Below are 144,179 nucleotides of genomic sequence, written 5' to 3' on the forward strand. Positions count from 1 at the left end.
TGCTGACTGGAAAGAGATACATAATGGACCAGTTATTCATATACCAGTCAGGGTTTGGGCAGTGCTAGAAACTTTGCAACAAAAAATGGTTACTAAATGGTCTGATTTAACACTACTACTCAAAACCAGATTTTGGTAACCATTTTATTGTTCTCATCATTGGGCTGTTGTCCAGACATACTTCAATATTCACATACCTCTGTTAGTCTCTGTCTCTCCATATTTAATCACCACATTTTGGTGGTGTGGTGGGCCTCTGCTGATTTTGACTGCCTCACATCCATTTTCCTTTTCTTTCTAGTAAGAATAACTGGATTTTCCTTTGAGGGGCTTCCCACCCACCCCACTCAGTTGCATACTGGAAGGACTAAGCATTTATGAGACTTACTCCCTTCAAGAAGTGGTCATGAGATCCAGGTTTGGCTAATCAAGCCATCTCTCTAGATGGTTTAATTTTATCTGGGATCTCAATCTTGAGCAGAAGGACACTGTCAAAAATGTTGCTCTTCAAACTACTAAAGAAAGTGCCCAGGCCTGTCTGGCGCAGTGGCTCACACCTGTAATCCTAGCACTTTGGAAGGCCAAGGCAGGCGGATCATTATCATTGGAGGTCAGGAATTCGAGGCCAGCCTGGCCAACTTGGCAAAACCCCGTCTCTACTAAAAATACAAACAAACAAACAAAAAAAGCCGGGCGTGGTGGCGCATGGTCTGTAATCCCAAGCTACTCTGGAGGCTGAGGCTGGAGAATTGCTTGAACCCAGGAGGCAGAGGTTACAGTGAGCGAAGATCCACCACTGCACTCCAACTTGGGCAACAGAGTGAGACTCCATCTAAAAAACAAACAAACAAACAAGTGCCCATTATGTCTTGCTACACGGATCCGCCCCCCGCCCCGCCCCCCGAGCTGCTTTAGGTGAGTACATTCTGAGACCTGGTTCTTCAGCATTTCCTTCTTTCTTACTTGCTCCCCAACACCCCCCACGCCCCCCATGCATTCCTTTGTGACTGAACATGGTCAGAGTCCATTTCTGTTGTTTTCCACTTAAGAACGCTGACTGACACTGAGCAGGGTGTGGCTGCTTCTGTGGGCTAATCAGTTCACATGATTCTCAGTTCAGGGTGATGGGTTTGGTTCAGTTTGAGTCAAGTTAGATTTCCCCTGCCCATGACCGCACAGCATCCTTGGTCACAGGGAAATATCACATGGAAGTTTGCCAGTGGGTTGGCAAATCTATTACTTACATGATAAGTTGCACTTGAAGATGAACATTCAAGTGCAATTCCCACTGATGGCAAGTCAACAGTGACATCTCACTCTCCCTAGAAGGGTCAGAGACATCCCTAGCTGTCATTTTACAGACTTGCTGCAGTGCTTAAAATTAAAGTAAAGAGCTTCTGCACGGCAAAAGAAACTATCATCAGAGTGAACAGGCAACCTACAAAATGGGAGAAAATTTTCGCAACCTACTCATCTGACAAAGGGCTAATATCCAGAATCTACAATGAACTCAAACAAATTTACAAGAAAAAAACAACCCCATCAAAAAGTGGGCAAAGGACATGAACAGACACATCTCAAAAGAAGACATTTACAGCCAAAAAACACATGAAAAAATGCTCGTCATCACTGGCCATCAGAGAAATGCAAATCAAAACCACAGTGAGATACCATCTCACACCAGTTAGAATGGTGATCATTAAAAAGTCAGGAAACAACAGGTGCTGGAGAGGATGTGGAGAAATACAAACACTTTTACACTGTTGGTGGGACTGTAAACTAGTCAACCATTGTGGAAGTCAGTGTGGCGATTCCTCAGGGATCTCGAACTAGAAATACCATTTGACCCAGCCATCCCATTACCGGGTATATACCCAAAGGATTATAAATCATGCTGCTATAAAGACACATGCACACGTATGTTTACTGCGGCACTATTCACAATAGCAAAGACTTGGAACCAACCCAAATGTCCAACAACGATAGACTGGATTAAGAAAATGTGGCACATATACACCATGGAATACTATGCAGCCATAAAAAATGATGAGTTCATGTCCTTTGTAGGGACATGGATGAAACTGGAAACCATCATTCTCAGTAAACTATCGCAAGGACAAAAAACCAAACACCGCATGTTCTCACTCATAGGTGGGAATTGAACAATGAGAACTCATGGACACAGGAAGGGGAACATCACACTCCGGGGACTGTTGTGGGGTGGGGGGAGGGGGGAGGGACAGCATTAGGAGATATACCTAATGCTAAATGACGAGTTAATGGGTGCAGCACACCAACATGGCACATGGATACGTATGTAACCTGCACATTGTGCACATGTACCCTAAAACTTAAAGTATAATAATAATAATAAATAAAAATAAAAAAAAGAATTCGTCAGAAACAAGACTTAGGATTTAGACAGATAAAGTTTAAAAATAATACTTGTGGCTAGGTATTATTTTGAGAATGCCAAGTAGGTGGCATCAACATTATTTAGATTCCTTCCATCTTCACCTTTCCTTCAGTGAAAGTCAGAAAACTAAGAGATATATTTACCTAGCTCTAAGTCTGTATTGGTTTGTAATTTACAATGCTCAATATGAAACTAGTTATTACTATACAGAGCAACTGAAATTGTGTTGTCTGAAGCTACTAAGTACATTCTGCAGAAATAACATAGGCCCAAGCAGAGTTAGAAAGTCCTAGTTTATGGTGAGAACAAAAAATAATTTCTAACTCTCAGGGTAGCTGTCTTTTCACTACATATTTATAACAAATGAAACTGGGAGCTTAGAAAGTGGACAGTACCTTGTCATGCTTAGTGCTATGGGGAACCAGGGATGCAACTGGAACCAGAGCTTATTGAAGTGTTTATTTATTTATTTTTCCTCTAGGGTATCCTTGTTTTTTTTCTTAACTAAACCATTAAGTTAAATTTGACTCCTTATCATAGGTTAGATATCAGAGAATGTTAAGAAACCAAGTACAACGGAAAAACTCTCCATTATCACAACGTTAAGCTTAGGATAACCCTTAGAATAATCATAACCACCTGAATCCACTGACACTAGTCATTGCACAAGCCCTGCATTCAGTAGATTTACTTTTAGTTTTCAGGAGATAACAAATTATAAATACAGGATAGCCTGCACATCGAAAAAAATACAGATATTATTTTCCAAGTCTGAAAAATAAGGGTTTTTTTGAAAGTTAAATATAAATGTTCCCTTAATAGCTTGAGTTTTCCAGTGTTGAAAAATTCAGTATTTAAAATTAAATTTTGATAAGTTTTATCTATAAAAAAATTAAACTACTCAACTCCTCCAAACCCACTAAGAAAGATGGAGTAAAAAAGAAGAAACAGGTGTATAGATTATAATTTCAATGGACAGGCCAAATTACAGGAGAAGCAGGAAGCAAAAGAGTGTAATTATCCCTCATCTGAAAAAGGCTCTGCATGTGCCCATGAACACCTTATTCCCTAGGCTAGAGAAGCCTGAAACTGCTATTACTTGACCACAGGTTCCTGAGGGAAGACCTCTGCTATGCCAGACATAGTGTCAGAATGGCAGACCAAAGCAGCACCCCTAATGGGAGGGTAGAAAGTTTACACTGGATCCCAGATAAAATGCCCTTGTTTCCAATCCTAGTGCTCCAATAAAAAAAAAAAAGGCTGTGTATCTTTGGACAGTTTATTTACTATCTTTGGCTTTTGTTATATTTGGGTTCAAGGATTAACCAAATTCTTTCTAAAGTATCTTTCCTAGTTTTAAAATCTCTGATTTTTGTGAATATTCAAATTATTCCAATTACTTTCGATTCATTGATTATAATGTGTTCATTATGATTTTAACATTTAATCAAATAATTTTTTAGTTGGACTTTAAAACATTGGATGCATTTTGTGTTAGAGTCTGAAGACTGCAATTTTCTCATTCTACATATTTTCCATTATTGAAAGTCAATACATATTTATTTGTTTTACAAACATTTCTTGAACACGTACATGTTCTGAAGTGTAGTATACCATAATGGTGACTTGCACACGTGAGCACTAAAAATTTAGAGCTGAATGAAGTTGATCCTTTTTTCCAAATTTTCTCCAACAGACTTTAAAATTCTTATCAGAGTATAAATAACTGACTAGAGCAGTAATGATGTGCAATATTTATTTTTTTAAAACATGTACACACTACCAAAAGAGAAAAACACACTACCCTTTGTCACACATGCTAATGAAAAGCTTAGTTGATTTTCACTCTCCTTCATTTCCTCTAAAATCTCTCAGGCTTCGGACTCTGCCAGCTGAAAAACAAACATGTGGCTACCACATTTGGGGACAATACAGTGTTTGCAAGCCCTGCGGGAGATAATCTAGCCACACATTGTGTTCCCTGTTCAATAACAAAACTATTATTCACAAAATTGGAGAAACCATAGTTCCTTTCCACTCAAAACTGAGATGATAATGATGATGACAATAATAATAATAATAATAATAAGCCACAGCTACATCAAGATACAAACAGTTTTTTTTGCTTTGATAAGATCCACAGCTGATTGCACTTTTGACCATGAGATTTTCTTCTCGTGAACAATTCTGCAGTATGTGCCGTAAGCGAAGGGAATGTTGCTAATTCTTTTTTTGAGTTTCTAGCCCATCAGTATCAAATCTTTAAACTGCAATGTCTGGCCCATTGGCCAAGAAATGAAAGTTGTTGTAATGCTATGTTCCTGGTATTTGTTAAATACATTTATTTTTGTAGGACACTTCATATAAATGGAAAACAGAAAGCCGAAACCATAAAGCAGGGCCTCTGAATTGCCGAAGCCAGAACAGTAATGCCACAGTCAAAGCAATCAGGTACAAGTGCAAATTCTTTTGTTTGGGGCTCAAGAAGCTCATACAAAGCTTGTTTTTTGGTAAAGACTAATGGTTGTATGTGCTTTGGTTCCATGTGGTTTGAAAACAAAACATCACAGAGAATAAAATTTAAAAAGTGGAAAGTTGGAGATGTGTAAGGGGAAAATGATTGAGAAAACAGAATGCCGTATAACACAAAGGAGAATATACTCTGAGTGTTGAATTAGGACATTGAGGATACTTAAAAAGTAATTAAGAAATGTAACAGAGTGAAATACAGAACTAGAAATCTTTTTACTTAGAGTGAAATGGAGGAGAGGAGTAAGTTAGCCTTGAAGTTAACAGTGTGCTTGTGTTCCCTTCTACTACTCATCCTTGCCTTCTGCCACATACCACTTCCAGGTATTCACCCAAATATAAAAAGTAGACGGTTGGGTACACACTTGTCTGTGTGTCAAGACCGAACTGACAAAAAAAAAAAAAACATGTATAAACAAACTGAGTAGAAGAATTCCAGAAATAATAACTTTTAAATATATCTGGCTTGGTTACCCATTCCTTTGAGCCACCTAAGGAATGGAAAAGCGGAGTTTAAGGAATAGAAAAGCATTTCATTCTGGTGTCCTTAATGCGTGTTCATGTGTGATGAAGTAGAGAATGTTAGTTACTGAAACAAAGTGGGAAAATGAGTAGAGATGATATGATAGGAGAATGGGTCTTTGAAGTACAGGGGATCAGAGTTCAAGGTAATTAGTTCTATTAACAATAAAAATAAGGGTTCACCGGGAGGCGAAGCTTGCAGTGAGCAGAGATTGCACCACTGCACTCCAGCCTGGGTGACAGAGCCAGACTCCATCTTAAAAAAAAAAAAAAAAAAAAGAGTTCAGCCAATTGGCAAAATTGCTTACAAGTAAAGTCCACATGATTTAATTGGTCCTGATGGACAGTCCAATGGCAAAATGGCAACGTTCTTCATGCTGTGGGGTGTATAGGGTCATTTTTGTTATTAATTGATAGAATGAGGTGTGCTCCTAGTTCTACCTCTGGACTTCTTTTCTGCTCCTAAGCTCTTGCTGGATTCAGTTTCACTGTCCCAGTACCCTAAAAGTTATCTAATATAACCTAGGCATGATCCTCCAAAATCGTGGGGTATAAGTCAAGACGGTCCTGACTTATATTCTTCTTCTGCCTATCACATGCAGTGATTGCAGTCTTACTGTTAGACAGTCATCCCTCTGCTTTAACTTGACTCAATGTGCATTGCCTTCTCTTAAGGCCCAGGGAAAACAAGATGACAAATGTCTAACATCTTAATGGGAATTATCTGAGATTTAATTTTCTGTCCCTCTCTCCTGTAAAGTGATAGATCTCAGAATATTTGAGGGTGTTATGTGTGTTTGGAGTGAAGGCAGAGTGGAAGGAAAATGTTGATGAGGCTGTGAAAGTGAAAACCTGCTTCACAATTATGCTTGAGGTCAACTTTGAGAATCAGTTCTTTTTCTTTCTATTATGATTAGAATGCTACTCTTGATTATATAGCACCTTAATCAAACAATGAATTTTTTTTTTGAGGCAGTTTCACTCTTGTCTCCCAGGCTGGAGTGCAGTGGTGCAATCTCAGCTTACTGCAACTTCCACCTCCCAGGTTCAAGTGGTTCTCCTGCCTCAGCCTCCCCAGTAGCCGGGATTACAGGTGCGCAACACCACACTCAGCTAATTTTTTTTATTTTTATTTTTAGTACAGACATGTTGGCCAACATGTTCGCTATGTTGGCCAGGATGATCTTGAACTCCTGACCTCAAATGATCAGCCTGTCTCAGCCTCCCAAAGTGTTGGCTGGGATTATAGGCGTGAGCCACTGTGCCCAGACTGAAATTTTTTATATAATGGCTCTTGAAGCCATGAGTCTTTTAAACAGGCTCAGTTAGTTATAATTAGTCCTATAACTATATTGCAGTAAACATGGGTTTCTCTGGCTTTTATTTATTTTCTAATATTTCAACTGTTTTATGGATCACAGTTATCTCTTTCAGAAGGCACAGAGAAAAAAACTTAAGCCCTGTGTCATAAAGTCTGTGGGAACTGTGTCTCCAATAGGTCACATAATGGCACTGGACCCTTTGACCCTATTCTAGACTACTTATGTGAAGAAGACAGGCTTGTCTGCCAGTGAGATATCTTTTATTCATTATTCTCAATGGTCTATATAAGTTTTTTGAAATGGTTAACATAAGAGCCTATAGTACAATGGCTTATTGAAAAATAATAAATGCATTGATTAAATGAAAATATTAGGTGAAAATCTCAAAATGAAGTTATACAACCTTAAATGATCTGTGATTAAGGAGTCTCCAATGCCTAAATCATTGAGTTGAATACACAGGGTCTTTTCACATTTGCTAAATAGATGCCTAGTCAAGGAAAGAAATAATTTAAAGAATAAGCAAAAACAAGTAATTATAAAAACTCCCTCAATTTAATCTCCCTCTCTAACAGGACAATACTTGTTCTCTCATTAGTAATAATCACTTCTGTTTCTTACCATTTTCTATGCTCCTGGAAGTACATAAAGTGCTTGAATGCATTACCTCACTTTTATATTCACAATAACCCTATGAGGTGGTTATTAATATTTTCATTTTATAGATAAGGAACACATCTATAAAGCTTAGAGAGATAAAGCATCATGCTCAGTTAAAACTTGGCAGAGCTGGATCTTGCACCCAGGTCTAACCTGTTATAAGCACGATATTAAATTCTTGTTACGTGAAGTAGAAAAAAGGTAAGTAGTTGTTTCTTTCATTTTCCTTTCTTTGTTTAATTAGTGGAAAAAATAAGCTGAGTGACTTATTAAAGTTTACATCACAAGGAGATTGTGGCCAGGCCAATTAAATAATTAGACTAGCAGTGACTGTCATTCTAGTGCCCATGGCTAAATGGCTGTGGGATATGAGTGACATACATGTTAGCTGGGAAGGTGACAAGTAGTAGAAAGAACGGTGACAATGGAGACAGACAGTCTTTGGATACCTCTCACCTCTACTGTTTACTAACAATAAGTACTTGGATGAATTACTTAACTATTATGAGACTTGGGTTTTGGCACCAAAAATAAAGATAATAAAATCTATCTTCAGGGTTTTTGTGAGAATGAAATGTTTGTAAGTGCATGTCAGAGCATCTAGCTTATATTAGGCAATGAATAAATGGTAGTTATTACCACTTGGTACTTGGACATAGAATTTAAAAGTTGAGAAAGACAATTGTATACAATCATGCAAAAAGGCATTTTCTATAAACAAGGAAAAAGGAACATTCTTTACTTCTTAAAGTGCCTATTTTGCTACTTTGAGGCAGGCAGGTTTTTTTTTAAAAAGAAATTAGTAAGAAATTATTGAGACATGATTTATACAAAATAAAACGTACAACCTTCAAGTGTGCAGTTTGTTGAATTTTTTTAAAACGTATATGCCCTTGTAGCCAGTACCAAAGCCTGATATGGAATCTTTCCATAATTTTACAAAGTCTTCTTGAGCCCACTCTACCCCTGCCCCAGGTATCCACAGTTCTGGTTTTTTTCACCTAGATGTTTTATTTGCTCTAAAACTTCAAGTTAGTAGGAATTTTCCAGCAGCTATTCTCTTGTGTCTATTCTTTGGTTCAGCATGTCTGTAAGATTCGTCCATGTTGTTGCTCAATCTTGATGAGTAGTATTTCATGCTATGAACATATCATAACCGGTTTATTTGTTCATTTTGTTGGGAAGGAATTTCCCCCAAGATTGGGGCCATTATGAATAAAGCTGCGATGAACATTCATCTACAAATTATCCTATGGATGTATATTTTCATTTCCTTTTTGTAAATGGAGATAGAATTGCTGCATCTTTAGAGTAGGTACATATTTAATTTTACACAAAACTGTCAAATCGCTTTATAGTTAGTTGTGTTGTTTTTACATTCACACCAGCCACATATAAAGTTCTAGTTGTTTCACATCCTTATCAACCTCTGGTATTACAGTGTTTTCCAATTTAGCCATTGAGTGTGAAATGGTATTTCATTGTCATTTTAATTTGCATTTCTTTAATCACTAAAGATTTTAAGCATTTTTTTCATTTTCACACATTTATGGAATATCTGTTCAAATTTTTGCCCAATTTTTTATTTTTTTTGTATTCTTATTGAGATGTAAAAGTTTTTTGTACATTCAGGGTATCAGACTTACTTAAGATAAATGCATTACAAATATTTTCTCTCAGTCCGTGGACTTAACTTTTCATTTTCTTAATGATGTCTTTTGCAGAATAGAGTTTGTAATTTTGATATATCCAGTATCATTTTGCTCTCTTTCACTATTAGTGTCCTTTGTATCCTAAGAAATCATTTTTTAGCCCAAGGCCACAAGATTTCCTTCCATATTTTTCTCTAGAAGTTTTCTAACTTTAGCTTTATGTTTAGGTCTATGATCCATTTCAAAATACTTTGTATATGGTATGAGGTAGGAGTTGAGGTTTATCTTTTTCCACATGAATATCCAGTTGATTCAGAACTATTTTTTGAAAGGTTTAGTATTTCTCTAAGGTGTTCCTTAATACCTTTGTCAAAAATCAATCTACTTTATATGTGTGAGTCTATAACAAATATAGATATAATGAATCAGTGAAATAGAACTTTCTATTCTGTTTCACTGATCTATTTACCTATTCCTATACAAATACCATATTGTCTTGTTTATTGTAGCTTTCTAGTAAGTCTTGAAATCAGGTAGTGAAAGTCTTCCAACTTCATGTTTTTTTCCAAAACTATTCTGTTTTAGATCCTTTGCATTTCTATATACATTTTAATAATAGCCTGTCAATTTCCATTTAAAAGACTGCTGGAATTCTGACTCAGGCTGCATTAAATCTATAGGTAAATTTGGAGACAATTTACATTTTAACAATATTAATATTCCAAACCATGAACATGGTATATTGCTCCATTTATTCAGGTTTTCTTTAACTTCTCTCAGTAATATCTTATAGTATTTAATCTAGAAAGCTTGCATGTCTTTTGTTAATTTTTTTCTACGTATTTTATTTGTTTTAAAATTATCATAGAGGAAAATGTTTAAGTTAAAGCTTATTGTTGTTTGTTACTAGTTTATAGAAAGACAATTTATTTTATATATTGAATTTATATCCTCTTAAAAACTTTCTCTCATCAAAATTTAAGGAGGAGAATAATAAAAGACCTCAAAAGAGAACTGAAGGATATAAATAATAGAACAAGATCAAGAGACACAAGGAATGATTCTATATAAAGACTTTTGGAAAAAAGACAATGAAAAAAACAGGGCTATAACAGTTAACCGCTGCTATGTAACAAATCATCTCAAAATTTAGTGCCTTAAAATAAAACACGTAATATTATTTCACAATCCTATAGGCTAGCTGAGTTGTTCTTCTGCTGTTATCACCTGGGCTCCCTCATATAGCTATATTCAGCTATATCTTTGTTTCAGAATTATATGTGATACATATTTTATTCTATTTGTGAGTAGATCAATTTATTGGGGAAAATAATTTTGACCACAAAAATGCCTGTTGAATAGAACATGAATAATTTCTTTTACATCTCACAATATTAGAAATAACTAGATACTTCCAAAATATTCAGTTGCTATTTAATCTAAAAGATTAATACTTTTGTATCAATTATGGTGACTCATAAAAATTTAAAAGCAAAAAAGATAGCATACTTTATTCGCTTTTTAAATAAAGTTAACCTGTCATAGAATCCGTAGCAGAGCTGCTTCATAGAAGATAGAAATATTTGTATATATGAAAGCATTATTCATTTAATAATAGATGAAAGGGATATAATTTTAAATAAAATATTATAGTGCATTCATACAAACATACAGCTCTGTGTGTGTGTATTTTAAAACTCTTAATATGCAACATTACATGTCGAAACTGACTGTCTGCACCAAGATTTTTTCTTTGCTGTTCTTTATTTTAGTAACCATAACCCCAGCTGACTATTCCAGAAACCCGAGACTCATTGCTCAGGTCACTCTGTCTTTTACCCCAACATCCAATCCATTTTCAAATATGATTAATTGCGCCTCCTTTATATTTCTTGGACATTTCTGCTCCTCGCTGGACATTTCAAACGCTTCTGTGCAAGTCACCAGCCATCTCTCTGTTAGGCAATAACCTCCTAACCAATTTCCCCACATCCAGTCATGTCTACCCACCCTTCAAATACTCCATATTGCACCTAGGATGATGTTTTCATAAACACAAATCTGACCATGCCATTTCTGTCATCAAAACAATTTAGGTAATCTCACTGCCTTTGAGTAAAGTAAACAATCTATACTATGGTCTAATGCTCCCCACTCTTGACTACTTCTGCAGGTTCAATACCACCAGCACCCTCATCTCCCTACACAGCCTTACCTCCTTTACACTACTACTAATTGCAGGTTCCAGACCAAACTCTCATGTTCTTTGAGAGCCCCAGGGCCTTTCCTTTGCTATTTCCTTTTCATGAACTACTTTTTACTCCACTCTTTTGCTACCCAGCCTCATCTCACTCTTCAAGCCTCAGTTTAAATGTCATTGCTTTGTGGAGACAAAGTCAGCCCCTTCTCTTTGCCCTTAGATAGCATACTGCACTTCTTTGTAAAGCCACCCTCACCTATAATTATGTATTCAATGTCTGTCTTCTCAACTAAATTGTAATTTCCATAAGGATATAAATTTTATCAGTAACGTATTCATCCAAGCTGTATATTTCCATCTGTAGGAATGATGACTTCCTTTATGTATTGTGTGTAGACCGAGTACAATAACTGTTCTTAATACATGTTAATAAGTAGTAATCATAAAGACACTTTGTTCCAGCTCAGCATGGTTTCAACAAACATGCATTACACTCTCAGAATATGTGTGCCAAATGAAAATTCACTTCAGCTCTCTCAGCATGGGAACTTAAGTATTTACTCATTTTGGAGAGAAGTAGGCATAATTGAACCAGAATAGCAGAGCGTGTGCTCCAGAGAGGTCTTGGACTGAAGCAGTTGAAACCTTAATCTCATTAAAATGACAGTCTTGGCGTAAGTTAATGGGGATCTTGCCCAATGCTTGACCACACCAATCTGGCTTTATTCAGGCCCTCACATTTACAAGCACCAAAAATCTACATTTCTTAATTTTAAAGGGGTTAAGGTAACTTCATTGTAAACAAAACAGTTTTGTGGTAGAGTAAATAGATTTAGGGCTATCCCGTTGAAAATTTTCATTTGTAAATTGAATAATTCATATAACTCAGCAGTCTTTTTTACATCCTGTTAGGACCCTGGTTATTTTATGAAGTACCCTGTGTTGAGAATGGCGTTTAGGTATTTCCACAATGACTGCGTGGCAAATTGTGAATGAGATGAGAGGGAATACTTTAAGACGATCTAACACTAAATTCTCAGGTTTATGTGGCAGAATGCATGCATGAGTGCTGAGATAGGGTTCTTCAAAATGCTGTGACTCAGTTTGGGAGATAACAGGGCGCCAGCTAAGAGCAGCTCCAGCTGCAGTCCAAATGGTGACATTTTCATATGTGAAGTGCTAATAAGCAGTTAGTAATCTTTCAAGCAAACCACAAAGGAAATCCACAAATTACTACCGCACACTTTATTTATGTTAACACTCATGCACACAATCAAATAGGCTTTTTATCCTAAGTGTCTCCATTAAAGGTTTTCAGAAAAAGAAAAAAAACAAAACAAAACGTCTGACTAGCTATAGGAACAGCAACAAAAAAGAGAAACAGAAGTTACTGTTTTATTAACACATTTGTGTTATGCTATAACCCTGTAGTAATAATCAATCAGTTATATAAACAAGTGATTAGTGAGAACAAAACTGACACAATTCAATCATTTCCTTATTATTAATGGATATTATCAAGTTGATATTTCTGGAAGTAAATAATATATTTTCCCATTAATACTAAGTAAATACAAAATAAAATACTGCCATAATATATTACATAACCACAATCATCTTTTTTAAAGATATGTTTTTCATAATGGCCCCCATGTTAATTTCTGGGAGACTAGGCCATAACACTTTGTAAGAGAATGGTGATCTGTTTTAAGTATTCGATGTTTATTTCACATTAGCTAGAGATTGATACTGAGGATTATGCCTAAAGACATGTTTAATGAAGACAGGCTTAAGTATGTGCTCTCTTTTTTGGCATTTTTCTGGGAGACTGAGTGAAGTTTGTAATTGCTTAATTACTGTTAAGATGCTTGTCTATTGTTTATTGCAGCAGTTCCCAATGCTTTTGGCACCAGGGACCAGTTTCATGGAAGGCAGTTTTTCCATGGACCAGGATTAGGGTGTGGAGAATGGTTTCAGGATGAGTCAAGTACATTAAATTTATTGTGTACTTAATTTCTATTATTATTACATTGACATAGATAATGAAATAATTATACAACTCACCAAAATGTAAAATCAGTTGTTTTCCTGCCACTATACAGTCCCATCTAGGTGTGATGGGAGACAGTGACAGACCATCAGGCATTACATTATTATAAGGAGCACGCAACCTAAATCCCTCATATGCACAGTTCACAATAGGGTTTGTGCTCCTGTGACAATCTAATGCCATGATTGATCTGACAGGGCAGAGCTCAGGCGGTAATGTGAGGAAAGAGGATCTTGTTAAACATGCTACTTTAAGTTGAATGTCTCTACTCCCCTTCTGAGAACCCCATGTCTCCTTACTGGGAAACTTCAAGTCAAATGGTTTTAGGATTTACTGACAGAGGTTACTTGCTAGTATGAATTTGAGAAATTCATGGGAGGTGCCTCACCAGGAACCCAAAAAATGGAATTTTTGATGTGGGGAGTGTCTGTAAATACAGATGAAGCTTCACTCGCTGGCCTACTGCTCACCTCCTGCTGTGCGGCCCAGTTCCTAACAGGGATGGTACTGGTCCATGTCCTGGGGTTTGGGAACCGCTGGTTTATTGAAAAGACATTCTGCTGGGTTGGTATGGAGCCCAAGTTATATTTGGGTTACACGTTAGGGAGTACTTCTTGTGATTTTGAGCCTAAATTATAATAAACTCTAGATATACACACCCTATGCCTATCAGAATAGTAATGAAGGGGTAAATGGCCCCCAACACAAGTGGCAATGGTTTCTGGAATAATACCAAAAGCCAACGAAATGTGATGGAGATTTACTGAAGCAAAACGTTAATTTTGGGGGTAGGATGTTCTGGATGTAGGCCTAGATGTATGCAGCATCGTGTAAGGCTATCTATTAAAGAAGTCTAAAAAATTCACTTGTGACATTGAGTCATAAAGTTGGTTTTTAATACATTCTCAACAGACTCTCAATTTTTAAAATTGTTGTCAACTTCTTATAATAATTCCTGGGAGAAAAGAGGATCTTGGTAAACGTGCTATTATAAGTTGAATATCTCTACTCCTCTTCCGAGAACCCCATGTCTCTTTACTGGGAAAGTTCAAGACAAATGGTTTTAGGATTTACTGACAGAGGTTACTTTCTAGTATGAATTTGAGAAATTCATGGGAGGCGCCTCACCAGGAACCCAAAAAATGGAATTTTTGATGTGGGTAATGAATGACTTAAAACTGCATTGGGATAAATCCTCGGAAACAGAAAAATATTCTCTTTAGGTCTAGTGAACTCGAAACCACGAAATACTTTCCTATCACGATGGACTTCCTCAGTTCTCTAGAATGAATGTATGGTAGGATAGAGACTTACTGGAATTCATATGTCAAGTTCATAACTGAGTGGGTAGAAGCTCTACTTTTAATTCCTACAGTAAACGACAAAAATGAGTCATCCTCTAGGGGGCAATAGAGTATGACTTAGGCTCAGAATTGCCGAGATCAAGATCCTGAGGGAAAGATTGGTCATGAAGAATTCTTAAACTGTCTTACACTTGAAAAAAAACAGTCGGCTGGTTCAACTTTATTGCAGCCCCTCAAGAATCTCCCTGATTTTTTGCGGTAAGGCTGAACAGCACCGAGGTAGAGCAAGGGATGAGTGTAGCTGCCCTGCCGGTGCATTACAAATGAATGGAACTTGAACCCCAGAACTGGGGAAGATGAGAGAAGGAAGGGATGGAACAAAGCTGACTCAGGCTCTTGAAGTGGGATGCTCTCCGGGGAGGTTTCTGACCCTGAGGAGCCCATCTTGTCAGGGGCTTTATTGGGGACTGTGTGCTTTTATTTAATTTCAGTATGAATTTTCAGCTCTTCAGTTCTCTACATTTTATAGTACCCAGGATGGCAGAAAACTTTTCCTAGGCCACTTTGGATTTCCCAAAACTTTGGTGGTTTGGCCTGCATCATGCTGCTTTAGTTTCATTGGTGCAGCTCATCTAGCGATCAACTGCTCAGGTAATAGAAAGAACTCTGTGAAGTTATCTTCGTCCTCATATTACGAAAACAATGACCCTGGGTGGGTGGGGAGTAAAATCCCAATGCTGATATACAGTCAGCCCTCCCTGTTTATGGGTTCTGTATCCATGGATTAAACAACCACTGATGGAGGAAAATGTTTAGGAAAAAAAATGTGTCTATACTGAACATGTAGACTTTTTTTCTTATTTAGGTAGCATTTACGTTGTATTAGGTATTATAAAGAATCTAAAAATGATCTAAAGTATATGGGGGGATATGCATAGGTTATATGCCAATACTATGCCATTTTATATCAGAGAGTTTTGTATCCACTGATTTTGTTATCTGTGAGAGGTCCTGGAATGAGTCGCCCATAAATACCAAGGGATGACTATATTGCCTTTCCAGTGTTCTAGTGGAAACTTGGACTGACATAGGTGTAGTGGCTTTCCAGGGTACCTGTGGGTAAGCCTGCCTGACCTCGGTGAAGAAGAGAAAAAGCGCATTAGAGTGATGAGAGGAGGGAATGTGGTGTCCGAACACATATGGCATTTTCTTCTTGGTAGAGCTGCATGAAGAACTAATGGGGGAAAAGGGTGACAGAGGACAGAGTATTAATTTGCAAACATTTATAGTCTCTCTTGCCCCTTTGTTTTCTTCCAAGGAGAAAAAAATTCTTACTGGCTGGATTTCATTTTCCATGAAGAATATGAGGTGATGAGGTAGTTTGTATGAGAAAAACAATCAAAACACAGGAGGAGAATAAACTTGACAGAGGGCTGCATATGGCAGGGAAAGTCACGGTGGGCAGCCGGAGCTACTGGGAAAGAAGTGGTCTTAGTAAAAGGACAGTTCTGGAAGGAAGATGAGAGAGAAAGGGTGCCAGTGATTGGATCATTTTAGGGGACTGAGTTGAGTTTGTAAAGAGATGAGGAATAAGAAAACTATCTAGCAAAGAATGTTAAGTCATGTGGCTTGTATTAACAATATTCTGTCTGTTTTCAGGCATTTTCCCCACCAAGAGACTTAGTAAAGATTCCAAATGCTTTTATTGACTATAGAGGAATAGGCTATTTGGGGGCAGGAACTCAATTATCTTTAGAATACAATTATCTAGTATAACGATTTGGAATGTTACTATCTGTTAACCTAAATTACTTCTTTTAGCTCTTTGTTCACTTTATATTTGGATAATACACTTTCCTAAGTAGCAATAAATCTGAAAAATATTTTAGAAATATATTTTTAATTCAACAAAAATATAAAGTTCTAGCTGGGTATTACCAGGCTTTCTGCCAAATACAGTAATTGTTACTTGTGGAATTTTCTTTGAATGGCCAAGGCATTTGACTCAATAACTATAACTCTGGAATGAGTAGCTGGGTGGAGTCACTAGTCTGCTGGAAAGTTGGTGGGTTACTTCTATATGCTAGAAGAAGAGATTTATAGGTGGATTCACTCGGCAGATCTGAGAAACACAGGGTGTATGTTTTATTCAAATTGAACATTAAATTTCATTACCTATGCTATTTGTTCCCCCTTTCTCCTAACCAATGGTTTCTTTTTTCTTTTTCTTTTTTTTTTTTTTTTTTTGTTTGAGACTAGGTCTCACTGTCACCCAGTTTGGAGTGCAGTGGTGCAATCTTGGCTCACTGCAACTTCCACCTGCAGAGTTCAAGCGATACTCCTGCCTCAGCCTCCCAAGTAGTTGAGATTACAGGCTCCTGCCACCACATCCGGCTAATTTTTGCATTTTTTTTTTTTAGTAGAGACAGGGTTTCACTTGTTGCCCAGGCTGGTCTCGAACTTCTGACCTCAGATGATCCGCCTGCCTCAGCACCCTAAGTGCTGGGACTACAGATGTGAGCCACCACGCCACGCCTGTTTGTTTCTTTTTTCCTTTTATCTTCATGCTTTTTTAAATACCATGGCGATAAACCATCTATTAAATTACACTGTTTAGAATATATAAGTGCAAAGTCCACATTGAAGTCAGGATAGGAAGTGGGCGGGAGTTGTCAGTTATTTGAGAACACACATGTACTGAAAACAACCACAAAGCTATGAGGAACTTAGGCAAATTTAGGGAGCAGAGGGCAACAGGATCACTGCTCAACCAAGCAACACAGCAGGCACAGTTCTCAGCCACAACGCGCAGATCCTTTCTTTGAGTTGAAACTGAATTTCCTTGTTATTCTTTCCAAGATGGAAATGCGTAGAACCAATTTGTAGAAATGCAGAATATAAATGCAAGCAAATAAATTGCAAATGGGACACCCTAAGTACAAAAGTTAACTTTTAAAAATCATTTGTGAATAAGTTGGTTCATCTCCAAAGTGTTACTTCAGATGTGCCCAAGTGCATAGAAAAATTCTGACAAGCTTGGATTTGTAATAAACATGCTTCTTGGATGCTTCATATTTACAAAATGTTAATAAGCTAAATTTTGAGTTTAAAATTAGCTTAAACAAAATGTTAGCATTTTGATTTGAAACTTTATGGGGCATATGTACCCCCTCACATGGCTTCCTAAACTCCAGAGGTAGGACAGCTAAAATCTACACCTCTCAGAGTGCCCTGAAGCCAGAGTTCAAGAATTAGGTTCTGAAACCAAACGAGATGTACAAAATTTGAAACTGACGTAAGACAGAGTTTCTTCTTTTTCAGTTTTTGTTGATTTTGCTGACAAGCATGATTATGCGGGAACTGAGATTTTCAGCTGCAGAGGACATTCCAGGGTCCATTCAATAGCTTTATGGGTCTAGGGTGTACTGTATGGTCTAGGAGGTGCAGGACATCTCTGGAGCTGAGAGTTGCACCTTCCAGATTCCTGGATTCCAGCTAAAGTATGTGTTACTGGAGCCATAGTTCCAGGGACAGCTTCCAGATTCCCAACTTACACTGAAAACGTGGCCGAGGTAGCAGCTCCCTTGGTAAGCCAGTGTTACAGAATTTTCCTGCAATTATTTCTGGAGACCAGGCTAGACTCCAACACTCCATCTCTTTCAATAATTTTAAAAGAATGTAATTTCTCAATTTAAATTATTTTCTCCTTAAAATAGAGTGTTTTTTTTTGTTATCTGAAACTGAATCTTGATTGATGACAATGTTTGAGACAATAGGTTAGGTATTTAACCTACTTGTGATTGATGCAAGCAGGGAAGTACTTAACTTTTTATTTATTTATTTATTTTGAGACAGAGTTTTGCTCTTGTTGCCCAGGCTGAAGTGCAATGGCATGATCTCGGGTCACCGCAACCTCCGCCTCCTGGGTTTAAACAATTCTCCTGCCTCAGCGTCCTGAGTAGCTGGGATTACAGGCATGCGCCACCACGCCTGGCTAATTTTGTACTTTTAGTAAAGACGAGGTTTCTCCGTGTTGGTCAGGCTAATCTAAAACTCCTGACCTCAGCTGATCTGCCCACCTTGGCCTCCCAAAGTGCTGGGATTATAGGCATGAGCTACTGCACCCTACTTACCTTTAAATGAGGGGATAATTGTAATTTTTGGCAGCAGGTGGTGAAACAGTAAAATAGTAATTTTTGGCAGCTGGTGGTGTATCACCTGTAATGAGTGCCTATAGAAAACCTGGCTTTGATGGACTGAGTGATGAGGGTCGCGGCATAGCAGGAGGCTGTGATGAATAAGGATAAACTGGCTGCTGCAAACTGCGCTGGAGAGATTTTAAAAAGAAATGAGAAATTCAGGGCTTTAAATTATCCATTCAATGTGGTGAGAGAGCCAGGGAATTTTTAGCCTTAAAAGAATCTTCTTTCTTGTGGCTGCTGAGCTGATGTAGCCAAAAATCAATCACAAAATCTGTCCCTATGGCTTGTTGAATCAGCTGGCTGGTTTCTGCCCCACTTGGGGTCTCCTGTTTCTCTTTGGAGCCCCCGTCCCTCTGTCTCTGCAGGGAGGAGCTTCTATCTTCTGCTTTCTCTTTTCTGTCTTGCCTATTAAGCTCTCTGCTCCTTAAACCACTCCACGTGTGTCCATGTCCTTTTATCTAAACCGGCATGAGGACCTAGAACCCTGGTGTTCCTCCCTTCATCCGAGCTGTATCACTTGTATAGGTAGCTTTGAGTTCCTACTCATCTAAGCATGATAAATTCCTGGAAAGAGAATTTTTTATAAAAGGATATGTGCACTTTTCATTTGCTAGTCACTGCCAGATTGCCCTCCAAGAGAATTATTTGCACACCCATCAACAGCATACAAAAGCACCAATTTTCTGTGTCCTCCCCAACTCAGGGTTTTGTCAGATGTTTTGATCTTCATCAACTAGATAAATAGAAATAGATGTTTCATTATAGCTTTAATTTGCATTTTTATTATGGGTTATTTTGAGCATTTTTTAACGTAAAAGTAATTTGTATTTTTGTTCCTGTTAAGTGTTGATATCCTTCGTCTCCTGGATTGTCAGTCCTTTCCATTTTATTTACGGTAGTTAACTGTATAATGGAATAAGCTTTTTTTTGTTGTCTCGTATGTTGAAATATTGCTCTCACTTGGCTATAGTACTTTTATTCCAGGCAGAAAGTAAAGTTTACTTAACTTTTATGTGAGTGACTTTATTTTTTTATTTTTAATTTTTTAATGATCTTTCACTTTTCTGACAGGCTTAAGAAAGCCTTTCCTATTTTAAGAGTGCAAAAATATTCTCCCATAATTTTTTTTCTGGTTTCCAGAAATGTTTGTGTGTTTCTGGTTTGCATTGTTGTATTTGAAAGTATGGCATTCTTTTTTGTGTAAAGCATGAGATTAGAATCTCTTTTTGTCTTCCCATCCGGATGACAAAACCCACAATTCTAACAGGTATTCAAGATTGCCTTCTTGAGAAGGTTCTCACAGAGGGCATCTTACCCGTTCTATTAGCCATGTGCCCCTGAGGGTCCAGTCATTCCTAAGTGCCTTTCAGGCTGCTCCCTCACAGTTAGGATTTGTTTTATTTTTTATTACAGCTTGTAATTGAGAGACACTGAGGCCTGCACATCATGTAGAAGCAGGAAGACCACCAGGAGAAACTTACGTTTTTGCCAAGTCTCATGCTGCTGTCAATCTGATGGAGTGTAGGGCTACTCACACCTGCAACATTGCTTCTTCAATAAGTTGGTATCCCATGTGGGTAATACAGGCATGGATTACCATACTTAATTATATTAGCAACAGTTTTTTTTAATGTAATTCAGTTAGTAATCAACAACAACAACAAAAAACCCTTTTGTATATGTAAAGGAAAGTTAAAATAATATTTATTCTTTTAACTGCCTTTATTGTTTTTGGTTCAAAAATAATAAGCTTTAAAATAGTTGTTTAAAATTATTTATTTACTTATTTATCTATTTATTTATTTTAGAGACAGAGTTTTGCTCTTGTTGCCCAGGCTGGAGTGCAATGGTGTGATCTCGGCTCACTGCACCTTCCGTCTCCCGGATTCAAGCAATTCTCCTGCCTCAACCTCCCAAGTAGCTGAGATTACAGGCACCCGCCACTACGCCTGGCTAACTTTTTGTATTTTTAGTAAAGATGGGGTTTCACCATGTTGGCCAGGCTGGTCTCCAACTCCTGACCTCAGGTGATCCACCCGCCTCAGCCTCCCAAAGTGCCAGGATTACAGGTGTGAGCCACTGCACCTGGCCTATTTTTATTTTTAGAGACAGGATCTTGCTCTGTCACCCAGCCTGGAGTGCAGGGGCATGATCATGGCTCACTTCAGCCTCAACCTCCTGGGATCAAGTGATCCTCCCACCCCAGCCTCCAAAGTACCTAGGACCACAGGTGCACACCACCATGCCTGGCTAATTTTTAATTTATTTTTTTCTGTAGAGATGAGGTTTCACTATTTTGCCCAGGCTGGTCTTGAATTCCTGGGCTCAAGCAGTCCTCCTGCCTTGGCTTCATAAAGTGCTGGAATTACAGGCATGAGCCACCAGGCCTAGCCTAAAACCATTTTTTATTAGTAAATATATTGCTTTTTTTTTTATTTTAGAAATCTCAGTGTGTTGTTGAGTCAATAAAAAATGGGCTGCTGAGACCAATTTTCCTTAAAAATCAGAATTATCAAGTCTGTCTATAAACCACTCATGAATGCTTCCTGCAGGTTAAAGTGTGAGTGGTTTTCATGTGACTGCTGCAGCCAATGCTATGCAAGAATCCATGACCATGTGAAGACCATACATGGCTGATCGCTGGGAAAACAAAAGTAGGCATTAATAAAAAATTAAATGGGAAATAATATGAGGTAAAACTAAACATTGATTGAGAACTTATTTTTGCCAAGCACTATGGTAAGTGCTATACATGCAGTACCTCATATAATCACCAACCCAAGAAGGTAGGAAGTACTATTCCTCTGTTTATAAATGAGAAAAGAGCCCCAGAGGTGAACTGATTTCCAGTGTCATACAGCCAGTAAGAGCAGAAGCAGGGGCTGTAGCAACTCTATCGTGCTGACTGTTAGAAAGGGCGAAGACTGGAGGCTTCAGAGGTCAGATGACTCAGGGCTGAGCAAGCTGGGATGGAAGTAGAATGAGAGGACAAGGAGAACTCTGCCGCTCAGGTGACCTGGACCCCATCTCCTCACAGCCAGCTATCTCTCTTGCTCCCACTTGTAAGGCAACCCAAGTGTAGAGGGCAGTGCTAGGGTGGGGTGTGGCAGGATAAGATGTGGTAGATTCTATCTCTTATGGCATTGGGGTAGCTCATTGGAAAACGACAAATAGGCTGAATAGGGAAATAGGTGAAAAGGAATGCAAGATCCCACTATTGTCACCAGCTAAGCAGCTTTTGGACCAGGCCCTGGCTGGAAGACCAAGTCCACAAGAAGGCAGGGAAACACACAGGGAATGCCTGCCCCTGCATCTGCTTAGACACACTAGCACTCCGCCCACACAGCAGCCCCTACACAGACTCTTACAGACATAGAGATCACACTGGGGCCTCACTGCTACAAACCAGGGGAGAAGGAAGGAGCCAGAGGTAGCGGCTAGTCTGAGATGGCTTGGAGCCCCCAGAATTTTACTGTCTTCTATTCATCTTCTGTATATTTTCCTCAAGATTCAGCTGCTCTTGAACACTCCTGTCAAGGGATGGGTCAGGCAGTCAGTAACCACATGAAAAATTCTGCCTGTTGTTTTGACACTGATGGCTCTCAGAAAGCTGGCAACTGTTTGGAGAAATTGTGTGTGCTTCTGAGATTTTAGGTGTCTAATCTTTAAAAAAAAAAAAGTCCTAGAATTTCTAAAGTCTTTTATATTACCTAGTTTGAACTTGATAAATTGCATGAAAGCAGTTTTAAAACTTGTGTGAGACTCTGAGTAGCACATGGACAGATTATCAGAATCTACTTAAACTTGCTGAAATCTATATTTTATCACCGATAACTATACTTTGCTGTCTCAAGAACTTTATTATTAGATCATTAAGTGTTGTATCTAACAACAAGATTTTTACCTGGGTTTAAAACAAAATATATGAGTAAATAGAAAAAAAATGACAATATTTTATTAATAACAAGATCTCTGAAAATATATATTATACTGTGTACTCAGCCTAGTAATTTAAGTGTGCTTTATATAATAAGAATTCATAGTACTTTCTTATTAGGGGAACTAAAAATTAATTTGCTTCATAACTCCTTTCTCCTCCAAATTGAAAAATAGGAAAGTAGGAAAGCAGTTACCATGGCTATGAAAAGAAAGTGGGATTTGCATTTCAATTTGATAAAATAATTTATGCAATTAAGTAGTGAGGTTTAGTGGAGACCACATAGTTTTAGGAGCCAGACATGCCACTTCTGCTTTTGTCAGTAATTACTCTGTACTGAGGGATAGTTCATTAACTTCTCTGAGCCTCCTCAGTTTTCTGTAAAACAGGGATAACAAAAACTATCTTGGAAGATAGTTAAGAGGATAATGGCACATAGCAGTCATTCAATAATGATATTGGTTATTATTTTTACTGAACTGAAAGTGAATTGTCAGCCAAAAGCAAAATGTACTTCCTTTGAATGGGAAGTAGTTAGGTTCCTGGACTAAAGTTGATTATAGTTACTATCATGTAAATTAAACCATAGTCTGTTGAATTGCAGGGATTCTTTATCCCTATAATATGTTCTAGTAGGACAGAAACAGTTTGGTATTTTTGGTGACTTTAGAGTGTCAGATCAATGCCTCATGAGTGGAACTGTTACCCCTGGGCTGAAAAAGTTGGGCAACGCCCTCCAAGCAAGTCCCTTAACCACTCTCAAAAATACTGCAGCTGGGAAGCCGCGTTCATGCTAAATTTAAAAGACATGCTGATTTTGTTTTGGAAAAATCAGTTCATCAATATGTGTTTTTTTTCATGGCTATAAAAAGTATTTAAAGATCAAACAAAATAAAGTAGTAAAAAATCCTGGTATGTATTTTTCCCTTAGAGAATGAGGTACTCATTCAAGTCCTCTTGGAAAAGACTATTTTGTGCTCTGGTCAAGGTGGCCTACTTTCCTTTTGTGTTGAAAGGATTTGAAATTAGAAGTTATTTGTATTTTCCCAGGGAGTGTCCACTTTAGGAAGAAAGAAAATTATATGCCTGAAGAACATGGTTGGCCAATTTATTGTTGTTTACGTCTGCTAGGCCAGAAAGGAAATACATAGAATTCAAGTTTCTTTTTTTTTTCTGGGAAATATAGTGTTCCATTTTGTTTTATGACAGAATAATATTCTTTCCCATGTTTGAGAGTGTTCAAAGGTAATTTTTTGAGCATGGCTTGCAATCTAGACCAAACCACATACATGCATAAGAAATGGAGGAAAGAAAAAGAAGTCTTTCCTTACAAGATTTCAATAAATATATGAGTTTGTCCTCTTCTGAAAGATTGCTTAAACACATTTTAATTCCTCTAGAGCATTAATTTTTGAAAATTATCGACAAAATTTTTTTTTCCTCTGTAATTGTTTCCTATTCGTATAGACTTGTTGTTCTTGCATCCTGTGTAGAAAAATCAGTATCTCAGCCACCTAGGATAACATATTGTAGGAGACGGTCATCAGGAAGAATGTGTAATCGAAGTTATCCTTAGATCAAAAACAGTTTACAGTGGACACATAAAATAAATTGATTTGTAAAATGCAAATGGTAGAGTCCAAAAGGAATCTTTAAATAAAACCTGGTGTTGACTGAATTATTTTATTCATTTGTGCTAGGTGCCCTCTCCTGGTCATAGTGAGTAACGTTTAGTAGCTTACTCTTTCTAGATGATCCTTTGCCAAGAAACATATGTGCAATTGTGCATATACTCCATGCTAGGCTTCATATAGGAGGGAAGAAAATCTGAAGACAAGTAGCTTTTAACTTTATGAGAGTTAGACTCTTACTTTCCTCCTACACATAGATGCTTTTAGTTATCAAGCAATGTTTGATTAGCTTGGTGTGGTGGGGGTAATACTTTGTTAACTGATATACTCCTTTATTTTCTTTATGACTTCACCATCAATCCAAGAAAGTCCTGCAAATGGCCTGTATGTACATGACAGAAATGATGTGTAAAATAAGAATGCAGCCTAGAACCTGAGCAGACCAGGGTGAACATCTTCCTTTTCTCCTCATCCTCACTCCCACCATAGCAGCATTAGTTTATGTAAGTACCAGGAGCATCAAACCCCAGAGAAGGGGTGGCCCCAACATCATTGAACGTTGAAACCAAAATAGCTGTGAAATCACTGAATTTTACTCATTTTATCTTAAGTGTTTAGCATAAAGTAGAATGGGGTCCCAGAAGGAGAAACTTATGACTGAAAAATTGTATCTTGCTATATCTGTTTAAAAACTGTGATTGAGGCCAGGCATAGTGGCTCTCACCTGTAACCCCAGCATTTGGGGAGGCTGAGGTGGGAGGATTGCTTGAGGCTAGGAGTGCAAGGCTGTAGTGAGCTATGATCATGCCACTACACTTCAGCCTAGACTACAGAGCAGGATCCTGTCTCAAAAAAAAAAAAAAAAAAAAAAAAGCAACAACTGTTATTGAATGATTGACTTAGGGATTCTCATGTCTAATTCATGTCTAATGGGCAACAGAAAAACACAGTTGCAGAACACAGCTTACTGCTCAGCACATCAGAGTTGGGAATGACTATAGACGTCCTCTAGCCCAGTTCCTTGTCTGGGATCCACTGAATATTTTTAATCTCTTCTGAGAGATGAGGTAAGCATATTCCCCCAGATTGAGAAGAGAATGGGCTTGCTTATTGTTTTCTATAAAAGCAGTGGATTCCCCAAGTTCAGTGTTCCTTAGCCGTGATGCAAACCCACTGTGTGTCCCAAATATCTGAACACATTGAGTCATTGTCATGGGACTTGAGCAGGAAGAACCTCACACTGCTTGCTGTGTTATGCTTAATAAACTCCTGTGTTTCTGATCCAAGAGTCTATGTCTTCATATGAAATCAAAACAGGCTGACTTAATAGTTTGTAAGTAGAGTAAAATAAAATTCCAGACCTGACAATGGCCTCTCACAAGGCTGTATTCTTTTTTACTGTACCATTCTATAATTAGTATTTTTACCTTCTTCAGATGTTAGATACTAGGCCAGTTCCAAAAGTGATTAATTTATCTTATTGATCTATCCCACTTTGATGATGGGCTATTTATAGAAATCAATAAATTAAAAAATACTTAGAATATGAAAACATGTTATTTCTAAAAATAGTAAGTTTCTTAGCAGAAAGCAAAACTCAGCAATATTTTCATAAGGGATGCTGTATGCCTTGAGCTGATAAACAAGAAAATAGCTAAAATGCAGCATAGATTTGACAACTGTCTGTTGGAGGGGAATGAAAAAATATATTTTCACTCAGTGCAGATAATCCTCCCACACTGTTTCTGGTACAAAGGAGGTACTCAATATTTGTTAAATGAATTAACAAACAGAAATTCTCTAAACTTTATTAACTCTGCAATGATGAACCCAAAGTAATTTCTCTAATTTCCATAAAGAACACTATCATGATTAAAAGACAAATAATGGAATGGCTATGAAAAAGGGCTCATTATTTTAAGATTTATTTTAATTTTAATTGGATACATACCATCTTAATTATCTTTTATTTTACTTTTAAAATATGAATTAGAGACACAAGTATAATTATGGCTAAAGTAAAAAATAGAAAATGGAGAGAAAAAAGCTTTGTACTGTAGAAAACTTCAAATATACATAAAAATAGAATAATATAATGAACGCCTGTTTACCCAACACCAGCTTCAATAATTATCAAACACAGCCAATCTCGTTTTATCCATACTTCCTACTCCTCCATCTGTCCATTGAATTCTTTTGAAACAAATTCATGATAGCATATTAGTTTATCTATAAATACTTGAGTAATACACACATTTTTAATAAAAATAAAATTTCACAGTAAGGATGGATGATTGTCACAAACTTAACATTTCTCATCAAATAGAAACATAACCACAAGTGTCATTTCACACTAAAAAGTACTTTATGTCTTTGGTATGGTCAGTTTTAACTTCAGCTTAAAGCAGGGAGATCTTTTAAAGCTTAAAGATCCCTCCTCCTTCCCACTTGCTTTACTTTGAGTTTGTGTCACTGAATTTAGAATGTGTTAATGACTTAATGAGATCCAGGCTATTAATGGAAACATAACACCATTTCAACTTTAAAGTAGTCCATCAGAAGTGAGAATATTTTCTGATTACCACCCCTTTTATGGTAAAACTATTAATATTTGACACCTAGTGATGTAAAGTCTAAGAAGAATTAGTATTGTGTACTAAACTAGTCATATTGATTTTTTTTACAACTCTTTATGACTTGTCAGTGGAAATCATTTCTGGGAGTTATGTTAGTGTGCATATGCATTTGTATACACACACACACACACACACACAAAATGCCTTAGAATTATAAGAGAATTCTGTAGTTTGTTGTCACACACAGAGAGTTGTACTTGCTAAAATATTAAGATACATGAGGACAAATAACTGCTGTTCTAAGCTTTGACTGTGTTTCTGCTACCAAGGCCACCTAGACCTCTCCATGATCAGGCAACTAAAAGGTTGAAATTTAGCACAGAAGAGATGGGTGGCCCACTTCCAGCATTAGGCAGCCTCCAGTCTGATTGAAAGGTGCTTGTATTAGTCAAGATCTGCAAAGAAACAGAACTAATAGGAGGATACGTGTGTGTGTGTGTGTGTGTGTGTGTGTGTGTGTGTGTAGAGGAGAAAGAGAGAGAAAGAGAGAGAGAGAGAGAGAGAGAGATTTTTTATAAGGAATTAGCTTATGCATTTATGGAGGCTGAGAAGTCCTGCAATCTTTCCTCTGCAAGCTGGAGACCCAGGAGAGCTGGGGGTGTAGTTCCAGTCCAAGCTGAGGGCCTAAAAAACAGGAGAAGCAATCATGTAAGTTCCCGTCCAAGTGTAGGAGGAGACTGATGTCCCAGCTTGAAAAGAGGTTGAGCTAGCAAACTCTTCCTTACTGGAGGCCTGTTGTTCTATTCAAGCCTCCAACGGATTAGATGAGGCCAACCCACCCTAGGATGGCAAATCTGCTTACTTAGTCTGATCCAAATGGTAATCTTTTCTGGAAATGCTCACAAACACACTCAGACATAATGTTTAACAAAATATCTGGGCATGTCATGGCCCAGTCAAGTTGACACATAAAATTAACCGTCACAGTGTCCCTGCTTTATTGATTGGTAAACAATTTGAAAAACTGCTTATTTAAAACACGGTATAGAACTGATCTCGGGAATTGATAAAAAGTAGGCACAACTGTGGCAAGAAAATAAGGAATAATTGCAGAAAAGCAGAATAGAACTAACTTAAAACACCAGGCTAAGAGCTCTCTGTGTACATTAAAAACCCAGGACTTACTCAATATCTCAAATTTAGAGGACCAGGTAGGAAATAAATAGATTACAGGTTGAATATCTCTTATTCAAAATGCTTAGGAACAGAATTGTTTCAGATTTCAGATTTCTTCAGATTTTGGAATATTTGCATATATATAATAAGATATCTTGAGGATGGGACTCCTTTTAACATTAAATTCATTTGTTATTTATGTTATTCATTTATGAAATTCATTTCCTATTATGAAGTTCATACACCCTTTATTATATACATAGCCTGATCTATTGTGGTTTTATACAATATTTAAATAATGTGGTTCATGAAACAACATTTGCATTAAATACTTATGTGTGAAATTTTCCACTTGAGAAGTCATGTCAGTGCTCAAAAAGTTTTGGATTTTGGATTTTCAAATAAGGGATGCTCAATCTGTATGAAGACAAAAATAACAAATCATGTATACAGAGTGCCTTACTGAGCACTGCAAAGTAGGTACATGAAAACTGATTGACTTCGTTGATAAAGGATGCTTCTGGTGAACTTTATAAAAAATTGCTGTGTAATGCAATATGAATTTGCTGGGAATGGTTTTGTAATAAACTCTATTACCTTATGACCAATTCATCAACTTTCCGTACTAACCAATATTTTCCATTCCAGCACACTGTTGCCCATGGCTTGCTGAATGTTCACTGTTGGCAGCTTTTAGTCTGGCAAGCACCTACCAATTGAGATATATGTTGACCAATACCATAGCCAGTTGTGTTTATTTTCAAATCAATTTATGCCAACTGTACTTATAACTTTAAATACGTAAACTAAACACATGTTATGTAAATCAATACACTATGAATGAAAACATTTAAAAAGTTGCTTCTATGAAAATTAAGTGGAAAATTTATTCAAAATTAGATTGAGATGAGTAACTAAAAATTACCAATCAATTACCTGTGGATAGTTAGTGTAAAAATAGAGTGGAGAATCATCTTACTCTACAATGATTTTACACCCAAATTGCTTCACAAGTATTTTCAAGAGCTCAATCCACCTTAAATAAGTGGATTAAATAAAAATTATAAATTATAAATAATACACAAAGAAGTAGTTTATTAAGAATAACAGCATGTGTTTAATCATTTGACCTATTGGCTTTAAATCAAAAGATTGGTAAGCAAAAGTGCTTTCATTTGTTTAATTTATAAAATGGTGAATAAATGCATATTTTAGTTAAAAAGGGAAAGGTATGTATAACTTTTGTAAGTAAATGTTTTAACTGATTTTTAAATTAATGACAACTATAATTCCTGATTGTGTCAAGATTTCTACTTTATGTGATTATTAGAATCAATTAGAAGTTTAAAGTTAAGGCCGGGCGCGGTGGCTCATGCTTGTAATCCCAGCACTTTGGGAGGCCGAGGCGGGCGGATCACGAGGTCAGGAGATCGAGACCACGGTGAAACCCCGTCTCTACTAAAAATACAAAAAATTAGCCGGGCGTGGTGGCGGGCGCCTGTAGTCCCAGCTACACGGAGAGGCTGAGGCAGGAGAATGGCGTAAACCCGGGAGGCGGAGCTTGCAGTGAGCCAAGATCGCGCCACTGCACTCCAGCCTGGGCGACAGAGCGAGACTCCGTCTCAAAAAAAAAGAAAAAAAAAAGAAGTTTAAAGTTAAGTATTATTTCTGTTATTTTTGTGTGTTCTTTATAGAACTATATATAAGACTAACAGAATAGAACAAGAGACTTGTATAAACCTGCTTTGTGTCTTTTTCACGTACACTATCGATATTTGAAGAAGAGTCAAAAAAAGGATCTAATTCTTTTGTCCTCCACTCTATGAGAGAAAGGGTGAGATGATCTGAACCAACAAAGGATCGTTATCTGTATTTATTTATTCCAGGAGATTTGTATTCTGCACAAGGCAACGGGATCATTTTCCCAGAGACGGGAGTAGCCATGGTGCTCTAGACTGGGACTCGAGGAGATCAGAGGCATTTACATGGGGCTGAGGACCAGGCTGTCCCTGGAGAATTCTGCCTGAGATGACTGCTAACACATAGGATTGTGTGGTGCAGTGGTTGTTGGGGGTTGGGGTCGGGGGACCTGGTAAAAAGTGTACAGCACAATTCAAATCTGCAACAAAATGTAGTTTCTTTATATCCAGAAACTGATCTCATCTTATGTTGCAAACCCCATTCCTACTGACAATAGCAGAAAAAATAATTGCACTTGCCAATTAAAGGTAAATTATTCTTTTAGTTTTAATTTCTCATCAGGATTAATTCTCAGTTTCAAAATTTCTACTCCCTTTCTTTCTGTCCAAACTGGCCTCTGGATATTAGTGGAAGCAAATGCATTTTTATAGTATTTGGGAGGGCAGTCTCTTTCTCATGCCATCCTCTGCTCTTCAGCATTTGCTGAGATGCTCTATCTTTCGTCCTTACTGGGAAGGAGCTGCAGACGCCTGCTGAGTTGTGGCTGTTTTTGTCTGGACTTGTGCTATGCACTTGTACTGAAATTCACAGATCACTGACCATGGACTTCGTCGCTGCCTTTTTGTGCATTAACCCCTGTACCACAGACTTCCCTGGGCGGCTGGTCCAGTACCTCAGTGCCCCACAGGGAAGCCCAGAACATTTGCCTGCTTCCTCCACATTTTGCTCCAGCTTGCAGGATTCTGTGAGATAGTTCAACGCCTTTCTCTCAGTGATTGCTATTCTCTTCAGACACCAAGACCAAACAGAACATAGGGCTTTGATAAGGAGTATAGTCTCATGGACTGGTTCTGTGGACACGGTCCATTAGCTCCAATGCCCTTGAATTGTTCCTGTTTTGTATCTTTCTACTCATGATCACAGGGACTTTGGCACTAAGAGAGGAGCTAGGACACTTGTATATGACCTCTTGCCAAAACTTCACCCTCTCTTGGCTCTGCTCCACAGCAATTAGAAAAAATCTTTTTTTTTTATTTCTGTTAGATGAAGTCTTTTCTTACACCATATCTTCATTCCTTTCTTTACTGTGGCTTATAATACTTAGGTTCACACTCCCATAATTTGGTTTTGATATATAAAGAAAAGTTGGGAATTTCTTTTTTCTTAAAGTTTTTGTTTCAACAGGGTCTGAATTTTAATGCTGTTGTTTCACAAAATATTTTAAAAATCTGATTTTAGACTCAAATCTGAGGAGTGGCATTTTTGATCCAGGGAATAGCTACACATTATTTTCCTGGAATAATAAAATTCTGAGTCTAGCCTTAATTGTTGAAGAGCAATAAGGGAAAAGGGAAAACTGGATTACTGTAAGGGAAAATATATCAAACATTAAAATTCCCATTAGATATATTCTTCCCTGGTGAGATACAACTCACTGCCTTCTTCAAGCTCTGTTGTTTCTATCTGGCTACACACCTGCCCAAAGTTATGCCTTGTTCTAGTCCAAGGTATAGCAATAAAAAATCCCTAGGAAACTGGGTTCCTGAATGAGCTAAAAGGGAATTGAAAAAGTGAGTAAGAAAAACACCCGAAGGTAGAGTTTATCCAATGTGGGATACGACTGATGGATTCTGAAAGCATTACCTCTTACATAAGCTTTCTTATTCTAGGACTGGGAAAACAGGGCAGTGTGGCCCTTTATGCTCAGTCCAAATCCTTCCTGATCCTACACATCTCTCTCAAGTGTCAAACACAAAGTAGCTTAAGAACATATTCTTTGTCTCTTTTGCTCATTAAATTACAGACCTAAAGAAAACAGTGCTACAGATGGGTGTTTTCTCATATAATATGACAGTCATTTCACTGGGTCTTTTCCAAAGAGGAATTGACAGATACACTGGTGATCTAGCATTTCCTCAACTACAAATACCATGAAGCCAACAAGATGATGAGTAGCCTCCACTTAGATATTGATTGCCTTATGGTTTTGAATCCTACCAGGACTCTATGGCCAGTGACACTGTGACTATTACTGGTAAAGATGTAGTTTTAAAACATAGTGAGTTGAGAATATCCTTCTATAAATTGGCATTTGAACATATAAGCTGAATATAAAGAACTACATAACTTTACTACACATCTAGTAGATTAACTAGAATTACAGGTATAATCACATCAATGTTGGCAAGGAAGTAGAGGAACTTTAGCTCTCATATATTGCTGTTGGCAATATAAAATGGAAACTACTTTGGAAAGCAATTTGGTAGTTTCTCAAAAAGATTAACATACACCTACCATATGATTCTGCCTTTCCACTCCTAGGTATTTACCCAAGAGAAATAAAAGCATATGCCCATACAAAGACTTACATACAAATATTAGCAGCTTCGTTGGAATAGCCCAAAACTGGAAGCAACCCCAAAATCTATCAACAAGTGAATGGATTAGCAAATTTTGATATAGCCATACAATGGCATACTACTCAGCAATAAAAAGTACTGAACACAACATGAATGAATCATAAAATCATTATGCTGAGTGAAAGAGGCCAAACAAAAAAGGTTACATAATATATTATTCCAATTATATAAAATTCTAGAAAATACAGACTCATCTATAATGTCAGAAGTTTATCAGTGTCCCTCTGGGGATGGTGAGGTCAGGTTGGGGGACAGGCGAGAGAGACAAAAGAGGCAGAGGGAAACTTTCAGAGGTGATCAATGTGTTCACTGTCATGATTATGGTAATGGTTTCATGTGTATATACATTTGATGCACCATTATGATAACAAAGTCTGCCTCTGGTTTAATAAAAACACGCATGCTTGCCACTCTCAAAAATGAGAGTAAAGAAAAATCCCCTCTTGCTATACATAGATTAAAGACATTTTATTTACGCATTTCCTCTTTGTCTTTTCATAAGGTTGAGAACAGCTAATTTGTTCTCAAAATTTTCTCTTTTGCACAGGCCAAATAATTCCAATTCTCTAGGGTTTTTTTTTTAGAGTATTCAAGAATAATAGGTTGTGTTCACTTCTCACAGGTCTTTGAAGTAAAATGTCATTTGAAAAAAGAGTTTGTTTGCTAACTTTGAATTCTAAAACCACTGACTTGCTAAACATTGAACATGGTTTAGCTGATGCACCCAATATGTGAGCATACAAAGTGTCACTTATAGGGAAAATCCAGATACTATGTGTCTATGACCAGAACAGCATCACTATTATAAAATAACCAGCTTCAGTATAGTGGGTGTTAGGAAGCAGAGAAGAGCATTTGATTTTTATATGGCTGATTCTAGAGATGAGCAGTTTGCATTTGAATAGTTAATTAATTCAGCAAATTTCCTTCTGCTAGCACATCAAATAATGACTCTGGATCTCCTGAGCCTTCAAGTATCTGTTCTGCCTTTTCTCTTCACACACTCACCAATCCCCAACTTTAATAAAAGAGAATTAGTTTTTCTCCCTCTGACGCTACTAGAATGCTAGATAAATGACATTTTGCTACCCAAAACAATTTTATAAGGGGTTAAGGGTTTATGCTTATTTCTAAATTCCAATGTTAAAAATCTATTCTCAAATTCACAAAAATAGATTAAGGCCTATTAGACATAAGCTGTCACACTTAATATTATTATGAATCAAATAAGATTTTTTAAAAATGTCTTTACCATTAAAGAGTATGAAATGTAGCTAAGGGTGTCAAAGAACAAAATCTCAGCAAGTTGTGTTTCAAAGATCAAATTGTTTTTTATTAGTGTTTTGTGAATCAGGCAGCATTCCATATACAAAACAGAAAATGAGCTGAGCAGAGGGAGTAGGCTTTATAGGCAGAAAGGCTGAAGAACATAAAACAAGAAACAAAATGTGGATTCATTGTTTAAAAGTTACTTTCCTTACAGGGTGAAGGAAGAGAGAGTTTCCTTATCACGCCAGCTTAGGGTGACTGGACCTGTTTGGACTGGTTGCTGAAAATCTGGTTTGTTTTTGTTGTTGTTGTTTAAACTGGCTTTTTAAAAGCCATGATCAGTTTGATTATGTGGCACCTAGCACACATGACTCCATTCTGGGTTGGGCTGGTCTCTTGGGGCCTTGTGTACAAGCTGAATTCAAGACAATGCCATCCCATAAATTTAATTTAACAGGGGTAAATTGCAAACATTTTAAATGAGAAAAATAAAAAATTTTCATTACAAGTGGAAGGAGTACCTCTCACAAGGCAGTACATGATTAAGTACCAATGAACATCCCGGAAAATGGTCGCTGTGGGAGACCAGAGGTTCATTATAATTTGGGCTAGTGGGGGTCAGCTTTTATTCGGAGTCAGACTGAAGCTTGGTCTTAGAGGGTTGTGTAACATGCACCAAATGTTTGGCTAGACTAAGGAAACACACAATTGCTTTTAATAAATCGCTGGGCTGCTGTTCTCTGTTGGGAGAGTCAATATGTTCAGGGAAGGCGCTCTGCCAGTAAAGTCCATCCCCTGAGTTGATGATGCTGACTGCCCTGCCAGTGGGTCACCCTGCTCGCAGGCCAAACACACAGTGTGACTGGAAGTCTCAAAGGATTAGTCAGAAATAGCTCACTTGTCAGAACTGGGGTGTGTTTGTGGAATGGTTTGTTGAAGCACCTGTGCCCACCCGTGTCTGGACATAGTTATTAGTCTCTCGTTTTCCCAAGTGGTAAACTTGTTCACAGATGTTACTGGAGGGAAAGAATATGTTCAGTGTTTATGCAGTGAGTCTGCTCTGAAGAAGCCATTATGCTTAACTAAGGAAATGCCATAGTTATTTTGGTATTCCTTTAATTTTAGACATCTTTATTATTTGCAGGACTGACCAAAAGACTTAAAAAATCCACAAATAAATAACAAATTCTTGTTTAATATGGTGGATGTGACTGGTTTCTGGAAAACAAAAGAACAGTCAGTTACTCTTGCACCCACCCAAGAAGCTAAACATCTTCCTCGTATTGACCAAGAAATCTGGTGACATATACCTTTACTTTTTTCTGAGCTAGAACATCCACCTCACAAAATAGGCCTGCCAGAAGTTTCTCTCTATTCCTAACACATCTGAAAACAGCAGCAAAGAGCCGGCAAAGGTAAAAGAAGGGTAAGAGGAAGTATCCATGATCAATCTTTCATTGTCAATCAAGAAATTTCCACCTCATAAAAATTGTCTCTAGGACTTTTTAACCTAACCCTTTTCTGAGCTGGATAAATAGAGGAGAATGCATTTGGGTTCTTTACTTTATCCTTCTTAATGCCTAAGAAAATGTTTATTGTCTGTCAGGAAATAAAGACAAAGGAATAGTAATTTATAATTTTTTTCACATTTATGTAACCTGTATCAGTTGGAGAATTGAAGTAATTCTACAATCAACTGAAGTTGCCTTAGATTAATTTAATACAAGTTGCTTTAGACAGTTCTCTGGGGATCCTTTCTTATGGCTATGCTGGGGTACTGAGGTGGGGCCGGTGTCTTATTTTTCTTTCCTGATTACCTCTGATCTTAAGTTGCTCTTTCTATTGAATTTCTAATCTCCATGCTTCTTTGCATCTGCTGAATATGACACTGACCCATACTGCCCCAGATACCGTTGACTCATGGCTATGTGTGGAGGAGAGTTGTTTTGAGAGCCCCTAGCTAAACTGTGGTTCCAGTACCAGAGACGCTAGCAATCCTGCCCTAACAGGAAATGAAAAGGAGCCTTTCATAGGACACTTCTTTCACCTAGCAGATGGCTTAATGCCTAGCTGTCTGACCTGAGACCAGGATGTCCCTCACATGGGGAACTTGGTTATATTGGCAGACATCCTTGAGACTCTTGCCTTACCCGTGTCCATTTTATGCCTACCTGACCATGGCCTTAGTACTGGGAGCCTGCTGTTGTGTTCGTCATGGCCTCCCTTGGAAAATCTAGTCTAGGGTAGTCCCCAGTTCTTCAGATGGAAGGTGAAAATTCATTACACCACCACATAAAGAAGCAAAGTCAAAGCTTTTTACTTACAGGACTTGGGCAGGGAGGGTGCAATGAATCTGGAGGGCGGCCCTCCATCCCTGGGTCACGCAAGGCAGGAATGAAAGGTCAGGCAGAGAGAAAGAGAGAGTGGCAGCTAGCAGAATATGGGTCACTTTAAGTTTACAGGCAAATGCATGAATGGTTTATTTAAAGGAAGTGGTGGGAAAACAGGGGGCCCAGTCAGCTAGGCAGGAGAGATGCCTCTAAGTTCTTATCTCTGGCCACCAGCTTTAGCCATTGGGTGTGGTGTTCTATTTCTAATGGCCAGGCAGCAGCCCTTGCTGTGTTGTTCCATTCTAGGTTTCCTGAAGATTTGTAACAAAAGGTATCAGTGGGAGGAGGTGGAGCAGTTTACATTTAATCTTAGGTATTCTATTTTGGAAAAACTCTTCAGACATTTCTATAGGCAACAGTCTCTCTTTTCTAAAAAGATTCTGGCTTCTCACGACACTGCAATTTTCACCTCTCTGTTCAGATCTCCTTGCTACTTTGTGAAAGTTTTACTGGCCCCTAAATCCAAGATTCCCGTGGAATAGTTTCTCTATCTCCCAAACTTTACCCAGACTGGTCCTATACAATAGAACGTTCTATGATGATGGAAATGTTCTGCAATCTGCACTACACAATATGGTAGCCACTAATCGTATGTGGCTATTAAGCACTTAATGAATTAAACATGACATTAGATTTTATTTAATTTACCATGTACATTTCAATAGCTGTATGTGGCTAGTGCTTTTTATATTGAATAGAACAGCTCCACATCATCCAATGTTGACCAAGAGAGGCAACTTCTTCCGAACTAGACAGACCTATTAACATGTGTTTCTCAATAGAGATAATTCTTTCCCTGAGACAAACAGGTTTTTTTCCCCTACTTGCTAAGTGTCTAATGTGGTCTGTGTTAATATGCATAAAATGGCTAATAAAATATTGAAGCTACCCTCAGTTTAGACTTTAGTATTCTATTACCCTCATCCTTGCTTCTCAGATACATCCTTTTAAACATATGCTATACATTCATTTAATGCCAGTGTACCAATAAAAATTAGTACATCTTGATTCTGTATCAAAGTACATGACAATTAACTTCTTAATGTAGCCAAAAGCTTTAGTATATCTAAGTCATGATTTTAAAATACATCATTTCTGTCTCTAAATTTTAGGATACACTTCAGCTATATAATTTTGCTTTGGTAAGTTGCATCCAAGGAAGTTTGGCATTCTATACTATGGGATCGTATGCTCAATTTTCAGCTTAATATCCTTTCCTCTCAAAGGGCAGAATATGCTTCTGCTATTGCGGTGTCATGCAACTAATTGTTATTGCCTTTGGTATAAAGAACAAGCTTTGGAGTACTACAATTCTTTCAGAGGAAGTTTTAGTTATCCCAAGAGTGTACATTTTGATTTACAATACGTATGTGCCTTCTACATTCCTTTCTTTAAAATGTTTATTACAAATGTTAATATTAAACAGATGGGTTTTATTTTTGTGAGTATGCATTTAATAGATGCTGTGAACACTTCCCTTCGTGAAAAGACTGTTTTGCTTTTGAGCCAAGGCTTGACATGTTTCCTTTCTGAAACACTCCCTTGTTTAGTTATTTGCTTGTTCTACCTTTAAATTTATTCTGCTTTTGACATTGAATCATTTAAGTGTTTCACATAGAAAGTGAGCATTTCTATTTACAAAGACCAGAGAAGAATTGTACATACTGGCACATTTCCCGCTGCACCGGCATCACCACCTTCCAGGTGTGCCTTCCTGCCGATTTATGAAGCAGTTCTGCTGTCCACATTCTGTTGGGCAAAAGGAGTTCTGCAAAAGAAACAATTTTTATTGAATTAGCAATTTATATCCCATTAATCAATCACATGAAGTAAAATCTCTTTTTTGATCCAGTCAATACTGGTTTGCATTTTTTGTATCTTATCTCTTAAACTTTGAACCACAAGGGTTACACAAACTCTTATTTTGTTACCCGTAAGGCAGATTCATTGCATTTAAAGTTACAAATATCATTATTACATACTTTAATTATAAAAGCAACATAATCACGTGAATAGAAATATAAACCAAAAAAATCCACAATTCTTTACTTAAATGCAATCATTTCTTTTCATACAAATTTTTTCACATGCTTATAATAATGATGTCCACATGATTTAGCATCTTACTTTGTAATTGACTAACATTTTATTATAAGGCGTTTCCATGTTGTGACGTAGTCTCCTCAACCCTCCGTTTTCATAACCATCATTTCAATGGCTACATATTATTCCATTCAAGCATAACTCTATAATTAATTTAAATATTCCCTTATTTAGGAGCATTTGGAATACACTTGATATTTGGTAAGATAAAGAAGGCTGCTAGGGGCATCTTTGTATTTATAGCTTTTTACATATTTTGTTTCACCTAATAGTGAGATTGTTTACGTATTTCTAGATAATGTATTAATCTCTCTAGATCTATATTTAATAGAGTAGATCTCTCTGTATCTATTATTGCTTTCTTACAACTGTTAAATTTTGAAATCCTAACATCAGGCAAGGGTAAAACCAATAAGTATATTATAAAGAGACAATCTTCTACAATGCTAAATATATTAACTAATTTATTCAAAATATGCTTTTGAACAGTACTACGGATACTATTCCTGATGTACTAAGAAGGCAACAGTGACCAAGTACCTTTGTATACTGGGCTGCTCTAGCAAAATACCATAGACTGGATGGTCCAAGATTAGAGTGCCAGCATGTTTAGGTTCTGGTGAGGGCCCTCTTCTGGATTGCAGACTGTTTTCTTACTGTGTCCTCACAGAGTGGAAGGAGCAAACAAGCTTTTTAAAGCCTGTTTTATAATACAAGGGCAATAGTTACATTCATGAGAGCTCTGCCCTCATGACCTAATCACTTCCCCAAAGGCCCCAAACCTATTAACACTGTGAGGCTTAAGGTTTCAATATATAAATTTGTAGATCAAAGGGGAGGTGGGACACACAAACATTCAGACCATAGCACCAAGGGAGCCACCATCTCTGTCTTGATGGGGTTTTCCTTATTACAGGTGGTGTAGACTAGCCTACAGAGTGGCCAGTATTTTGAGGGAGTAGAGGTCCTATGGAAACACACAGAAGGAACTGAATCCCCTCCTTATAGAGCCTTGAATGGCTTCCTAGAGGAAGTAGCATTGAAATAAAGCATAATAAATGAAGAATTAGTCAGCAAAACTGTAAGATGGGATACAGAAAGGGGGATGAGTGCATTTCAGGAAATCTAGTGGCACGTGAAAGCAAAAGGGCATACATGTATTAGAGGAACTCAAAGAAGGTAGTATGCCAGGAGAAGAGACTGTGGATAGGACCATTGAATGTTTCTTTTGCATTTTACCTAACGTTCATCAGCAATCACATTTAATGCATAATCTTAGATTAATAGATTGAGTTTATCATCAAAACTACCTTTCCAACAGAAGTCATCCCATTCCAATATAAGGCAATGTATTAGAGGTCAGTTAAACTGCATCCTCACCAGCATCAGATGGTATCACTTAGGTTGCTTTAATAGCAGGATAATAAAAAAGATATATCACTCATGTTTATAACAAGCATTTTAAGGTCTATGGAGTAACTTAAGGGAAACCCCCAGGGAAGGTCTTTTCAACGAGATCTTCCATAATTCTTTTTCTGAATACTGAGATTCCTATTCTTTCTCCTTTGGCTTAAGGTATTGAAGGCCCTTGTAAATTTACAAATTTATTAGTTGGAATAATTACATATTCAATTCCTTTTGGCCACGAACACTTTGTAATAAGTTTTTTTCATATTGATTAGCAAAGATCTGTGTCTTTAAAGAATAGATCCCGGTGGAGTTAAATTTTGATCGTAAATTTTGAGATGGAAATGATCCCAAATAAGAATTTCTCCTTGGAAAGTGAAAACTTAGGTGTTGTTATTGGACTTACAGTAGACTTGGAAAGCAAGATAGAGAATAGAAAGGGGCTGTTACCCTCAAAATATTATAAACTGTCTCTAAATCATACCCTATTCACAATTTTTCCTAGTCCCAGCGCTGTCCAAAGTAGTAATTCCAGAGGAAAATGAAAAATACCTTTGAAAGATAACTTTTTTTGAACATCAAATGTGATGACTTTTAGCTGCCTGGCCAATTTCTCAATGTAATATAGACCAACAGAATCATGGTTTTCTTTCTACTCTGGTTATTAGGCCACACATTAGTAGGTATGGCCCGTATCTGAGAAACTCATAAAAAAACTGCACAAAGTAGGGAGGATGGTGCTTAACGCAGTTGTTGGCAGCAAAATTAGGGGGAGTAATTTAATTTTGATTTGTTCTAGCAATCATTATAACTAGTATTTCTAGTCTTATATGGCATTTGCAATTCACTGTTTAAATATTGTGGCAGTTATTTGGCTCTTTAAAAATATTCTGATTCTCCTCCTTCTGGGCATGTGGTTATTGTGATTCCCTAACTTCCATTAAGTTGTAACTTGCTTTGGCTAATGGGAAGAAAAGGAAAGTGATGTGTATCTCTTCCATGTGGAAACATTAGCCAGTGGAAGATGAAATCCAATGGACTCGCTTTGAACCATATCCATTCAATAGCCAATGGAGAATGTGGAAATGTGAGGAGCTGACCATGAAGCTCCATATCTGTCTTTGGATGTTAGATGAGGCAGACATAATTTTGTATCTAATTTAAGCTACTATTGTTTGTTTTTCACAGCAGGTAAGATTGTAACCTAACTAATACTATGAGAAAATTGAGATGTGAGAGAGAAAGATATCAAAGAGTTGGACAGAATTAGAATGATCAGAGCTTTGGGGGTAAAATATTCTTAAAGATAGAGCAAACAAATTCGAAATGCATTGTTAACAAAGTTGCATTCACCTTGTATTTGTTTAATATTAGGAGAAGCAAGTGTCATGCTTTTCCAAAATAATACACATTAGTTAATTTACTGTAATTCTGCAACACGTACCTTCAGTATTAGATACCAAAAAATGCCTTTGGATGCCAATGAGTATCAGCAGCAAACTTCACTTTATGAGCTCACTCATAGGAAACCACTTGTTCTGTCATCCCTCAGAATAGTTTAATTAGAGAATAAGAAACTACAAGAAACAGTTCCAAATCTTACGCCTCTCTCCATTCACCCTCTCCCCATTTTTGTGCCATGGGTTAATTGCCACAATCCTAAGAATATACATTTTTTTCATCTAGCAGCACATGAATGAATGTTCTGTGCTCCTAGAAGACTTGGCAGCCAAAGAATTACCATTCCCCAGGCTTGGTGACTCTCTGTAGGCTACTGACTATAAGAAATGGGATTTGCCTCAGGGCTGATAGATTATAAACCTAGCTCTGGATGTATCAGGTTAGTTTGTGTAATACATACGAACTATTAGGTTGCATATAATAGAAAACATTACAAGTAGTGACATAAGTCATAATGATACTTCTTATTCCATTTTTTAAAAAGTCTAGAAGTAGAAGGTGCCAAGATTAGTTGACTTCAGTGGAAAAATGACATCATCAAAGTCCTAGATATGTTCTATTCTTCTATTCTGCTATTCTCAGCATGTTAGCCTCCATTCCTCTTGGATATAAGATGGGTCAACCCACTCCACATTTATGTCCTTCTTCACTTCTATTAGAAAGCAGGAAGCCAGAAGGGAGAACAAGAGGAAGTTTTCTCCCTGCTGTCCAAATCAAGAAGGAAAATCCTTGCAAGAAGCCCATTAAGACTTTGCTACTGAAATTGTGGTCCTCAGATCACAGCATCACCCATCACTAGTGAACTTATTAAAATGCAATGTCCCTGGCCCTGCCTGATTCAGATTCACCACTTTGACACTATCTCTGGGTGATACCTATACACAGCAGAGTTTGAAAAGCACTGCTCTAACAGATGTTTTCCTATGTCTTTTTAGCCAGAACTTGGTGACAAGGCTATCCCCAGATGGAAGGGAAGATGGGAAAATAATCTTTTCTCAGCCTCTTTACTGGAAAGAGAAAAGGGCAAGTGAGGTAGGAAATAGATGTTGGGTAGACAATTCCCAGAGTCTGCCATGGTATTTTTCTAGGGACAGGGTGGTACAGAATGCCATGCTCCCTACAGTTCACTGTGACTCTCTGAGTTCGTATAGCCTGTGAAAGCTGTCCAGAGAATGCAGCACTGGCCTCGCCAGTAGTATTTTTAACAGCAGGTTGAGACTTTAACCATGTGATTTTGGAAAGGTTTCTTGTTTTTATAATCTTGAGGCTTAAGAGAACCATCTGACTCAGGGGAATTCAAAGGAAAAATATTAAAGCTGGTATAATTGAAGGGGAGGTGAAGACTGTAAAATAACAGGTTACTTTTGAGTTTTGGTTTGCATGAAACATAAAATCTATTCTCACGTACACGTTTTTCTCTGCTATACATTTGTTTTCTGGCCTTATTGAAAAAATATACTAAGAGGATTGTTTATGAATATGAAATAACTGGCTTACAGAATTCTAGTTTAGTTTATTAAATGAGAATTGTGCTGTTTCTAAATTAAGCCATTAATAAACTTAGTCTTCTTAATTGTTTCATAAAGTAAAACTGTAATAAGCTTTCCAATAATACAAAGTAATAAAACATGAGAGTAAAATGGCAGATAGAAAAAAATAATAAAGGAAAAATGTGGGACACGTCTTAATCTTGGGGCAAGAACCTTGTAAACTCTAATTTAAGCCAATCTCAGTTTGACTTCCTGGTGATTACATCATGATTTACATGTGGACGCATAAATACATCTGAACACTCATTTAGAAGCCACCTAAATGAGTGATTTTTCCTGCTGGTTATTAAAAGGCATGTTGAGAATTAATCTTGGGCCACATTTCTACCTTCTCCTAACCAAATCCTCATTTTGTTTCATTCATGGAAAATATATATTCCCAATGAACCTGTATCATTGTTGCCTTAGCAGTTTGATATGATAGAATAAATTGGATCTAATCCCAGAGAAACAGACATGTTTGCAGGGAAAAAGCAGATGAAGCTTCAATATAGAAATGGTTTTTTGACTTCAGAAATACTGCACATACTCAATAGTGTGTCCTTAAATTGACAGCAAAGATGTATCGGTGGTCATATGCAGGAGAGCAAAGAAATGGGGCCATGTCATTCCTTACATCACTTGGCATGTTTTAGATGCATATAGTTCTCATCAAATTGGCTGGGAGGCTCCCACAGAGATCTGCTGGCAAACTGGCGCCCATTAAAACAATTGTGACTTTCCATAAAAATCCATGCCATGGGCGCCAAAGCAGACTTGTAAAAATTGTCCACTTTCAGGCAACCTGGACAAAAACCTTAGGAGGGCTAGAGTCATTATCAAAAGGGCTCTATAAGAGCCAAGAGAAATGTATCCCTGGGTTATTCAAATGCAGGTTCTCGTAAATGGCACAGCCACGGTGAGCCAAATTTGCATTTCATACCAGGAGCTTGGATTAAGGTCAGCCTAATCTGGCCAGTTAAAACAATGAGACCCTTTTGGCTCTTTTACCTGAGATGCTAAAGGAAAATTTCAGACATGTGATGATTCTGGAGCTTAAATTTAAAGATTTGGGTATTAATTGGCAATTTTGGAGAAATCCTATTTTTAGCTTTTCAGATAGATTGCATCCGTTGAACTAAAAGAGAAATAATATTGTCAACAAAGCAATAAAAACAAGTTTAATTATGAAACTCAAAAATTTAAGCATTTTTTTTCCTTTTTGATATCTGAATTTCATATTCTCAACAAACATGAGTTACATCCAGTCAGTTTAGTGGTAAATCAGAATGTGACCACTTGACCTTGGCAAAGTTACCTGGTAATGAGGATGAAAGGTACATGGAACAATTTGTGTCTATCTGAGTCACTGAGTTTTCCTTCAACAGCACAAATGTGTCATCTGTTTTGTCATGGCTTGTCTTGAGCAATAGAAGTGGTGGTGGCCACAAAGAGGAATGGGAAGGGCACTGATTTCAGGCCAGGAGACAATATTCACACATAGATGTACATCTGTAAATGCATAGACTTTCTGGGAGGATACACAAGAAATTGGTAATGGAAGCTGCTGCTACAGTAGGGTCCGGGAGTGGGAACCTGGTGAGTCAGGGGTGGAAATAGAATTTATTTTTTTTATTTTTCAGTTTTGTACTGTGTATATATATATATATATATATATATATATGTCTGTGTGTGTGTGTGCGTGTGCGCACACATACTGGCCGTCCAAGAAAATAAACAATAATAACAAAAGACAGAGTGAGAAAGGCCATATTTTCATTGGCTCTACTTTAAACTGGGTGGATAATTTTTTCCCCTCTGGACTTCAGATGCCTCTTTTCCAAAATAAGATGGAATAGAGTTTCATCTGCAAAAATAGCTAATATTTCCCAAAGCATTGACTTTACAATAGTATAAATAAAATTTTCCATTCTGAGTCTGATGTTGGAGAGATAACATATTGTTAATAATAACAATGTGAAGCATAAGCACTATCTTAGTAGCCAAAAAGTTGAAAATTCATGGTTGCTTATTGAAGAGCTGCTCTGAGAAGGAGCTTTAGAGGAGAACAAAGGGAAAGGAGAGGTGACTTGTGGTGAAAGCTGGGGAAGCACAGGAGAGCTGGGTGATTCCAGTTCCACAGGATATAACAAATATGGCATATGCAAGAGAGAATCTGGTAAAGACCAGGTTCACCTGGCTGGGATCATCACTTTTGTAAGAGCCTTTGCCAGTCTTTTGCTTTGTCTAGGAGCCAGCTGACTTCATCTTATTTTCCTATAACTTGGCTCTGACCTCACACCTCAGAGTCTGTACTTGCCCACATATCAGACAACCCCTAGCTTCATTCTCTCCCACTCTAATTCCATTACAAATTTCACAGGGAACAGTTAGTCTCAGTTCTCTGTCTTTGCATTTTCTCTAGCTAATTTTTGCATTGCAGAAGTGATTTTGCCCTTAGTCACATACAACTGAATGTCTGCAGCTCAGCTGCTTGGGGCAGGTGATATGGAAAAAAGCGTGGGCCATGAAGTGAGTCAGGCCAGGCCAGCGTGCACATTTCCAAGGTGTCCTCACATATTGGCTGTAGAAATATGAACAAGCTATAGAGACTCTCTGTGCCTGCTGCTTCGTTTGCAATGGAACCCCTTGGTTATGCACCATTAATCTGGAAAAAAGCCTGTTGACTCAGCCTGTTCTAGAAAGAAAACATTGCCACTCAGAGTCTATGTTACACCCGGAGAGTTCAGCACACAAGCCTCAACCTTAGCATTTACTGATGTTTTGGACCAGATAATTTTTTTGTGTGTGGAGGACTTAGTTGTGCTTTTTAGGATGTTTGGCAGCATCTTGTTCTCTATCCACTAGCAGCACTCTCCTTCACCCTGTATGTGACAACCAAAAATGTCTGTAGACATTGCAAAACGTTCCTGGGGTGGAGGAATTATCACCATTTAAGAATCACTGATCCAGAGGATGTTTTCTTATTAAGTTTTATTTTGGTTCATATGAAGTCAGCCTAGGGTGAGTGTCTGTACAATATTTTCTTTTTCTAGCATCCTCATCCTTTACCATGGGCCTTCAATTCAGCCTCATTAGGTAGTTAACAAGGACTAGAGTGGCATGGTACAGTCTTTACCTGAGTCGGCTTAGGGCTTTCAGGGTTCAAGGAAAGCCTCTAAAAGGTAAATAGACTTAGTCTTGCTGATATTGATCATCTCTTGGTAAAACCTTCATGTATTATTACTCTAACCAAGTTTCTATTTTAGCAAAGATCTGCAGGAAATTAGGAAAGGAAGAGAGACAGAAAACTCCACCTGTCATAGCAAAGGGCGATCCCAATAGCAAATTGCCTGGCATGAGACTTGGCATGCAGCAAGAATAATCTCCACGACTCAGAATACAGTGCTCCCTACTAACCAGCTGTCATCTGTCTCTCCACTCACTCACAGTGGTGACAAACAGCTTCCACACCAAGCACTGTGGCTGTGACTTAGGTCTTGAACTCTTTGCTTCTTGGATGGATTATATTCATACTAATCAAGTCTTGAAGTCAGCCTAAAAACTTGGTACATTTCTTTGCCTGTAAAATCAATGAAGTGTTTAAAGGAGAAGAGAATTTCTAGTGGGTGGGAGGGCAACAGTTAAATGTATCAAAGTCATGGTGGGTGATGGAAACCAGGAAAAGGTCTTGGCTGAGCTGATTGGGAGTGCACAAATGATGTTCTCAGAAGATGCTTCGGTGAGAGAAGCAATAGAAACCAAATGATGGGGTACAGAGGTGATTAAGTGTGTGTGTGTGTGTGTGTGTGTGTGTGTGTGTGTGTGTAAAATAGAGCCAGGGGCTTGGATCACTCCTGCTCAAGAAGTAGGTAGGAACACACAGCAAATGCGGATTATTTTCTTTTAAAATAGAGGACAGCTGAGTCTGTTTAAAAGTCGAGGGGAAGAAGCCAACAGAATAGAAGAAACTAAAAGTTCTAGAGAGGAGAGGCTAAGTGGGAGGGCAAATTACCAGAGAGAAATATATTCCTTTATCTGAGACTGGTGGAAAGAAGGACAATTAGAAGGAATTTCCTTATAACTTACTATCTCTAATTAAGGAGTTGAAAAGCACTTCATAAAACACACATGAAAATATCAAATATTAGACTATTATCAGCCATGAACACTCTAATTTAAACCGGCTTTAGAAACCTTTGAGTAATAAACTACTGATTAAATACTTACTGTTCACATGCCATAAGGTCTTGGACTTCTGCCAAATCTCTAAAAGGATGCAAAATTGTTTCAAAATGTTAACATTAAAAGATAAAAATCTTTAAATGTAAATCTGGTCTTAACATCTTGTAACTTTGGTTATCTTCAACCCACTTGTCACTATTATCTCTTTTAACAAAATAAGGTATGTGCCCAGCAGAGTAGGCAAATATTCACTGAGAACCTACTATGTAAAGCTGCTCTGGGTCCTGATTTAGGGGTGTTGGGAAAGTTCGGAAAAGAAGTGGAAGACCAGGGTAGAGAACTGAGCCAGGGCAGCCTGGAGAGCCAGGATTGTGATGAGTTGCCCAGACTCACCGCAAACATTTAAAACCTAGACTCTCAAGTCCCTGAAACAAGAGGCTTTACAACACAGTATATACAAAATATTGTATTATCTGTGAAACGCTAGATATAACACTAAAGAAACATTCCCTGTCCTTAGGAAGGGAGATCAAAAGACAGAAATCTTTCTATCTGTCCTGGCAATGTTTTTATTATGGCAAAGATAAAGCAGAGGCGTCTTCTGACAATGTTTTTTTTCTTGGTGTCAGAATTTAAATCTGTGCTACATAAACAAATAATATTCTCTACTTAAATGCTTCATCAATTTAAAAAGTCAGACCAAAAATATCTTTTTGCCTGAGGATAGTTGGCTGGACTAGATGCAATTTTGAAGTCCACTTCAGCTCCAAGAGTTCTATTTCTATGATAAAACCACTCAAATACATAGAAAATATCATAAATTTATTGCCCCTTTTCAAACAAGTCCATTTTTCTCTTGAACACACTTAAGGGAAAATTTGCCGCTCTCTTTTGTTTAGGCAATCTGTGAAGGATTACCATGGTTTCTGTGGCCTCCTGGCCACTTTTTCTGTACATCAGCTTGGCCATGAGATCATCTGAGGCCAACACTGTCAGCTCTCTGGATGTATGACCCTCAGCATGCATTCCCCGCGGAAGCAGTGAAAATTGGTTTCAAGGGTGACATAATCTTAGATATTGCATTTGTTTGTGGCGGGCCAAAGAACCACAGTACATAAACAGATATAAGGTATATCTGTGATATTAAAATTTCATGGTGGGTGAGGGAAGATTAGGAAAATAAACCTTAAAAGTCTTTGTGACAGAGGGCACTAACACAGAAAAGTTGAGAAATACTATCTTAGGGCAAGGATTCCTTGAAGATTTAAGATCTGATGGACAGGACTCCAGTGTATCGAATACAATACATTTTTTTAAGTTTTAAAATATTTAAAGTGCACCCTCTCCTCCTTTCCTTCTAATCTACCACAGGACACTTTTTGCACCATTTTAAATTTAGACATTTTACAGTTCAATCTAGTACAGTATATAAAACTCAATGTATACAAAGGCTGTTCTTGTGACAAAAGGCGTATTTGAAAAATGACTCTCTCTTTTGAGGTCAGACTCATAATAAAAACATTGCCAGGATGGATAGAAGGATTTCTGTCTCTTGACCTCCCTTCCTATGGACAGGGAATGTTTCTTCAGTGTTATGTATAATGTTTCTTCAGTGTTTCTTCAATCCTCCTGTTTCAGAGACATGAGGATCTAGGTTTTAAACATTTACTGAGTCTGGGCAACTCATAGCAAATATTATTTATTGGATATGGGAATATGGCAGCAAGATCCAGCAGAAGGCAGCGAAGAGAAGCCATTTGGGCACCAGAAAGACACACATGTCCATCCCAGATTTGCTTTGGAATAGCCTTGCCAATGAGGCACGTTGCTTAATGCTCTGGAGCCTCAGTTTTCTAATCTGTCAAACAAGGATACTAATGCCTACCTTGTATGGTGGTTAAAAGATTTGAGATAACGGATGTCAGGTGGCTGGAACTTGCTGTTTCTGAGTTAGGCGATAAGAATGAAGTAAACAATAATTAGGTAGACAAGAACAAGGCACTCAGTGCACCTATTTTGCCAGACTTCACAAACATCCTGTTTGGATCCCTGCTGCTGCCATTGCAATTTTTTTTTTTTTTCTCACAAAATGTAGTCTCTGCCAAGTTTAAATAAACTCCAAAGGATTATTGGTAGCTTGCAAAGTAAGATTTGGGCTTTGCATCAGTGAAGAGTCTTGAGGATGGGCAGAGATACCAGCAAGGAGAAGCATTTCTCCTGCTCCATGAAAACGTGATTCATTCCTTTAATGAAAAAGTCAGGGGCTTGTGCAGGCACAACGGCTGTGGTTTTATGAAGGGATAATAATCCAGATTCCTTGTGGTGGGGCTGCTGCCACAAAGGGTCAGATCTGGATTATTGCTGGAGGCTGGCATCATCCCACAGTGACACAAGCATGATTGGATATCACATAACTTGAAATAACTGGCAATTGTTTTAGGTGAGAAAAGCTCAAGCAAGCAAACCAGACCAGCTCAAGTAAAGGCTTCAGTGTCTTTGATCTGAGGCTGACTTGAATGCCTGGAGCCAGAACAGAAGAATGAACACGGTTATCTTTGAAGCTCACACTGGTTGCTGGTTGCCCACTCAACAGATGTGAGCAGTTTAGTTGTCACCATAAATCAAGGGCTCCCCCACAATGTTATAAATAGGGATGGGTAAATATTTTGGATTCATCAACCTCCAAGTATTCTTCAGATGTTTTGGGTTCAACTAAACAGAATACATCGTGCAAAACACATACCCTCCTTGATTTTTTAGGACCGTATGTGACTTATGGAAAATAGAATCCATATGTTTCTGCTTCATTTACACTTAAGTCATCAAAAGGTTGTGTGTTGTAAGAGCTTTTTGATGTCCAAGATGCCTCTGCGCATGCTTAAAAAAAAAAATACGAGCAGCTTAAAAGTTTTGGTCGCTCGAAAAGACCAGAGAGACACAGAGACAGGGAGAAGGAGAGAGAGACAGAGCACCTAGGAACGCCTGTTTTGCCAAGATGAAATACATTTGAACACCAGGAAGTTCAATTCTGACTGAAACTACAAAGCCATGAATTAAAAATGAGTCCAGAATTTGGGAAGAAACAAAGGCTGCACTCCAGCCAGTTTTAGAAGCAGCTTCGATGCATACAGAAAAGCAGCTGGCAACTCAGCCACAGCACCAGGGAAGAGAGGGCCGTGAGTGCACCATCAGCTACAGCTAACAAAGCCTGCAAGCTCTGTTATTCTTGGGCCTCCTAAGAGTTGCTCCAGCCAGGATAGAGACTCTGCCCTGCTTTAGCTCAGAAATATCCACTCTCGTGATGTTTTCCTGAGGTTGTCCTGCCATAGGCCAACACTTCCTGTCTCTTCTGCCATCTGGCCCAAATAGACAGCCACTGGACTGAATACTGGGTGTGCATTTGGGATGATGTTTATTTACTGGGCACTTTCTTTAGAGAAAGACCACATTTAGTTCACAATAGGGCCAATAAAACATGCAGTTTGTGTAAAGTGAAAAGTCTGTCAACTAGGGGCCTACAGGTAAAAGGCAACATGTAAAACAAGGTTTTCTTGCCCCCATCTCAACATTTACTCACTGATATTATATCAGCTCTATGTCATTGTATGCATGTATTATTATTTGTGTATGTATCTTATGATTTCAGAAGCATCTAAATTAGAAATATTTTATATCATAAATTAGATATCTAGAATAGTTAGAGCGTTATTGCAAGTTAGGGTGTGAAACATTGCTGTCTCTCGGGATCTCTAGACTGTGTGGCCTAAAGAGTCACTTCAGCAGAATTAAGAGTCCTGTGAATTACCTCTATATCCCAATTACATTATCTGGGGACAAGGGGCAGGGTTGGGGAATATTAGCGGTCAAGTTTTGTTCTGTTTTTTTTTTTTTTTTTTTGCTAACCAGTAAGGAACATTCAGTAAAAATGTTCCTTAATCTCACCACTTGTACGTAACCACTGTTAACACTGGGGTGTATATTCTTTGAGTTAATTGTGTGTTTGTGTGCACATGAGCACACACAAAGAATTTGATGAGATTATGCTATTTATTTTGTTTTGTAGCTTCTCTTTTTCATTTAGCAATATATTGTAAACTTTTTCCCAGGTCAATAAACTGTTGCCTCATAAGCTTTAATGCTTGCAGAATATTTCATTGTGGAGTTGTACTACAATTATCTTAATATCTCAGAGTATTTTAAAATATGAATCTTGAAAACACTGCTTCAGATATATTTTTAAATACTAGCCTTAGTTTTTAAAATGTTTTCTATGTCTTAGGACGTGTTAGAAAAATAGACTAAGCATAGCTTCTACATCTTGTCGTTGCTTGCATTTTAGACCAAAGCATAGAACAAACTTTGAGAGTCATGGAGACGATCCTTCTTCCCTGTTTTAGAGGAGACCAAGCTCTTCTTCTTCTTCTTTTTTTTTCTTTTTCTTTTCCTTTTTTTTTTTTTTTTGAGATGGAGTTTCGCTCTTGTTGCTCAGGCTGGAGTGCAATGGCATGATCTTGGCTCACTGCAACCTACACCTCTCGAGTTCAAGTGATTCTCCTGCCTCAGCCTCCCAAGTAGCTTGGATTACAGGTGTGTGCCACCATGCCCGGCTAATTTTTGTATTATTAGTACAGACTGGGTTTCACCATGTTGACCAGGCTGGTCTTGAACTCCTGACCTCAGGTGATCCACCTGCCTCAGCCTCCCAAAGTGTTGGGATTACAGATGTGAGCCACTGCGCCTGGCCCAAGCTCTTCTATGTAGATGGTATTAGTATTAGTCAGGGTTCTCTAGAGGGACAGAACTAATAGAATAGATGTGTATATGATGGGAAGTTTATTAAGATGTATTGACTCACATGATCACAGGGTAAAGTTCCACAATAGGCCATCTGCAACCTGAGGAGTAGGGAAGCCCAAAACCTCAAAAGTAGGGAAGCCGACAGTGCAGCCTTCAGTCTGTGGCTAAAGGCCCGAGAGCCCCTGGCAAACCACTGGTGTAAGTCTGAGAGTCCAAAAGCTGAAGACCTGGAGTCCAATGTTCCAAGGCAGGAAGCATCCAGCACGGGAGAAAGCTGAAGACCAGAAGACTCAGCAAGTCAAGTCCTTCCACATTTTCCTGCTTTATTCTGGCCGCACTGGCAGCTGATTAGATGGTGCCCACCCAGATTGAGGGTGGGTCTGCCTCTCTCAGTCCACTGACTGGAATGTTAATCTCCTTTGCAACACCCTCACAGGCACACCCAGGAACAACACTTTGCATCCTTCAATCCAATCAAGTTGACACTCAATATTAACCGTCACAGTATTTTTTAAGGTCCCTAGAAAAGATCAATAAGATAATCAATCAGTAAATATTGTTTCCTTTTCTTCTTTAAAATAAAATGTTGTGTTTCTACATCAAGAAGAGCCTGTGACTTAAATTTATCTGTCCCTGTTGGTTGCTCAGTCCATCGGTAAAGTTCCTGGAGTCAATTTAAAAGAAAGCTGAAACCCATACCTACTTTGTTATCTGTTTCCCATTAATTACTGATGAACTGAGTCCCGTCCCTTTTGTTGACAGGTTGCCAGGATACATCCAGGCAACAAAGGGTGCGGTTCCTGTTACTCAGCAGCCTCAAAAACTCACACCAACTCCTGCAAGGAATGTGAATCTTGGGGCTCCCAGCTATTCTGTTCCTGTTTCCGTCAGCTCCTTCCCTGAAAACTCAGAGATGCTCAGGCTAAAAGGCAAAATAAAAAGGTAAAGAACAAATGTCACAAGGTGAGGCTCTCGCATGGTGTGTGCATTCTCTGTTGTCTGGTAGGTCTTAAATCTCAAACCTTTCAACTAATAACAACTGCTTCTCTTAGATATTCTTGGTCTCTTCCATTGGCTTCTCACCAGTATTCAGTAACTATTTCCTTGCTATTGAAAATAAATCCAAATGATAATAATAATAATAATTAGTTCTTAAGAGAAAAATCTCAAGTACTACTAAACAAAACACTGAATGTCATTTTACTTCTTTGGATGCTGGCAATGATGAGTGAACTATGGATTAAATGTTCTAATACCTAAAAGATAATACAATTGTATTTAAAAAAATGATTTTTAAAATAACTTTCTTCAAAGAAAAGTAGATGAAGTCGGGTTTTAACATTAATTCAGAACTATATGTTTGTTAGCCAGATTATCCATGAAAGAAAAGGGGTGTTAAAGGCTATAATTACTCAATTGTCTTGGCTGAGTTTTTTAAATTATTTGAGATAAAATCGACATGGAGTAAATTGTAACCAATCTTGAGTTCCTAAATTCAAGTTTCTAAAATCAATGAGTTTAACAGGTATATGCAACCACGTCATGATCACCTCAGTCAGGGCATGGGACATTTCTTTCACCCTGGAATGTTTCCTCACATCCTTTCCAGCCAATCTTCCCTCCACAGGGGGCCACTCTTTTGATTTCTATCCTCAAAGAACAGTTGGCCGTTCATGAACTTTATAAGAATAGAATGATACCATATATATTATATTGTTGGACTGACGTCTCTGGCTCAGCAGAATGTTTTTTCAAGCATTTCAATGTGGCTTTTTAAGTCAGTAGTACGATTCTTTTTAAAGGTAAGTATAATTGCATTATATGCTTATTTTACATTTGTTTATTACATTGATTGGTATTTTGTTTGTTTCTGGTTTGGGCCTCTTATAACTAAAGCAGCTATAATGATTCTTGCACAAAGTATTTTTCTCCTAATTTTATTTTTTATTTCTAACTTTTTTTCCAGCTTTACTGAGGTACGACTGACAAATAAAGATCACATATATTTGGGGTTTATCATGAAATGTGTTGATATATGTAGACATTGTGAAATGATTACCACAATCAAGCTAATTGAAGTATTCATCATATCACATAGTTACTTTTTTTTGGCTGTGGTGCGAATGCTTGAGATCTACTATCTTAACACATTTCAATTATTATTAATCATAATAATTCTTAATTATAGTCACAATGCTGTACGTTAGGTTTCTAGCATTTACTCATCTTGTAGCTGAAGGTTTGTACCCTTTTCCTATCTTCTCTTCACCTCATCCTCCACTCATGGTAACCATTATTGCACTCAAAGGGTAGGTATATGAAGATGCTCACCATCACTGATCATTAGGGAAATGCAAATAAAAATCACAAGGAGATATTACCATACATTTGTGAGAATGGCTGTTAAAAAGACAAAAGATAACAAGTGTTGGTGAGAATGTGGAGAAAAGGGAACTCTTATACACTGTTTGTGGGATTGTAATTTAATACAGTCATTATGGATTATGGAAAACAATATGGAAGTTCCTCAAAAAGTTAAAAGGAGAACTACCATCTGATCCAGCAATCCCACTGCTGGGTACATATCCAAAGAAAATGAAATTAGTATATTAAAGAGATATCTACACTCCCTTCTTCATTGCAACATTATTAACAATGGTCAATATATGGTAACAAATTATCTATTAACAGATAAATGGATAAAGAAAATGTGGTATAAACATACAATAGAATATTATTGAACCTTAAAAAAGAAGAAAATCCTGCTATTTTCAACAACATGGATGAATCCTGAGGACATTATACTAAGTGAAATAAGCCAGATAAGGAAAGACAAACACTATGTGATCTCACTTATATGTGGGAAAAAAAAGGAAGCCTGCACAAGTCTTATTAGATATATGTTTTTATTTATTCTGGATTCGGACCCAGGAGTGAAACTAATGAGTGATAGGGTAGATATTTGTAATAAATATGGAATAATATGTCACAGTGGTCATAATTTGCATATTCCTGATGACTAATGAAGTACTTTTCATGAACTTCTTGGAGATTTGTATCTTTTAAAAAATTATCTATTCATACCTTTTACCCATTTAACATTTTTTTCTTTTTAATATCTTTTTCATTGATGTATGTCTCACATACAATAAAATGCACCCATTTTAAGTACAAAATTTGATGAGTTTTGACAAATGATTATATTCATGAAACCAACAAAGATATAAATATGAGAAAACGTCCATTAACCTTTGCAGTCAATTTTCCATTCATGCACCTACCCACCAAACAATAACTGATACACTTTCTGTCACTACAGATTAGCTTTGCTTATTCTACTGTTTCATATAAATGGAATAATTAAGTACCTATACTTTTTTTGCATTTGACTTTTTTGGAAGCACATTATTCAAAGGGATCCATGTAGTGTATATTAGTAGTTTGTTCATTTGTATTGTGAAACAATATTCTATTGTATGAATATGCTATAATTTTGTATTCATTTATCTATTGATGTATATTTATGTTATTTCCAGTTTTTCACTACTATGAGTAAAGCTACTGTAAACATTTGTAAATGACTTTTTGTGGACGTATACTTTCATTTTTGTTAGGTAATTATTTTAAATGTCAATACCGTTGGGCATTTTAGAATTTAACTTTATAAATTTAAATTTTTAGATAATCCAATTTTTAAATATATGTCTTGCAGACATTTCTCCCCAATCTATGTCTTGCCTTTTAATTTTCTTAATTTTTTTAATGTGCAGAACTTTATAATTAGAGAAAGTATAATTTATTATATTTTTCTTTTATACTTAGTTCTTTTGTGTTTTGTCTAACAAATCTTTGCAAATATTAGGATCATAGGTATTCTCTTCTTAAAGTTTTATCATTTTTGCTTTTATATTTAGTTCCATGATCCATCTTGAGTTAATTTTTGTGTGTAGTGAAAGCAGGGAGTTGATATTTTCTCCCTATGTGCATCCAGTTGTTCCACTCTCATTTGTTAAAAAGATTTTCCTCTCTCCATCGAATTGTCTTGGCATCTTCATCAAAAATGAATTGATCATGTATGTAAATTGACCATATGATTCTGGACTGTGTATGCTGTTACATGGATCTGTTTGTCTATCCTTATTGGCATATTAATTTTAATAAGCTAACTTCTATTATTTGAATACTTGAAGCAAGTATTCAAAATAAATATGGAAGCTGAGTTCTTCCATGACTGCTTACTAGTGAACCATATGCAAAAATTAGAATCAGGTTGGGAAGTCCTCCTTGCATGTTGCCCGAATGTTTCCCCAGGCAGCAAACTTATTTTAAGTGATTCTGTAATAAGCAAAAGCCAAAAATATAGTTATAAACTTATTGAGGAATCATAATCCCAGTGAAAAAATAAGTATTTTTCAAGCCTATTAATATAGAATGTGACTTGAACTTAATTTTTATTTATTAATTTATTCAGTAATTTATTGAGCATCTACTGTATTCCAGACACTGTTCTAGACAGGAAAAAGCAGGAGGAGAATATTTATTTGTTCACAATTTCTGCAAGAAAACATTATTTATAACATCAACTGTGTTTCCTATTTAACAGTATATTTCTCACAATTACAGAGAAAAATCTATACCTGGTAAAATACGCATCAGAATAAATGTCATCACATACTCTTACGAATTGACAGAAAATTATAAACATTCAAATGTTAACTAAGAAAAAATATTTTCCAGCCTTTCCAAATCTTGCTATCACTTCCATAAAATTCCTATTTCTTTTGAGCCTAAAATGTTAACTGTTGTTTCTATTAGTTGCATTTTCCAGATTATTTTATTCATTCATTCATTTATTTCTTTGAGAAAGGGTCTTGCTCTGTCACCCAGACTGGAGTGCAGCAGCACTATCACAGCTCACTGCACCCTCGACCTCCTGGGCTCAAGTGATCCTCCTACTCCAGTCCCCGAAGTAGCTGGGACTACAGGCGTGCACCACTACGCCTGGCTAATATTTTTTATATTTTATAGTGGTGAGATCTTACTATATTGCCCAAGGTGATCTTGAACTCCTGAGCTCAAGCAATCCTCCCACTCTGGCTCCCAAAATGCTGAGATTACATGCGTGAGCCATAGCGCCCAGCTCCAGCTTATTTTGTAATTTAAATCTTATCTATTACTTCTAAGAGAATTTTTAGTTTTACCAACTAGACATTCATATGACTGTTTCTTCTCTGGATCTACATAATTAGAATAAATATGTAATCTTATTTTAACTCATTTTCCCAGACTATCTGGTGAATGATACATTTTCAGGATTATATGCAATTCTAGAAGTAAGTTGTAAATGGTGAAGAATGTGAACAATTCCAGAACACCCTTCCTGAGGGATCAGTGATGATTGCTGTGGAGTCTTACAAACACGGAGAAGCAATTTCTAAATATGATTGCACACAAATACGGCAATAGGAATACACTATGTTGGGGCAGCAGAGAGGGAGAATATAAAGAAGGCAAGTTGTTAATCGGTTAAAAAGGACGGCAAACTGCAAATAGAAAGTCCCCCAAGGTGCAATGCAGCCAAGCGTTTGTTTGAGAGGAGACTCCTACAGGAGCCTTATGGAGTTCTGTGCAGACAGTACTTAGTAGGATTCTGGTTGCATTGAGTGCTGTAAGTTCACATTGATTAATAACTTGATGTCTTAATGCTAAAATGAAATCTAATTTAAATGGTCTAATGGAAGGGTTAGAAAGTTTTCTTGTCTTTGCCCAAATGGTAAATAGGTAAGGGCTCGTAAGCCATACACTCTGCCATTGTAGGACAAAAGCAGTCAATGACAAACATAAATGAATAAACATGGCTGTGTTTCAATAAAACTTTATTTACAAAAGAGCTGAACGATGACCAGATTTATCCTGTAGGCCATAGTTTGTCAGCCCTTCTAATGTTCAAGGAGTTCTGATGAGGTATCTTCCAAAAATTACACATTGATATTGAAAGGCCTGTGGCCTTGAAAATGTTCTTCTTGAGTGCCTGGTACTTGGGGGTTCTCTTTAGAAGGGAGATGACTAGATAATTATACGCAGAAGAATGAAACGAAATCGTTATCTCTCGCCATAGAAAAAAATCAAATCAGGAAGGACTACAGCAAATCTAAGACATAAAACTATAAAACTTCTAGAAGAAAACACTGGCAAAAGGCTCTAATACGTTGGTCTGGTCAAAGACTTCTTGAGTAAGATCTCAAAAGCACAGGCAACCAAAACAAAAATGGACAAATGGGATCACAGCCAGCTAAGAAGCTTCTACTGAGCAAAGGAAACAATCAACAAAGTGAAGAGACAACCCACAAATTGGAGAAAATATTTGCAAACTACCCATCTGACAAGGGATTATCAGATAATATAAGGAGCCCAAACAACTCAATAGTGAAAAACCAAATTATACATTTTTAAAATGAGCAAAAAGCCAGGCTTGGTGCCATGCACCTATAATCCCAGCTACTCAGGAGGCTGAGGTGGGAGGATCACTTGAGGCCCTAAGTTAAAGACCAGCCTGGGCGACATATCAAGACTTCATCTCAAAAAAAAATTTTTAACTAGAGAAAAATTAAAAATGGGCAAAAGGTCTATATACGTATTTCAAAAGAAGTCACGCAAACAGTCAAAAAATGTTCAACATCACTAATCATCAAAGAAATGCAAATCAAAACTAAAAGAAGATATTTCATCCCAGGTAAAATGGATTTTATCAGAAAGACAGGAAATATTGATTGCTGGCGAGTATGTGGAGAAAGGGCAACCCTTGTACACTGTTGGTAGGAATGTAAATTAGTACAGCCACTATGAACAGTATGGAAGTTCCTCACAAAACTAAAAGTAGAACTACAATATGATCCAGCAAACTAACTGCTGGGTATGTAGACAAAAAAAGTTGAAATCAGTATGTCAAAGAGATATCTGCACTCCCATGTTTATTGCAGCAATATCCACAAGAGCCAAGGTATGGAGTCAAGATAAGTGTCCATCAGTGGATCAATGGATAAAGAAAATGTGGCACATATACACAAAGGAATATTATTCAGCCATAAAAAGAGTAAAATCCTCTCATTTACAACATCATGGATGGAACTAGAGGACATTATGTTAAGTGAAATAAGCTAAGCACAGAAAGACAGTAGAACATGTTCTCACTCAAATGTGGGAGCTAAAAAAAAAAAATGTGATCTCATTGAGGTAGAGAGTAGAATGATGGTTGCCAGAGCTGGGAAGGGTAATGGGAAATGGATAAATAGGGATTGGTTAATGAGCACAAAAATACAGTTAGAGGGAATAAGATGTAATGTTCAGGAGCATAATAGGGCAACTATAGTTAACAATAAGCTATTGTAAATATTTCAAAATAATGAAAAGAGTAGAATTGTGATGTTCCCAACACAAAATAACGATAAATGCTTGAGGAGGTAGATATCCCAATTATCCTGATTTGATTATTACATGTTGTATGCTTATATCAAAATATCATACCTATCCCGTAAATATGTACCACTATTATGTATTCATAATAATTAAAAATTTAAAAAAGAAGAGATCTGACTTCCAAGGGAAATTAAATTTTGAAAGTCATCAGCACTCAGAACATATGTGGTCAAGAAAAACAATGTATGAATAAACTTAGCTCAGCGAAGCCAAACTCTGTGATTCTCCTTCAGCTTTCTACCTAGTTAGGCACTGCCCCCAGCACAAGTGATTAGCTGCTCATACGGCTACCTTTGGTGTGCCTGTCTAGGTCAATTCTCTAGGGAGCAGCAGCCCATCTATTCTGGTTGCTCACTACTTGATAATCTTTATCATGAGGTATAGTGCTTTGTCTAGTTCATGGTCCTTGGAGAGATTCTCATTTATCTTGGATTCAGTATAGTTATGCTTTTAAAGCTATAATATTTTTATAATGCTAATTCCTTGAGATAGTATTGTAAAAATGAACAAGAGTTAAATGATCACATATGCATAAGACTTGAGAAAATATTACAAAGCTGTCTGATAACGCTTCTTTTCCAAAAGCCCCTTTATGTTTTTTATTCCTCATATAAATAATGAACTTCAGTTTTGTTTAAAAATTTAATATAAAATCAAGCTAATCTCGCTCAGCTCAGTCAACATTAAATTTGTTTTGTTATGACCTACAATGTGCCTGGCACTAGGCTAGGTGCTGGGGATATAACTATGTAGAGAGCAAGTATGTCTCTATTGTCTTGAAGTTCACATGCAATTTAAGGAGATAAATACCACACATGCAAACAAACAGAACAAAAACATAGGTGCTGAGTGCTGTAAAGGTGATAAACAGTGGCATCACTGATCATAACTATGATGGATGGTGATGGTGACATCAGTTCCATGGATGAACATGAAAGGGCATGTGTATGTGCATGTGTATGGGTACAGGTGGGTGTGTAAGTATGTGTGTTTGGGACAGAGGGAGGGAAATTACTTGAAAAAGAGTAGTCAAGGGTTCAAGGCCAGCCTGGCCAACATGATGAAACCCCGTCTCTACTAAAAATACAAAAATTAGCCAGGCGTGGTGGCAGGTGCCTGTAATCCCAGCTACTTGGGAGGCTGAGGCAGGAGAATCGCTTGACCCTGGAGCCAGAGGTTGCAGTGAGCCAGATTACGCCACTGCACTTCAGCCTGGGCGACAGAGTGAGACTCTGCCTCAAAAAAAAAAAGAGTAGTTAGGAAAGGCCTGAGTTGACGATATTTAAATAGAGACCTGAAGGATAAAATAAGAAAGCCAAGCAAAGAACTGGAGGAAGATTCTATGCAATGGCAAGAGCATGCGCAAAGCCTCTTCCCAGTCCCTCCCCCAGTCTCCCCCAAAGTGAGAGTTTGACTTGCCCGAAGAACTGAGAGGTGAACATGGATGGAGCATGGTGCAGAAAGGGGAGAGCAAAAGAAGACAGGCAGAGACTGAGGGAGGTACCAGGTTACAGAGGGCATTCAAGGTCAAGAGGTTGGATTTTATTTTATTTATTTTTTCTTTTTTTTTGAGAAGGAGTCTCGCTCTGTCGCCCAGGCTGGAGTGCAGTGGCGCAATCTCGGCTCACTGCAAGCTCCGCCTCCCGGGTTCACGCCATTCTCCTGCCTCAGCCTCTGATAGCTGGGACTACAGGCGCCCGCCACCACGCCCGGCTAATTTTTTTGTATTTTTAGTAGAGACGGGGTTTCACCGTGGTCTCGATCTCCTGGCCTCGTGATCCGCCCGCCTTGGCCTCCCAAAGTGCTGGGATTACAAGCGTGAGCCACCGCGCCCGGCCGGATTTTATTTTGAGAGTAGTGGGACAACGATGGAGCAGTCAGTCAGCAGAGGTTTAAGTTGTGATTGTAGCTTAAGGAGTTAAATGTGACTGCTCTGAAAAGGACAGATGGGGGTTGAGAGCGGAAGTGCCTCTTCACCTACGTGGTTGAAACAGCCCACAGATGCGAGGCGCACCCGTTCACCTGCCTGGCATTAGATTTATCAGTGCAGGCAAAGCAGCCAAAAGGAATAACCAACCACTTCAATGCTAGATGTGGAAATGCTTCTACATAAATTGATGTAATATCACAAGCGGTTATCCAATATCGAATGGGTAGAATGAAGACAGGAGTAAAAAAACATGGGAAAGGAGATACGTTAAAATACAAAGGCAGAAAATACTAAGACGAGAAGGGGAGCAGAAGGAAAATATAAGAAGATGATAGAATAGGATAAGATGTTTTTTTCTGCCAAATTATTAATGGGCAATCACATAGGAAACAAAAACATGCTAAATATTGTTTAGAGTGTCTCTTAGTGCCTTTTCAGTTTTTCCTCGCTGTCTAATTCCTTACCTTGCATTTCACATGCAAACCCACAATAAGAGGGAAATCTACTTGAAGAGCCGAGGCAAAGGCAAACATCCTCACGGTCTTCTCAGCCTGGCCTCACCACCAATGTGATTTCTCCCAAGTTCAAAGATATGTTCAAAAGGTTATTTTAGTGAAATTATTGTGAAATGAAAAAAGAACAAAATGAAGAGTAGTGAGGACTGGAAATAGAAGAAAAAGGCAATTGGGCAAAGACTCAAATCTCGAGTTTCAATTAGACTCTCAGCCAACAATTGTCCTTATTCGTACCATGGGACCCAGTTACAATCCAGCGTATCATCACCAAATAAGTGTCAGATGGACTAGCATTGTGGCATGGATTAATTACTAAAAGAAGATTATAACATTGATTATCAATACATCCCCTTGACCCAGAAGAAATATGGAGAGGAATGTATAAGGTCTGTGATGTATGTGTGTATGTGTGTGTGTGTATGTGTATGTGTATTCATGTGTCTGAACAATTGGAAGCAGAGTCCTCAATGAGGTGATAATAAATATAACTGATAAAATTCTATTTTCTTGACAATCAAGTATACATATCCATTGAAAGAATGGAAAAATATATAATTATTTTGTGAAAGACTTTTTCCATTTTGGTTCATTTTAAAATCATAAATGTGTAATAAAAGTTAATATTTACATTCCTTGAATCAGTTCATGGCATTTCCACTCAAAAGTACTAAATGATTGCGAAACATTAAAATCAGATAAATCTTGGATTGCTTTATCTGCTCAGTTCCAAGTGAGCCATCTTATATATGAAACATATGACATTTCAATCAACAAAAATTAAAACCACATTTTCCCCTTCAGTTAACCTGTTTCCACTGTAAAATACCATGTCAAACAGAGTTTAATTATTTGAACTATTGGGGTATTTATCTGTGTTAAGCAGTTTCTAAATAAAGTTTTCAACAGAGAAGTAGCACAGGAATGCTGTTTTAGCTAAAATTACTCAAATTAACACTACCCATTCCTTGCCTATATGAAACAGGCTTCATTATCATTCCCTAAAAATGTAATGATATTTCATGTAACCAAATTTATTTTATTGTCAATTTTGTAAGTGGAAATTTACAGTCAACTAAAAAGGATCAAGATTTGTAACCTAAAAACTTGTCATTATTTCATGATATTTACAGGACAAATCCTAAATATGTGAATTTTCAAATATTGATTTCATAATGTCTTCAGGTAGTTCAGCCTATTCTTTGTATTTTTTCCATATAATTATGGTACTATAAGATCCTGGTATTTGAAAAACTAGAAAACAAGGAACATGGTGATGTGAACAAGTAGATGAAAATCAGTTTATAACACTTAAATTGGGAAGAAAGAGTAGTGACTGAATAAAAGTGAAATATTAAGAAATTGTTAATGCCTGTTGAAAGGAAATAAGGACATGACATCACATCTGCACGTTCCCGCCCTAGGATCCAGAGTAAACTCGTTATTTCTCAAGATAGAGAAGAAGAAACCTTTTAAGGCAGCTTAGGAGTTATTTGCCATACTTGCATTTAATGGAGTGGTCTTCGTAGAAAGAACTTGTAAGCATGGTGGACAGGAAAGGTAAAGGAGAAGAGTGAAAAAAGAGGATGTTCCTGATGCCTATTATTGGTGTCCCATGAACATAGGCCAATGGAATTCTCTGAAAACTGTACCTAGAAGCTGGGCTAACCACAAACCATCACGGAAAACCCTCACAGGTGAAGAGCTCTTCTAGACCCTGGAATTGGAAACCCTAGGTGTTATTGTAGAATGTTTTGTCCCTTCCAAAATTCATGTTGAAATTTAATTCCAACCAAAATTCAGATGCTACCAATGTGATAAATTCTTATTAAAAACAGCAGTAGTGGATACTTATTAAACAGTTAATAAAATTATGTAGAGCTTAATACACACACATGAGTACAAATAAAACTGAGGATTCTGACTTAGCTCAGTAGATTGTATCAACATCAACATCTTGGCTGAGGTATTATTATAGTATAGTATCTACACTATAGTTGTGCAAAATGTTACTATCGAGGGAACAGGGTAAGTGTACAAGGGACCTCCGTATTATTTCTTTCAACTGCATGTGAATATACAATTATCTCAGTAAAAATTATAATAAAAAATACAATTATGTCATCAAACCTAAAAAATTAATATTCTTAACATCTGAGTGGCAAGACATATTTTAAAAGATCATAGTATGATAAAACAAAACAGAGTGAAATACACGTAGGGAACTATAAACTGCAATTAAATCCAAACTACCTTGCATGTCTTTCTTCATGAGGGAGCATACAGGCAGGAAAAGAGTAAGGGACCTCCCATCTTTGGGACAGCTACATCATATTAATGCTATCATTTGTCCTTGTTTGACACTCTTCTACCTGTGGAGAATTTCCAAATCTGGCTCAATTATAGAAAAAATATTCAGTCTCACTCCTGTATTAAAATGAAATCTACTTCTTTCTGGGCACCACAGGCAGCATCTCCAATGTTCTTGTGCTGTTTTATAGTATATTCCAAATTTTATCCTCGCTTTGCTCATGTTTATGTAGAGCATACGGAATGGGTATGAACTGGATAAACAGGAATGCCCATGAGCTACCGATGCCAAGGGGACATTTAATGGGGTTACACACAAGTGTCATGGCACAGCAGGATAGGGGATCCATTTTAGGTTAGGATTCCATATAGGAAATGACACCACAAAATGGAAATGTATTTTCAGCTTTTATTTTTTATTTTATTTTATTTTTTTGAGACAGTCTGTTGCTCAGGCTGAAGTGCCGTGGCCTGCAACTCTCAGGTTCAAGCTATTCTCATCCTTCAGCCAGCCGAGTAGCTGGGATTACAGGTGTGTGCCACCACCCCTGGCTAAGTTTTTTTTTTTTTTTTTTTGAGATGGAGTCTCTGTCTCCCTCTGTTGCCAGGTTGGAGTGCAGTGGTGCAATTTTGACTCACCGCAACCTCTTCCTGTTTCAAGTGATTCTCCTGCCTCAGCCTCCCAAGTAGCTGGGACTACAGGCGTGTGCCACCACACCTGGCTAATTTTTGTATTTTTAGTAGAGACAGGGTTTTGCCATGTTGGTCAGGATGTTCTTGATCTCTTCACCTCATGATCCATCCACCTCAGCCTCCCAAAGTGTTGGGATTACTGGCGTGAGCCACTGCACCCGGCCCTGGCTAATTTTCTCTAGAGATGAGGTTTCACCATGTTGGCCAGGCTAGTCTTGAACTCCTGAACTCAAGTGATCTTCCCGCCTTGGCCTCCCAAAGTGCTGGGATTACAGGCATGAACCACTATACCCAGCTCACAGCATGATCATCTTTCTTTTGGGGGCAGTAGGAGAGAATCTGTTTCCTTGGTCTTCCTGGCTTCAAGAGGTGCCTGCATTTTTTTGGCTCTTACATCCCTTCTTTGGAACAGCTAATTAGGGCCGTTTCACACTTCAAATTTTTTCTGCTGCTGTGTCTCTCTCACTGACTGGGGAAGAAGTTCTCCATATTTGATGACTCATGTGATTAGACTGGGCCCCTCACTTCTAATGCTGCTTTCTCCAGAATATAATGAAGTTAAAATATAAGCCACATTTTTCTAGTAGTGAGCTGGAATTGTTAGCATTGCCTTATCTCTCCAGCCAAATGGAAAATCCAGAGGACACTAGCAGTGGTGCCAACCATGGGGTGCTATATTCTTCACTCTCTTTCTAATGGCATCTTGTCCTTATTGGGTATTCTTGTTGGGTTGTCCTAAACTTAAAGCTCAGATAGATAGTAGAAATAATGAAACAAAGTGAAACAGAACACAGAAGGTGGGAAAAAAAGACCCTGTGTAAACACAAGAAAGATAGGACACATCAGCATCCACAAAGTTGATTTTAAATTAAACCCTTCCCATCCAATATCCTAATATTTCCAATCTTACGTGTGATTTAAAATATACACGTGATCTTTGTGTTTACTATTTGCAAACAGAACAAGGCAGTTGAGAGTTATTGGCCATGGAGTGGAAGGAGGCTTTCTATAAATGTTGAACCACAAAAAAATTTAAACTGGAAGCTGAAGAGGTTTTTAAATGAACCATCACCACATTGCATGTTTGTTTGGGTCTGGGGATACAAAGAATGAAAAAGTTTTCCCTAGACACCAGGAGACTCATTCTGGTGGTTTTCTCCAGCAGTGGATATCTTGTATAAGCTTTCCTGGGAAATGAGAATTTGTAGGGCTGAGGATTCTGAATCATCAGTGAGCTCTAACTATGTTGCCCATGAAAGAGAGCCTTGTTGCCATGATTCAGCGACGTCAAATGGTATGACAATCGTATTTTGATGACTTATTCACATAGAAGGATAAGAGATGTGGGGAGAACAGCAACAAACAGCCCATGTTCAGAAACAGCCTTCAGTTTGTGGGCACATGCAAACTACCAGGTCTCCAGAGTCATCGCCAGGAATATCATGGCGAGCATATCAGAAAATAGAGGCACATTCATTCATGCACACAGCAGAGGTCCAGCCAGCCTTATGGACTCTGCTGTTTTTGACTTCCTTCCCAGGCATTTTCCTCAGAAACAGCTTTGCGTGGAGAGCGCATTATTAACAAAGGGTGTTGATGTTTGTAATGAATGGTATTGATAATCAGCGTTAAGTGTTAGCCAGGCTCCAGGAGGCACTGACCTCCTGGAGGTGGACAGAAATAAGGCACAACTTTGAAACTGCTTTAAGGTAAGTGAGTGATGTGTTAGAAAGGTTCCTCCTGGATTCAGTGAGCCCATCTCTCTTATGCCAATTTATCCTGGCCTAGCAGCTCCGTTCATGCACAACTGTATTCTTCATTGTGTTTGTTTCCACCTGGACACACAGAAGTGACCACACTTCTGATACTAACACAGTGTGGCTCGGAAGTCTGTGCCAAAAGTGTCTCACCGAGTTCAACTAAATCAAGAGTATAAAGACAGTGGGAACTCTGTGCAAGCATATCACATAATGGGGGCTGGCAAACATATGCATCTATTTGCAGTTCTTTTAAAATATAGATACTAAAATATGGTTATCTGTGGGTTTTTCCATCCAATGTTTAAAAACCATAATATATCAATTTTAGACACTTGATGGCTATAGATCTCATTCTAGGTTGAGAAGGGGCTACTATACTGTTCTTATACATTTGCAGTTCAAACTAATTTATAGGTATTTCTTGACAAAATGGACAGCTTGGCAGAAAGAAAAAGGGTACCAAATCCTGTAATCTCCACGAGGAAGCATAATTCTCTTATAAAGTATTTCCAGAGCAAATCTTTACAATCCAACTATGGTCTATATTGCTAATAGCTTATTTATGATTCTTTTAATTGGCTGATTATTTATTTAAACTAATAATCTAACAGTCCTCATCTGGGGAGTCATTTAATGGTGAAGAACTGTCCATTGGCTTAAATAGAAGAGTAGCTCTTGTGATATCAACCGATCAATAAATAATTATGGGAATGCCTCCAAAAAGTTTAGGTGATCCAGAAAACACAATTTTGTCTGTTTGTGTTTTCCTTTTTCTCTTTTTATTTCTTCTATAATCCCACCTGTAGCTGTTCTAAACACTGGCTGCTTTATTTTTTCTCTAAAGTTGTGTATATATCATCTTCTGTAACCCTTTGATAACTTATGAAAATTCCTTCTTAGGTCACCGATTCTGTCTTTTCTTCTTGGATTTTACCCTCCCCCCTAGACTGAAGCATTTCAGCCCTAATCTACTTTGATTAGGAAGATTCCTCTCTAAATATTCTAAATATTTACTAATAAATATGTTGTATTTATAACAATTATATCCTAGAAGACTTCATTTGGATTCTCAGTTCCTTGAAGTGATTTTCAATATTTAATTAAGAAGAAAAATGTCCCCACAGGACACTTTCAAGCAAGAAGTGTGAACTATAAATTAGTGAATCCGGCTAGTGAGAAGCATTGGAAGAGTAAAGGCTGGCTCTCTGAGCTACAGGCACAGCTGTTTCTCAGCATCAGCTTATGTTAGATGTTGCCACACAGGAATATGGGCTCTGTTCTGCCAGCTCTTCCACTTTTCAAGAGAAACCAAAAATCCTTATTTTATGTGACATCTCCCAATTTTAAAATAATGGGAACTAAGTCAAGGAGTTTTGACTTTCTGCAGGCTAAAAGGAACATAGCTATGGACCAGATGTGCCTATGAGCCAATGCTTAAACAATCTTGGAAAAAGACATACTGGTATAGAGCTATTCTGTTGGAATAAAATGATCCTAAATGTGAGAAAATATGGCACGTGAAATTCCCTTGAAGACTTCCTATTTGACTCTTCCACTTTTTTCTTTTTTGGGCTATCCTTTGAATTTCTATATATTATAGGCCTCTAATGTGATTATACTGACGGTTTGTATAACCAGTGCTCCACCACTGCAAATGTCAATATTACAATTATATGATCGTACCTGTGTGGCATTCATGACTCTTGGGTACTCTGTGATTTGGATACTCAATATAGAGTGAAAATTACAGGCTTGATCTAACAATAGTTTTCATAGGGTGATATTATAAGCCTTAACAACATAAAATGCCTTTTGCAGAGGGCTCTAGTTAGAAGCGCAAAGAGTGCATTTCTCTCACTTTTTACATAGCTTTTCTAACACCATAGAGTATTATGTTCATACCTGACAATTAGATTGAATGAAAGTGAAAGAACTTATTTCTTGGCTTAAATTATTCATAGTGAAGGGGAGACAAAGAAAAGGAATTTTTTCATTAGTTATTTATAATCAGTCTAGAAATGCCAATATTTTCTCAAAGCCATGCCTCAAGCTAAGTGGGTTTTATGAAAATATTTCCACTTTCTACCTTTCAAATGCTGCTCCTATATTTCTTAAACCATACTGCCTCTAGGTCCCAGCTGCTCTCACATGGCCTTTCTCACTCACATCAGATTGGCTAATGTCTGCAGATGCCACAGGACCAGATGCTGCCTAGAAGAGAGTATGCAGAACCAGTGAGAATGAGCCAGAGCAGCTGCCCTCAACACTCCTGGTCATCTTTGGTCTATGAGTAGGACCACTTTGCTGTGGCTCCCTCTGTTTCAGTGGCGGCCTTGTGGCTGTGGGGTCAGCAGGTGAAGAGTGTCATATAAAATTTAGCAAAATACAAGCATGCTTAAAACAGTAGGTCTCCCTTATGAATTTGTTCAGCTACTGGAAAATGGAAGCACAATACATTCTAGCTCTTAAAGCGCTGCGATAGTGTAAAAATAACAAAAATGCATTTTCAGTGGTCTGAATGAGTTGAGGATTAAATGTTCAGATAAGCATCTTATTTTGTAAGATTCTATGAAAGAATTAATTTGCATTTATATTTATTGCAATATTTAAGTAATATGCAGCTTGAATATCACAGATTACTATTACTTATATTTTGAGGGTTATTACATCAGTCTGAACTATTAAAACTTAGGAGAGGCACCCTATGGAGTTGAAAATCAGATCTCCAAGGAGGAGGCACAGACTGCCTGGTGATTGCATCTGGTGGGGAAGGGTCAGTTCGTCTGGTTTTACACATTTGGTTGGATTCAGCTGCTGCTACTGAAAAGAACTGCTGCTGCTGGAGTAGAAGAGTGTTGCTGGAATAATGCTCACAGCGACCACATGCACACAGGAAGCCTTTAAAAGGATTAAATGCCCTCTTGCTCCCCAATTCTTGCATTCTCCTTCCGCTATTCCTGTTGGCAGAGCATAACACAGAGACAGCTTGTAAAGCAGAAATGGGCTGTGCAGAGTCCCTGTACCCATATCATAAAGCTAAATATAGAAAAGAAGGTTGGGAGTATAGAGACAGTAAGTTAATAACTGGCACAATATTGCTATCTGCTAGCTCTTTAAGAAGGTTGTGGAAAAAAATGGGCTATTTTTTATAAAATATAGTCATTAAATTTTTTTCTTAAAAGAATCTCTAAAAAAGGAAGTGTTGTGATCAATTTCATAAGAACCATTAATCCAGTATTTATAGTATCAATTTTTTTAATTTCTGTTTTTTAAGAAGTGTATATTTAATGTCAATTTTGCACCCAAACCTTTACTGCCTCAAAAAAAAATTCCTTCATCAAAAAAAATCTGAAATTTGAAATAACATTACTAGAATTAATTGTGCTAATCACCAGTATTAAAATACAGATATCTCTCAATTAGTATTAGGTCTCCATGTGAATAACAGACTCTTAAAAATGGCTAAAATAAAAATAAAAATTTACTTTTCTTATGTAAATAAAGTCCAAGGAAGGCACTCCAGGGCTTCTATGATGGTTCCAGCATTACCAGGGATCCAAATCCATCCGGGTCTCTGCTCTGTCATATCAAGGGTTACATAAATGAAATCTGTTCTCAAGCGGCTGCTAAAGCACCAGTCATCACATCCATCTTCTAAGCATCAGTAAGAAGGAAAGGAAGAGAAGCAGTTGTTCTCTTCTTCCTTTTCAAGAATTGTTCTTACAAGTTCCACGCAATATTTTCGCTAACTACAAAGGAACTTGTAGATGTGCCCAGCTGAGAATTGGGGCTCTATTAATTGAGGGAGTTGAGTGGAATGGCTATTGGTAAGGAACTAACTGTCTCTGCCAGACATTAGAAGGGACATTATCTCATCAATTATAAGCCTTGGTGTGAATGAGTCCGTCAGTTCCTTTTTGAAATCAAGATTTCATAGGTAAGACAGACTGGTGAGCATACAAGAATACTAGGCTGGAGAGTGGAGGCTGCTGAATGGGGTGGGTGAAGAACATTGAAGATGAACCTCCTCTATTTTAGAATCTTGATCAGAGCCACCATCAGCCCCAACTCCATCTTTCTTACTTATATTTTTGTTCATTTAAAGAATTTGAACTCAATACTAATAGAGAAGGGGTCATATCATGTACCAACTACATTTTTTGTTTCAAAGGACTAGTTTTTTTATATATACTTTAAGTTCTAGGGTACATATGCATAACGTGCAGTTTTGATACATAGGTATACATGTGCCATGTTGGTTTGCTGCACCCATTAAATCGTCATTTACTTTAGGTATTTCTCCTAACGCTATCCCTCCACCCGCCCCCCATCCCACGACAGGCCCCCATGTGTGATGTTCCCTGTGCTGTGTCCAAGTAGTCTCATTTTACAGTTCCCACTTATGAGTGTGAACATGTAGTATTTGGTTTTCTGTCCTTGTGATAGTTTGCTCAGAATGATAGTTTCCAGCTTTATCCATGTCCCTGCAAAGGACATGAACTCATCCTCAAAGGACTAGATTATTTTTTAAAAGATATGATCACACTTCATTGTGTTCTGTTCCCTCTCTTTTAGAGAGACCCCTTCTAACGCCAAGATGGTTTTTGGATTTCCATGGTTATTACATTCATCTTTGTGAGTTTGTCTCTCCCTTCCCATGAACCCCAAAGTGAATGGAAAAATGGCATCATGTTGACAAAAAGTCCTTCCAGGACATTCTGTAAATGTCCTATGTGCAGATATGGTCAAAATGACAAATTCAGGCCAACGGAGTGAACATTTCTCCAGAGATGCTTGAGGTAAAACTGTCTGGCTTTGCAAAGTGGTTCTCTTTATAAACTAGCAACCTTGCTTTATGACGTTTTGGGTGACAGGCCAATTTCTTAGGTGATTTAAATATATGCGTTTAGTATTTTCCAGCACTTTTGCTTTTAGAGCTAACTTATAAAGGGAGAGCAACCAACACTGCTGTGCCATGGCATGTTGCCTCTGCACAGTCACTGGCGGAAACATTATGCATTTCTCCATAAGACATCTGCGTTCCCAAAAATTTCACTGGCTTCCAGCTACCTCATCTTTCATATTTTGATACCTTTAGTCACAATAAGGGAAAAATTTCAGGAGAACATTGGAGAAGGAAAGGGATGGTAGAAAAAGAAAAGTTGAAGATTCAAATGGACGTTTTGTGATGTTTCATCATGTTTGCTGCAGAGAAAATATTTGCGGTGCACAAATGTTTGTGTGCGGTAAGATCTATCTGTAATCAAAATGGTGACATGGCTTCAAACTGAGCACTACCTAGCCTCTTGGGGCTGCCTTCACTTTTACCCTGTGCCCATGATCAAGACAGACAAAACACATCATTCATTGGTGGTCTGCCCCATTCCCCCTACTGCTCCCTACCTCTGCTGGTTATGTAGATTTTTCTGAAGATATTGGTGAAATTAAGAAAAGAATCTGTACTGCACATCACTCAGGAAAAACTACATCTAGAAAACAACTGTTTATGGCAAAAGCGATTCTTTTTTTTTTTTTTTTTTTTTTTTTTGAGATGGAGTTTCACTCTTATCAGCTAGGCTCGAGTGCAGTGGAGTGATCTTGGCTCTCTGCAAACTTTGCCTCCCAGGTTCAAGTGATTCTCCTGTCTCAGCCTCCCGAGTAGCTGGGATTACAGCCACCATACCCGGCTAATTTTTGTATTTCTAGTAGAGACGGGGTTTCACCATGTTGGCTAGGCTAGTCTCGAACTCCTGACCTCAGGTGATCCGCCCACCTCGGCCTCCCAAAGTGCTGGGATTACAGGCATGAGCCACCGCTCCTGGCCTGGAAAAAGTGATTCTTAATGCAGAAACAGAAAACCAAATACCACACATTCTCTCTTATAAGTGGGAGCTAAACGTCAAGTATACGTGGGCATAAAGATGAGAACAACATAAAGCAGTGAATGCAAGCGGAGGAAGGGCTGAAAAACTACCTATTAGGTAGTATGCTTACTACCTGGGAGATAGATTCATGTGTACTCCAAACCTTAGCATTACACAATATGCCTGTATACCAAACCTGCATATGTACCCCGGAACCTATAATAAAAGTTGAAGAAAAAAAATGGCCCCTGTCCCTTAACATTGAAAACATTGTGTTCTGTAGCCCCAGTCCCTCTCTTCTGCTTTGTCCCCACAGAGGCTTCTCCCCTGTGCCTTGTCTGCACTCCTCCTCCTTGCCTCTTCTTTCTCCTAAAAGGAAGCATAACAGCTGATGAGAGCTTAGTTACCTTCCCCTGATACATATGGATAGTACATTAAAACAGGGATAAAAACTAAAGGGAAGAAGCTCTGTTGGAGGAATTTAGGCAGAATGAATAATGGAAAGAGCCACGTATTGGAGCCAAAGGGAGCTGGAATTGATTCACAGTTCTGTCATTTAGAAACTGACAGCCTTGGGCAAATTACTTGTCTTTTCTGAGTCAGTTTCTTTACTTATAAAATTAAAATAATACCTGCTTCATAATCATTTGAGAATTAACTAAAATTATGTTTACAAAAAAATCTGTGCCCTATCTGGCACATAATTGGCATTCAATAAATATTACCTGTCTTATCAAAAGAGAGATAGAGGGGTTGCTGGGGAAAGTCATGGGGATTTCTCAGTATTCCAATCTGCTGGGAACAGAATTGACTCTGTGTGCGTGCGTGTGTGTGTGTGTGTGTGTGTGTGTGTGTGAGAAAGAGACAGAGAGAAAGAGAGACAGAGACAGAGAAAATTTAGGGGAAGGAGGCTTATTTGATTGCATTGGTTTTTCTAATCTGTCTTCTTAGGTCATATTAGTGACTGCAATTTCCTAGTATCAAGGAAAATGATAAACTAAAATTCCTTGGTGAACCGAGCCAATGAAGCAAAGTGGTTTGTGGAAATAACCCATGGCCTGGATTTAAAACCTAATGAAATAATTTTACCCTATTCCTATGTTCCATAGATCTACTTTCTCTTTTAGATGGTACTGATCAAATGATAAATTTCTCTGTTTTATTTTCTGTGCTGGCCACTCTGGGGCCAACACATACTTTTCCCACATCTGTTAACATTACTGTCTTAGAATCTGTCAAAATGAAGAATAACTCCCTTCTCCACGCCAGACTTGATTTGATACTCTTAAAGGCAAGGATTCAGACCTTTGTTGGCACCAAAGTACAGGAGCTGGGCACAGATATCACAGCTCTTCTTGTTCTTTATCAAATCCAGTGCCCAGGGTTTCCATATTACCAGGACTGCTGGCCTTGCACTGCCCAAACTGAAGTGTTTGCCGTGATGTACAGGATCCAGCTTCACACCATGAGGCTGCTCCTTCTGTGGTTAAGAATGGATGCTTTAGAGTTTATCAACCTGATAAATGAAATGATAAAGGAAATGAAAAACGTCCTGAGGCTTCTGAAATAATCTTTCTGGGGAGCCAGATTATAAACCCACAGTAAAATTTACTCGTAACTGTTCCCAATACAAAAATTTAGGATTCTTCCCCTAAATGGATATCTAAGCTGCCACTTCCTCTGGTGGGGATCCTTGGGGAATCCAGGGCCTTTGTTTTATATTTAAAATATTTGGAAGTCATACATACATAAAACAAGAAAGTAGGTATGATACCTTTAAAAACAAAAAAGAGCCTCAAGCAGCATCTGTGTATCATCTTTCCGTGAAAGATCTGCAGATATCCCACCAGGATGGGTGCCGGCATAGGCTGTACTCTTTGCTGGAGAATTATAGCTCCACCTTTTAATACCCTATTCCCATAATAAACAAAAGTGAATACATGATGTGTCACAAGAAGTTTATGTCCCTCTGAGGGCTATCCTGATAATCCTCATAAGATTCATTCCTGAATTACTTCTGCAAGAGTTCTTAATTTCAGGTCCATGGACACTCAAGAAGTCTGACACAGCTTTATCTCAGTTAAAATGTATATCACAACTAGAAACAGTTGACAAAGTATTTCAGTAAAACTGATTTCACCTGTGATAGCAACAATTTTTGTTTTTTGCTTATAAAAATATTATTCTGAGAAGTGCATAGGTTCACAGAATTGTCAAAGGAATCCATGCCCCTAACAAGTTAAGGATCTCTGACGTAGTGGAAGTTGCTGTGGGGCCCAGGGGGTCTTTTCGTATGACCTGCTGATTTCATTAATCTAATATTGACAGTTTGCAGTTTTCTGTTCTATGGTCTCACCACCCTGGTCTCAGCCTCTATTGGTTTGTCTCATCTGTATCTATGATGTGCTGTAATTGTCAAGTTAACTTTTTGGGCAGAACACGATTTTCAATACAGTGGTAGTGCAATTGATGATGGAAGATTTCCTCAGATTTATGTCAGTTTATTGACCAAATCCCATATGCTGGTTACTGTGCTAGTCAAAAAGTGTACAAGGTCAATATTTAAAACAAGCAAAAAAAAAAAAACACACACACAAAAAAAAACCTAAATATCTGTGTTTGTGTGTGTGTACATAATAACTTCTTGTGTGTGTGTGTGTGTGTGTGTGTGTGTGTGTACATAATAACTTCTTATGTCTCCCACCCCCCTCCACAGATCTTGGAGACATCTCAGCTTTAATGAGGACTTTCCAACATTCCAGACTGCTGTCCTGCAATGAAGCTCTGAGTCATGGTCTGTGGGGCTAAGGTACTGGCAACAGTGTGAACCCCAGGACAACTAACCTCACTAACCTTCACTCTAAGCAGAAGCCCAAAGTGAGTCTGGCCTGAAATCAGAGCAAGCACTACAAAAAGACATCTTTGTTAATGGAAAGAGGAAAGAAGAAAAGAATTTCCAATAAGTTACAACAAACTTTTCACCATTCTAAAGAACCCACTTTCCTTGTCAACCAAGCTGGGCTTCTCTCTAGTGACTCCTATTCTAGCCTTTCTCCAGAAACAGAGAGTGTTAATCCTGGTGAAAAGATAAAGACAGACACTCAGAAAAAGAGACCTGGGACTGTGATACTATCAAAATCGTCAAGCAGAAGAATTATATCGGAAAGCCAGCTTAGCCCCCCTGTGATCCCGGCCCGCAGGCCTGGATTCCGGGTATGCTATATCTGTGGTCGAGAATTTGGGTCCCAGTCAATTGCCATTCATGAACCCCAGTGCTTGCAGAAGTGGCATATTGAAAACAGCAAGTTGCCCAAGCACTTGAGGAGGCCAGAACCCTCCAAACCACAGTCTCTCAGCAGCAGTGGGTCCTACAGTCTTCAGGCAACTAATGAGGCTGCATTTCAGAGTGCCCAGGCTCAGCTGCTGCCCTGTGAATCCTGTGGCTGCACATTCTTGCCAAATCATCTTCCTGTTCATCACAGAAGCTGCAAGCCAAAGGGTGAGGGTCGCAGAGCACCACACTCTAACAGTTCTGATCATCTTACTGGCCTCAAGAAAGCTTGTAGTGGAACCCCAGCCCGACCAAGGACTGTTATCTGCTACATATGTGGTAAGGAATTTGGCACCCTGTCCCTTCCTATTCATGAGCCCAAATGCCTGGAAAAGTGGAAAATAGAAAATAACCAGCTCCCTGTGGAGCTCCAGCGGCCACTCCCACAGAAGCCTCAGCCCCTTCCGAATGCACAGTCCATCCAAGCAGGACCAAATCAAGTTCAGCTTGTGTCCTGCCCAAATTGTAGCCAAATCTTTACCTCAGACCTCCTTCTGGTACACCAGAGAAGTTGTAAAACTCATCCTCATGGGCCAAAATATCAAAATTTGACCTTAGGGAGTAAAGGAGGCCTAAAAGAGTCCACTAATTCCAAGCAGCAAAGGAACGGGGCAGCACCCAGTGTAACTGATAAGGTAATTCATGCCGCACAAGACGCATTAGGTGAACCTGGTGGCGCCCTCTGCCTGTAGAGGAACGAGAGAAAACTGTCCCCCGAATCAGCCACCTCAGCCCCTAGTATTTTTTCTATCAATGCCTTGTATCAGCCTCAATGCAGCCTGTTCAAGTTAACTCCCCGTTGAACTCCAGGGCCTATACCTCTCTTGGCTGGATAGATATAAGAACATCTTTGCCTGATGGGTTCATATTCCTCTTCAATTCTGCTGTCTAAAAGAAGAAGAGATGGACTTCTTTCTTCCCTGATCCCTGATACAAATAATCCCTGGGAGAGACTGTAATTTGAAAATGAGTCATTAATCCTGTGTCTACATTACAGAGATATAATTCCCATTCCAACAGCCAATATTTATTGCCGGTTTATTTTAGTCATCTACCTTAGGAATTCATTTTTGGCAATGCTGGGTTACGCTGAGTTTATCTTACTAAAATAGAATCTGTGTCAAAAACCCCAAATGACTTTAGCAACAATTAAACAATGAAGCACTTGCAAAAATACACATGGTCTGTAAATACAGCATATTATTTTTTCCTTTGACACTTACATGGTTGTAGTAAGTAGGAAATTAACCCCAGTGTAGACACTGAAGCAACTAGGTTATGTTCTGGGAGGTGCTTGGTTCCTGCTGCTGCTCTGTACCCTGTGTTCAGGATGAAGACAAGGCCCTGACGCGCCCCCCCCAACTTGGGCCATTCTGAATAAGCATGACCCCGGAACCCCCAGCTTGAATGGGAAAGAGTTTTTAGGGTTTTATCTGAAGTTTCACCATGGACAAGGATTGGAGAGAGATGCTTACGAGGGTGGCTACCTGCAAGATAGGGCCTGGTCCGTGTTCTTTGTCCATTAAACCAGATGGTGGATTCTTTGTCTTGTGTCAACCTTACAGAATATCAAATTATGAGAAACAGGAATTGGTAAAAGTCTTTTTTCCATGGCTTGCTACTTGAAAAGCTTAGCCTGCAGAGATAATGAATTCTTAAGAAAACTAAGATTAGGCCGGGCGCGGTGGTTCATGCCTGTAATCCCAGCACTTTGGGATACTGTAAAGCCCAGCCTGCAGGGATAATGGATTCTTAAGAAAACTAAGATTAGGCCGGGTGTGGTGGTTCATGCCTGTAATCCCAGCACTTTGGGAGGCCAACTCCTGAGGTCAGGAGTTCAAGATCAGCTTGGCCAATATGTCTCTACTAAAAATACAAAAATTAGCTGGGCATGACTGTAGTCCCAGCTACTAGGGAGGCTGAGACAGGAGAATTACTCGAACCCAGGAGTTGGAGGTTGCAATGAGCTGAGATCACACCACTGCACTCCAGCCTGGGTGACAGAGTGAGACTGCATCTCAAAAAAAAAAAAGAAAGAAACAAAGAAGAAAAGAAAACGAAGATTATACCAAGCTATTGTAAAAGATTAAACCAAAGGAATTTGTTGGGGAGGGGGCATTCTTTATTTCTAATTTGATTTTTCTTTCTTTTTTATTTCATTAGTTTGAGGACTGTCTGGTCCTTTGCTCCTAAATTCCATGTTTAAAATAAAATAAGTATGGTCTTACTGGTTTAGAAGATTCCAAGACAATGATTCGAAAGCTGAAGAGTCACTCACAGCTGCTGGGCAAGTTTTCCGATTAACATTGAAGAAAAAACAGCTAGTTTCTTTGCCTAAGGAAAAACCAAACTCCTCAGTGTGGCATGGTCTTCAAGCTGGTCTCATAAACATGACCTGTTTTTCCCATCTTCTGTCTGTTGCTTTTCTTCCATAACGTGTGGGGTCTGGATTCAGAGAGTACAAGAAGCTGTGTCTCAGGGCCGCAAATCAGAACCTCTGTTCACTTTGTGCCTTACAGAGCTGTTTCTTGATTGTATGTATTTACTTCAAATGTTCTCATTACAGATCTAGAGATAGGGAAGCGTGTGGTCAGTATTCTTGTGCTTGTTGTTGTAACACATACTCTGTGCTCAAGAGTGGAGCCAACAGGCTGAGCACAGCATGTACTTACTCAGTCACGATGGCTGAAAGTGGCTGGCTGGGGCCCCCAGCTTCCCGAGGAAACACCTTCCTGACTCACCCGGTCATCTGGAGGGGAGAATGTCAGGAGAGGCCAGTGATGGCCCTTCAGTGACTCGACTTATGCATTTAGACGAGAGTAGGGGGAGGCAGTCTAGAGGACATGGCTATGTCAGAGCACACCCAACCCCGCTCTCAGGCCTGAGAACACACATGTGAATGGGAAACTGGCCCCGACCACAGTCAAATGTGTGCTGGCCTGTTTGGGGACCACACAAGATTCAGTAGAGGGCATAGAAAGGTCATCCAACATAGGGACCCTTTGGCTGCCAGACTGAAAACAAGCTTGGGTGAGTTATGAAGGAGAAAACTCTTAGGCTTCCAGGGAGCATAAGAACTTTCAAAGCAGTGGGCTTTAGCCCTTTCTTAGAGAAGATGTTTACCATTCCATAGTGCTTTCAGCAGACAGCCTTTCCTTCACTGTGTAGTTTAGTTATGATTTGATCCTCCCTATAGACATTTTTCTTTCTATCATTTAAATTTGAGATAGTGCTATGAATTACTCATTTTCCATAAAGAACACTACTCTAATGATTATTAGATTTCAGAATTTCATCTGTCTGTGAAAGCTGACTTTTGGCAGCCTGTGACACTCATACATTCCTTCTTACAATTCAGATTTCCCTCCGGAATCCTTGGTCTGATTTCAGATTAGAATCAGCTATCTTGCCTTATGTTCTCACAGGGTTCAATCTTGTAGTGGATTCAGGTGAGAGAAATAGTTTCAGAACTATAATCACAGTACTTGGAAAACAATTCACTCCAGTGACCCCACAGTCACTGTTTTACTGGCAGAATGAATTACCTTTCCCTCAGAATGTTTCTCCAAAATAGATTGGCTCAGGTCCCTTATGACACAGATGCTTCTGTGATCCTTCTATCAAATCTAAACACAAACACTGATTAGGCAAGTTCTGCTCCAAGATCTCAGTGGGCATTTTGCATTGCCTTCTAATCAATATATTGGCTCGAATTGTCTCACTGCTTCACATCCAAAGTATAGCACTGAACTCGCTCTTCCTGATCTCCAGGGAAAGTTGTGAAGGACACTAAACAGTAGGTAAGAGCATTAAAACCTTCGGTGTGGATTTTTATTTAAAAGGTGGAATGGGCCTGGGACTGTGTATATGTATTTCATGGTGTAATGAGCCGCATCACACTTCCTTTCTTTCCTCTAAAAGAAAAGCCTAGATGGCTAATAGCAATTTAGCAAAAATTTAAAAGTGGTGTCAATTGCAGATAAAATTTTGATTCATAATATGGATCAAACTATATGTTAACATTTTAAATTTTAATATCACATACATTTAATGAGATTCTTTGATGTCTATTTTAGTAAATTATTTTCTAAGCTATGCTGAGGAATATAATAGAAGTAATTATTCTTATTTTAATATGAATGAATAAATTTTAATATTTGCATTTAATAGTTGATAAAATTTTGCCGGTTTTTAGAAGCTGACTGTAATTCATTCTTTAGCTTTAGGCCCTTTCAAGCTAATTGGAACAGAACAGAGCTAATTAAATATAACTATAAACCAAAATGAAGCTTTTGCCTAATAAGTTTTTATTAGGTACGGCTTGGGGTTATTTTCCTAGGATTTCACTTGTAACACTTGAAACGCTGTTTCTAAAAACCTTGTTCTATATTGCAAAATATGTATTATTTTTCTTAAGGGGAACTATCTTTTCTATAAATGATTGTCTCTCTGAACACAGTTTTAAGCTACTTTCAGCATCCTCACTCCTCAGGTTTGAGCTAAAGCCCTATCAGAGACATCTCCAGCATCTGGTGCTGCCATCTGGTGTTTTCTTTTAAAGTAATGTGTTCTGTGCTATCAAATAATATTATTGACTTTTTCCTCCTCTGTGTTATCCCCAAATGTATTTGAGAAGGTGCACTTACTAGATAAACTCCAGTTATTTAGTGCTAGAGTTACATATTTGATTTAAAGCTACAAGTGTTCTTCTCTGGCTAAGTATCTTATTCTTTACAGGCAAAACTCTCAGTGGAAAGAGCATAATCAGAAAAACTCAGGAGAGCAGGATAGTCTCATATTTTCAAATTCTGTATGTGTGCATGTGTATCTATTGGGTAAGAAGAATCTGGAGTTTAGGGAAAGGCATGGAAGACAGGCAACTAACTTTTACTGAATGCCTTTATGTCTTAGTCCATACATGTTGCTATAACAAAATACCAAGGACTGGGTAGTTTATAAAGAACAGAAATTTATATTTCATGGTTCTGGAGGCTGGGAACTCCAAAATCAAGGTGCCAGCAGGATTTTTATGAACTTGTGAGGAATCCTCTACTTCCAAAACGGTAATTAGTTGCTAGACCTTCCAGAGGGGAGAAATGCTGTGGTGGAAGGGATGGAAATGCGAAAAGGGCGCTCCCTCTTGTAACCTTGAACCCTTTTATGAGGGTATGAAGCCCATTCATGAAGGTGGCGCCCTCACAACTTAATCACCTCACAAAGGCCACACCTCTTAACATTGTTGCACTAGGAAGTAAGATCCACTGTGAATTTTGGAGGAGACACCACCATTGAAACCGCAGCACCTTATGATTAGCATTTTATATACCTGATGTCATTTTAATTCTCATTATATTACTATAAGATAAACATTATTTTCCCACTTTCCAGATTGGGAGACTGTGGTTAAGCAACTTGCTTAAAGTCATACAGTGGGTTCACAAGTGGCTATCAGAGCCATTCTGTCTAATTCCAAAGATTCATATATTTTCATGTCACTGTGAAAGGGGCATAGAAGTGATATAAAAAACGGGTATTGCTACCCTGCCAACCTGTGAGTGTTAGACAGGAAAAAGAGGACAGAATTCCATTCATTCACTAATACTTATCATTAGGCATTGGACTAAGTACTAAATATAGAGTCATAAATAAATAGGCACAGTTCTTGACTTCTTGGAGTTTTTAGTCCTATTGAGGAAATCATATGGAATTTTTTTTAAATATACAATTTAAAATTGTGATATGACAGTGTGGAATGGTGGAAGACAAACATTCAGGATCTTGGCTAGAGAAAACCTGTGGGAGGAAGATATTTCAGCTAAGACATGAAAGGTGTCAAAGCACTAGCCAAGAGGAAACATGTGGAGGAAGGGAATGGTTAGAGAAAAAAACATTCAGATCAAGGGCAGCATGTATGAAGGTCCTGAGGTAAGGAAGATCTTATAATGAAATGAAAGATTGTGCATGTGGCCAGGGCCTAATGAGAGAGGGAACAGGCACATGATGAGGCTGAAGAGGTAGCATAGTTTCCTCCAGCTGCTCTGTCGACACAGGGACATCAGTAGTTTGGTTACTGCAGGAACCAAGGGCTGGTGGTGCCTTGGCCTATCATGTTAGTAGCGGAGATAAAGATAAGGTACAATGGGCAGATCCTGGTGATAGTTGGGATGTGCAGGGTAAGAAAGAGGGTCAAGGATGACTCCCAGATTTCTAGCTTGAGCAACTGCACTAGTAGTACCATTTTCTAAGATGAAGAAGACTGCGGAAGGGTTGGATTTGCGGAAGTAAGATCTATAGTTTAATTCTGGCCTTAGCAAATTCAAAATGCTTGAGAGATATTTGAGTTAGACTGGATCTATGAGTCTGGAACGCAGAAGGGAGGACTGGGCTGGGATATACATTTGTGCATTATTAACATATATTTAAAGCAACCAGAATGAATACTCAGATAGAAAAACAGGCCCAGGGCTGAGCCCTGAGATACAACATTTAGGGACTAGAGGGGAAGAAGCTGGAGAATGAAGGTCTGGAGATGCAAGAGAAAGGCCTAGAGTAGGGTGCCACGAAAGCTGAGATCAGACAAATGTTGTAAATAAAGGCGTGGAAAACAGTGCTTTATGCTGAGAGGTTGAGTAGAATGAGGACCAAAAAATATTTAATTTGGCAGTGTGGATGCAGCTGCTAACCTTGGAGAGAACACAGTGCAGTGGTGAGAGCTGCAGAGTGTATGGAGAATAAAGATAGGATGTGTTTTGAGAAGTAGGGCTTTGAAGACTAGAAGAGAAATAGTAGGTAGGCTAGGAATAGAGATATTGGGATGAGAGGTTTTTTTAAAAGGTGGGAGCTTCTAGATTATGTTTTAATGCTTAGGATAATGATCCAGTAGAGAAAAGGAGGTTGAAGAAGCAAGAGAGGTGATAAGAGAAAGTGCAAAACCTGGAAAAAAAAAAATAGGCACCAGGAGTTGGGATGACCAATGTGTGGAAGGAAGGTCTTCGAGAGGAGAGGACAATTTTTTGTTTCAGGAGAATGATGAATACAGATAAAGGCAAGCCTGTAGGTTATTAGTGGGGAGATAATGTAACTACTATCTGTTAGCTTGTATCTCATATTTTCTCGATGAAATATCAGGCAATCTTTTCAAGGCTATCAGATGAGAGAGAGGTATAAAGAGAGAGAAAAAGGTTAATGTTAAGAACCTTCTTAGTCCTTTGTCTCTTCGTGCCTTCTGTTAAACTGAGCTGCTGAAATCAAGACTAAGTCTTTTAGAGGACGGGCGCGGTGGCTCATGCCTGTAATCCCAGCACTTTGGGAGGCCGAGGCGGGTGGATCACGAGGTCAGGAGATCAAGACCCTCCTGGCTAACACGGTGAAACCCCGTCTCTACTAAAAACACAAAAAATTAGCAGGGCGTGGTGTCGGGCGCCTGTAGTCCCAGCTACTCGGAGAGGCTGAGGCAGGCGAATGGCGTGAACCCGGCAGGCGGAGCTTGCAGTGAGCCGAGATCGCGCTACTGCACTCCAGCCTGGGGGACAGAGCGAGACTCTGTCTCAAAAAAAAAAAGACTAAGTCTTTTAGAATTATTTCCCTCTATGATTTCCGCTTCTTTGGAGGTGGTAGATGAAACATTCAGTGGGATCCTACTTGTAGATCCGAACTTTTTAATAATCTTCAGTGGTCCTAGTTCACCTCCTCAGCTGTGCTGATGTCATGAAAACTAGCCTCGACCTCACAAACTACCCCTTGATGATGCTGACCGCTGGACTACTAATATCCAACTGCTTGTGCCATTTCTTCATCTTTCATTGGTGCAAACCATGCCTGCATATCAGGGCAGCACTCTATGATCCCATGGCTCTCACATCGACAGACCACAACACTAAGGTAACAGGACCAGTTCTCTTCTAAATTGTTGGCTCCAGAAGGCAACCCAAGGGAATTTGTGTATATGTATTACATGTATGGAATATGTGTGTGTTGAAGGTGGGGAAAGTTACACATTTTAGAGCAACAACCTCATCAGTGAAATTGACATGTAGCTTTCTAATCTAAAAATTTAAAGGATGATACTCACCTGTACAAATCATAGTCTAATATAATATTTAAAAACTCATCCTTGACTTATAATTATACATCACATATTGCTGGGTAGAGAGACTGTGATAGATACAACTACATCTCCCAGAGCCCAAAGCCCAAAGCAAAAATAGGTGCTCTTTCTTTGCATTGGCGCTTCTATATGTGGCTTTCTGCTTCTCTAGAAAGAAAAATACTGACTGTAACTTCTGTGAGAGGAGAGAATCACATATTATAAATTGAAATATCATTTAGGCCTAAAATGAACAAAAACCATAACACAGTTATACTCTCAAAAAGTTAATCTAGCTTAATTTCACATGTCTTCGAAGCCTTTTTCCCCCATCCCTTGCTTCCAGCCCAAACACACGTACATCCACATTTCCTAGTGATCACGCATACTGAATCTTTATATAATGAGCAAATGGATATAGCTTCAGTACTTAAAAATCCAAATTCCAAGGTCAACAACTACAATCTCTCCCAAAATTCTTAAAACTCCAACAAAGGCAGTGCAACGCAATCTGTAAGGAGTTCTTATTGAAACAGAGGTGACTGTCCCATGAACAGAATCTCACTGCTCAATGTGAGGCATAAGTTCAGCCTTATGGATAGGCGGGGAATTGAGAGAACTTTACTTAGGACTCCATCTTCTTCTCTCCCTTTATGTTGTGTAGTGCTCCTCTCCCTTACGTCTCTTGTCTCTTTCTAACATTTACTTTATAAGGTTGTCTTACACATAGAAAGAAACGACCTACAAATTGAAGAAAGGTCTAGTAAATCCAGGAACTCAATCAGTTTCCAATATTCTCAGCCCAAGCACCTGCTCTGATGCCATGGTCCCATCTCTAAAGTCTCCCATGCTGCTCTCATATCCCAGGTTACCTTTAATCAGAGAAGGTGGGAACATAAAGGTATCACTGGTCCCATGTTAAAGCTTCAAGTAATTGGAGGCAGAGAGTAGAAGCGAAGGATAAGGAGAGAGCGGGGTCAACTCTGATAGGAAAATTTTTAAAAAATATCTTAAAGTTAGAATTCTTTCTGGCCTATCCAAGGTGATGGTCTTCTTTTTATAGGAAGATTCCTTTTTTAGGCCTCCGCCCCTGAGCAATGTGCTCTCTCACACATAAGCTGTAGACAAATCAGACACTAGAAATAACCCAATGTCCAAGTTCAGGTCAGAGAGCATTTTTTTTTTCATCTCTTTAATTATATGCACTGCAGAAATTGAGTGTCTGCCATAGCCCATGGATTTTTCTTGTCTTTCCTCCATATTCCCTTGTTTCTCCATTTTACTCTGTGACCTAGAAGCCAACTGGCATAAAAGTCAGGCCTGTATCCAAACTGGTGAGCACAAGAACCAAACACCAGGAACATTCTCCAACCATTTTCTTCAAGGAAAGTCATTTCAGACAAGAATTTGGCAAGGCATTTAATCAATACCTCAAACACTTCACCTTCCAACTATGTTCTTCTAAGATCAGAAAAACAAAAGCAGAAACGGCTCTTATCTCAAATGTGAAAATTAAAAAACAAAAAAAACCTTCAGCTAGGAAATTGTTTCTTTCAGAAACCTAGACCAAATTAGAGTCTAATTTGGAATTCATTCTTTGACCTTTGTTTTTCAGCTTTGTAGCTCAAGATTAAAAATTAAATAACTAAAATGTCAGGCATGCATTGGAAGTATCAATAGTTCTTTTTAAAAAATTAAATACATAAAGATAGTTTAATAAAAACAACAGTTCCAAACAAATGTCAAATCTTTCTTAGGTTAAAAAGGAACAAAACAAAACTCCAAATCACAAGTAACAGACTCTTTTATAGTTGGCCAATAGACAGACCAGATTGGGAAATTCTTTTACGCGGCATCCAGTGATTTCCAAAAACAATTTAATTTCAAACAACGATCCTTCCAGATATGACATTTGGGAGAATTGTTTAAAAACACCAGAAGTAAATGTGAAATACCAGTGGTTTCTAGACAATCAAACTCTGCAATTGTTAAGGTTTGGGATTGAACTATGCAGTTACTCCTATACATTAAAATGCTATTTATACTTTGCATGTAGTAGGACATGACTAAGAGAGTAGAAATCTAATTGTATATATTCAGTCTCAGTCAAGTTGGTTGAAATTATGTTTTAAACGGCTGAAGGCAGAATTCTGATTTGGAGAAATGAGTCTCTGGTGGCCTGGCCTCATATTCTAATCTCCTTTGCCTTTTAGCACCTTCTGAACTCTCCCTACTTCTGCACCCCTACCCCTTGGTATTGTTGGAAGGGGTCAAGACAATTTTATAAACTCAACAGAAAACCATCCTTCATAGGACTGTTTGCATTCTGAAAACCTGTCAGGGAGAAGGTAATATTTGACCCAAAGGAATAAAATTTGAGGTAGTTGGGAGAGCAAAGGCAGGAGTTTTGCTAGTTTTTACCCAGTCCCATCCAATGGCTGACTCTGCACAAGTAAGGCAGGGCATGATACCCCACTGACCACTGATGACTCTATCTCCCATGTTTCTAGAAGCAACTGGAATCAGACAGACCTGGATTCAGATCATAGATGCACAATTAAATCAAATATCTTTGAACAAGTTACTTAACCTCCCCAAGCCTCAGTTTCCACCATGAGAGGGTGGAATGAGAGGATGCCTGCAAAGGACCTGGGATGGTGCTTAACAAAACTTTATCTGTCAGCTTCTCCCTGCCTGCTTCACAGGAGACCCAACTCTCTGCAACAGAAACCAGCTTTTCCACTTAGTAATCACTGTGTGCCTCAGTTTCCTGGTTTATAAAATAGGGGCATTGAGCTCTGCCCAGAGGGTTATTATGAGAATAAATGAAATAAAGCATGTAAAGTGTTTAGTACAGGGCCTGTTATTTAGTAAATGCTGGTAATTAGCTGCCATTATGCCACTTGGTCACACATGTTTAATATTGCAACATACACAAGGGTTTATAAAAGAGGTTTTAGCCTTTTTCACCAAGTATACAGGGAGGGGAACGCTCACTCTTACTTCATCCAAACTTCCTGCATTCTGTGATATGCTCTGTGCACTTACCACAGAAATCTCAGTTATTTGGCTTAATGGAAGCAATCAGGAGTGTGGAAAATCTAAAACAGAAGCTAAGGCCCAAATTTTTAGTTTAATTTTATCATGGAGAAAGAGAAACACTCATTGATGGAATGACACACATTCAAATAGCTACACAATCACATAATTCCCTCAGACCTTGGCAAGATGTGCCCTGTTTTTGACAGCCTGGGATCCAGCTGGGAGCAGGCGAAGCAAAAATCCCCCAGAGAGTAAATGACTCAAGGATTACCCATGCTTACTGTGCACACAGCGTCTTGGAAATCAGTCTCATGCCCTAAAGTACAGCTTCTTTTGCCTAAGGATAGGCTTCAAGCCTCCTTAGTTCTGTTGTAATTGTCATCATGCTTAAATTCAAAGAGAGCAAGGAGTCTTCAATGTGACAATCTCTGTGTCACTACCCTTTTTTTTTCTCTCTAAAATACCTCTCCTACTACCTGGCAAGTTTTGTTTTAATTCCTCAGTCAATGATTCAGTCTTTTGAGTGAAAACACTGAATCTACAGGAGATCTCAGCTAAAATGCAAAGATTCCCGTGATAGGTGACAAACCCTTTTTAGTCACTGGCACATTAACGTGAATTTACAATAAGGTTAGTTCATTTCTTAGAAATGAGATATAAGGAAAATACCTTTTATTGGGGATATGAGTGAGGAGAGGGATTGGAAAAATAGGCAGCTCAGAGTTACAAGCTCAAATGCTTTCAGGGGCAGAACAGGCTGCATAGAGGGTGACAGGGAGTGGCAGAGCTTGTGGTATACTAGAGAGTAAGCCTCACCTAAAGATATTCACATTTAAAACTTTTAAGAACATTGTGCTGGCCAAGTAAAACATGCCTGTTGGTTAAAATGGCTGTTGGTCCATCAGCTTGCAACCTGAAATCCAGAGTATAAAGCCAAGAGGAGGCAGTACCATTGGGTAGTCCAGGTGAGATGCTGTAAAGACTCATGCCTGGGCCAGGAGAAGGCAGCTGCGGATGCTGAAGGAACCACAAGTTTGTTTGACAGCTGTGTGCAGGACCAGGGGCATGCACACTTCACACCTGAGCATAGGGTAACTCACTCCAGCACCCAACTACCATTTGGATCACCTGTGGGAGTCTCTGGAACGATGAAGCTATTCTTCTGGATGAGACACCTTAGAGCCAAACCTTCTGATAACTTTTAAGGACCAAAAGTCCAGGATCCTAGGGGGGCTGCACATCTGGAGAGTAGTTTTCAAAACTAATCAGTCTGAGTTCAAACAAGTTAGTGGGCAGAGAAGTCAGGATGTTTCCTCCAACTCATCAAGTCCCCTTCTCACCCTGCCCCTGTATCTTGAGTCATTTAAAGAGAATGGGCTCAGCAGAAGCCAAATAGGGATCTGTCAACCTGATACTGTCTCAGAGATAGAGCTTTGGACAAAGCTAAAAAATATTTTCTAAATAAAGGGGTTGGACTGAGATGAAAGGGGCAAAAAGAAAAGAAAGTAAATAAAGTGGTAAGCTCAATATGGTCATTCCCACTGTTAGGGCCAGTTCTCAGTTCTGTACCCAGCACAGTCCCTGGCACATTGTCAGTAATCAGAAAATACTTCTGAGCAACAACATCTGGGCTTCAATTAAATCACCTATTGAGAGACAACCCTTTCCTCCAGATACGTTTGCATTTAATGCGGGTCTCACGTGAATCAGTCTCAGCTGTGTTTCCAGCAGATGTCTCTGGTTTATTTCTGCTCACAATGGAAATGCAGTATCAAAATCTAGAATCCTATTGTTTTATTGGCTTTTGAAATTGAAAAGCATCTGATTCATCCCAGGTATTTATGGACTAGCATACTGTACTGGTTACCAGTCACGCTCCATCTGTGAGACAAAGTACACATTGACATATATGGCCAGTTCTAGGCCCAGTTGTGAGACAGGGTAAGGATTGTCATGTCTATCTCCCCCGTGGTCACCATTTTTTAATTCTACATGTTGTGACTTGTGTTATTACAGATTAATGATTACAACCGTATGGTTGGAAAGTGTCTGAAGGTAGGAGTGCCTTTTTCTGATTTGCTCCAAGTCGCGATTCAGGCTTAGAAGGGCTATTTCCCTTGCAGGATGTTCTCTTACTTCTGGGTTCCCTGAGTTCTCTTTGACTCTGAGGTTAATGAATAACCTCAAATAAACACAGGGAATATGGCTATTTTGATATAGGGATGATGCAACCTACAAAATGTAGGTTTGATGTAGGGATGGTGCAACTTACAAAAAAAAAAAAGACCATTAAACTTTCTGCATTTAAAAAAATATTTCCAAGGAATGTACAAAGCATGTTACTTGGGAGAAGGACACAGGCATTTCATTTGCATACATATTTAGTAATAACATAGTTTACATTTTGATGTGGCTCTTTGGCAAAGGCCCACTAAAATGACCTCATCAAAAAGAACAGGCTTACTGCTTTTGTAATGGTTACAAATAAATCCAGGAAATTACTGCCTTCCAATGTGTGAATGCAGGAGGCTTCCTTTATTCCCTGGTAGCAGATGGCTAATTGTTCTTGTGCCCTTCTAGAGCCAAAGTTCTCAGCTCTCTCTTTTTGAGCTGAATGACCCTAAAGAAAATAATTGTAGGCTGGAGGGTAGACAAGGGCAAGCACAAGGAAAATATAAAAGAATAAATGGTGTGACAGAAGGGGAGCCTTTCAGTATCCCTAAAATCAACTGTAGATGAGGACTAACTGAATTTATATGTGTTTTGTGCATATATACACACATACACATTTATATATCAATGAACTTTGAAGTGCCTCATATGTTGGAAGATAAGAAACTGGTCAGTTATGTTTCTTTTTTTTTAAATTATACTTCAAGTTCTAGGGTACATTTGCACAACTTGCAGGTTTGTTACATATGTATACATGTGCCATGTTGTTTTGCTGCACCCATTAACTTGTCATTTATATTAGGTATATCTCCTAATGCTATCCTTCCCTCCCCCAATCCCATGACAGGCCCCGGTGTATGATGTTCTCCACCCTGTGTCCAAGTGTTCTCACTGTTCAATTCCCACCTATGAGTGAGAACATGCGGTGTTTGGTTTTCTGTCCTTGTGATAGTTTGCTGAAAATGATGGTTTTCAGCTTCATCCGTGTCCCTACCAAGGAAATGAACTCATCCTTTTTTATGGCTGCATAGTATTCCATGGTGTACTTGTGCCACATTTTCTTAATCCAGTCTATCGTTGATGGACATTTGGGTTGGTTCCAAGTCTTTGCTATTGTGAATAGTGCTGCAATAAACATACGTGTGCATGTGTCTCTATAGCAGCAGGATTTATAATCCTTTGGGTATATACCCAGTAGTGGGATGGCTGGGTCAAATGGTATTTCTAGTTCTAGATCCTTGAGGAATTGCCACACTGTCAGTTTAATTAGATCCTATTTCTCAATTTTGGCTTTTGTTGCCATTGTTTTGGTGTTTTAGACATGAAGTCCTTGCTGATGCCTACGTCCTGAATGATATTGCCTAGGTTTTCTTCCAGGGTTTTTATGGTTTTAGATCTGACATTTAAGTCTTTAATCCATCTGGAATTAATTTTTGTATAAGGTGTAAGGAAGGGATCCAGTTTCAGCTTTCTACATATGGCTAGCCAAGAAACTGGTCGGTTATGTTTCAAACAAACAAGATGCCATGCACGTGGGTGCAGAAGGAGAGTCCTGCTTTTATGTTACTCATCTTTGGCTGCAGGGCTCAGGTCCTGAAACTCTAGGGTTGAGTTTTCTTGATGAAATCTTATGTAAATGGGGTTGCTTCCTAATGGACTTTCTCCTACAAAAAATTTAATGTCCTGGAAAAAAAAGTCTTGGTAAAATATTTTCTAATTTTCTCTAGGTCTTTTTATTTGTTTTCTTTTGTGGTTATATGCTTTGCTTTTTGAACTAGGAAAACTTCTTGGGCGACAAATTAAAGAGTTTAGAATAGAGATCATTTGAAATATTCCCGGGCTGGGCGCGGTGGCTCACGCCTGTAATCCCAGCACTTTGGGAGGCCGAGGCCAGCAGATCACGAGGTCAGGAGATCGAGACCATCCTGGCTAAAACGGTGAAACCCCGTCTCTACTAAAAATACAAAAAATTAGCCGGGCATGGTGGCGGGCGGCTGTAGTCCCAGCTACTCGGGAGGCTGAGGCCGGAGAATGGCGTGAACCCGGGAGGCGGAGCTTGCAGTGAGCCGAGATTGCACCACTGCACTCCAGCCTGGGCCACAGAGTGAGACTCCGTCTCAAAACAAACAACAAAAAAGAAATATTCCCTAGCTCCTGGCAAAAATAACTAAAATACATTACTTGATTCTGGAATTTCTTTTACAGTGTGTACTGCTGACTTTGAACTGACTGCACTGCATGAGCATGGCAATGCAAAAATACTCCACTAAACTGTATCTGCATGAGTATTTTTAAATCAGCCTTATTGAGAAATAATTTACAAACAATAAACTGCATCCTTTAAACATGTGCAATTCAATGAATTTTGATGGTTTTAGAAACCTGTTATGCCTCCACCATAACCAAGACATAGAACATTTTCATTACCTTCCAAAATGTCTTATATTCCTTTATCACCTTCCACTTCTAGCCGCCAGGCAACCACTAATCTACAGATTAGTTTGGATTTTATATAAATACAATCATGCTGTGTGTACTGTTGCGTTTGGTTTCTTTCAGCATAATGGTTCTGAGTTTCATCCACTGGTGCAAGTAGCAGTAGTTCTTTTTTATTGCTCAGTAATAGACCATTGAATGACTGTATTCAACTTTCTTGCTCTATTTATGGATGTTTCCAGTTGCATTTGTGTTTTGTTTTTTTTGTTGTTGTTTTTTTGAGATGGAGTCTCACTCTGTTTCCGAGGCTGGAGTGCAATGATGCCATCTCGGCTCACTGCAACCTCTGCCTCCCAGATTCAAGCGATTCTCCCTCCTCGGCCTCCCTAATAACTGGGATTACAGGCACCTGCCATCATGCCCAGCTAATTTTTGTATTTTTGTAGAGATAAGGTTTCATAATGTTGGCCAGGCTGATATTGAACTCCTGACCTCAGGTGATCCACCTGCCTCGGCCTCCCCTGGGATGACAGGCATGAGCCACCACACCTGGCCGCAGTCCTGTTTTTTTATTGTGACTTCAGAGCTTTAGTGCAGGCAGAACCAATTTGTGTTTCTCCAATATGGGATAACCAAGATGGTTTAGCGTATAAAAATTGTATCAAGCCTGTAATCCCGACACTTTGGGAGGCCAAGGTGGGTGGATCACAATGTCAGGAGATCGAGACCATCCTAGCTAACACGGTGAAACCCTGTCTCTACTAAAAATACAAAAAATTAGCCCGGCATGGTGGCGGGCACCTGTAGTCCCAGCTGCTCCGGAGGCTGAGGCAGGAGAATGGCGTGAACTCGGGAGGCAGAGCTTGCAGTGAGCCGAGATCGGGCCACTGCACTCCAGGCTGGGCACAGAGCAAGACTCCATCTAAAAAAAAAAAAAAAAAAAAAAAATTATAAATTGTCTGGCCCATTTCTTAATCTGACTGTGTCTCAAAGATATGAAGTCCTCATCCTTGCATTCAAGGCTCAACACAATCCCCAAAATTGCCCTCTCTCTATCCAAAACAGCATAACACCTTAACTTCACTGATGCAGCTCTCTTATTACAGGAAGCCCTTCCTTTTAGTATTATTTGTCAAATCTCCACCCCACTGTTCTGACAGGAGAATGAAGTCTGGGATCCGGACCAAGGTGGAAAGGCAGAGGGCCAGGGGAGACACTTAGAAAAGGTTGCGACCTTCAACTATTTTCTCAAGGTCTAACCGCTTGTGTTTCCATCCTATGTGGAACAGATTGATCCTCACCTGTACACTTCCTCTAAGCAGCCTTCTTGTTTCCATTATGGGCATTACAGCTTTCATGTTCAGATACTACAGTACTATTAAACAGTTGTTGAAAAGGTCATGTTGTTTAGCAGCTTGACTGAGGGAGTTCTCCTCTCTCCTGTGCAGGTCTACCATTCAATAAACCCACTTCAGATATTATCCACTTCATTGGCATCTGATCAAAACACTTCCCTTTCTTCCTGCTTCAGACTCCTGTGTCATTATGTCCCCATATCATGACACTTACACATTTTGACTTGTAAATTAATAGTTTATATATTTGCCTCCATAACTAAGGAGAGTTAAGGACTGGGATTCCCCACAACCTCCAGCTTGGTGCTGGAGGAAGTAGATGAATAAAGGCATGGAGACAGCAAAGTTGAGGACTGTGGCCTCTAGCTTGGGGAACAGTGTCCTGTTTGGTGTGGCTCAAAGATGTGTTTCATCGGGCTAAGATTGGCCGTGGCTGAAGTCAATATGAAGGGTTGGACTCTAGTCTGTAGCCACAGAGAACCATAAAATTACTGACATCATGTTAGATAGGCCAAGTTTGCACAAAACAGTCAGGTGGGGGGTGGAGACAGTTGAGAAGATGAAAATTATATGGCCACATGTCAAGCCAGGTAGAACGGGCAATACTGGATCCAAAGGACGGCCTGCTTTATCCATCCACCAAATTATCCTTTTGACCACCACTTTTCAAAATAAGATGACTGGCACCATACAGCCCCACTTAGTTACTTGTGAGTTCACTTTTTGACTAATGCGTTCAGGTATGGGAAACAGCCTAGACAAAATTAAAATATCCGTAAGAGCCGCATTTGGGATTATCTTATGGTGGAAATGAACTCATGCTAAATCTTGTTCTCAGACTATTTTCCAGACATTTCTTACTGCTTTTTAAAGTAATGGAGCAGAATTCTAGGATTTCAATCATGTTTCATCATACAAGTATTTAACTGATATGTATTCAACTATAAACAATTAGCAAAATAAAATAGTATTGGAATAATGTAACGTAAAGTACTGTAAGTATTTTTATTTTGTATTTAAAAGGAAAATGTTTTCTATTGACAACATTTCTGACACCAAATGTGTGGATTTTCTCCCCCACAGCAACAACCAGTTCTCCAATTCTCCAGACAACTGCATGTTGTCCCAAAGTAAGCGCAGACCTCACAAGTTGAGGGCTTAGTATCACAAGACTGCCCCCCAGCTTCAGAAGCCAATCTCAACTACTGGGACGCCAGGTTACTCACACTTCTGTCAACTTGGCTAAAAACTGGATTGCCCATGATCCTCCCTTCATGCTTAGTAATTTGCTATAACAGCTCACAAAACTCAGGGAAACACTTTATCGTGTTATTTATGTTACCAGTTTACTACAAATGATACAGATGAACAGCCAGATGAATAGGTACATAGGGCAAGGTATGGGGTTGGGGGTGGTGTGGAGCTTCTGTGACCTCTCTGGGGGCACCACCCTCCCAGCACCTCAATGGATTTGCCAACCTGGAAGCTCTTTGAAACCCTTCATTTGGAGTTTCTATGGAGGTTCCATTACACAGAGATAATTGATTAGATCATTGAACATTAGTGATTATCTCAATCCCCAGCCCCTCTTCCCTCCTCAGAGGTCAGCGAGTAGAGCTGAAATTTCCGGCCTTCTGATCAGGCCTTGGTCATTCTGGCAACCAGCCCAAATCTTAAAGCTGTCTGGGGGTCCTAGCCACCAGTCATTCATTAGCATACAAAAAGACACTCATCACCCCCGGGGATTCCAAAAGTCTTAGAAGCTCCTGTTTCAGAAACAGGGAAAAGGACCAAATATAATTTTAAAAGCTGCTGTCACCCCTGTCACTCAAGAAGTTACAAGGGTTTTGAGAGCTCTGTGTCAGGAAGGAGGTGCAGAGACAAAATATGCATTTCTTCTTATGCCACAGCATTGTAATTTTATGCTATGGAAAGCTGTATTCATTCCTAATATTAATTCTAATTCCAACTACTAGTTTGTTTTAATACTAAACTATATTATATATATAATCTTTGAATATATTTTATGAGTTATTTAAGGAATTTGCAGAAAATAATTTAGTCTGCATTATTTTACCTTTAAGGCTGATTTTATTACCCAATCCAGATTAACTTTTGACTCCAGAGCTGATATTTTTTATTACTTTTTATTATAAAAATGATACAAATTTATTATAAAAATCCACGCCATTAGGAAAGTATAAAAGTTATCCCAGACTCCCCTAATTTGACCTTAGTGAATATCATTCCAGGCATCTGTGTACACAGACATACATAAGTAGACATGTATAGGTTTTCATAGAAGTGAGATTATTAGTAGAGATAAATTTAAATTACTTGCAATTGACGCAAAGACACCAAAGTGAAACTAATAATTTTGCTGAACTGTAGGATAATATTTCTTCACTGAAAGTTTAGTTTTTAAGAGGACTCACTAAAGTTAAAAAAAAGTAATTATTAAAGGATTTGCAAAACATTAACTTCAAACTTTAATTTTACACTGCTTCAATTGACTGTTTCACATGAAAAGTGAGGAATTTAATGTCATTAACTTCTTTGTACTGCTCCTTCCCCTGCCAATTTTGATAATTAATTTTATATTCTCTTCTCTATAATTTTTTTTTTTTTTGAGACAGGGTCTCACACTGATGCTCACAGTGGAGTGCAGTGGCACAATCACAGCTTGCTGCAGCCTCAACCTCCTGGGCTCAGGTGGTCCTCCCACTTCAGGCTCCTAATATTTGGGAACTATAGGCATGTGGTACCATGCCCAGCTAATTCTTATAATTTTTGTAGAGATGGGGTCTCACTAGATTGCTCAGGCTCAGGCTGGTCTCAAACTCTTGGGCTCAAGCAATCTACATGCCTTGGCCTCCCAAAGTGCTGGGATTACAGATAAGAGCCACTGGGCACAGCCTCTACAATTTCTATAGTTATTTTGCCTTCTATGATTTAAGTGGATTAATTGCCACTCTTTGAGTCACAATCTCTATATTTTTTAGTTTTTTTGTTGTTTCATCCCTTGATTTCTTATATTAACTAATGTTTTACAAAGAGGATCGGGGTAGAGTGGCTATAACATGTATTTATTATACAGGGACATTTTAGGGAGTAAAAGAAGAGCTATTAATGTTAGCCAAGACAACAAGTATGTAAGAAGACTATTCTAGGCAAAACAGTTCTTAGAATCACCCTAAAGCCAGATATGGTGCCAAGTTCTTCAATGCTTCAACTCAGAACTTTCTGAGCCATTTAAACAGTGCCAAATGGCCCCTTTAACTACGAGTCATCTATGGGAAGAAAAAGTTTGGCTCTGTCTAAAGGCCCAATAGCTCACTTCCACGGGCTAATAGACGGGTTTTAGGGAATCTGCCAATCAGTCGATATCATATCCACAATTCTGTATACATATGCATTTTTCTGGGGAGATCACTGTTACACTAATCAGATTTTCAAAGACTATTGCTCCATAAACATTTCTTACCAATTTCTATTTCATAAGGTGATGCTTGAATCACATTCTCTCAACTCCCTTGTAAATAACATCACAGAACTATACTTTCACACTGCAAGTTATCACTTCGTATCTTCTGTATAATTAGTATAAGACGTGAACAAATATGGGCCGGGCACGGTGGCTCACACTTGTAACTCAAGCACTTTGGGAGGCCGAGGAAGATGGATCACGAGGTCAGGAGATCGAGACCATCCTGGCTATCACGGTGAAACCCCGTGTCTACTAAAAATACAAAAAATTAGCTGGGCATGGTGGCAGGCACCTGTAGACCCAGCTACTCTGGAGGCTGAGGCAGGAGAATGGCGTGAACCAGGGAGGCAGAGCTTGTAGTGAGCCAAGATCGTGCCACTGCACTCCAGCCTGGGCAACAGAGTGAGACTCCTCTCAGAAAAAAAAAAGAAATGAACAAATATGGAGTGTTTCTGATATTTTGTAAAACTGCTAGTAATGACTTCCATTTTATTTTCATTATGTCTTTTATTAAAATTCATAAATTCATGCAATAAATTTAGTGCTAGGAATATTTTTTTCCTTCTGACCAATTGTCATACTTCTTTCTATAAACACTATTAGTTACTGAGTTGTGTATTTCACAGCGGTTTCCTTTTAGCCTGTGCTATCAGAGAGGTCATCTAGAGAAATTTGAACCTATCTGAAATATAGGTATTCTAGTCTCGGTTTTCTGAAACAGCTATGTCCATTCCTCTTTTATGCAAACCTCTCTTAAGGTTCTCCAACAAATCAGCCTGTTTTCTTGGTCCTTAATCTTTCTCCCCTGCTTCAATAGCGATATTATGACTATTTATTTCAAACAGTGACAATGAAGGGATGGATGCCAGGTTATATACAATAATTAGGATAAAAGTTATTAAATATCCACTTCCCTGTGTGTTACACAAACCTGGCCTAAAACATTGAACATGAAGTGTTCCTGACAAAGAAAAGACATTAGCAGAAAGAAAAAGATGCTGTGTGGAAAATAATATGATAATTCCAAATAGTGGCCAGCAAAATAATTGAAAACATGTGAAAACTTAGTGGATTCAAGTTAAAAGTTTTCCCTAACATGTTCAAGCGCCTGTCTATATCTAGCCTAAGTCAACTTTCCCAGGAAACTGAGAGCACAGAAACAGAATTGTGATGAGCCCTGATAGACTTTTATGCACACTTACATAGATTTAGTGATTAAATTTTTGTAAAAAATGTCTTTTACCTTGATGTTAGAAAAGTAATGCCACATCAGCAAAATATTATCTGAAATGTTACAGGAAAACTGTTGATCTAATTCTTTGCTCTTCAGCAACCTCAGACTTACTGACTTCCTCTTTGCGTTTCTTTGATAACACTTTCCTGGAATTGGCTGGTCCTGGCAAGGGCCTCCATAGACAGGGCCCCCTGCCCTCACATAACCTCCTTAGCCACCCTTCCACTGCCCTCCTTACTCTGTTATGCCATGCCACTGAAAGCTACAGACTGCACATTTGCTAAGAGGGGGCCTTCTGCCAGTTCTGCCAGAGCTACAGTCTCTTCTTTCCGTTCCTTCTCTCCATCCCCCACATATCCACTTCTATCTGAAAAAGGCCCAATAGGAAAACCTTGGACTGGAGAAAGAGGCCAAACAGGAAAACCTTGGCAGCTGCGGCAGTGGCAATAACCACAGGTTGGAGATTGCTCAGCTTTCCCTGGAAGTTTCAGACTGACAATTGTAAAATCAATGAAAAATAAAATAGGTCTTCTTATCTCTGTTCAGACCCATGTGGATGTATTTTTCTCTTCTGCTGTGGCTGGGTTGTTTGCGCTTCACTAGAGCATGGCTTAGGAGTAAGATGCTCAAAACCTAAGAATATGGAGTATATTGCAGGTTCAATTGAAGTTCAACCACAAATATAGAGCATGGGAGAAGCTTTAGAAAATATAATATAGAACATCTTCGCCTTTTTATGGTATTAATTTTCTCCCACATCCATTTCAGTTGTTCAGTACACATCTTCTGACCTCTGTGTCTGCCTGTTTTCTTCTAACTTTCCTTCCAAAGGAAATCTTCTGACGGTGACACTAATGTCTTCATTTATGACCCATGCCATTTATTTTGCTTATATGCATGGTTAAATACTGGATTTGGCTCATACTTTCCATGTGGAATTTTATTAAATTCACTATTTTCAAGGTGAAAAGAATAACTTCTTATTTAAAACTAAAAATCTGCATTTAATTAACCTTTCCAGTAAATAAACATGTAAAAAAAATAGTAAGAAACATTTAAACATCTTGAAAATTTTTGCTTATGCTTTGTACTTTCTCTTAGGTCTTTCTTGAATTTCTCAAATATTTTGAATGTCACTTTTCAATTGTTAGAACCTACCATATGGCTAAGAAAAAGAAGGATAAATAACTATTTAGTTATTTTGATAAATGTAGACAGTTTATTGGCATAAGTTAGTATAGAATAATAGAAAAAAAATTCCACTTCAAATAATACCCTTTTTATAAAAACTTCAATCATCCAGGGAGTCACTTTATTTTCCCTTTTTGCTTGGTCTATGTTAACTGTGGATTTATTCATCTAAAATCTCTTTTTATGTCTGGTAATCAGAAATCATAAATGTGTTTCCTTCTGGTTTTGATATTGCTCTGTGCAAAGTGAAAGTCCCAATAGTTATAGTTAAAAGTAGGCTGATTGTAAGACATACACATTAACCAAGTTTTATTTTCCCAAAGGAGACCACACAATCAGCTTAATTTGTTTCTGTTTTCATGCCACCTGGTGCTACTAAAGAGCATATTGAAAAAAGGTCATTTAATTCCAACAAAATTTCTTGCAGCTTCAGGTAACTAGGTCTTTTCCATTATTCAGTGAATATTCTTCCCTAATTGAATCATTACTAGATTCTCCGGAGTGCATAATCCCAGCATCTTTCACTATTTCCCAGAATTCAAATCTCTTCATTCTCTGAAGATCACTTTGTCTCATACTTAGAAGATTAAGTCCATGTATGTGAGCACCACCAATTCCTCACTTCTCTACAAACACCTTTTCCCTTTCTCTAACTTTTCTTTTTTCCCTTTTCTCAGAAGCTGACACCTCTAATTATGCCCTTAATCTCATCTTCAACTGCCTCCTCTGTGATTTTTAATTATCCTACTTTATTGTGGGCCTATAATCTTTTCCTCTCTGCCTAAGGCCTCCCTATCCTATAAACAACAAAACAAACCTTTCTTCTACTTTGCTTGTCTCTCAAGTTTCTTTTCTGCAAGTTTTTTGAAAGTGTGTTGTTCTCTTCCTTGACATAATTTTTAACTCCTAACAATTTAGCTTTTACCCTTACCACTCCTTTGGAACTAACCTCTCAAAAGTCAGTGGTATGGAGTCCACTGATAACTCCATCTAATAGCCTTTTCTCAGCCCCTCATTACTCTTTGTAGCATCTGACAAGGTTGATGACACCATATTTCTGGAAACCAGAAATGTTTCCAGAATCTTTTGTCTGCATGCCCTATTTCTTTAACTGCAAATTTGAACCTTTCTCTGTGTTTTCTGGCTATAATTTCCCTTGTCCAATATCCCTACTATAAATATTCTCCCAAGAATTTTTCTCCATATATTCTTTACATACTCCTATTTATAGAATTTTCATGGTTTTAAACATTTTTTTTTCTGTGTGAATAGCTCTGACATAAATGAATACTGAATTTGCAGGCCTGTATTTCCTGTTTTGGCTGGACTTATTTATTTAAATTCTACAATTATGTCAAACTCAACAGATCCAGAACAAAATCAATGTTTTTCTCCTTCTATAAATTGCCTTTCTGTATTTATAAGTTTTATTTGTACTCTGTGCAAGGCTTTTCTATAGCTCTATCCTCAGATTTAGACAGGCCCTGGGTTCCTAAAATGGTAGAGGCTGCTGTCAATGCCCCTTCCTCTCCCCAAAGTCAGATTGTCACCTCCTATCACTGAGTGTAAGACATGGTGGGTAGGAGAGTATACACAGACTGTCCCTGCATGCCTGCACCTTAGAGAGGCTTACACTCAGCTACTCTGCCCTTTTCTTGTGGCAGAAAATTATGTCTCATATAAAGTTTGGAGCTTGGAGGCTTTTTCTTGGTACTATTGATCTATCTTCAAACTTAGGTAGGCCTTTTAGTTCATCTCTTTATCTTGCAACTTTGAGTCTCCAATGGGCTCAAAACTTATGATTCTGTAAGCTATTCAATTTGTTCTCATTGTTTAGGTGGAAGCAATGATTCTTGTCGTTTTCTATATCCTAGACAGAAGCTGAATTTCCCTATTGCATCTTATCCTTAACTCTCCCATAGATTTGGTTCTCCTAGGAACAAGAAAACTAAGAATTTGAGTTCAAGTAGTTTATCTGGGGGGTGATCTCAGGATACCCCAGTGAAGGAATATGAAGAGAGACAGGGAAGAGAACAAAGCCTAGATAGTGTGTTAACAAGCGACTGTGGTACAATCACTCTGGGGACTTCTGGGAAACTATATGGAATCAACCTTGGTGAGGAAACTGGGTATTTATTTGCTAACTCTCATCTGCAATTGATGAGCTGTTCTGCTGTGGGCAGAGCCTACTCCAGATCAAAAAAGGCAAAGAATCACAAGTGCTTGCAGTAGAAAGTTGTTGACATGATCCCAATGTGGGCGGGCATAATAGTGTTAACAATGTCTGTTATAAACTTTCCATTGACATTTATTACTTTACTTCTCAGATATGTGGGTGTACTCAAGCCTGGTGTTATTGAGAAAAGGAATTATGCCTGATTTATCTTTGTATTCTCCCAGCATAGTAACTTGGATATAGTAGTCAGAAGGCAATCAGTCAATATTTATTAAATGAGAAAATATAATTTTATAGTACCACTATGAAGAATTCTGGTTAGCTCTTTTTTATTTCCTCTGAAGCCATGTCCTCACCCCAATCCCAATTACTCAAATAATGTAGTTTAGTCTTTTAATTGCCAAAAACATAAAGTCACCAGACTAGTGGGGATTTTTTTAAATCACGTTGATTTTCCAGCTAACTTAAATGTGGTATAATTTTAAAATATGATTTCCAAATCTAAGCTTTATCTAACAGACTTTTTTCTTTTTTTTATTATACTTTAAGTTCTGGGATACATGTGCAGAATGTCAGGTTTGTTACATAGGTATACACGTGCTATGGTGGTTTGCTGCACCCATCAACCTGTTATCTACATTAGGTATTTCTCATAATGCTATCCCTCTCCTAGCCCACCACCTCCAACAGGCCCCAGTATGTGATGTTCCCCTCCCTATGTCCGTGTGTTCTCATTGTTCAGCTCCCACTTATGAGTGAGAACATGGGGTGTTTGGTTTTCTGTTCCTGTGTTAGTTTGCTGACAATGGTGGCTTCCAGTTTCATCCATGTCCCTGCAAAGGACATGAACTCATCCTTTTTTAAGGTTGCATAGTATTCCATGGTGTATATGTGCCACATTTTCTTTATCCAGTATATCATTGGTGGGCATTTGGGTTGGTTCCGAGTCTTTGCTATTGTGAACTGTGCTGCAGTAAACACACGTGTGGTTGTGTCTTTATAGTAGAATGATTTATAATCCTTTGAGTATATACCCAGTAATGGGATTGCTGGGTCAACTGGTATTTCTGGTTCTAGATCCTTGAAGAATTGCCACACTGTCTTCCACAATGGTTGAACTAATTTACATTTGCACCAGCAGTGTAAAAGCTTTCCTATTTCTCCACATCCTCTCCACATCTGTGGTTTCCTGACTTTTTAATGATCACCATTCTAACTGGCATGAGATAGTAACTCATAGTGGTTTTGATTTCTAACGACCAGTGATAATGAGCTTTTTTCATATGTTTTTGGGCTGCATAAATGTCTTCTTTTGAGAAGTGTCTATTTATATCCGTTGCCCACTTTTTGATGGGGTTGCTTGTTTTTTTCTTGTAAATTTGTTTAAGTTCCTTGTAGATTCTGGATATTAGCCCTTTGTCAGATAGATAGATTGCAAAAATTTTCTCCTGTTCTGTAGGTTGCCTGTTCACTCTGATGATAGTTTCTTTTGCTGTGCAGAAGCTCTTTAGTTTAATTAGATCCCATTTGTCAATTTTGGCTTCTGTTGCCATTGCTTTTGGTGTTTTAGTCATGAAGTCTTTGCCCATGCCTATGTCCTGAATGGTATTGCCTAGGTTTTCTTCTAGGATTTTTATGGTTTTAGGTCTTACATTTAATTCTTTCATCCATCTTGACTTAATTTTTGTATAAGGTGTAAGGAAGGGGTCCAGCTTCAGTTTTCTGCATATGGCTAGCCAGTTTTCCCAATATCATTTATTGAATAGGGAATCCTTTCCCCATTGCTTATTTTTCTCAGGTTTGTCAAAGATCAGATGGTTGTAGATGTGTGGCGTTATTTCTGAGGCCTCTATTCTGTACCATTGGTCTATATAACTGTTTTGGTACCAGTACCATGCTGTTTTGGTTACTGTAGTCTTGTAGTATAATTTGAACTCAGGTGGTGTGCTGCTTCCAGCTTTGTTCTTCTTTTTGCTTAAGATTGTCTTAGTTACACGAGCTCTATTTTTGGTTCAGTATAAAATTTAAAGTGGTTTTTTCTAATTCTGTGAAGAAAGTCAATGGTAGCTTGATGGGGATAGCATTGAATCTATAAATTACTTTGTGTAGTATGGCAGTTTTCATGATACTGATTTTTCCTATCCATGAGCATGGAATGTTTTTCCATTTGTTTGTGTCCTCTCTTATTTCCTTGAGCAGTGGTTTGTAGTTTTCCTTGAAGAAGTCCTTCATATCCCTTGTAAGTTGTATTCCTAGGTATTTTATTCTCTTTGACGCAATTGTGAATGGGAGTTCACTCATGATTTATTTTGTTACTTGCAGCCAACAATGATACGGCGTCCACCAGCAGTTGTTTGCTACATTTGTGGTCGTGAATATGGAACAAAATCTATTAGCATTCATGAGCCACAATGTCTGAAAAAATGGCATAATGAAAACAATTTGTTGCCTAAAGAGTTAAGGAGACAAGTACCTAAAAAACCAGAAGTCAGGACCATTACTGGTAAGTTCCTAGAAAAAAGATTTGAGTGCATAAGGGGAGACTTTTCTCTCTAAACTAATAAGAGCAGAAGTATTCTTTTTTTACTTGTTCAAACCAGCAAAATCAACAACATTTTCTGCCTTGGTTACAGACAAATAAGAAAAACAGTTTTGAAATGCCTGTCCAAAGAATTATCTTCTGATGCTGAGACATAAAGACACTATGTCCTGGCAACACTGTGCATGAGAGGGACCTATGGGAATTTGCTGTATTTCCCAAAAGTATCTTTCATGCATCATCAAACCCTTTGAATGTAAAATAAATAATAAAATATTTAAAAAATGAAAATGAATAAAACTTTAAAAAATATGAAACTTAAAAATAACCTTTGGGAACATCCAAAGTCATGTTTCCAAATATGAATGTGTCTTGGTGTTCATAGGGCACAGTTACCAAACTCGAATTTTCACCAGGTCCACCAGTCAGGTTATGACATTGAGTAAACTGGTCCATGTGTGCAACAAAGGGGAGGTAAGGACTCTGATGCGCTGTGGAGCATCAGCTCACTCTAAAGGAGAAAAGCAGCTGCCCAGTTCCAGCTGGTGTTATCATTAAGAACTTTAGTCCAATATACTCATATCTTTCAATAACACAAAAAAAACTAGAAATCTAGACATCTATTTTAAATGTCCAGAATTTTTCGCATTTAATCATTTGTAAAGCAAGGTGCAAACCAAATGAAACTGAAACTACACTGCCATGTTTGGCCTCATCACAAAGCCTCATGTTTATTCATTTAGGGTATGCGAATAGTTAAGAAAATATTTTTGCCATGCAAGCTCTGACTTGCTTATCATATTTTTACCATTGTCATTTTCTCAGTAGATCCCCTAAACCATCTCACAGGACAATGTTGGTTTTAAGAGGAGTGTCTTTCAATTCATCCATTCTCCTACGTAACCATAGATTTGCAATGCTGAAAAGTACCTTGGGGGTCATTTAATGTCAATTAGTCCAAAGCACTTGTGTCAGAGATGTGACACAAGAAGAGTTTTATAACAACCCACAAAGTAGAGCCTAGATTGTATGATAAATTCTAGATCCTGCTAGATCCCAGCTATTCACAGTCGTTGCCAAAAAGAGGACTTTTCATACAGGCGGGAAAACAGCTACAGATGAAAACAACCAGCTACTGAAATTAGAGCATTTTCCACAAACAGGTTGTTTACCTCATTGAAACTCTCTTTCCAGCATTTCTCATTTGGTGTCAAAATATGTTTCTTTCCGTTCTGATCCTTATCACTTTCTCTGCTTGACCATAACTAGCAGCAGGCTAGAAGTAAGAGGAATGATTGGTCTGAAAGCCCTGGTGGTTCACTATTCCGTTACTGCCTACAGATGGAAAAGATAGGTCCTGTAACTGCACTTCCCTGCAGTCTTCCTCTCACTCCCATGTTATTTATCTCTGAAAATGCCCTTCCTCTCTAGGTAAAAAGAATTCACATTACCATTTTTATCCCATGAACTCATTGTAGTCATAGGGTTCAAATAACCCTTCTTCCTGATCTGAAGTCAAGGCCCTATGCAAAAACATTTAGAAATGTGATGAATCACCTTCAAGTGAGAGTCAGTGACTACTCTGGAATTTTTGAGTTCATTTTAAAACTCGCATGAGTAAGGAGAAAGTCAGCGTCATTCTTTTCGCATTTTTCAAAGCACTCAAAATACACATTCATATCCCACATAGACAGTGACATTTGCTTTATCCAAAGAAGAAATACTAGATTTTGCTGGGATTTAAATTCCCATGGAGCAAGAAAGTGAGTATTAGGAGCAGGCACGTTAAACAATTTAAGGTTCACTGTGGTTGTGTGAACCGTTAGATAGAAATCATGAGAACTGCCTAAGCTTTAATGAAGTAATCTATGCTGTGCCAAAGATAAAAACTAAGTAATATGTTTTTGAGTGCCTTGTTACATTTTGGGGGCCTATTTTCAGTGGTTCTAAGACATAGTCAATTTAATGTACTAAAGTCATTCTGTTTTAACTAAGGTTTATTAAAGCTAAATGCCTCATTGTTTCTCTAAAATGAAGCCATATGCTTTTTTCTCCCTATACTCTGCCAATGAAGATTATACATTTCTCATCTGTCTTTGTTATTTTCTTAAGGGCATATCTTTTTGTCAGATTACTCTGTTTGTATTCTCCACTTTGATTACTTAAAGAATATCTGAGTTTATGACCATGAAAAGATGATAAGTTTTAGGATATAATTCATCTTAAATTCACTCACAACTGTCAGTTTTGGCTTCTAAAAACATTCCACTGAAGGATTACAGAAAAGGAAAATACAAATACATGCTCATTCCCCTTTGTAAGCTTATATTTAGAGTCAACTGAAAGAAGGCCAAAAGTTATATTTGCAAAATAATAATGTGTATGCAAAGATGTTAATAATTAGTGAAGAATGCATATCATAACTCGTAAAACAATGTCTTTCCCTTTTTAAAATCCAGAGAGTGAAAAGCCTCTGTCTGATTCCCAGCTGATTTTATTCAACACTTGAAAGAGCGAGCAGCCCTTTCTTTTTTGGAGGCAAAAGTAATATGATTTGTTTAAAATACTCAGTCAACAGGTATTTCCTGAAAATACTTTCCATAGAAAGTAGAATATGGTTCTCCCGAATAAAAACTGATCCATTTTACCTTTTTCTTTCCCTTTTGTTTTTGGTATTTTTTTTTCTTTTTTTCTTTTTGCTTTTTTCCTTTAACTTTCCAGCTAAAGGCTTCTATGATCTTGATGCTTTAAATGAAGCTGCTTGGACAAGCGCCCAGAGCCAGTTGGTTCCCTGTAATGTTTGTGGGCGTACCTTCCTGCCAGACAGACTGATTGTTCACCAACGATCTTGTAAACCCAAAGCCGCCAAGTAAAGCCCTTTTCTCTCTACTGAAGTGTTTCAGAAATTAATCCCTTTGAAAGAGATTGGGATAGAGTGGGAAGGAGAAAAAGGAGCTGACGAGGGGAAACAAGGAAAACTGGAACTGACCAAGGGCTGGTCTAGCAGGGGAGGCCCAGCTCAGCGCTTCGGTGTTGCAAGCGTTGCTCACTATTATGCAGTTGGGCAAATGCTCTGGTTTTAACAAGCAGCTGCATGTGCATAGGCACGCTGGGGACCATTTCACACTTTTGTTAGGCAGATTTACAAGCAGGCTGCTTCTCATCAGAGCTGGGATTTTTGTCTAAAAGAAATTTCAGAGCCAATGGTCCCCACTTTTCTTCCATTTTCTTTCCTGAACAAGATTTTGAACTTCACAATTAGGACTCTTATTCAGTGCACAAGGTCTTTGGAGGCAACTTCAGGCAACTCCTTAATCCCAGGAAGAACCGGATTCCTTCCTCTCCCTGAGCTTTCTGAAATAACCTGTCATTCCACATGTCCTTTTATTCAGGGACATTTTTTGAGTTATTGATTGGGGCACTTCTTTATAAGATTGTCAAAACATCGCTGAGAACTCAATGTACTGGAACCATATCTAACTCATTCTCGCTTTCAAATGGCAAGAAATGATACAAGATATTTCAGAGCCACTGCCAGCGGCATGTGTCAGGAGACTGCTGCAATACAATTCACCCAAATAGGTGGAGGCTATCTCCTTCCTTCTTTAGGAGAAGTCCAGCATGAATTCTTTATGCCGTCATAGGGGTTTATAGGTGTTTTATTGTTGTGGTCTAAATGCCTGCCAGAAAGTTCTGTGCCTCCCCACCCAAGGCTCATGCACAGTAAGTGGGTTGTGAAACTGCTTAGTATTTTAGAGTTCTTGAATGTGTATTCATCGAGGTGGGGCTCTCCTGGGAGGACGCCAGGGTCAGGGAGGGACTCTGCCCAGGAAATTCTGCTCCCCCGGGCTGTGCTGCTTTGCCTGGACTCCCAGTGGTTTTGCTTGAGATCTTTGTTCATTTTATGGTGGAATTCCAGGGCCATTCTGGATCCAGTGGGTTCCTGCAAGCCTCCCATTCATGACTTTACACAGCATAGTCAGATCCAAATTACACAGGCAAATTTATTCTACCTAATACTTTGGTCATACTTCTACTTATTCACAGGGTTAAGTTAGGATAATTGTGCAAATATTTCTATTTTTCCTGCCTGCTTCAAAGGAAGCAAGAGATGAACTTTTTAAAAGTCTTTAGATACCCTCAAATAAAAATCTTGTGAAAAATCATGGCATTTAATGACACGTAGTTGATGGTTTAGTTGTTTTACCTTATTAACCAAAATGACAAAAACACCAAATAGATGTTGAGTTTACTGTGGGTCAGGCACTGTGCTAAGTGCTTCATATGTGTTACATTATATACATCTCATGTCAAGCCTACAGATGGATATCATTATCTTTATTTTACAGATTAGAAAACTGATATTTTGTCTAAATAGTTAACTCAAGATCACAATGAGCTTGAGTTAAGGAATAGTGAAGGAAGCAAACTCAGGACTGCTGGACTTCCAATCCCACACTCATCCATTGCTATATGTATGTTAGATTTCATCACTAATAAGATTATCCACACTAACACAAATGATCTGACAAATCTGAAACATTTTGTACATTATTTAAGTAACTAAGGCAAATGGGAATCTTGCAGTTCTGCTGCTGCTTTGGGTTTAGCTTAGACTGAGGTGAAAACAAGCTTGAAGTGGACAGTGTTAGGTTTTTCAAAAGACACTTCTGCATTTTGCTGATGTTCAGAAATCAAGTAGCAGGGAATATAAAAATTTCTGGCCTCAACTATGAAATGAGTTGTCACTCAGGTCATAATAAGTGACTTTTGAGTATGACAAAAATAAAAATTAAAAACCCAGCATCCTTATGTGTATGAAGCATTAAGTCAGTGAGTTCTTGAAGTGGTTGAAAAGAATGAGTTCTTGTAGAAATAATCGCATCCACAGGGAACCGTGAGCCAGCTTGAGACACATCAAGGTACTGAGTATGGAGATTCCACTATGGCTTCACCTTGGCTGGCCTACAAATGTTCCACGGAATTAAATCTGGAACAAGGTCAGTTGTAATGACATCAACCCTGGAGTTCTGGTCTATTATCAAGGCAAGTCATTAAAGTCTCTCTATTAATGGGAAAGAGCTCACCTTCTCTGCCAATGGCCCTCCCACAGAGAGTTCACATCTGTGCAGCTCTTTGTAACTCTCAAAATAAAATAATTTCTTTAACAATGCTTGGCACCTCCATGAACTATGAATTTGAACCTTGAAATAGTTCCCATAGATACTGTTTTAGATTATAAAGAGCAAATACTAGATGAAGGTACTTGGAAGTCTACACTAACCCAGGCCATTATTAGTGGGTGGGGATGTAATGCTCTTACAGGCATCAACAACAATGCAATTTCCTCACCATTCTGTTACTTGGCACTGCACAAAGTTTAACTGAATTCCCCTCTAGTTGAAGTTATAGGAGGAATTCCAGAATCTCTTGATGCTCATTTGCATTCAATTAACGTCAAACTTTTAGGGTCTGTCCTACCAGAAGGGGGCTGAACAAGGATGTTCTAGTCAGGGGCATGGAGAGGGGAAATCTCTTACTCTGAGTGAGCGTATCAATCTCTCAGATCCATTATGGGGGGTCTTTAGATAGCTTCCTTATAGTATTTCCTTTTTTAAAACTTTTATTCTAGGTTCAGGGATACATGTGTAAATTTGTTATGTAGGTAAACTGTGTGTCACGGGAGTTTAGTGCACAGATTATTTCATCACCCAGGTAATAAGCATATTATCTGATAGGTAGTTTTTAAAATCTTCTCCTTCCTGCCTCCTTTCACCCTCTACCCTAAAGTAGGTCCTGGTATCTGTTATTTCCCTTTTTGTGTCCATGTGTTTTTGTTGTTTAGCTCCCAGTTAAAAGTGAGAACATGTAGTATTTGGTTTTCAGTTCCTTCATTAGTTTACTTAAGATAATGGCATCCAGCTCCATCTATGTTGCTGCAAAAGACATGATCTTATTCTTTTACATGGCTGTGTAGTATTCCATGGTGCATATGTACCACATTTTCTTTATCCATTCTACTGTTGATGGGCATTTATGTTAATTTCAGGTTTTTGCTATTATGAATAGTGCTGTAATGAACATACATGTTCATGTGTCTTTATGGTAGAATGATTTCTATTCCATTGGGTATATACCCAATAATGGAATTGCTGGGTAGAATGGAAATTCTGTTTTAAGTTCTTCGAGAAATCACCACACTTCTTTCCACAATCGCTGAACTAGGTGACATTCCCACTAATAGTGTATAAGCATTTCCTTTTCTTGGCAACCTCACCAGCGTCTGTTATTTTTTGACTTTTTAATAATAGCCATTCTGACTGGTGTGAGATGGTATCTCATTGTGGTTTTGATTTGCGTTTCTCTAATGATAAGTGATGTTGAGCATTTTTTCATATGCTTGTTGGTCATATGTTGCCTTCTTTTGAAAAGTATCTGTTCATGTCCTTTGCTAACTTTTTAATGGAGTTGTTTTTTGCTCATAGTTTTGTTTAACTTCCTTATAGATTCTGGATATTAGACCTGTGTTGGATGCATAGTTGCAAATATTTTCTCCCATTCTGTAGGTTCTGCTTATTCAGTTGATAGTTTCTTTTGCTGTGCAGAAACTCTTTAGTTTAATCAGGTGCCGTTTGTCAATTTTTGTTTTTGCTCTAATTGTTTTTGGCATCTTGTCATGAAATCTTTACCAGGTCCTATGCCCAGAACGGTATTTCCTAGGTTATCTTTCGGGGTTTTTATAGTTTTATGTTTTACATTTAAGTCTTTAATACATCTTGAGTTGATTTTTGTGTATGATGTAAGGAAGGTGTCCAGTTTCAATATTTTGCATATGGCTAGCCAGTTATCCTAGCACCACTTAATGAATAGGGAATCCTTTCCCCATTGCTTATTTTTGTCGACTTTGTTGAAGATCAGATGCTTGTAAGTGTGGAGGCTTATTTGTCAGCTCTCTCCCTGTTTCATTCATCTGTTTGTCTGTTTTAATACCATGCAGTATTGGTTACTGTATCCTTGTATTGTAGTTTGAAGTCAGGTAGCATGATGCCCTCAGCTTTGTTCTTTTTGCTTAAGATTGCGTTGCTATTTGGACTCTTTTTTGGCTCCATACATCATAGTATTTTCTAACAAACATTACCTTTTTTTTGTTTTGTTTTTGGACCGTTTCACTCTTGTTGTCCAGGCTGGAGTGCAATGGCGCAATCTCGGCTCACTGCAACCTTCGCCTCCCGGGTTCAAGCGATTCTCTTGCCTTAGCCTCCCAAGTAGCTGAGATTACAGGCATGACCACCATACCCAGCTAATTTTGTATTTTTAGTAGAGATGGGGTTTCACTATGTTGGTCAGGCTGGTCTCAATTCCTGACCTCACGTAATCCACCCACCTTGGCCTCCCAAAGTGCTGGGATTACAGGCGTGAGCTATGAGCCGCCACTCCTGGCTCTAACAAGTATTTCTAAGAGAGGTCTCAAGGATGGCTCCCTGATGCACTGCTATAATAGCCTGGGGAACACAGTCTGAGAGTCTTTATTAAAAAAGAGGCTCCTATTGATAATCAGGACCATTTGTAAGCTATATATATATATTATATATGTAAGCTATGTATATATATATACAGCAAATAAATATCCAGTCTTCTTCTCTGCAAACACGATAACAGCACTTGGTCTTTCTGTATTCATCTGCTTCTGGCATGAGTAGCACTTCTTCTTTACACTCCTTACTGAGACCAACTCATATGGCTTAAATCCCATATCATGTCAGGGCGGGAAGTCCTGCCCTTTCCTTCCCCACTCCTAAGAGGTCCTTTCCCTCCTCTGGCAATGGTCCCACTTCCCTTATCATTTATGACTTTCATATTGACTTACTGTCTGGACTACTCAAACTGCTGTGCCTGTTTCTGCCAGCCCTGCCTGCTCCCTCTGAGCACTGTGGCCAGATATGAAAAGCGAAGCTTTTCTGCACTTGGAAGAAATCACGCAAATGAGAACCAGTGAAGTTTCTAGGAGGGGCCAAATTGGGTGCTGTGAAGAGAATATACACCAGGAAAAACACTGCTGAGTTATCACAGGATGGTAGACCTTTATGCTTAGTTCTTTTAAAATGTTGTTATAAAATAGATACACTCATTGAGAAAAGTATAATGAAGTCTCATGTTCTCTACATCCAGGTAAACTTAGTCGTTGACATCCCCTGAGGTTGAATTTGAATGGTTTAAATTCCAACTACCACTATTTTTAATTAAAAGGAAGAGGAAGGTGGCAGGGAGGGGTTGCTGGGATCCCAAGATTCCAGGGTGTCTCTGACAATGCCTTTCAGCCCTACTTACAGGAACATGAAATTAAGCCAGCATGGACATAAGCTTAACTGAGTGAGATAAGAAAGTGAAATCTGCCCTAGGTGTCATGGGGCTGGGTCCCATCATTGTTGACACTGATCACCCTAGAGGCCAAGTGTTTTCAGATCTCTTTTAGTTAGCTGAGAGTGTGTTAGGCAAAATAATGGGCCCCAAAGATGTTGACATCCTAGTCTCTAAAACTTGCGGACACAGGAGCTTAAATGGCAAAGGAAATTTGCAGATGTGATTAAGGTTATGGACCTTGAGTTGTGGAAACCTTACTTAAGTTCTAAAAAGTAGAAGAAGGGAAAGGGTGGGTGAGAGAGATGGCAGCATAAGAAAGGTTTAATACTCTGTTGCAGGTTCTGAGCTGCAGGGAGCTACGTGCAAAGGGTAAGAGAAGACCCTCAGAGCTAAGGGCCGCCCTCAGCTGAGAGCCAGCAAGGAAACAGGAGCCTCAGTCCCACAAGCACAAGTAGCAAAGTAAGTTATTTTAAGAACAGGAATGAGCAAGGAAACAGATGGTCCCTCAGAGCCTCAGAAAGAAACACAGCCCCGCTACCTTGTTTTGTTTCAGGTGAGCCTAGGATTGAACCCTACAGAACCGTGTGAATATCTGTGTTGTTTAAGCCACTGAGTTTGTAGTAATTTGTTATGGCAACAACAGACAACGAATGCAAGATGCATCTATGTGGCATAAGGTAGGACCAATAAACTCTCCTGTTGATCAGAGGCATAGAGCTCTCAAGCCCATAAAGGTTACTGGCTACCTCCACAGCTTGCTTTAGCAAGAGAGCAACTAGACAACATTCTGGAGGGGCAGATATCCTTATAAAAAACTGGCTCCAAGATTTGCCACCATTGAATACACAACTATTTTGCAGTGTATATAAATTTTGGTTGCAGATTACTGATGTTATGCTAAGGAAAAATACTGTCTTTAATATTCTTAATCATAAAGCTGATTCTGTCATATGTACATACTTGTTTTTAAAGTAATAATAAATGGACAAATGCAGTTGAATTATTTGATGATTGACTTTTGGCACCAATAGCCCCATGGACTTGCCCTTTCCATGAGCTGCGGAAAGAAGATAATAACTGCATAATCTGGAAGGGTAGACAGTTATTATAGGAACCTCTAAATAAGGCACTGACTGAAAAAATAATCAAAACATCTGAACTCTGGAAATGCACATATGTATTGAACAAATTCCAAAATTCTCTTAAGATTTTCACTGGGACTTTCCTAAGGAGCCATGTACAGATCTAAAAAGTAGCCTGGACCATCAAAATAACTTGCTTATAGGGTAGACAAATGGTGTTCAAAAGCACCTGATTTGAGGACCAGAGTTCATCTACATTATCAAGCAAGAAACCTACCTTCAGTGCCCTCATCTTCCCTCTTTGAACCTTCTGCATCAATTTCCCCATCAAGGTTTCTTCTGCAGTCTCCATGGCCACCTTCTGCCCACCACTGCGCAGTGGAGTCAAAACAGCTCCACTGTTTCTGTTGGAGCAAAAACTCGAGCGCTCCATGATCCAGATATTCCTTCATCTCCCCTAATCTTCCCTTCAACATTTTACTGCCTGTATCCCTTTCTCAACTTTTCACTAGGTATTTCATTGCAAAGACATCTGAGAAACTCATCTATCCTAATAGGTTCATGGAAGATCACGGTTGAATGTGCTATCTCTTTCAGGTGATAGTTATTTTAGAAGATTCCTAGAAGTATTACGTCTTTATCCAAAGTAATGAAATCCATGTGGTGGAATTTTAGACAGTGGTATTGAAACGGAGGCTGAGACGGCATGGGGAGTGAGCCTCTCCTTAACCATTAATGTGCCTTATCCCACCACACAGACCTTTGCTAACTTTCCATCTGAGTAAGGGCTTCTCTGACTACAGGGTATCCATTTATAGCTTGTACCGAGACAAGCTAGTTGCTGCAATAAATAAGACCAAAAGAGTATAATGGCTTAAATAAAATAGAAAATTATTTCTTGTGCTGAGAAGAGCATTGGGCAAGTGAGCAGTTTAGTAAGCTATCCTTTTCTCATAAAATCAGTCAGGGTCCTAGGCTGATGAAGTTTCTATTTTCAACATTCCATATGAGGCACTCAAAAGTTGCCCTGGTTGTGGGGGAGTGGGGGAGGGGGAGGGCTTTCCTTTCAGCCTTGCCAGAAGAAAAGATCAAGGAGTTAGCCATTTGGCAGTTTTGTACAGGCCCAGTCTGGAAGAAATGCTTCTCATATCACTAACATTCCTTGGCTGAATCTCAGGCACATGGTAGTGCCTAAGTGCAAGAAAAGATGAGAACTGTGTTCTTACTGCAGCCGCAGGAAGGAGAGGTGCACACGAATTTGGGGGAATAATTAATGGTGTCTCCAAGCAGCTCAAACACGAATCTGTTCCTGGCTCCTTGTTAAGGGACCGCTTTCCCTCTTATGGAAAATCAACAATATTTGGGCACAAACCTAGGAGGACAAGGCATTGCTCTTGCCATCAAGGCAGACAAGTTTGGCAAATAAAGACAAAAAAAGGTGAAACTTTAAAAAATTGTAGCCATTTTCATATATTAGGCATAAGAGCATCATTTCTTTTTGGAAGAAAGAATCATTTTATTTGTTTGAGGAAACACTTTTAGGCGTGTTTTTTTTTTGCAAAGTTTATTCTTGGGTTTAGTCTCATAAATGAGAAGTCTCATTGGGGCCAAGATGAGAGAGACAATTTTGCAAAAGAATGTGAATAATGAATGGTTGCCTTTGGAGTGGAAAGAGCTCCAACTCTGGGTAATTATTATGAAGTAAATTAGTTTTTCATCCTCTGGCTGGAATCTGACAGAAAGAAATTGGAGTTTTGGACACAGCACAAGATCAAGAGGAACGTCCACCTATATGAGAAGGGACTGAAACCATAGCCGTAGCAACATGTCAGCAATACAGACTGAGATGAGACAGCAGGTGGGACTCTACATTGGGATAAGACTGGTAGACTTAAGAGCAGTGGTCATTATTACCAAGTTTTAAGTGTTCCTTTTCTGCATTCTAATTCTGAATATATATAGTTTTTTAAATTATTATTATTTTTTATTATTATTATTATACTTTAGGTTTTAGGGTACATGTGCACAATGTGCAGGTTTGTTACATATGTATCCATATGCCATGTTTGTGTGCTGCACCCATTAACTCGTCATTTAGCATTAGGTGTATCTCCTAATGCTGTCCCTCCCCCCTGCCCGCACCCCACAACAGTCCCAGGAGTGTGATGTTCCCCTTCCTGTGTCCATGAGTTCTCATTGTTCAGTTCCCACCTATGAGTGAGAACATGCGGTGTTTGGTTTTTTGTCCTTGCGATAGTTTACTGAGAATGATGGTTTCCAGCTTCATCCATGTCCCTACAAAGTCTAATTCTGAGTATTATGTTAAGCCCTCAGTACAGTTTTACTATTCACTGTGGCCTATTATTAGCTACGCTGATGAAACTTCATGAAACATGCAAAAAAGCAGTTAGAAGCAACAGATGGCAAGCAACAGCCAAGGTAGGTGCATCCTCTACAGAAATCCTCAGAGTCACCTGAGGAGAGGACTAGGTTTCCTGACATCATCCAACAAGGGTTTGGACCTTGGTTTTTTTTTTTTTCTTGGCTAGCAAAGGTATATCTGACCATGGAAGGCCAGATAACATGGATATATGTTTAATATGTTGAAAAAAATATACCCCAACACTTTGGGAGGTCAAGGTAGGAGTATCACTTGATCCCAGAAGTTCAAGACCTGTCTGTGCAACAAAGTGAGACCCTGTCTCTACAAAAAATAAAAAATTAGTTAAGTGTGGTGGTCACCACTTATCAGGAGGCTGAGATGGGAGAATCTCTTGAGCCCAGAAGTTTGAGGTTACAGTGATCCATGATCATGCCACTGCACTCCAGCCTGAACAGCTGAGCGAGACCGTCTTAAAAAAAAAAAAATCAATGAACAACACAAGACTTAGTGTAATTGTACCAAATGGTATTATATGGGCTCTACCTCCTGCAGCCAAAGCAGATGGGAGGACTGAAGTTGTTAGGAAAACCTCACTGCAGAGGGAAGTTGGAGCTGGCCCTGAAAGGATGAGAAGGTAGAGGCAGCAGGGGCACTAGAGGACACCCCAAGGAAAAAACCCATAGAAATTGTGGGATACTCCATGAATTGCAGGTTTGGATCTGTTTTGTTTCCACTCTAATTGGCCTGTTTTTCTTTGTAACTCCCTGGGTTTGTCCACAGGATTTCCTGATAATTTGATAAGGCATGTTATTTTGCCTTAATCTGTTATATTTTCTAGACCACTATTTCCTAACCAATGTGCCCATTATTGGTGTGCTAACACATTAATCCCTTTAGCTCTCCAGGCTGTCCTCCAGGGCCTGTGGCGTTCACCTCTGGCTCTAAGCAGCCTCGTTTGTGAACAATGGCGTGTATATTAGCATGTTTTAGTTGTGCTGTAAAGTGAAACATGGTGAGACGCTCTGCAGCCTACATGCAAGTAAGTGACATTGACCATGGGGAGGAAAAGTACAGCAGCATTCTAGACTGTATGGGATGTGGAATCCAATTGCATGTGGGATCAACTTTTAAAAAGTTGTCAAAATTAATGTTTCACTCGCTCTAGTTAAAGATATTATTTCTCTTCTTCTCTTTGTTTACTTGCTTCGTTTTCTTCTTGTATCACTAATGCGGTATTTTCCAGAGAGCTGAAGAACCCAGATGCAGAAGGTGATGAAGCAATTCCATACACCTTTCAGCAATGAAGGATAGAAAGAAACCCCATACATAGCTGGGTTATCAGGGGAGGCTCTGGAGGTATCTAAGAGTGGCCATGCTATGTGTGCAGGTTATCTGGTAGCCCAACCAATAATGGGCAGCAGATCAGAGGAACAGCTGGAGTAGGGATGAAGGGCAGGAACAGGGTCTGTATACAAAGAAAGAGAGGGCTGTCAACAACAAAAAGAACAGAGCAGTTATGGCGTCATTTCTTTCAAGCCCCTAAATTTCCACAGGTACTAAGGCAAATCAAGCAAGTTGTATGCCTTGTCTGTTTTCATTCTGGAGGTCATTGGACAAGATGACCTCTACAGGAATAATGTGGGTGGGCCTAAAGATTAGGAAGTTTATAAATCTACCTTTCTCATTTTTGTTCCCATATTTTTTTTTCTAATTTCATTGTCTCACAATCGCATTGTCTCTATCCCCATTTATTCCATTTCTCATCTCAGAAGCAGGCTCATTTCATACAACGCTGATAATGAGCACTCTCTAGCCAGAAGAGGGCAGTATTTGGAAGTGTTGAACATAGAGATCCTCATGGTGCAGGCACAGGCATTAACAGGCTGATGGGTTCTCTTTTTTTCAAAGGGCTGCAGCGAACTGTAAAAGGAGCATGCATTTCTTCTGAAGCCGTATCAAATGATTCCTTCATCTCCGCACTCCCAACTTTTTTAAAGAAATGATCATAAATATTTAAGATATAAATATCAAGTTGGCTTAATAACAGGTCACATTTTGGCTAGTTTCATGACAAACTTACACAGCATATAGAATGCAAATATCCACATGCTGTGAACAGAAAGTATATGGTGTATTCAGGCAAAACAGATACTTTGCTTAAAGTATGCCTGCTCCCATTAGGCAGTTGGGCAAGTAGAATTTGCATTCTATCAAGTTTAAAAAATATTGTGCAAGTTAAGACAAGAAAGTGTTAACTGTCTCAGTACATATTTACGGAGGTCCTGTGAGGTGTCATGTACTAGCTGGACAATGGAGCGATGTGTTGATGACTTCAGCAAGGAGAGATAGTGGGTCTAGATGGTGGCATGGGCTTGAAAGAAATGATTTTTGAAGAAGGAAAGAAAAGTTCTGAAAAGGGAAAGGAATGAGGACTAAAGAGGGTACCTACTCGGCCGGGCGCGGTGGCTCACGCTTGTAATCCCAGCACTTTGGGAGGCCGAGGCGGGCGGATCACGAGGTCAGGAGATCGAGACCACAGTGAAACCCCGTCTCTACTAAAAATACAAAAAAAATTAGCCGGGCGTGGTGGCGGGCGCCTGTAGTCCCAGCTACTCAGAGAGGCTGAGGCAGGAGAATGGCGTGAACCCGGGAGGCAGAGCTTGCAGTGAGCCGAGATTGCGCCACTGCAGTCCAGCCTGGGTGACAAAGTGAGACTCCGTCTCAAAAAAAAAAAAAAAAAAAAAAAAAAAGAGGGTACCTACTCCATCCCTGGGTCCTGTGGTGTGGAATATGGGAATCCAACAGTGTCCTCAAAGGACAGCTGAGTTTTAGTTAGATTAAGAAGAATGCTTTCAAACATTTAGAGAAGAAATTGAGGCCATAAGGCAACAAAGAAAGGGGTTGGGAGTAGAGAGCATGGCTGGCTTTCAGAGTGTATAACCTATGTAGTCACACAGAGCCCTGTGCTCAGAAGGGCCCCATGCTGGTTTTAATGTTTTGCTGATACCATCATGAAATTCTTAATAATTTTTTTAACGAGGAGACCTCCATTTTTATTTTGCACTAGGCTCTGCAAATTACACGGCTGGAGGTCAGGGAGAAGTTTGGGTAATGTAAGACGAGAGACTTTACAGATCTGTCTGTGGATATGAGGCTCCATAATGCTCTGGGAAGCCAGAATTTCTGGTGGCATTTAAATTAAATAGGGATATAATTCCCAATGAGATTAGTACTGGAGGTCTTTCAGGGAATGCTTGTTCAGTTCTAACTGAAGCTTCCTTCTAGAACAAGGTGGAGATGTTGAGAGGAGGGATGCTGGGAGGAAGGCAGTGTTCAGAGGGCACTTACTATTCTGTGGGTCAGTAACAGGGAGGCTTAAATGGGAGCATTTGGGGCCTCATTTAGCTTCAGGGGCACTTGGTGCTTAGTCCTTTCCTTTCTAGACTGAAGTGTAAAGTGTGGTGCACGATTAATGGAGCTTTGGGAGCCTCCAATCTCACTGTAGGTAACTTTGCATCTGGAGGAGAAGTCGTCTTATCAGAAGTCCTAGAGTCAATCACACATTTCAACGTAGTAAAATGCTAAACTTTGGTTTTCTGCTTTCTGATTATGATGTACAGCTTAAAAAGCCTTTTCAAGCCTTCCAAAACTATAGTCTCCTAAGTTTCTTCTAACAATTTTTAGTTTTTATGTTTAGATCTTAACTACCTGAAATTTTATTATTATTATTAGGTGCATATTAGGGATCTAACTTTTTCCCCAATGAAATTTTCTAGTATAATTTATTAGTTTATCTTATATATAAATAGGTTCATTTGTGGATGTTCCATTCTGTTCTTTTGATCTATTTTCCTAAGTCCGCAACATTATCACACTGCTTACATGATTATATATTTAGAGTACATTTTTATATTGTGTAGAGAAGTCCAGTTTCTTTTTCAAAGTTTTTTTTGGGGGGGGGCTCTTCTTACTCATTTTTTCTTCTAGATGAATTTTAGAATCAAGCTCCTCAAATAATATTGAAAAATTCTGCTAGTATATTGATTTGTACTGAATCAAATTGTTATATTCTTTTTAGTAATAATCAGCATCTTTTCAATATGGACTCTTTCTACTTAGGAACACAATACGTAATCTATGTTTTAAATAATAAATCTTCAATCTTGAATTCTCCTGATCCACTCATGCTAATTTGTTTTACCAATAACTCAATCTTTCTGCACATTTTTGTGGGACTCTAGGCATCTCCCTTTAAAAAGTCATGTGTGTTTTTCAGATAACTGCGCAACTGTGAATATATAGAGAAGAAAGAATTTGAGAACAGTAAAAACTTTTTATCATGAAATTTTCTAAGTGCTAGGGGCTTCTGTTCATTCCTTAAATCTATGTTGTTAAATTGTTTATTCTCTTAAGTGCTCTAGAAAAGATTTGAAACATTTTGCCTTAGACCCTGAAGGTATCCATATCAATATCTTCCATATAATCAAGTGGTTAAAATATAAAGCCATATAAAATTATATGCCAGGCATGATTGCAAATCAATATACAATTGGAAAATCACTTCACATAGCTCACTTTTTAAAGGCAACCGAAACCTTCAGCCATACGCAGCTTATAAAATAAGGATATTCAGAAAGAAGAAAATAATTTTTATTCAGCCAGTTTAGTTATTCCACTGTTCAAGGCTAATCAAGGCATATGATTAATAACAGTCTCTTCAAATTGCATCCTGAGAAATATTTTCACTTAAGTTTAATGAAAAACACTTGGAAGCAACTGAGTGCTATGGAGAAGTGGTTAGTTATTATCCTTGTTTATGAATTAGCATAAGTTTAAAGAATAGTTGATGCTGAAAGCTAAAATGTTAATTTCTTTTTCATAAGCATTTTTCCATCCAAACTGAAACTGAAAGATTGACACGTGTCAGAGGGAAGTCAGCCTGCAAAAGGAGCTAGAGGCCAGAGATTTGAAACCAGAGATGGTAGACTGGATAGGCTGATAAAAACATGGAGCCCAGTAGGTGGCAATAGAGGCTCTTCTCTTTCCTCTTTGTCCAGGCATTTTAAATCATCTCTCTTCTTAACCCATCATTAAGGCAAACCTAATGTCAATTATCTATGGTCCCCTTGTTCTCATGGAAATAAGGATGGGAGGATTCAGGGTGGAGTAGGAGGAATGAAAGCTTGTACAGAAAATCTGAGCCCTTGAGAAGGGCTTTGCTTTCCCACATCACTGAAGATGCCTATTTAGAAAGAACACATATGTTTTAGTACGCTCTGAACATGCTAATTTTAAGAATCTTTTTTTTTAGGTGGGGAGTGACAATACAATTTTAATCATCAATAGCTTTCAGCTTAATAGTAAGGCTTTTGGCTGACTTTCGTCCAGCTTATTAGTTCAAAGTGAGCTCACTGAAATCCTTAAACTGTTAATGACTGTTATAAAGAATGAAAAATTTAAAATAGCAAGTGTTTTCATGCAGAGTAGGGAGAAAACTGAGATGTTACTCATAAGAAGAATTTCTCCTCTATCAACTTAGGATAATTTGGAAGAGGAAAATTTCTATAACAGGTTGGATTAGTATTTCCAGATCATACCAACTGAAAGAAGAGATTATTCTATACAATGTTTCTCAAAGATCTGTCCAGAAAGGAGACAGGAACTTCTATTAGGGGTTTTATTTTATTTTTAAGGTATAGTAAATGGAAACAATAGTCTTTAGAGCTTAGAGCTTGAGTTTAAAATTCGACTTCCACCAATTACTACCTGTGGGATCGTGAGTAAATGACTCGTCTCTTTTGTACCTCAGTTATTTTTTTAATCTGTAAAGTGGAATTGATATATTTACCTCATAGAGTTGTGAGTAATAGATGTAAAGCACTTAGTATTGTCATATAAAAATACTCAACAAATATTGGATATTATGGCACAATTAGTGCTCACTGCTTATTTATTTGTTCTTTTACATTTCCCAGCCTCCCTTACAGTTAGTTTCAGACCGTGTGCCTAATTATAGTCAACGAACTGGAGCAGAGGAATGGAGGCAGGTAAGAGGCGGTGTGCCTTTAAACTCTCTCTTTCCCTGATGTGGAAAACTTGGGGGACACGTGTTTCAAATGGTATACCTCCAAGATGGAGAAGAGACAGCCAGCCCACACCAGGGCACGATGAGGGTGACGTACATTGTGTTCAGTTGCTGAGATTTCAGAGCCAATTTATTGCCATAGCATAGCTTCATTATGTAAGTAAGATGTAACAGTTGACTATTAGAGTTTCTTTATGAATATGGTATTGCTATTTCTAGATAATGACTAATCAAATGTCAAGATAAAATAAGTAGCAGACTGACTTCTAGTTCTTAATAACCTGGTTGTAATCTCCTTTGAGAGTAGAGTCTTCATCTCTCTTATTTACCATTGAAATGTCAGTACCTAGAATACTACTTGGCACAAATTAAGTGCTTACATATTTTTGTGAGGATACTGCACATTTTCAAGATGCATAGCACTCTGCATACATTGTGGAGAACATAAGAGGTTAAAACCGTGGTCTTTACTTGCAAGGAGAATATAAACCTAAATGAAGAAACAAATACACCTGTCTCTTCTCTCACCCACAGCTATCTTGAGGTACGCAAAACAGTGACATTGCTGCTTCAACTAAGAAATTCTATATTTAAATTCTAATGTATGCAACATACTGAAGGCATTCAGATAACAGAGCACTCAGAGGGCTGCAAACCACTGGGACAGGAAGAAGAGATAATATCTCAAGGGTTAGAGAAAGAGACCCAGGTTAGTGGGTTAGATAGAAAGGTTAGTGAAACAGCTGTAGTAAAGACTCAGGGTTCTGAGTTCTGGATGTAAGATTGTAAATGTTAGTGAGATAGGTCAGACTGGAAGAAAAACATATGTTGGAGAAGACAAAGAAAAACAGTGGGTCGTGGATGTCATAGTATCCACCCTTCGAAACTAAGGTCCTCATTGGCCCAACTGCTGGGACTGGTGACTACTGAAGTCTCTCAGCTGTGACCACTCTGGAAATTGCCCACAGCTGAAGAAAGCCACCTGGGCCAAGGTCTCATTCCCCCCCCCCCCCATTCCAGAGACAGCCATATCCAATGACTGATTGATGCTAAGTTGTAAAAGCTGGGCCCTCTTGCTTCAATAGAGGGATCGTTCTGCAAGACCATCCCAGCTTCAGGGCACTCCACGGAATAATCAGAAATTTCTGTTGTGATGGCATCACAGCCTAACATATCTCTCTACCCAATCTGCTTCCGTCACTTCTCCATAGCTATGTATTCCCAAAGTAGGCTCAACACTTCCTGCATGCAAATTTCCACCTCAAAATCTGCTCTGCAACAGATAGTAAGGAAGAGACAAATTAATGGAGGGTCACAAAAGCCAGGAAGATCTTTGACTTGTCGGGGCAAGAATGAAAGAGAGTCATGAATGACTTCTCAAAAGAGAATGAGCCTGGTAATGGAATCAAGGCTAGGTAGAGGCAAAGATACTACATTTGGAAAGGCAGATATTGCTCTCAAGAATTCTGCCAGTGCTGCTGTCTATGCAGCACTTCAGTGCAATTACACTGTCTAGACCCCAGAATGTTTGCCTGGAATGTGTCTGCTATTTTGAAGTCCATTTAGGATGCTGAGCTACCAGTCTGATGAATAAAAGAAAGTGAAATTCCTTTTTTGGCTCAACTTAAAGTAGAATTATTTGACTACAGATGAGTTCAGGAGTAGCCAGAGTTAAGGGTGATTTCTAGGTTTCTGGAGGAAAATGTCAGCATTTTGTAATCTTTTACAATACAAAATTGGGATTGTGAAGGAATGGGCACCTGAAAGGAAGACTTCATCCTTATTTGAAGAGATGACCACAGCTGCCCCAAACTATAGAAAATATTGATCAGTGAAAATTGTTGACTGCTGACATGGTAACTTTTCTATGCAGAACTTATATAACTTTTAAGATCTTTTCTCTAGAATAAGAAGACATTTTCTTTCTTCCCAACTTTCTTTTGATTTCTTAACTATTGTCTTAAAGATGGTTTTTATGACACTAGAAGTACCAGGATATAATGTCTTACATGCCAGTTACTATTATGATAGTATTCATTTGACAAAAACTACAGGAAAATCTAATAAATATTGTCAATGGGGTCTTAGGAAATGATTGTTTTGGCTGGAGCTGTTCTGGAAGTGTTGATTGAACACTTAAAAACTTTGGAAACAAAGATGACTCTTCCAACATGTTTGTATAGTAGTGCCACTAGTTCAAGTGAGCTTGGCATGCTATATTGGTGCTCCCAGACTTATGGAGCAGATGCTGTGAAGTGTAAATGTGAGAATTTGCTCAAAGGAAGGAAAAAAAGGTGGAACATCCTAAGGCAGAATGTATACAATGAATGGTGTTGGCATCAATGAACGCAGTATGATTGGAATGATCTGCATTCTAAGCTCAGTTAAAAAACATTTCTTAAGCCTTTACCCTGTGCCAAACACTGCAAGGGGTGTATTGGCACATTTATTAAGAACTAGAACTTGTAAGGCTTTGTGAATTCAGACATAGGAGGAAAAAATGTAAAAGAGAAAAGGGTGAAAATATTAAAATTTGTAATTGAGAAAATTAGGAGAACCAAGTGGCCATTGTGAGAAAAGCCTGCTCATTAAAAGTCCTTTGTAACTCTCACTAATTAAGGTGATCCTGTGACTTCTGAGAGCAGAGCTACATTGTGGCACCATGGAGGGGTTAGAAGAATCTGTTCTAGAGTCGGCCTTCCTGAGTTTACATCCCATATCTATCACTACAACTATGGGACTTTGGCTAGTTTCCTTAATTTCCCCCTCTTGGTTTCCACATCCATATAACGAGGTTAATACATTACCTCATGAGATTGTTACTAGAAATTCATAAAAATAATTCATGTAGACTGCTCCACATAATGCCTGGCACTCTATAAAAGTCCTTGAATATATTTGCGTGTGATATGTGATGGTGGAAATGGTGCTGGGAGGGATAGCACTGGAGAAATGAAAAGGGGCACTTCTTCTTGGGCTGTAATCCTTGCAAAAGCCCTCCTTAAGTTCTCTAGAGGATAAGAATGGAAAAAAACCACCCAGCACAAGCAGACCAAGGAGCAAAGCTGGGATACATTCTCTTTGGAGTCATTCATCTTGCTGCAGACATCCACGCGGACATGCAATTTCTTTTCTCTTAAGTTTATAGCTTATAGAGTGTCTTAGTGTCTGATAGACTGCAGGTACCTTCTGGTGAGACTTTAGGAATTTTCTCAATTTTTGCTTAATGAGAATAATTCACTCTAAATGCCAGATCTACATAGTTTCTAATGGATGGAACAGTTTGTAAATCCTTAAGATCTTTTTATTATTCCCTGCAAAACAAACCTTTACACATTACCTGTGTGCCCTGAGGGCCAGTTTTATGGAAAGGGTCCTCACTCTAAAGAACAAAGGCAGGTAATGCTTAAAAAAAAAATAAAAATAACAAGCATAATTGTCCTGGACAACTAAGGCTCCCTTCTACTCCAAACCTTGGAACTATTGTTCATTTTAGCACAAATGCATTAGCAAGAACAGGAGTAAGCCAGATTCACAGGACTTCTGTGTCAGCACTGCTGGGTCCTTACATGACAGGCGACAAATGGCTTTTCTTTGCTTTCCTTCACCCCTACAACCCCTGACATATCTGAACTCTTGCTCTTGCGTTTTCTTGGCTTTTGAGGATAACAAAGAAGCTGCATATTAGGCAGAGATTAAGTAGCCTTTGAAAAGGTTATTTTGGCTTTCATAAGCTTCAGATAAGAAGAAATGAAAGAGAAGTGATTTAGCTTGCCCCAAATGATAATATATTCTGACAAGAGAGAGGAATAGCATATTTTGGGTCTTTCTCACCCCTGTTTTCTGCATCAATCTTTAACTCCTGTCAAATGCATTAGAACCAGGTGATGGAAGAGGTATGCACCAGCTGCCCTTTCTTTCTTAGCTGGACATCTGGCTTTCTAGCTCTTCACTCACCTTATTCCACCCTCCTGACTCAGCATGTGTGGGAGCCATGTCGATACTGGAGGATATATCTGTATGCGTCTTTGGTATCAGTTAATTTAATAAAGGCCCTTGGCAGGCAGAACACCTTCCAGAGATAGGATGTTGGGGGACAATTCTCCATGTGTCTCACTTGTCTGAACATCTTGCAAAAGATGTGCTGATTGTCTTTTTTTCTGGGCTATAGTTTTTGCAATGTTTATATAATATTTCCCTCTAAAGCAAAGGGCAGGCATGCTTACTGCCATTACAGAAAACTCCATTTCCCTGAGCTCGAGATTCCCATCCTGTAATACAACCCACGGTGAGTGCGGATGTATTACGGCTCTTCTCACATTGACCTGGAGGAAGTGGGGCTCAGGGACCAGCACAGAAATGTTTTTACTGCTCTTACTATGTGTAATAAACTATTCTTCACCTCTGTGCAGGAGTCTTGTGTCTTCTGCCAGCATTCTGAATGTGTTGGCCACTGCAATGTTATACATGCTCAGCCTGTCCCACAGCTTTCTCAAATTCTCAGAAACTCATTGTATCATGTGGTATAAAAACAGCTGCACTCCGTCAGCATTCTCCTTGAATCCTTATTTCTGGAACTTTCTTAAAAGTTGTCAAAAAAGCAACCCTCAGACAACTTTCTAAATGTTGTCAGGTCTTTGATCCATAGACTAAGGATTAAGGCCCTGTAAATGGCCAGGACCATTTTTGTTTAGCAATAACATAAAAGGTGTCTCTGCTCCCATTGTACAGATTGGCCCAGTCATTCTGACACATTCACTTATTCCAATCAACTTATGCATTAAGTTTACAAATATTTTTTACAGAGGTGAATAAGATAAACATAGTTTTTGTCTTTATGGAAATTATACACTACTAGGGCAGAAAATATTAGAAATAATTACATAAAATTACTTAAGTCACAAATACTATGAAGGAAATAAATACTATGAAATATATGAAGCATGATATAAAATGATGTAATGGGGGATTTTTTATTATCAAATATCAAAATTAGCGCAAGTTAGCAAATAACACAAAATTTTTGAACAATTGAGAAATTGAGATCCTTCTTTGCTTTTATTCTTTTCTTTTTTTCTTTTTTTTTTTTGGCTTGGATCTAGCAGGTAAACAAGAAATAAGAACTAAAATATACGTTCTTCACAATTTTGCCCAAATAAAAGAACATTTTCTCACTTTTCCAAGCAATGTTTTAGACTGCACTTAGCTGACTACAACCTGCAATGATAAATGCCTAATCTGTTAATTTATAAAATAAGCCAGTTGAAAGAAGGAAGGGGGAAAAACACATATAAAGCAATGGTTACATTGGTTTAGTACAATGGTTAGTTACATTCTAAACAAAACTTTCAACAGGCAACTCTCACTTCATTCAATTCATAGGTTTGATTTGAGCAAAAAAAATTAAAGAACAGGATCAACTGGTATTCTAGAGCTTTAGGGAATAGTCTGTTTATCCTATCTGTCTGTCTCTACCTTTCTCTCCCTGTATGCATGTAAAGTGATTTGTATTTATTGCCTCAGTTTTCCAAATAATTCAAACATGACTGTTTGAGTCACAAAGACTATTTTTAAGTGAGAATGAAGAAAGGATGGGAAAGGAATGGATTCAACGAAAGGATGCTTAAAAAAAAAAGAAGGTATTATTATGTTCACCTAGATTAAAGGAAGCTAATCCAATTGAAATTCTTCTTTTGAGGTGGTGCCAAGAAGGAATTTGTTTTTCTTTGTAGTAATGCTAGGACTTGAAATAACTTACCCAGTAATTAGTTACTTCATGGGAAAGAAAAGTCTCATTTGTGTTTGCATTACTAAAAATGAAGGTAAAGAAGCCAAGATGTGGTAGACCAGTTCTCTTCATCTGTCAGCAATGGCAGATGTTTATCTGTTTCCCTCTGAATGCTGCATGTATATCTGGTTGAGGTTGAGACTTGCCACCAAGGCATACAGAACTGATCCTTGCAATCCAGCAAACCACATTGCTTTCAGCTATTGCTTCTGGCTTGGTGACCTTTACTACACAGCTCATTTTGGAAAGGGATTGTTCAATATTATTTTCTCTTGTTCCTAAAAGCAAATACATTACAAATTAGTATAAGGTTTCTGATTTTATTTTACAGCATTGTTAGAGAAGTATGTTTTCTCTAACTCTCTAACCATCCTTTCCTTCAACATGTTGACTTTATGAGAATTTCATTCCTGCCATCAAGGTCAAATAAAAGGTTCAAATGTCTGCAGCCCTTTTCTTTTACTTCTCTGTCCTGTTAGGGAGAGAACTATGGGAAAGATATGGATTGGGTAAACAAGCCATTTTGTGGAACAGAAGCAAGACTTTATTGATTATATTACCTACATGTAGAAAAATTTCTTTCTTCACATCCAACACTGGCTGTTTCTGACACCTAGCAATAAAATCCTGGTGTTTCCTGTAGGAGTCTTGGTGATTGCTACTACTTTACCTGAATTACCTCTTATAAAATAATGTAAGCAATTGCTTCATATTATATTAATGAAGGAAGTTCTCCTGCTGAATCCAAGTCACTCTCACATTGCCTAAACAGTGAACAATCGTACCATATTGTGGTGGTATTCTTAGTCCTGTTTCTACAAAGATGGATCTAAGTGAAACTGCCTTGAGAATTTTGTATAGAGTCAACCATTTCCATTTAATGACAACTGAAACTAAAGCAAAGATATCTTCTATAGAAAGTTATCCTACATATGCAAGAATTTCCATTGGAAATTTGAAGTGTTCTGATCCAATGAGAGGTTATGAAAGAATATGTTTAGTTGGATTTTTCAGTAGGTTAGACCAAGGGCTTTTGTTGGTCTGTATGTCACTCTGTGTCTCCTAGGGTCTTAAGTAGAGAGATGTTTACCTCAACCACTGATTTTTGACCAGACTTAATCAGAGTCAGTTGGGAAACTTTTAAAATAATACAGATTTGAAGACACCAGTCCCAAAGATTCAGGTTCCATCAGCCTGAGACACAACTTTGGAATCAGTGTTGTTGATAAGACTCTCATTTAATTGTAAGATATGCTGTGTTTGATAAATAGTTTTCAAATTCTTAAGATACTTTAGTTATTTTTTCCTATATTGCTTTTTCATGAAAACATGAAGAAATAAAATATTGACCTCTGATCATGCCCAAATAAATATCCTAGTGCTTTCTATAATTTTTATTTTTTTTAAAAAAATGTTGTGGTGGCAAAGCACTAGATTGTTAGGGGAGAGCCAGCTCAGGCAAACACGTAATATGTCAAATACGTCTTAGGTACACTCAGACCCTCCCATTGTCCATAGTTGTCTGGGTGTCTGGACTACTAACGATAGATTATACTGTGAAAATTAATAGTCCCCAAATCTCAATGGCTTAATGCAGTAAAGTTGATTTACTACACATGCTATGATGGACTGTGGCTTTCATCCACAGCATTTTCTCTGAAGCTCAGGCTGCAAGAAGCCTCTGTTTAGGACATTGCTGGCTATTGTGGCAGAGGGGCAAAGAAGACATGGTGAAACATGCTTAGGCTCTTGAAACTTCTGCCTAGAGAAGGTGACAACAGCTATGCCTGAATTCCGTGGGCAACATGTGTACTCCTACCCCAACAGGGAGAGATAGTACATATTTCAGAATGAAAGTGCACCATATAATACTTTTTAGAAAATGATAATCCTGAGAGCTCCAAGATGGCCAAACAGGAAGAGCGCCAGTCTACAGCTCCCAGTGTAAACGACGCAGAAGATGGATGATTTCTGCATTTCCAACTGAGATTGGAAGACAGTAGTGGTTCTCCCAGCACACAGCTTGAGATATGAGAACGGACAGACTGCCTTCTCAAGTGGGTCCCTGACCCCTAGTAGCCTAACTGGGAAGCACTGTCCAGTAGGGGCAGACTGACACCTCACATGGCCGGGTACCCCTCTGAGACAAAACTTCCAGAGGAACGATCAGGCGGCAACATTTGCTGTTCACCAATATTCACTGTTCTGCAGCCTCCACTGCTGATACCCAGGCAAACAGGGTCTGGAGTGGACCTCCAGCAAACTCCAACAGACCTGCAGCTGAGGGTCCTGACTGTTAGAAGGAAAACTAACAAACAGAAAGGACATCCACACCAAAATCCCATCTGTACGTCACCATCATCAAAGACCAAAGGTAGATAAAACCACAAAGATGAGGAAAAAACAGAGCAGAAAAACTGAAAATTCTAAAAATCAGAGCACCTGTCCTTCTCCAAAGGAATGCAGTTCCTCACTAGCAACGGACCAAAGCTGGACTGAGAATGACTTTGACGAGTTGAGAGAAGAAGGCTTCAGATGATCAAACTTCTCTGAGCTAAAGGAGGAAGTTCGAACCCATGGCAAAGAAGTTAAAAATCTAGAAAAAAGACTAGATGAATGGCTAACTAGAATAACCAATGCAGAGAAGTCCTTAAAGGACCTGATGGAGCTGAAAACCACGGCACAAGAACTACATGATGAATGCAGAAGCTTCAGTAGCTGATTGAATCAAATGGAAGAAAGGGTATCAGTGATGGAAGACCAAATGAATGAAATGAAGCGAGAAGAGAAGTTTAGAGAAAAAAGAATAAAAAGGAATAAACACAGCTCCCAGCCCCAGCGACACAGAAGACGGGTGATTTCTGCATTTCTGCTTGAGGTACTGGTTTCATCTCACTAGGGAGTGCCTAACAGTGGGTGCAGGACAGTCGGTGAAGCGCACTGTGCGCGAGCCGAAGCAGGGCGAGGCATTGACTCACTCGGGAAGCGCAAGGGGTCAGGGAGTTCCCTTTCCTAGTCAAAGAAAGGGGAAGCAGACGGCACCTGGAATATCGGGTCAGTCCCACCCTAACTGCGCTTTTCCAACGGGCCTGGAAAACGGCACACTAGGAGATTGTGTCCCGCACCTGGCTCGGAGGGTCCTATGCCCACGGAGTCTCGCTAATTGCTAGCACAGCAGTCTGAGATCAAGCTGCGAGGCGGCAGCGAGGCTGGGGGAGGGGCGCCCGCCATTGCCCAGGCTTGCTTAGGTAAACAAAGCAGCCAGGAAGCTCGAACTGGGTGGAGCCCACCACAGCTCAAGGAGGCCTGCCTGCCTCTGTAGGCTCCCCCTCTGGGGGCAGGGCACAGACAAACAAAAACTCTGCAAGAACTTCCACAGACTTAAATGTCCCTGTCTGACTGACAGCTTTGAAGAGAGTAGTGGTTCTCCCAGCACGCAGCTGGAGATCTGAGAACGGTCAGACTGCCTCCTAAAGTGGGTCCCTCACCCCTGAGCAGCCTAACTGGGAGGCACCCCCCCAGTAGGGACAGACTGACACCTCATTCAACCCGGTATTTCTCTGAGACAAAACTTTCAGAGGAACTATCAGACAGCTGAATTTGTGGTCTCACGAAAATCCGCTGTTCTGCAGCCACCGCTGCTGACACCCAGCCAAACAGGGTCTGGAGTGCACCTCTAGTAAACTCCAACAGACCTGCAGCTGAGGGTCCTGTCTGGTAGAAGGAAAACTAACAAACAGAAAGGACATCCACACCAAAAACCCATCTGTACATCACCATCATCAAAGACAAAAAGTAGATAAAACCACAAAGATGGGGAAAAAACAGACCAAAAAAACTGGAAACTCTAAAAAACAGAGCACCTCTCCTCCTCCAAAGGAACGCAGTTCCTCACCAGCAACGGAACAAAGCTGGATGGAGGATGACTTTGATGAGTTGAGAGAAGAAGGCTTCAGACGATCAAACTACTCTGAGCTACGAGAGGAAATTCAAAACAACAGCAAAGAAGTTAAAAACTTTGAAAAAAAATTAGAAGAATGGATAACTAGAATAACCAATGGAGAGAAGGGCTTCAAGGAGCCGATGGAGCTGAAAGCCAAGTTTCGAGAGCTACGCGAAGATTGCAGAAGCCTCAGTAGCAGATGGGATCAACTGGAAGAAAGGGTATCGCTGATGGAAGATGAAATGAATGAAATGAAGAGAGAAGGGAAGTTTAGAGAAAAAAGGATAAAAAGAAATGAACAAAGCCTCCAAGAAATTTGGGACTATGTGAAAAGACCAAACCTACGTCTGATTGGTGTACCTGAAAATGATGGCGAGAATGGAACCAAGTTGGAAAACACTCTGCAAGATATTATCCAGGAGAACTTCCCCAATCTAGCAAGGCAGGCCAGCATTCAGATTCAGGAAATACAGAGAACGCCACAAAGATACTCCTCGAGAAGGGCAACTCCAAGACACATTATTGTCAGATTCACCAAAGTTGAAATGAAAGAAAAAATGTTAAGGGCAGCCAGAGAGAAAGGTCGGGTTACCCACAAAGGGAAGCCCATCAGACTAACAGCTGATCTCTCAGCAGAAACTCTACAAGCCAGAAGAGAGTGGGGGCCGATATTCAACATTCTTAAAGAAAAGAATTTTCAACCCAGAATCTCCTATCCCGCCAAACTAAGCTTCATAAGTGAAGGAGAAATAAAACACTTTACAGACAAGCAAACGCTGAGTGATTTTGTCACCACCAGGCCTGCCCTAAAAGAGCTCCTGAAGGAAGCACTAAACATGGAAAGGAACAAGCGGTACCAGCCACTGCAAAAACATGCCAAATTGTAAAGACCATCGAGACTAGGAAGAAACTATAGCAACTAACGAGCAAAATAACCAACTAACATCATAATGACAGGATCAGATTCACACATAACAATATTAACGTTAAATGTAAATGGGCTAAATGCTCCAATCAAAAGACACAGACTGGCAAACTGGATAAGGAGTCAGGACCCATCAGTGTGCTGTATTCAGGAAACCCATCTCACGTGCAGAGACACACATAGACTCAAAATAAAGGGATGGAGGAAGATCTATCAAGCAACTGGAAAACAAAAAAAGGCAGGGGTTGCAATCCTAGTCTCTGATAAAATAGACTTTAAACCAACAAAGATCAAAAGAGACAAAGAAGGCCATTACATAATGGTAAAGGGATCAATTCATCAAGAAGAGCTAACTATCCTAAATATATATGCACCCAACACAGGAGCACCCAGATTCATAAAGCAAGTCCTGAGTGACCTACTAAGGGACTTAAACTCCCACACAATAATAATGGGAGATTTTAACACCCCACTGTCAGCATTAGACAGATCAACGAGACAGAAAGTTAACAAGGATATCCAGGAATTGAACTCAGCTCTACATAAAGTGGACCTAATAGACATCTACAGAACTCTCCACCCCAAGTCAACAGAATATACATTTTTTTCAGCACCACACCACACCTATTCCAAAATTGACCACATAGTTGGAAGTAAAGCTCTCCTCAGCAAATGTAAAAGAACAGAAATTATAACAAACTGTCTCTCAGACCACAGTGCAATCAAACTAGATCTCAGGATTAAGAAACTCACTCAAAACCGCTCTACTACATGGAAACTGAACAACCTGCTCCTGAATGACTATTGGGTACATAATGAAATGAAGGCAGAAATAAAGATGTTCTTTGAAACCAACGAGAACAAAGACACAACATACCAGAATCTCTGGGACACATTCAAAGCAGTGTGTAGAGGGAAATTTATAGCACTAAATGCCCACAAGAGAAAGCAGGAAAGATCCAAAATTGACTCCCTAACATCACAATTAAAAGAACTAGAAAAGCAAGAGCAAACACATTCAAAAGCTAGCAGAAGGCTAGAAATAACTAAAATCAGAGCAGAACTGAAGGAAATAGAGACACAAAAAACCCTTCAAAAAATTAATGAATCCAGGAGCTGGTTTTTTGAAAAGATCAACAAAATTGATGGACCGCTAGCAAGACTAATAAAGAAGAAAAGAGAGAAGAATCAAATAGATGCAATAAAAAACGAAAAAGGGGATATCACCACCGATCCCACAGAAATACAATCTACCATCAGAGAATACTACAAACACCTCTATGCAAATAAACTAGAAAATCTAGAAGAAATGGATAAATTCCTCGACAAATACACCCTCCCAAGACTAAACCAGGAAGAAGTTGAATCTCTGAATAGACCAATAACAGGTTCTGAAATTGTGGCAATAATCAATAGCTTACCAACCAAAAAGAGTCCAGGACCTGATGGATTCACAGCCGAATTCTACCAGAGGTACAAGGAGGAACTGGTACCATTCCTTCTGAAACTATTCCAATCGATAGAAAAAGAGGGAATCCTCCCTAACACATTTTATGAAGCCAGCATCGTCCTGATACCAAAACCTGGCAGAGACATAACCAAAAAAGAGAATTTCAGACCAATATCCTTGATGAACATTGATGCAAAAATCCTCAATAAAATACTGGCAAACCGAATCCAGCAGCACATCAAAAAGCTTATCCACCATGATCAAGTGGGCTTCATCCCTGGGATGCAAGGCTGGTTCAACATACGCAAATCAATAAATGTAATCCAACATATAAACAGAACCAAAGACAAAAACCACATGATTATCTCAATAGATGCAGAAAAGGCCTTTGACAAAATTCAACAACCCTTCATGCTAAAAACTCTCAATAAATTAGGTATTGATGGGACGTATCTCAAAATAATAAGAGCTATCTACGACAAACCCACAGCCAATATCATACTGAATGGGCAAAAACTGGAAGCATTCCCTTGGAAAACTGGCACAAGACAGGGATGCCCTCTCTCACCGCTCCTGTTCAACATAGTGCTGGAAGTTCTGGCCAGAGCAATCAGGCAGGAGAAGGAAATAAAAGGTATTCAATTAGGAAAAGAGGAAGTCAAATTGTCCCTGTTTGCAGATGACATGATTGTATATCTAGAAAACCCCATTGTCTCAGCCCAAAATCTCCTTAAGCTGATTAGCAACTTCAGCGAAGTCTCAGGATACAAAATTAATGTACAAAAATCACAAGCATTCTTGTACACCAATCACAGACAAACAGAGAGCCAAATCATGAGTGAACTCCCATTCACAATTGCTTCAAAGAGAATAAAATACCTAGGAATCCAACTTACAAGGGATGTGAAGGACCTCTTCAAGGAGAACTACAAACCACTGCTCAATGAAATAAAAGAGGATACAAACAAATGGAAGAACATTCCATGCTCACGGGTTGGAAGAATCAATATCGTGAAAATGGCCATACTGCCCAAGGTAATTTATAGATTCAATGCCATCCCCATCAAGCTACCAATGACTTTCTTCACAGAATTGGAAAAAACTACTTTAAAGTTCATATGGAACCAAAAAAGAGCCCGCATCGCCAAGTCAATCCTAAGCCAAAAGAACAAAGCTGGAGGCATCACGCTACCTGACTTTAAACTATACTACAAGGCTACAGTAACCAAAACAGCATGGTACTGGTACCACAACAGAGACATAGATCAATGGAACAGAACAGAGCCCTCAGAAATGATGCCGCATAGCTACAACTATCTGATCTTTGACAAACCTGACAAAAACAAGAAATGGGGAAAGGATTCCCTATTTAATAAATGGTGCTGGGAAAACTGGCTAGCCATATGTAGAAAGCTGAAACTGGATCCCTTCCTTACACCTTATACAAAAATTAATTCAAGATGGATTAAAGACTTATATGTTAGACCTAAAACCATTAAAATCCTACAAGAAAACCTAGGCAATACCATTCAGGACATAGGCGTGGGCAAGGACTTCATGTCTAAAACACCAAAAGCAATGGCAACAAAAGCCAAAATCGACAAATGGGATCTCATTAAACTAAAGAGCTTCTGCACAGCAAAAGAAACTATCATCAGAATGAACAGGCAACCTACAGAATGGGAGAAAATTTTTGCAACCTACTCATCTGACAAAGGGCTAATATCCAGAATCTACAATGAACTCAAACAAATTTACAAGAAAAAAACAAACAACCCCATCAAAAAGTGGGCAGAGGACATGAACAGACACTTCTCAAAAGAAGACATTTATGCAGCCAGAAAACACATGAAGAAATGCTCATCATCACTGGCCATCAGAGAAATGCAAATCAAAACCACAGTGAGATACCATCTCACACCAGTTAGAATGGCCATCATTAAAAAATCAGGAAACAACAGGTGCTGGAGAGGATGTGGAGAAATAGGAACACTTTTACACTGTTGGTGGGACTGTAAACTAGTTCAACCATTGTGGAAGTCAGTGTGGTGATTCCTCAGGGATCTCGAACTAGAAATACCATTTGACCCAGCCATCCCATTACTGGGTATATACCCAAAGGACTATAAATTATGCTGCTATAAAGACACATGCAGACGTATGTTTATTGCGGCACTATTCACAATAGCAAAGAGTTGGAACCAACCCAAATGTCCAACAACGATAGACTGGATTAAGAAAATGTGGCACATATACACCATGGAATACTATGCAGCCATAAAAAATGATGAGTCGTGTCCTTTGTAGGGACATGGATGAAACTGGAAAACATCATTCTCAGTAAACTATCGCAAGGACAAAAAACCAAACACCGCATGTTCTCACTCATAGGTGGGAATTGAACAATGAGAACTCATGGACACAGGAAGGGGAACATCACACTCCGGGGACTGTTGTGGGGTGGGGGGAGGGACAGCATTAGGAGATACACCTAATGCTAAATGACGAGTTAATGGGTGCAGGAAATCAACATGGCACATGGATACATATGTAACAAACCTGCACATTGTGCACATGTACCCTAAAACCCTAAAGTATAATAAAAAAAAAAAAAAAAAAAAAAAGAAATAAACAAAGCCTCCAAAAAATATGGGACTATGTGAAAAGACCAAATCTACGTCTGATTGGTGTACCTGAAAGTGACAGGCAGAATGGAACCAAGTTGGAAAACACTCTGCAGGATATTATCCAAGAGAACTTCCCCAATCTAGCAAGACAGGCCTTTCAGATTCAGGAAATACAGACAATGCCACAAACATACTCCTCGAGAAGAGCAACTCCAAGACACATAATTGTCAGATTCACCAAAGTTGAAATTAAGGAAAAAATGTTAAGGGCAGCCAAAGAGAAAGGTTGGGTTACCCACAAAGGGAAGCCCATCAGACTAACAGCTGATCTCTCAGCAGAAACTCTACAAGCCAGAAGAGAGTGGGGGCCAATAGTCAACATTCTTAAAAGAAAAGAATTTTCAACCCAGAATCTCATATCCAGCCAAACTAAGTGTGAAGGAGAAATAAAATACTTTACAGACAAGCAAATGCTGAGAGATTTTGTCACCACCAGGCCTACCCTACAGGAGCTCCTGAAGGAAGCACTAAACATGGAAAGGAACAACCAGTACCAGCCACTGCAAAAGCATGCCAAATTGTAAAGACCATAGATGCTAGGAAGAAACTCCATCAACTAATGAGCAAAATAAGCAGCTAACATCATAATGACAGGATCAAATTCACACATAACAATATTAACCTTAAATGTAAATGGACTAAATGCTCCAATTAAAAGACACAGACTGGCAAATTGGACAAAGAGTCAAGACTCATCAGTGTGCTGTATTCATGAAACCCAACTCATGTTCAGAGACACACATAGGCTCAAAGTAAACGGATGGAGGAAGATCTACCAAGCAAGTGGAAAACAAAAAATGACAGGGGATGCAATCCTATTCTCTGATAAAACAGACTTTAAACCAGCAAAGATCAAAAGAGACAAAGAAGGCCATTACATAATGGTAAAGGGATCAACTCAACAAGAAGAACTAACTATCCTAAATATATATGCACCCAATATAGGAGCACCCAGATTCATAAAGCAAGTCCTTAGAGACCTAGAAAGAAACTTAGACTCCCACATAATAATAATGGGAGACTTTAACACCCCACTGTCAACATTAGATGGATCAACGAGACAGAAAGTTAAAAACGATATCCAGGAATTGAACTCAGCTCTGCACCAAGGGGACCTAATAGACATCTACAGAACTCTGCACCCCAAATCAACAGAATATACATTCTTCTCAGCACCACATCACACTTTTTCCAAAATTGACCACATAGTTGGAAGTAAGGCACTCCTCAGCAAATGTAAAAGAACAGAAATTATAACAAACTGTCTCTCAGACCACAGTGCAATCAAACTAGAACTCAGGATTAAGAAACTCACTCAAAACCACTCAACTACGTGGAAACTGAACAACCTGCTCCTGAATGAGTACTGGGTACATAACGAAATGAAGGCAGAAATAAAGATGTTCTTTGAAACGAATGAAAACAAAGACACAACGTACCAGAATATCTGGGACACATTGAAAGCAGTGTGTAGAGGGAAATGTATAACACTAAATGCCCACAAGAGAAAGCAGGAAAGATCTAAAACTGACACCCTAACATCACAATTAAAAGAACTAGAGAAGCAAGAGCAAAGACTTTCAAAAGCTAGCATAAGGCAAGAAATAACTAAGATCAGAGCAGAACTGAAGGAGATAGAGAAACAAAAACCCTTCAAAAAATCAATGAATCCAGGAGTTGGTTTTTTGAAAGATCAACAAAATTGATAGACCGCTAGCAAGACTAATAAAGAAGAAAAGAGAGAAGAATCAAATAGATGCAATAAAAAATGATAAAGGGGTATCAGCACCTATCTCGCAGAAATACAAACTACCATCAGAGAATACTATAAACACCTCTATGAAAATAAACTAGAAAATCTAGAAGAAATGGATAAATTCCTCAACACATTCACTCTCACAAGACTAAACCAGGAAGAAGTTGAATCTCTGAATAGACCAATAACAGGCTCTGAAATTGAGGCAATAATTAATAGCTTACCAACCAAAAAAAGTCCAGGACCAGAGGGATTCACAGCCAAATTCTACCAAAGTTACAAGGAGGAGCTGGTACCATTCCTTCTGAAACTATTCCAATCAATAGAAAAAGAGGGAATCCTCTCTAACTCATTTTATGAGGCCAGCATAATCCTGATAACAAAGCCTGGCAGAGACACAACCAAAAAAGAGAATTTTAGACCAATATCCCTGATGAATATTGATGCAAAAATCCTCAATAAAATACTGGCAAACTGAATCCAGCAACACATCAAAAAGCTTATCCACCATGATCAAGTAGGTTTTATTCCTGGGATGCAAGGCTGGTGCAACATATACAAATCAATAAACGTAATCCAGCATATAAACAGAACCAACGACAAAAACCACATGATTATCTCAATAGATGCAGAAAAGGCCTTTGACAAAATTCAATAGCACTTCATGCTAAAAACTCTCAATAAATTAGGTATTGATGGGATGTATCTGAAAATAATAAGAGCTATTTATGACAAACCCACAGCCAATATCATACTGAATGGGCAAAAACTGGAAGCATTCCCTTTGAAAACCGGCACAAGACAGGGATGACCTCTCTCACCACTCCTATTCATCATAGTGTTGGAAGTTCTGGCCAGGGCAATCAGGCAGGAGAAGGAACTAAAGGGTATTCAGTTAGGAAAAGAGGAAGTCAAATTGTCCCTGTTTGCAGATGACATGATTGTATATCTAGAAAACCCCATCGTCTCAGCCCAAAATCTCCTTAAGCTGATAAGCAACTTCAGCAAAGTCTCAGGATATGAAATCAACGTGCAAAAATTACAATTATTCTTATACACCAAGTACAGGGAGCCAAATCATGAGTGAACTCCCATTCACAATTGCTTCAAAGAGAATAAAATACCTAGGAATCCAACTTACAAGGGATGTGAAGGACCTCTTCAAGGAGAACTACAAACCACTGCTCAACGAAATAAAAGAGGATACAAACAAATGGAAGAACATTCCATTCTCATGGATAGGAAGAATGAATATCATGAAAATGACCTTACTGCCCAAGGTAATTTACAGATTCAGTGCCATCCCCATCAAGTTACCAATGACTTTCTTCACAGAATTCGAAAAAACTACTTTAAAGTTCATATGGAACCAAAAAAGAGCCCGCATCGCCAAGTCAGTCCTAAGCCAAAAGAACAAAGCTGGATGCATCACGCTACCTGACTTCAAACTATACTACAAGGCTACAGTAACCAAAACAGCACGGTATGGGTAAGAAATGGGGAAATGATTCCCTATTTAATAAATGGTGCTGGGAAAACTGGCTAGACATATCTAGAAAGCTGAAACTGGATCCCTTCCTTACACCTTATACAAAAATTAATTCAAGATGGATTAAAGATTTACATGTTAGACCTAAAACCATAAAAACCCTAAAAGAAAACCTAGGCAATACCATTCAGGACATAGGCATGGGCAAGGACTTCATGTCTAAAACACCAAAAGCAATGGCAACAAAAGCCAAAATTGGCAAATGGGATCTCATTAAACTAAAGAGCTTCTGCACAGCAAAAGAAACTACCATCAGAGTGAACAGGCAACCTACAGAATGGGAGAAAATTTTTGCGATCTACTCATCTGACAAAGGGCTAATATCCAGAATCTACAAAGAACTCAAACAAATTTACAAGAAAAAAACAACCCCATCAAAAAGTGGGCAAAGGATATGAACAGACATTTCTCAAAAGAAGACATTTATGCAGCCAACAGACACATGAAAAAATGCTCATCATCACTGGCCATCAGAGAAATGCAAATCAAAACCACAATGAGATACCATCTCACACCAGTTAGAATGGCCATCATTAAAAAGCCAGGAAACAACAGGTGCTGGAGAGGATGTGGAGAAATAGGAACACGTTTACACTGTTGGTGGGACTGTAAACTAGTTCAACCATTGTGGAAGTCAGTGTGGCAATTCCTCAGGGATCTAGAACTAGAAATACCATTTGACCCAGCCATCTCATTACTGGGAGTATACCCAAAGGATTATAAATCATGCTGCTATAAAGACACATGCACATGTATGTTTATTGTGGCACTATTCACATTAGCAAAGTCTTGGAAACAACCCAAATGCCCAACAATTATAGACTGGATTAAGAAAATGTGGCACATATACACCATGGAATACTATGCCACCATAAAAAAGGATGAGTTCATGTTCTTTGTAGGGACAAGGGTGAAGCTGGAAACAATCATTCTCAGCAAACTATCGCAAGGACAAAAAACCAAACACTGCTTGTTCTCACTCATAGGTGGGAATTCAACAATGAGAACACTTGGACATAGGAAGGGGAACATCACACTCCGAGGCCTGTTGTGGGGTGGGGGGAGGAGGGAGGGTTAGCATTAGGAGATATACCTAAAGTAAATGACAGGTTAATGGGTGCAGTGCACCAACATGGCACATGTATATATATGTAACAAACCTGCACGTTGTGCACATGTACCCTAAAACTTAAAGTATAATAATAATAAAAAAGAAAATAATAATGCTGTTCTGTTTGTTTGTTTGTTTGTTTGTTTGAAACAGGGTCTCACTCTGTAGCCCAGGCTGGAGTGCAGGGTGCAATCTTGGCTCACTGCAACCTCCACCTCCTGAGCTCAAGCAATTCTCGTGCCTCAGCCTGCTGAGTCGTTGGGATTGCAGGTGTGCCACCACCAGGTCTGGCTTATTTTTGTATTTTTAGTAGAGGCAGGGCTTCTCCATGTTGGGCAGGCTAGTTGTGAACTCCTGGCCTCATGTGATCTGGCCACCTCCGCCTCCCAAGGTGTTGGGATTACAGGTGTGAGCCACTGCACCCAGCCTAATAGTGCTGTTCTTAAAGCAACAGAAAACAAGTATTTCTTGAATTATACCATTTTCCAGACACTGTCTAGATATTGAGAATATAGCAGTAAGTAAAACATAGAAAATCCTAGAACTCTTGGGACTTTCATTGAAGGGATGGAAGGGGGACATAAAAATAAAATTGTTTTGCAGAAAAACAAAATAGGAAAAGGGAATAAGAGTGATGGGATATTGAGGGTTCAATTTAGACAGGGTCATCAGAAGAGTGTCTTGAGAAGAGCTATTTGAGCATAGTATATAAAGAAAAGAATGAAGGCTACAAGACCGAGAGGAAAAGACCTTGAGATAAAACAGCTATTGCAAAAATTCTAAGACAGGAACACATGTGGCCTGACTTAGGAACTGCAAGGCCAGAGTGTCTGGAAAAGAGTGAGCCTATGGAAGAAAGAAATACCGTAGAGGAACCAGGAACCTGATTAGATAGAACCCTGAAGGCCATGGTAAAGTCTTTGAATTATTTTGCAATGAGAGGGGAAAAAACTGGAGGATTTTTAGCAAAGGAGGAACATGATCATATTTTCATTTTAAGGAATCCTTCTACCTCCTGCTTGAATATAAACTATAAAGAAACAAGAGAGGTAGGCCGGGTGCAGTGACTCATACCTATAATTCCAGCAGTTTGGGAGGCCAAGGCCACAGATCGCTTAAGCTCAGAAGTTCAAGGCCAGACTGGGCAACAAGGTGAAACCGCATCTCTACAAAAATACAAAAATTAACTGGGCACTGTGGCATGTGCCTGTAGTCCCAGCTACTCGGGAGGCTGAGGTGAGTGGATTGCTTGAGCCTGGGAGGCACAGATTGCAGTGAGTGAGCTGAGGTTGCACCACTGCACTCCAGCCTGGGTGACAGAGCAAGACTGTGTCTCAGAAAAAAAAAAAAAAAAAAAAACGAGTGGAGGAGGGTGATCTGATCAGCCAGGAGGCCATTGCAGGTAGTTAAAGAGAGAAATGTTGGTGGCTTGGACCAAGTTGATGGTAGTAAAAGTGGTAAGAAGTAGTCATTTTGAGACTATATTGTAGAAATAGAGCTGGCTGCATTTCCTGATGGGTTGGGTGTAAGTTCTGAAAGAAGAAAAGAGTCAAGGAAAATTTCTAGGATGTTGGCCTGAGCAACTGGTTGAATGTAAGTTCACTTACTGAGCTGAGAACTTGGAGGAGAGCTAGAGGAAGATAAAAAGTTAGTTTTTGAAAAAATTAAATTTGTGATCCCTATTATACATTCAAGTTTGGGTACATGAATCTGAAATACAGAGGAGAGTCTGGGGTAAGTTTTAAATTAGGGAGTCAAGATATGGATAAGAGCACTTAGGAAATAATTAGAGATAGAAACGAGAAGAGGTCCAGGGTTGAGCCCTGGCATCCTCCAACATTTTGGAGTTTGGGGTGGGAGAATATCCTGCAAGGACACTGAGTAGGAGAAGACAGTTGAAATGGTTTGGCTGTGTCCCCACCCATATCTCACCTTGAATTGTAATAATCACTACAGGTCAAGAGTGAGGCCAAGTGGAGATAATTGAATCATGTTCTCATGGTAGTGAATAAGTCTCACGATATCTGACGGCTTTATAAATGGGAGTTCTCCTGCACAAGCTTTCTCTTGCCTGCTGCCATGTGAGATGTGACTTTGCTCCTCCTTGCCTTCTGCCATGATTGTGAGACCTCCCCAGCCATGTGGAGCTGTGAGTACATTTAACCTCTTTTTCTTTTTAAATCACCCAGTCTCAGGTATGTCTTTATCAGCAGTGTGAGAACAGACTAATACAATAGTATGGTAGGAGAAAACTGTGAGTGTGGTATTCCAAAACCTTGTGAAGAAAACCTTTTGAGAAGTGCTCATGTATGTCAAATTAGATATTGATGAAAATGAGGACTGAAAGTTGACTGCTAATTTCACCATTGTGAAGGTCATTGGTCGTTTTGGCAAGAATGGTTTAGGTGAAAGTACAAAGATAAACTTGACTTGAGTGGGAATGGAAACTGAGAATTTGGAGAGCAAACATATACTTTTTAAAAACTATTACTATAAACGGCAACAGATAAGGTTCACTACTCAATAGTTATCTTTTCAACTGTAATTATACCATTTTATGTACTTGCCAGTAGTAATCTAAGAGTCTCAGTTGTTCCACATCTCAGCCAACACTTGGTATGGTCAGTTTTAGTGTTAGCCATTCTAGTGAGTACATAGTTGTATCTCATTGTGAGTTTAATTTGCATTTATCTGATGACCATTGATATTGAGCATCATTTCATGTACTTATTGGCCATTTTTTGTATAGCTTCTTTTGCTAAGTAACTTTTCAAATTGCTCATTTTCTTGTTGGGTCTGCAGTCTTTATAATTGAGATGTATGAGTGCTTTCATTATGCTGGATTCAAGTTCTTTGTCTGATATATGTTTTGCCAATATTTTCTCATCATCCGTGGCTTCCTTACTGTTTTGCTCCTCTCCAGCTTTTCATTCTGAAATTCTCTTTTCACTCTCCAGCTTCTGGAAACTCATTTTCCTCCTTCCTCTGGCCAGAAATATGGGATATTTCTTGGCGTTTTACTGCTTCTACTGCAGCAGTTCAAGGCCAGAACCTGCCAATAGGGCAGACCCACAAGAGGAAAGAAAAAAATGAGAACCATCTCTGTCGCTTCTCCGACTTTTGACTCTCTTTCAAATATGGCTACAGGTAGTTTTTTTTTGTATTTTCTACAGAGTTTTTAAAGCTGTAATCAGTGGGAGGGATGGAAGATAATGAATTTATGTGCTATGCCAATATCAAAACACCCAAAAAGTTTTTAATTTTTGTATAGAAAAAAACTTTAGTATTTTCACCAGGAAACATTTTGTGTTTTGTTCAATAAGGTCTTTTTCACCACAAGGTAGGAGAAATACACACACACACACATTTACTTACTATATATAGTCTATTTTGTCTCTTTTGGCACTTTCAAAGTTCTTTGGTTTTGTTTGTTTCAATCTTAAATTTACTTAGCTGTCCAAATACAATTTATTTGTAAAAAGTTTTAGTTGTAGTAAAATATGTTTCTTAACCACTTTAAAATGTACAACTTAGTAGTGTCATAGTGTCAAATATTTTCACATTGTTGTGTATCCACTTTCCAGAATATTTTCATCTTGTAAAACTGAAACTCTTTACCCATTAAACCCCAACTATCCAAATTTCTTTTTTGTTTTTTGGCTTTGTCATGGGGTGACTTTGATTTTTTCTAATAGATGATGAATGGTCCAAGGACCATTTATTGTACAGTACATAACTTTACCACTCATTTGAAGAGCCACTTTTAACTATAAATCAAATATATATTTATATATATATATATTTTAA

General features: G+C 38.7%; 2 protein-coding genes across 5 annotated transcripts; both read left to right on the plus strand.

Moving 5' to 3' along the window:
* Positions 1-4,778: 4,778 nt before the first annotated feature.
* Positions 4,779-76,712, plus strand: LOC100606192 (zinc finger protein 474). 4 transcript variants are annotated; one of them, XM_004087432.2, is made up of 4 exons: positions 51,408-51,448; positions 52,421-52,600; positions 71,010-71,138; positions 74,920-76,314. In XM_004087432.2, exon 4 carries the CDS (start codon positions 75,132-75,134, stop codon positions 76,224-76,226), a length of 1,095 nt encoding a protein of 364 aa, XP_004087480.1. In that variant the 5' UTR covers positions 51,408-51,448; positions 52,421-52,600; positions 71,010-71,138; positions 74,920-75,131; the 3' UTR covers positions 76,227-76,314. The 4 variants fall into 4 exon arrangements, with proteins under 4 accessions (XP_030679427.1, XP_004087480.1, XP_030679421.1 ...); XM_030823567.1 differs by lacking the exons at positions 51,408-51,448; positions 71,010-71,138 and adding an exon at positions 4,779-4,867 and having other exon boundaries at positions 74,920-76,712; XM_030823561.1 differs by lacking the exon at positions 71,010-71,138 and having other exon boundaries at positions 74,920-76,712.
* A 6,622-nt stretch (positions 76,713-83,334) lies between these two features.
* Positions 83,335-106,146, plus strand: LOC100606751 (zinc finger protein 474). The gene is made up of 3 exons (XM_003259885.3): positions 83,335-83,415; positions 103,036-103,216; positions 105,974-106,146. The coding sequence occupies exons 1-3, from the start codon at positions 83,383-83,385 to the stop codon at positions 106,123-106,125; spliced, it is 366 nt and encodes a 121-aa protein (XP_003259933.1). The 5' UTR covers positions 83,335-83,382; the 3' UTR covers positions 106,126-106,146.
* The last annotated feature ends 38,033 nt before the right edge of the window (positions 106,147-144,179 follow it).

This window comes from Nomascus leucogenys, chromosome 2 (genome assembly GCF_006542625.1).
Source record: "Nomascus leucogenys isolate Asia chromosome 2, Asia_NLE_v1, whole genome shotgun sequence".
Taxonomy (NCBI): Eukaryota; Metazoa; Chordata; class Mammalia; order Primates; family Hylobatidae; genus Nomascus; species Nomascus leucogenys.

Excerpts from the sequence above, each read along its gene's own strand:
- LOC100606192 (XM_030823567.1), top strand. The coding sequence starts at position 75,132 with ATGGAAAGAGGAAAGAAGAAAAGAATTTCCAATAAGTTACAACAAACT.
- LOC100606751 (XM_003259885.3), top strand. The coding sequence starts at position 83,383 with ATGGCTCTCACATCGACAGACCACAACACTAAG. Across the intron at positions 83,416-103,035 it reads CGACAGACCACAACACTAAG|CCAACAATGATACGGCGTCC; the intron begins GTAACAGGACCA and ends TGTTACTTGCAG. Across the intron at positions 103,217-105,973 it reads AGAAGTCAGGACCATTACTG|CTAAAGGCTTCTATGATCTT; the intron begins GTAAGTTCCTAG and ends TTAACTTTCCAG.